Source organism: Thamnophis elegans, chromosome 6 (genome assembly GCF_009769535.1).
Source record: "Thamnophis elegans isolate rThaEle1 chromosome 6, rThaEle1.pri, whole genome shotgun sequence".
Classification (NCBI taxonomy): domain Eukaryota; kingdom Metazoa; phylum Chordata; class Lepidosauria; order Squamata; family Colubridae; genus Thamnophis; species Thamnophis elegans.
In genome coordinates, this window is record NC_045546.1 from 50,789,139 (window position 1) to 50,933,317 (window position 144,179).

Genomic DNA, 144,179 nt, shown 5'->3' on the forward strand with positions numbered 1-144,179 from the left:
ATTAGTAAAAATATCTCTGGGTGAAATAGGGTTAGACGGGAATTAGTTTCAATATTGTCGACAATCACTGGCATCAACATATGTAAAAAACATTCCAACCCGCTGTTACATTTTTGACATTTTTAAGGAAAAAATTCATCTTAGTAACCAGAACTGATGAACTGATATACCAATGTAAAAGTACCTTACACAAATTCTTTGGGAGTATATGTTCAAAATAAAATTTTCCCACTTAAATTGCCATTGTTACAACTCTAAATCTATCTTCATGTTCAGTATCCTTTTAATCACACAGTCTGTAACTTCTTCAGACTCTGAATTCATGCTTCACTCATAATTTATAAAGCATGCCTAGCAAATGGTCAATGGTATGTGTTATAAAATTTCAAATTGTTTAAACTTCTAAATATCCCCTTGCCACTATGATTTGCTGCCATTATTTAATCTGAAGGTACTAAAACAGGTAGAGGGACAGACAGGACAGGACACTGCCCCTGGAACAGAAAACCATTCTATAGTAAGAGCCTTGAGAAGTGTTTATATTTGTCCTTTTATCAATAAAATGTGTAATTTAAACAAATTTAATAACAAGCTGAGAGGATGAGGATCCTACATTTATTATTTTCCTGTATTTATCCCAGGCATTCAGTAGCATTGCAAAATCTCTTGTGGTTGTTTATTTTTTATATGTATTGATTGAGATGCAGTCCCTTTGCACCCCCTCTGGAAGACCTGCACCTCCCACAAGGTAAAGGAACGATTAAGAGATAATCCATTCTGAAATCCATATTAAAAAGCTGGCATGAAAAACAACAATTAAAAATTTGGGAACCATGAAGTGTTCCCTTGAGTCCTACAATTGTTTTAAATTTAATCTTGGTTTTTGCTAAACCATATTGAATTCATTATTTTCGCTGAGCCAAACATCTACTGCCTTATTCTCAATAAATACCTGAAGTGATTTGAAAATTAAAGTAAGTAGGATATTCATTTTGACAGCTGTGGTTCTCCCTACTCAACACAGATTTAATTTTTTTGTCCATCTAGAAATATCTGTTCATGTTTTCCAAGTTGAAAAATAATTATTCTTAAATAAATATGATATTTATCAAGAAAATTCCTAAAGGTTTCTTGGAAAGATTTCTGGTAAATTTTAGAAATACCACCATCATATTGGACCTTTATTCAATTGCAGTTTTTTATAGCTGCTTTCCTCAGTTACATTTGAGCTTGTTCTTGGCAGAATGTTTTGTCTGTAATGAACTTTGCCTTTTTAAGCAGAAAAAAACATCAGCTGACTTGGAAAGAAAACCAATGACAAATACAGAAAAATCAGACTGGTCTTTCAATTTTATTCTTAGGCCAGCTAAATGCAATCAGTTTGTATTTCCATAAGGATTGGTTTTTTTCAGGAAAGTAATGGAGGAAAACTGGAATGCAAGCCTCTACAGTCCAGCCACCTTGCAATATGCGTCCCCTTGCTGTTTCAATTAAGTAGGCCATAGGATTAGCAGCCTCAGATTAGTTTAGAGGAGCCTTTTTAGAGATGGTATTCAGCAGTTCTGACCAGTTCTGGAGAACAGGTAATGGAATTTTGAGTATTTCAGAGAACTGGTAAATACCACCTCTGATTGCCCCACCCACCATCTATTCACTGCACCTCCCGAATCCCAGCTGATCGGGAGGGAATGGGGATTTTACAGTATCCTTCTCCTGCCACGCCCACCAAGCCACGTCCACAGAACTGTAGTAAAACGATATTGAATCCCACCACTGAGTCTTTATCAAGATCAGATCTATCACCCTGGACTCCAAAAATCCTGTAACTTCTGGATGGAAGCAATATTTGGCAAACCTTTGCTTCCATCTAGTGGTACTCTGGATTGCTGCTTGCCCAACCCAAATAAATAACTTAAAAGGTCTCCATTTCCTCCCATTCTCAATTACAGCTGTGCGGAGATTGGTGGGCGAAGTAGGCAAAAAAATGCAGAAACAGCAGCAGTGAGATAAATTAGTTTACAATTAAATTTGTGTGAAAAAAGTTATTAATTTATGTAAATATATCATCCCTTTTTTGGGTAGCTAGATAAATAGCTAAAACAAAATAAAAGCTTAAAGGGTATAACATCTGCTGAGAATTGCCCCATTTATTTGAACTTCTGTAGTTTGACCGTTAGGGCAATGACAAAAGGATAGCTACTCATAGGTCTTCACACACTGCTCTATTTCTCACCTGGACTGCTTTTGTTAATGAGTTTAAGAGACAAAAAGGAAAATCCTTCTCCATGTTTCCCCACTCTGAAGATGTAGCACAGCTAAACTGAGGCTTTCCTATTTTATGTAATTCTTAATAAGTCAAATATAATTGATGTTTTTTATATTAATTTGACCATCTAAGCTAACCCTTTTCAAAAAGCAGTTTGGCTACTTAGAATAATTACCGGTACTTAATATTCTTTGAGCACCTTGTATATTCTTGGCATATATTTTAAACAAGAAAACCTATTAAATTGAAATCTATAATAAAACCTGTATCAAGATTACTACTAAAATGAATACTAAGATTCAACTTAGATATAACAAACAAACAGTGAATGTGGCCCTATATTTACAATAGAGATTTACAAAAGGATTTTCTCCCCACAGTTTTCAGAAGGTTTTACGGTAATCCATGGTTTCATCTGGCAATTAATATAGTAATCTATGTGGTAAACTGTTGAAATATTTTTCTTATCTGTTTAAAGGTAGTATAGGTAGTAGCCATTTTATAAAAAGAAATGCGGGCTCTTGCAATTGAAACAAATGGGTACAGGTAACATATGTATGTAAAGAAACATATGCATAAAAAACATTTTGGCTTTTTGGTTCTAAAGATATATTGGTTTAGCTATAATAGGGAGGCATCTGCTTCTAAGATAAAGAAACAGTGTTTGTAATAATTCCATTCCACTGATATGATTGGCTAAATTTCTAAACTTCAGAAACCTATAAAAAGGGAACCAAGCTGCCTACTGCACGCAAAATTGAAAACTTTGCTGAATAAACATATTTTGATTCATTGGACTCCTGGCTTGATATAGGCTGTGGGGAAAGCAAGTTACTTTAATCCTTCTGGCATTACTTTATATGACAATATGCAGTTGGCATCTCTGAAGGTTTTTCAGTGTAATCAGGAACCTGTTGCGGACATTACTCCAATTTAACCTTTTGCTCCTTTCTTTTTTTTTTTTATTATTTAATGTTTTATTCATTTTCATTTTATACACATCACTTATATACTGTGCAATTAAAAAAACAATAAACACAGCTCATCTTCTATTTCACCATGGAAAACCAACATAACACTTCAATCCTCCATACACCCTTTCTTCTCCCCCTCCAACTTTCATTTCTCCCCTCAGCATTCCCTCTTCTACTTCCCCTCCCCTCAGACATTCCTTTCTCCCCTTCCCTCCATCTCACCCTCCTTGCATTCCCCTCTCACTCCCTCTCTACTCCTCCCCTCTTCTTTCCCTCTACTCCTCACTTCGGTGTATTTCTACTATTCATTAAGCTATTCGGTTGTATTTTACACTAAAATTGAAAGAAAAAAAAAAGGAAAATAAAGGAAAAGAGAGAAAAAAAGAAAAGAGAGCAACAGTATACAAGTGCATTCTTGTTATTTTAAAAATTAAAACTATATTTCCCTCCTCCCCCTCCCTCCAGTAACCCCCTTCGACTTCCCAGATCCCCATACCCGGCATAGCTTTTAATCAAAACACAGTCTGGAGTATATTAAAACCAAATAGATTAAAAATTAAAAGATAAAAGATAAAGGAAAAAAGAAAGGAATAAAAAAAAACTAAAAAAGGGGAAAAATCAATAAACTCTCTACATTGAGCTCAGCTTCCCATCATTATTAAAACTTAAACAATGGTACATCATTCCTAATCTTAATTAATTTATTACTTGCAGGATTTCAAACTATATTGAAACCAAATAAGTTAATCAGATGGAATTCTACTCTAGCTAGGGGCCTTATCTCTTTATCTAAATATCTGTCCATTTCCAAACCTTTAATTTGTCCCTTTTACCTCCTTCTCTAAAAAGCAGTTTAAACACATCTCAAATACTTCTCCCGGTTTCCTTTTCCAACTCTTCTCATCCTACCTCACCCGTGTCCATATATATATTTTATTTTCATCCGTACTCCTCTCATATTTGCTCCGCCTTCCTGCACACTCCCTGGGTATATCCTTCCAATCATTTTAAAATATATATTTTATTCATTTTCAGATTCCATTTTACAGTCACTTATATACTGGATATTTGCTATAAGAAAAGAAATAAAATAAAATAAAAAAGAAAACACAACTCATCATCATTCACAACCCCACCTGACACTTCCATCCTCCATACACCCCATCTTTCCCCTCCAACTTTCCTTTCCTCCCTCTAACACTCCCCTTCCCTACTTCCCTTTCCCCTCAAACCTCCTTTCTCCCCTTCCTCCTAGCATTCCCCTTACGCCCTCCTTACATTCCCCTTACTCCTTCCTTACTCCTCCCTCTTCTTTCCCTCTACCTCTCCCCTTGGTGTGTTCCTTTATTCAACTCTTATTGAGCTATAATATGATAAAAATAAAGAAATAAAAAATGAAATAAACCAAGGAAAAAAATATAAAGAAAGAAAAGAAAAAAAAGAAAGAACAACCGTATACAAGTGCATTCTTCTTCTTATTGAAACTATATGAGCACCCACCCACCCACCCCCCATAAATCCCCATCCCTAGTCCCCCCGACTTCCCAGGGCCCCACACCTGGCACTGCCCTCTGTTAAACCCCTTCTAAAATATCTTATGATCGTATGAATTCAAAATAAAAGTAATATATATATAAAAACATAGATAAAAATAAATACAAATTATAAAAGGAAAAGAAAAGAAAAGAAAAAAAAAGGAAAAAAGAAAAAAAGAACTCTTTGTATTAAGCTCAGCCCCCCATCTTTATTTATGTTTAGACAGTATAAATCATTCTATATGTATTCTATTCTCGTCTCTTGCTTCTTTGTTATTTACCCCAACCTCCTATAGACTCTCCAGTTCATCTTCCTTAACCTTATTTTCAAATAAAAATTTATACAAATTTATGCAGACATCAGTTTACGATCTAGCTCAAATAATCTCACCAAGCTTTCCCTTCTAGTAAGATTAAGCAGCGTGGATAATTCCACATATTCAAATAATACTTTACACAAGAATCAGTTTGCATTCTATCTTAAAATACTCTCATCAAGCTAACCTTATATTCAAATAAAATTTATACAAGTTTATGCAGACATCGGTATACAATCTAGCTCAAAATAATCTCACCAAACTTTCCCTTCTAATAAGAATTAAGCAGCATGGATCATTCCACATATACTTTACACAAAGAATCAATTTGCCTTCTATTTTAAAATGATCTCATCAAGCTTTCCCTTCTAATAGGATTTTAACAACGTAAATCATTTCGCATGCATTTTACCCACGTCCCTGCATTTAAACAACATAAATCATTCCGCATGCATTTTACTCTCATACCTTGCTTCTCTGATGTTTACCACTATTTCCCATAGTCCCTCCAAATAATCTTTCTTAACCTTATTTTCAAACAATAATTCACACAGAGGTCAGTTTACCTTTTAACTCGAAATACTCTGATCAGGCTTTCGCTCCCCCTCCACCTATCCCCGCGTTACCCGGCTCCCTCCTCCCCAACTAAAGTTCAGTAAAGTTACCATCTCCACTCTCTTCACTTTAGAGTGCTGGACAGTTTAAATTAAAGTTCAGACATACAAGTCCCGTGAAGTATACATTCAGCATCCACATAATTCAGTCCCAATATCACACCACCAATATCCATTTCCACTTTTTCCTACCGGAGAGAGGTCGCAAACCCCCATTCAATCCAAACTTTGGCGAATATTTTGGAATGTCTAAATCCTCGATCTCCGCTCTTCTGCTTTCCGAGAGAGGAAAGCTACCCCCCTCTCTTGCAGCCATGTGGTCTGCTGCTTGCCTTCTCCTTCGGCTTGTCTCTCCTCTTTTCCAAGTGAATCAGGAAGTCCCGCCTTCAAAGTCTTATAGTAGAAATCTCGAGCCTCCGAAACAGAATTGAGACGAAATCTTGATTTTCAAAATGTGACCGTAATGTCGGCTGGGGCTTCCCATCTATATTGAATCTGGTGGTTTATAAGCTCTTTAGTTTAAAAAAGTATAGTCTCTTCTTGCTTTTAACATCTGGGATGGTATTTCTTTGAAGACAATCAGATCCTGCCCATCGACTCGCAGCCTGTTATTGTAAAACTTTTGCATGATCGCATTTCTGGATTCTTTGGTGGAGAAATATATAATTATGTCCCTCGGGAGCTGTCGCTGTTCCACTACCATCGAGTTCTGGCGATAGATTTTCCGGATCTGCCAATCAAAATTAGTCCCGGGCTTCCCACCGCATGGCTGAAGGCCTCAACAAAGGTCTGTTTCAGATTCTCTCGCTCCTTTTCGAGCAATCCTCTGACTCTTATTGCAAATGCCTTCTTGTTAAAATTTATCATAACGAGCTGTTCTTGAGTATCTCTAATTTTTTGTTGTAATGTTTGGATATTAGTAGTCAAATTAGAATTAGCCTCCTCCAAGCTTTCCAATTTATTCTCCATTTCAGCGGTATAATCTGTCAGGGCAGACCACGGCTACAAACGTATTCGCCTTCATTTGGGCAATTTTAGACTTTAAATTACCATATAGCTCCAATACAAATTCTTTAATTTCCTGTTTAAAATCATTAAGCATTTGAAAGAAAAATTCTTGTGTTAAGAATTCTCCAGTAGAGGGCGTAGGAGACAAGGGCAGCGATTTCATAGTAGATTCTTTAGATTCATTTGTAGATTCTTTAAGCACATTCGTAGAGAAATGCTTCGATTTTGACCTGGGTGCCATTATAAATAAACAAATAAACAGCGCTCTCGCTCCCCTCTGTTTCCAAAAAAAAAATTATTTTGTTAAGGAGCGGTCTGCAGGAGGGTAAAGCCGGCTAAGTACATCCCCTATCAGTCACCAACGGAGAGAAATCGCCATTTTGAAGTCCGTTTAAAACAAAGAAGCCTCTGTGACAAATGAGGCTGGTGTTTAAGATAGTAATAAAAGCAAAAATCTCACAGGGGTGGACCCGCCCGTATTAATCCTAGCTTCAAACAACTTTGCTTTGTCCTGGGGGGGGAGTCGCCTGTCTAGGGCTGCAAAAAAAGCAGCTGAGAAGAACTGGCTGGAGATAAAGGCTCCGCTTACGCTGGATCTAATCTCCATCCACAGCCAAAAAAAGAAAAAGGCTGTGAACTACGAATAGATCCTAGCCACAGAGCTAAAACTCCCTGCCCCTTTCTAGCCAAAAAGGGGTGATATCTATGATCTTATTAGATATACAGACCAGATCTCTGAGAGGAGCTCCGTTGAGCCCTCTTTGGCGACAGGCTCCGCCCCCAGAGTCCCCTCCTTCCAATCATTATATTCAAATAATAGTTTATATAAAATCAACTTACTTTCTGGCTCAAAATAAGCTCTAATTGAACCTTCACTACCCTCCCGTCTACACCAGGCATCCCAACTCTATTCAACCTAAACCACAATCCAGGAACATCCCGATCTCCACCCTCCTCACCCTAGAAAATAAATCATAAACAATTTATATAAAAGTTCAGAGTTATCCATCAAATCTTTTTTAAGTCCCATACAATATATTTTCCGAGGAAATTAGCATCACTTCTTTCAGTCTTAATGTCTCTTCATCGGTATACAACTATACCATTTTATACAAGACAGAAGTCACAAAGTATTATTCAAATTAAAATTAAGCAAATGTTTTGGAGGCATAACTAAATCCTTGTTCTCTGCTCTTCTGCCCTTCCGGAGGGGGAAAGCGATACCTCCTGCCTTGTAGTTGTGTGTTTGTTGTTTCTCTTCTACTTCTCCTTGTCTTTCTCCAAGTCCGGGTGATTCAGGAAGTCCCGCCTTTAGGATCTTATAGTAAAAGTCTCGGGCTTCCCAAACAGAGTTGAGGCGATGTTTTTGATCATCAAATGTAACTGTAATACCAAATGGCACCTCCCATCTGTACTGTATCTGATTGTTTCTGAGTTCTTTAGTTAGAAAAGCATAGTCTCTCCTGGCTCTTAACATTTGGGGTGGTATTTCTTTGAAAACGATCAAGTCCTGTCCATCAATTCGCAGCCTGTTATTGTAAAACTCTTGTAGTATCGCATTTCTGGATTCTCTTGTAGCAAAATATATAATTATATCTCTCGGAAGCTGTCTCTGTTTTGCTGCCCACGAATTATGGCGGTAAATTTTTTGGATCTGCCAATCAAAGTTGAGTCCCGGACTTCCCACCAAACGACTGAAAGCCTCAAAAATGGTCTGTTTCAAATTCTCCTGTTCATTTTCACGCAATCCCCTAACTCTTATTGCAAATGCTGTCTTTTTATAATTTGTCATAACAAGTTGTTTTTCTGCGTTTTCAACTTCCTGTTGCAACATTTCAATTTTAGATGTCAGATTAAAATTAGCTTCCTCCAAAAGTTCCAGTTTATCTTCCATTCCTGCAATATAATCTGTCATTACAGTTATGACCCCGATCATATCCTCCTTCGTTTGGGCAATCTTGGCATCAAGCTTGTCACATAAGTCTGAAATAAATTGCTTCATTTCCTCTCTAAATTCTTTAAGAGTTTCAAAAAGAAATTCTTTCATTAACAAATCACCAGTAGAGGGCGTAGAAGGCAAGAGCTGCGGCTTTATAGCAATTGCTTGGGATGTATTGTTAAAAAAACGTTTAGACTGCTTTGATTTGGGAGCCATTATAAAAAGGAAACAAACAAAGTCTCTGCTCACCTTGATTTAAATAAAATACTTTCAATAAACTTTTGGCAATTAGTAAAGAGAAGTCTTCAAGAAAACAGGGCTGATTAAATATATCATATATCAAATGCGAAAGCTATAAAATCGCCATTTTGAAAAGCAGTTAAACAAAGGAGTTTTTTTATAAAATTGAAGCTGGTATTTTGAATAATAATAAAAAGGGTTCTCAGGAATGGTCGCTGCTCGGATTGATTTTAAATAACTTAGTTTTGTCCTGAGGGGCGGGGGGGCGACCTGCCTTGAGCTGAAAAAAAAAACAGCTGAGAAGATCTGGCCGGAGTAAAAAAAAAAAACTCAGCTTTTGTTGAACCTCTTCTCCATTCACAGCCAAAAAAAAAAAGCTGTGAACTACAAAGAGGATTCTAATGACTGAGTTCCTCCCTGCTTCTTTCTTGCCTGAAAGAAGAGATATCTATCGATCTTATAGATATACGAACCAGAACTCTGAGGGCAGCTCCGTTGAGCCACCGGCGACGGCAGGCTCCTCCCCCCGGAATTTTTTTACAATTTCAGTTGGTCTAATAAAGGTAATTAAATTTAGTTTTTTTTCCTCACAACCAATGTAACTTCTACTATTTTGAATGCCTTCTATATTTTATAAATGAACTGAAAGTTATTAGCAATCTCTAGTTTGAAACAGATTAAGCAGAATCTGTTAAGCAGAGATAGAGAGGTAGAGAAGCAATGTAACAGTTAAGCTTACATTTAGCTCTGATTCACAAAATAAAGTAACCAGAAAGTGGTTGAATTGATTTTGGCATATTATATGGTACATTTGTGTGAATCTTATCAGTTGTTCTTTTTCAATAACTACTGGTATAACAAATGACAGTTTAACACAGTGTGTTAACCTACCCTTATTGCCAGCAGTACTTATTTACCAGAGCAATCCAGATGCATGTAAATACTGAATAAATACATTGTGTTTGACACTCCCCTTCAGGTTATTCATTGTTCATCATTCCACTGGAATCCAAATAGATGTCAAAAGTCTTAAGGTCTTCCTGTTGATCATTGTATACTTAAATAATGTATATTTAGCTTTATATTCTTCTTAATGCTTAATTATGCCAGTATTATTTTTGTGTGTTTTCTTAACACAATTGGAAATCTACACATATATTTCTGAGGCTATGCTTAGTGTATTCTATACTGAGTTGGTGGTTGCCTTACTGTATTTGATATTGGCCTTTTAATGTGATATTTTTTTCACTCACTTCTCAAATATAGAAGTATATAGTAGTTGCTTTAGTCTAAAGCCATGGAAAGAAATCTACTGAGATCAGCTGGCTTTGTTGCAGTAACAAAGAACTAGTATTGATGCAAATATAATCGGAAATGACTTATTTACAGATAATTGATCTTATACTGAAACAAACTGATTTGAAGTATAATAATAACAGATTCCAGTCCTAATTGATCTCATACAAATTCAACAAGTTCTTTCCACAAGGGAAAAATAACACTTATACCAACATTTTAATCAAATATCAACTTTTCATATTTTCTACTTCCTTTTGGCTAAAAAATGCATGCACTTTGGCAATCAGGCTAATTTTTTAAAGTTTTTTTAAAAAGATATTTTGATGATTACAAAGTGGAGAGTCACCATTTACCCAAGACGGGGAAAACATCTTGTGATTCAGGACCCTGTATAGCTCCCTGGCCAAGCCTTGGGTGTTACTAACTTATAATTTTAATATGACTAAATGTAAATATGACTTTAATAAGATGACATCCTAACTATTTTAATTAAATCAAAATTAGTTTTTTCCTGGAAGCATAAGCTCACATGGTTTTTACCAACACTTCCTTTATATGACAAAACATAGGGAGCATAAAATTAAAATCAGACATAAAGGAGAGGAAGTTTGAAAAGGCAGCTAGATCTAAAGAACAAAAATAATTATGGCAATTGAGACAAATTCTCAAGACACGAGTCAGGTTATTTAAAAACCATTGTGTTCTTTAAATCCCCAAAGGAGGTCATGTTAACTCTCTTAAAGATAGACATCAGAGTTAAAGCAACTTAAAATGGGGCTGCTTTCCTTCCTTCCTTCCTTCCTTCAGCAAAGGGAAGTAATGAAAATGAAGAAATGAAAATATTGGTGAAGTGGAGATCAGTACCAAGAGATTTTAAATTTAAGTAATTTTTGTGTATTACAATCTTATAAATTGTCTGCTTCTGTCTTTCCTTCATCTGTAAATTTAACAGCCTAGATTGACATTATTGAATTTATTTTCTGACTCTAGCAATCAGCTTCAGTCCAGCTTCTTCAGTTCTATGATTAGCATAGCTCATATGACTCACCATTCTAACTCTAATTAATTCTAATTCTTGCCTAACTTCAGGGTTGTTGTTTTGTAGTTTTTCACTGTAATCTTTCTCATGGATACAAAAAAAATATTTAATGGGTCCTCTTTTTACCCTATTTGCCCTCCTTTCCTATAGTCAATTCAGTGTCCTTCTATTCTTGTTTTTGAAGGCCATGTATCTTATCTTTCTTCCTGTAATTATCTTGAAACATTGACTTATTGAAATAGCCTCTTTTCAGCTCCTTTTTTTTCACTTTAACTTTCTTATTGACTTTCATGCTCTTATTCATTCTCTACCAAATGAGCTGAAGCATAATTCCAATACTAATTGATTTAGCCACTTTTAAAAAGTCGTCCTAATATAAATCCATTTTTTACTTTAACCTGCCAGAAAAAAGGGCTACAAGCTGTCTTTATCCAACTACTATAACTTATAATGCATATTTGTAAATGCTAAGCACAAAGGTTGATTTCTTGGGAGCATGTAGAGAGGAAGGAGATGATCTTAGAAAAAATGTTCAACAGCTGTTGCAAAACAAAAAGTTTGAAGGATGCCTTGACCCATGGGAAAGGAAAAAGTATTAGGAAGAGACACAGACTGGCTTCCCTAACATCCTGAGGTATAAGAGGGTGGAAAGAGAAAATACAATAAGAATTTCAAGGTTCGGTTCATATATTCTTATCTTGATGAAATATAGTTCTAATTTTTTTATGAAGTCTGTTTCCTTATCTGGACACCTTAAAAGGCTGACAGAGGGATAAATGGAAAATATTGAAGTTCTTGATAGAATAAGAAATATGCATTAGATGTATATTAAACATTTTTATTTAGTTTTTATTCATTTTGCACAAATCTTAATAGATTTTAGCTGATTTATATCCCTAAAATATTAAAATCATATCATAAAAACAACATCTATAAACAATAACATCAGCTAGTTCAACCACCACCACCCAAATATTGCCACCTCTCATAATTTAGCATCCTGTGTTCCAAAATCCCTATGGAAGATCACTGCCTTTTTTGTCCTTCCTAAACAATAATAATCTGCCAAGGTTAAAATAAGAAAATCTAGCAGTTATCATGCCAGTTCTTTTGCAATCTTTCTTTAGCTTTGGTTTTGCTTTATATAGTTATGTTGGTCTTTTATTGTTTTCTAAATAGATGACGGCAAAAGCATGTCATGATAAAGAAGAAATAGATTTTCTGTTTCTTTTCTTGTTCATTGCTTTTATGAAAATCCAGAATATACAAATACTTCTTTTTATGGGATTTTGACTGATCCTAATAAAGATATTAATCAACTGGTTTTTGTTTTTTGTGATGGGATTGCATGGCTATCGGGGGGAGGGAGAGAGAAAGAGACAAAGAATGGGACAGAACTAGGAGAAATTTCTCATGTATTATGATTTTTTTTGACAGAAAAAGATAGGAAGTCAGTATTCACATGGATATAAATAGGGGAGATGGCATTTAATATGGATTATTCCTAGCATGGATTATTTCCATGTAAATACTGAATAAATACATTGTGTTTGACACTCCCCTTCAGGTTATTCATTGTTTCAGGGTAAAATTAAGCCAAGACAATTAGAAAATATGAGATTTGAAGACTTGAAGGAAAAAAATCTCATACCAAGGAACAAGTAATTCTTGACTTCCAAATGCTCTAGGATAAGTAAATAGCTTTGAAGAATGTTAAAGAGCTGTTTCATAATGTACATTAAAACAACAAACAAAAACCTGTGTAGATTGGCCTTTGCCCAGAGGAAGGGCGTATGATTATTAAAAGGTATGCCAAGGTATGAAGTTTTTATCTTGTTTTATTGATTTTGTTGTGAGCCATCTAGGATTATTATAATGTAGTGTGGTATAGTACAGTACAGAAAAGATTAATCATATAGTATTATATAAGGCAGCCAAGCCATGTAGATCTTTAAACAAAGATACAACAAAAATAACTGGCAGAAAATGCTTTTACAGGTAGTTCTTGATTAATGACCATAACTGAGCACAGAATTACACTTATAAGTCATTGTGACCACTAAGTGTGTCACCATGTGATCAGGGATGGGTTCTGACAGACACTACTTCCGGAACCTTTTTTTACTTTTTTAAGCATTTTTTTTTACTACCAGTTGCTTAAAAAAGGTTCAAAGGATCAGCTGTGACAATCAGCTGTGCCGCGCGATGGTGGGAAACTTTTTACTTTTTAAAGCATTTTTACTACCTATTCACCCAAACTAGTAGTAAAAAAATGCTTTCAAAAAGTTTTTTAAAAAGGGTCCCACAATCGCGCAGCACAGTTGTCACAGCTGATCATGTGTGAGATTGTGTGTGAGTCAGTTGTGCAGCTTTTGTGTTATTTTTGTGTAAAGTGTGAGTTTGTTTTTGAGCTCTCTGTGAGGTTTCTGCTTGTTGTACCAAGCCACGCCTGCTCGGTCACATGACCACCAAGCCATGCCCACTCAGTCACATGACCACCAAGCTATACCCACAGAACCGGTAGGGAAAAAAATTAATTTCACCACTGCCATTATCTCCCATCATGAAGGAACACTGCTACAGTGAGTAGGATTATTTCAGTATATCTAAGAACAAATTGTATAACGCAGAAGTAATTTGTTCATATAAAGTGAATTCTAAAACAAAAATAATCTAGGACAACTAATATAAATAAGTAAATAATCTAAGTTAAAAAAAAATCTGGGATAAAAACAATGAATTTGCATAAAGTGAGGGAAACCTCTGCTGAACTCAATACTTAATAATTTTTGGATTATCTCTCTTGACTCTTCAAAACGTCTGACATTCTTAAGAATGTATTTTAACAAATTCAACATGTTACATTATTAAAGTTTAGAATGAAAAATACAGAGTTTCCTTGTCTATCTAGCAATGCAGAGGATGAACTGTCACAACAATTTTTGATGTTGGAAACTGTAAAATGAAATAACATTTTAAAACATAGTACCATAAAACTATTTGCCCTTGCTTCTTCTGTCACATGTTCTAGAGTTTGTGGAAATATCTGCCATAGTTGTACATGGTGTTTTTTAGATGGAAGTCTGAGAGAAGCACTGTCTTTTTAAGGTAAATTGCAGGAGAAAATAAGCAATATCTAAGGTTAAACTCTATTTCAAGGTGAAATAATGTGTGATATCATTTAAAGAAAGAGTTAAGGTACCATCCTCTTCAGGACAAAAATATCAAAAGAGCAAATTACCCCACTGTTTAACAAAAGATTTGATTTTCTACTCTACTACAGATAGTCCTCATCTTACCACCAGAATTAGGCCCAAAACTTACATTGCTTTTTGCAACAAATGGAGAGTTTTGCCTCATTTTATGAGTTTTCTCTCCCCATTTGTTAATTGATTTACCGCAGTTTTTAAATTAATAACATGGTTGTTAAGTGAATCTAGCTTCCCTACTGACTTTGCTTGTCAGAAAGTCATAAGATGATCACATGATCACAGGACACTGAAGCCTTCATAAGTATGAAGTGTTGTCAAGCATCTGAATGTAAATCATATGACAATAGGAATGCTGCAACAGTTATATAAGTAAGGCCATAAGTCATTTTTTTCAGTGCAATTCAGTGGTGGGTTCCGGATTACGTTCCAACCGGTACGGTTGGAACGGCCCCAGTGTGACTCACATGCACGCGTGCAGTGTGAGTGCACACATGAACGGTGCGTGCATGCGTTATAGCTTCAAATGACACTTCCACAAGCCTCTGCAACGCTCCAGCTGCTAAGCGGAGCATCGCACAGGTGCGTGTGCGAAAGCGCCAACAGCTTTAAAACATGGTAAAGAGCGCGGGTGGGCCATCTAGAGCGCTGTACTGGAATGGTACCCAGTGCTCAGGGCAGGCTCCGGTATGCGTACCGCCTGCAACCCACCACTGGTGCCATTGTAACATCAAACAGTCACTAAATGAACTGTTGTAAGACTACCTGTACTAAGATCACCTGCACAATGAATGAATGACAACAAAACAGAGAGAAACCTCACAATTCATTTTCTTCCCTTCAATGGAGTCCAACATTCTTAGAGACTGCCAGGACAAGTCCCTGCAGTTTTCTGGACAAATTTTCAGATTTGCCATTGCTTTTTTCCTAGGGTTAAAGTGACGTGGTGGCTCAGTGGCTAAGACACTGAGCTTGTCAATCAAAAAGGTTGGTGGTTTGAATCCCTAGTGCCGCATAACGGAGTGAGCTCCCGTTACCTGTCCCAGCTTCTGCCAACCTAGCAGTTCGAAAGCATGTAAAAATGCAAGAAGAAAAATAGGAACCACCTTTGGGGAAAAGGCAACAGTGTTCCATGCACCTTCGCCATCTAGTCATGCTAGTCACATGACCACAGAAACGTCTTCAGACAGGACTGGCTATTCAGCTTTGAAACGGCAATTAGCCTAGCCCCGTAGAGTCGGGAATGACTAGCACATATGCGTGAGGGGAACCTTAACCTTTTCCTAGAAAGTGACCGGCCCAAGGTTATCCAGCCAGTTTTGTGCCTAAGGCCAGACTAGAACTCATGGTCTCTGATGCCTTAACCACTACACAAAACTTGCTCTCTGTATTATTTTTACTCTCTACATTACTCTTAAACTATTTGAAATGGTAATAAAATGCATTCTCTAAGGCAGTGTTGGCAGCTTGAAGAGGCACGGACTTCAACTCCCAGAATTCCTCAGCCAGCAGAACTGGTTGATATCAGAATTCTCTCAAGAGCTGGCTGGGGAATTCTGGGAGTTGAAGTCCGCGCCTCTTCACTGCTCTAAGAGATCGGACATTTATGTTTGCGCTTGCAGTAGATGAAACCTGGGAACACAACGTGACCTCACGCTTTCTAACTCAGCAAAGGCGCTCCGGTTCCTTTAATCTTTCACGCTGGTTGCGTAAGGGGGGGGGAAAGCACGCACGTTTCGGTTCACAGATTGGCCTCGTCGTCTTCGAAGGCGGGTCTTAGAAGCGCAACGAAGCTTCGTGATTGGGAGGAAGAGAGAGCCCAGAGGCTATAAAATGCTGATGAAAGGGGGCGTCGCGCAAGCGCTCGGGGGAGAGTTGTTTGCAGTCCGAGCGAAGCTGTTACTGCTGCAGTCGAAGATATGGCGAAGGACATGGCGTCTCGGAAAGCGGTTTGCGTTCTGCTTCGCGATCCCGCCTGCAAGGCCAACGTCAGCGGCGTCATTTACTTTGAGCAGAAAGTAAGGTTTGGCTCCCGGGTTATTCTTAAGAAAGAGACTTTTCCCCCTTTCGCTGTAGGAGCGTAAATTGGAAGACTACGTAGTACCGACGTTGGAAGCTGCGGCTTGGAAATCCCTGATCGGCTTTTTTTTGTAGGCTATTCCCGGGCTGAGATGCTGAACCCCGAAGAGGATGTCCCGGATAACCGGGTTAATATTGCAAGTTGAGAGCTTGTGCAACCTGGGTCCTGTTCTTTTGGGAAAAGCCCATTGGATTTCTTCCATAATTGCGAAAGGTTGCAGAATCAGGTTAACTAAATAATCTGGATTCATTGCACAACTCTGTGGTTGGAGGCTAAACTTCTACTATTGCTACTTTATCCTGATTTGCCCTTGATCTGTTTAGATTTTGGCTCTGTTAAGGTTGTAGAGTAGCAGTAGTTATGAAATACCAGATAACAGCGTCAGAAACTGTACAAACTCGACTTTAGGATTTTTTTAAAAAAAATAGTGCTGGGGAAGATAAAATCGTTTTTAATTCTTGCTCAGATTTTCATTTTTATCATGCATTTTTTATTTCCCTTTTGTTTGCCTTTGTTCAGAATTACATCTGGACCAATGAATCTAACATGTTTGAGGTTATGATTTTTCTATCTTTTAGTTTCCAGTGACTTCCCCAAAACTTTTTCAGGATCTTCAGAGAACATCTCTCTTCTCCATTCTGTAATAAAAGATGCATATGGTCCAGATTTATTTAATCTGTTCCATAAAGAATAATTGCTGAGTCACGGTTTTAGAGGGAAATTTTAATGCCTGCTTTTGAAGCTGGGAAAGATGGAGTATGAGTTTTCAGTTTTCAGGAGAAACAGGTTTTGCAACCTCTGTGCCTATTCATAAATAAAATCTTACTGAACACAATGTAAAGATTATGTGGGTACTCAGTATACATGTGCCATGGGAAACTGAAATGGAGATGAAGTCTTGGATTAGAGTTAACCTACATGATCTTATTTGTATGCCAGTGTTTCCCAACCTTGGCCACTTGAAGATATCCGGACTTCAACTCCCAGAATTCCCCAGCCAGCGAATGCTGGCTGGGGAATTCTGGGAGTTGAAGTCCGGATATCTTCAAGTGGCCAAGGTTGGGAAACACTGTTGTATGCTATTTAGGAAATACTTGATATAGTACTTATCTTTAATTATAAATACCATACATAGGTTGTTTACTTATTTAATAGATTGCATCAACTTTGTAAGTACTCTAATTATGTATGTGGTAACACTGCTGATATAATTTTTAACAACAGCTCTTTTAAAGTGTGACAAAAGGGATGCTTTGAAATATTTGAATCAATTCTGATCAGCTATAGAATATAATTATTGTTTGCAGAATAGTTTCAATGCATTGTTTGATTTTAAGAAATGTATTTGTTCGGAGGTAAGCACTCAATAGAAACTTTACTTTTAACATTGTGACATTCATATACATTTATTCTTTTCCAGTAATATTTTTTTAATTTGTTTATATTGATGTTTAATCCTTTGAAATTGAAAAGTATTTGTTTATAGAAAACTAAAGCTATTTTAGAAAAGAACCACGCTTTGTCCCATTAAAATACTCTCCTTAGTTTAAAAAACACACCAGCTTGTTCATGATAAGCAGTTTTGAAAATCATTTTGCCACATATGTATTAAGTATGAAAATATGATTTCTGGTTGATATCAGTTACCTTTTTTTTTCTTTAATTGGGCCTGATTCTCAGACTGGACAAGTCCCTGCAGTTATCTTAGCAAGGTTTGTCAAAAGTGGTTTGTTATTGCCTCTTTCCTAGAGCTGGCAAAGTGACTGGCCCAAGGTCACCCAGCTGACACTGCACCCAAGCTGGACTAGAATTCCCATCTTCTGGTTTCTAGCCTGATGGCTTAATCATATCAAAATGGTTCTCTATATAATTATTAGTTTCTAATAATTGGGTGTTAGTGATGCTATACTTATTTTGCATTAGGTCAACATCTCATGTTTTTAAAAATGCAATATGTTAATTCTTGGGAGAAAAATCTCTGAATAAGTAACTACTGCTGCCACTGATGAAATGTTTGCATTAATGATTATTTAAATAATGAAAGAACAGTTACAAACTTTCAGGTAATTTCTAAAAAAATCGGTGAAATAAACTTACCCATGATGGTGAATGTTGCACGTTTATTAAACAGTTAAAGTACCTTTCTTGGAATTTGGCCTAGATTTGGGGTATAGTGTAACAGGCTACATTAGTGTTGGACTACATCACTGGTGTCAAACTTGTTTCATGATTATTTTCCCTTTGCGGGGTGGGTGTGGCCAGCGGGCTGTCAGTTTGACATCCCTGGCCTACATAGGTGTAGTCCTTGGAAATGAAGGCATTTATAGTCTATGACAGCGATGGCTAACCTTTTTTGGCTCGCATACCATTAAGGGGGAGCACGGGGGGGCGTGTGGGGGTGTGCCACACCCATAATGCAACATGTGACCCCCCCCAGTGAGCATGAGAGGCGCTCCTCCCATTTTTTTGCATGCTTTTTTCCCCCTCCCCAGGCTCCAGAGGCTTTATAGGAGCCTGGGGAAGGCGAAAACAGCCTCCCCGCCTTCTGGAGGCTTCAGGGACCTTCAGGAGTCCATTCCCAAACTTCCAGTTTGCCCATAAGGCCTTTTTTTTTTTTTTTTGCACTCCCGAGGCTTCAGGGAAGCTCCTGAAGCCTCCGGGGGGCAGGGAGGCTTTTTTGCCCTCCCCAGGCTCCTATAAAGCCTCTGGAGCCTGGGGAGGGGGAAAATGGCTTTTAAAAATGCTGAACTCAGCTGGCCAGTGCGCATGTGCGTGCTGGCCAGCTGACAGGCGTCATGCCCTGACAAATGGCTCCACGTGCCATAGGTTCACCATCATGGATCTATGACATACTTGCCCTCTTTGACCAATGTCTAAAATCTAATGGTCCAACCTGTTTTTAAAAAATCCTAGAAGAAGAGATTGGTAAAACAGGGCTCTTCTTACTGAAGTTCTTAGAACTTTACATTCTTGGTTGCCATCAAATTACCGGTAGGTGGGAGTTTTAATAAACTCCATAGGGTAGTTAAAATTGAAAGCTGTTTGTAGAAGGTTCAGAACTGCCAACGATTCAAGCCTTTTCATCGGGTTAATCTCTTCTTTAGCATATGTTATTATCTCTTGCCTTCAGACTTTGACATGCCTCAGGAACTCAAGCTTTTGCCAAATTCCTCATCCATCGGATATTTTAAAATACTGTTATTAATTACAGAGTAGTAGCCTGCAGTATAACAAAGCTTTGTGTAAGAATATGATATTCCTCAAAAGCTACTCTTGAAAAAGAGTAAACAATTATCGCCTGGTGTTTTTTGTTTGGAAATGCCAAACACTCTCCTCACCCCCCAAAAAAAGTAATCAAGAAAAACTGGGACAGTAGAGAGAAATGGTTGGCTGTGGTTTAGCCTGACTATCCAAACCCACCATTTTATGATTGGGTAAAACTGTCTCTCTAGTTCAAGAGACTAAAGATAAAGATTGATAAAAGAAAGTCATATAAAGTTTGTTTAATAGACTCTTGCTGATCAGAACTGAACGAGACTTTAAGGATTTGTTTATTAAGAGATAGGATTTGGCAAGAAGAGATCATTTATATTTTAAGAAAAGGTGATAAGTTACCAAAATTGTTTATAATGAAGAGGAAATATTATATATATAATATAATATTTTTCTTTTCTATTTTTACTTCGTATTAGTTTTTTTTTATGTTGTAATAAAATTACAACAAAGGTTGCTTGCCAAGATTGGGGAAAAATGAAACAAGTGTTTCATACTATAGTTATTAACAAATATATGCATATGCTTGTTAATATATATTGTGGCATTGAGAATGTGCACATTAAAATCAGATATATGGTACACATATTGAAATAGATAATCCTGCTATATGGCATAGCAACATTCAGTTTGGGGTTACAGATATGCGTGCATTCATCATGCAATTCTCAATGTATTCTTTGATTTGGTCTGTTTCTTAATTTGGATTCCAATTCTATAGGGCCATTTTTTTCTAAATTCTTATTAAATTACTTTCTATAGGAAGAACTATTTCAGTTCTGCATGTTTAAAACTCTTGTGAAATTACTGCTTGAACATTGCATTTTTTAATATTTCAGGGCGATGGAAATGTAACTATTAATGGAAAAATTGAAGGATTGACTCCAGGGAAACATGGTTTCCACGTCCATGAATTTGGAGATAACACAACTGGTAACATTTTTGTGTTAACATTTTTCTGATAACTACGAATACAGATTGTAATCCTAAAATTATGGATAAATGATAAAGAAATGCCTAAGAAGATTATTTTTCATTTAACTTATAAATGAAAGAAATGAAATTCATCTACTGATAAATGTTGAATGCTTTTCAAATCATGGATGGAAAAACAAACAATATTTTAGAATTCAAATGATAGATTTCTTGTATATCCTAACAGATAAGAATGCTTGCAGTTTGTATATGTTATACAGAATATATAGATAGAACCATCTTAAATACCTGTAAGATAATAGAGTTTTTCTGTGAAGTTTTATTTTTAAAGCTACCCTTGTTGACTTGCATGTTATTGTGTACATTACAGGTTGTACCAGTGCAGGTCCTCACTTCAATCCTGAGGGGAAAACTCACGGTGGGCCAGAGGATGAAATAAGGTATGTATAATTTTTTGCTCTCCCTGTGTGATTTAAAGGTAACTTCTAGTGGAGGGGGTTCAATTTTGCAAACCAAGACCATCTAATTCTTTAACTTCAGGTTAGATACCGTATATGTGTTCTGTTTGAAGTTTTCCAATAAATTCCCAGTGTGTTATTAGTCACAGGTACTAACTTAATAGTATACCTATTCACAATATTTGAAATACATAATTTGCAAAGCTCATTTCTTTCTTGGAGGCAATAAACTTGTTGCTCAGGTGTGTATGTGCTCAACTGTTGCTTCAGGCATGCATGTGCCCAGTGACTTGGCTCACAATCTCAGAAATTATCTCTGTCTGCACATGCAAGATAAAAGTAAGTCTCTGAACCTCTAGAGTTTTGTGCAATAGTCCTATTGCAAATTTGTCATTTTGTCTGTCTTCAATTATTCATTAGCTCTTCCATTATTCATTTCATTTATTCTTAGCACCTTTGTTAGCTGCTTGCTTTTAGTACTTCATGGGGACACATGCTTCTTTCAGTAATTTAGGTTTCCTTTTATTATTTTGTTCTCCAGCTTTTGACTTGGCCACCTTTCTCTCTCTCAAAAAAAGTGGCCCCATACCTTTTGGGCAGCAGGGACTGGTTCCATGGGGAGAGGTTTTTCCACCGATGAAAGGGGCCGTGGTTTTGTGTGCTGCCTGAGCGGATGGGGCTTCGTTTGTTTGTGCAGTCCAGTTTTTGACATGCTATGGACCGATTGTGGTCTACACACCAGGGGTGGGGAACCCCCGTTTTAAAACATTTGTTTTAAATCTCAGCCCTAAATATTGTGTCCTTAAGAAATGGCAACTGATGTGCTGTCTAACTAAGAGGTTTATAAAGATTAAAAATACAGGTAGTACTCAATTTATAATCATAATTGAGCCTAAAATTTGTTGCCAAACAAGACTGTTGCCCTATTTTATGTCCTTTCTTGCCATGGTCATTCAGCATTTCCGTTAACTTTACTTGTGAGAAGATCCCAATGGCTCGGGGACATTGCAGGCATCATGAGACAATTGCCAAGCATCTTCATTTTGATCATGTGACTAAGGGGATGTTACAATGGTGGTGGGAAAAACAGCCATAGGTCACTTTTTTCAATGCTGCTGTAACTTTGAACAATCACTTAACAAATTAAGTTGAGGACTACCTGTAGTCATTTTGGGAATGAGGTATAATTTTGATAACTAAATGAATAAATTGATTTTTCATCAGATTGCATTAAATGAATGGGTTCTTTCCTTAGTATCTTGTTCAGAGGCACCATGCTATAATATTTAGGGGAATATTTCTGTATTTCTATATACTAGTTTGAAGACGTAGCAAGAGATTTGTGCTTCATACAGTTTATTCAGCATTGCCAAAAATAAAAATACAGTTACTACTTTAACAAGCAAAATACAGCCATACAATTAAAGGCATCAGTACTTGTATACACATGAATTATAATGAAAATATCAATTTGTATTTGTAGCTTTATATTACAAATAGACCCCAGCAGAACTCTTCAGGACATTCTGGCAACTTGTTATAAATCCTCTCCCTATGTCATTAACAGCTGCTGCTTTAAGAATTACACAAAAGGAGATCCAGTATTTTGTTCATGATAACTGTGTAAAAAAGGCCATGGCTGCAATAGGAAAACTTTAAATAACTAGCATTGTATTTGGCATTGAAGTGTTCTACAAGTGAAGCCTTAAGACTAATGTTACGGGCTTTTAGGTGTAACTGAATATTGCATTTGTAAAAGTTTCTGTTTACAGCAAATTTTAAATGTTTAATACCTAAATATTGACTTATATTGTTAAGAGTATTATTAGCTGGCTATAGTATTTCTAATGGTTGACTACAATTTGAATGATTGCAAAACTGATCAACATGACTTTTCATGCTTGAAAACAGCTGTATGGCAGCAATACGGTAGAAAATGTGTATGAGAGACATTGTTGGTCAGGTTTTATTGTTAACTGTGAAATAACTGTATTCCAGGCATGTTGGTGATCTTGGAAATGTTATTGCAAATGCGTCGGGTGTTGCAGAGGTGTCAATGGAGGACCAGATTATTTCTCTCTCAGGCTCACATTCAATTATTGGACGTTCTATGGTGGTAAGTATGGAAATTTATTTTTTATTCTGGCTTTCACTATCAACCTTTGTAAGTTGAGTGACCTTTGTAAGCAATTTAAAAAAAAAAAAAAAAATTATAAACCCAGAATTTTCAGGTGGTAATCAGCAGGGACGTGTGTAAAACCGTTGATATGGAACCCATTGACCAAACCAGATTTCTTGATGTCTTGGTATAAATTATAGATGGAGAAATATCCAGTAGAGGTCCATAATATAAGATAGTTCTGCATATGCTTACATTTTCAGATTAATCATCATAGAAAGATGTACCTGTACACTAGGAATATTGAACATTCATACAGTTGCCAGTGGCTCAAATCAGGCTGGCTGTAACAAAGAATGCTATGAGATGTAATTCATCACACATGGAGAAGAGGAAACTATCCAGATTTGGTAGCTGTATTATGAGCATATAGGAATAACAACACAACACAGAAGGCAGTAATCCTTTTTTGATTCCTTAATTGCATTTATCTAGAACATAAGTGTAAATTTTGATAATATACTATAATGGCTCATATTTCTCATGAAGCCTGCTTGCCCTGGAACAAGATTGCTCAGTATCTTGTGAGCATTTTATGTTCTTGTTGCAGCAAAGGATTTGCCAATATCTTAAGTAATTTTAACTTACTATTAAACTAGTAGATGCCTTCTTCATATTAAGATATGGTAGAATATGTAATTTCTTGCAGGTATTTATAATTCAACAGAGGTTACAGTTTTTTTTTTAAAAAAACAACCCTGAAAATTGAGAATAAAATTCCAATTTTTAGTAACTAATAGCCTTGACCTAAATGTGTTGATTCGTCTCTTTTAGGTTCATGAAAAAGAGGATGACCTGGGTAAAGGAGGAAATGAAGAGAGCTTGAAAACTGGAAATGCTGGTGCTCGTCTGGCTTGTGGGGTAGTTGGTCTAGCTAAAGCATAAAGTACTATAAGTGAAAATGAATAGAATCAGCAGTATAGTATGTGGAACATAAATGTCTGTAGAATTGCCCGTTACTGGGTTTTGTTATGGTTTAAAAAAGAATCTTATGGTTGTATTAAATGGAATTTAAGATGGCAAGTCTTGTTTCCTTTACTTTTTTATCTGTTATTAAAGTGCTGTAAAACAAATGCAGAGTATTGGTATTATGTGGATGTTGAGTGTACAGTTTTTTAAAAAAACATTCTAAGGGAAATGTTTTGGACATCTGAAATCGCTCTAATGCTAGTTTGATAATCCTATTCTTCAAAAATCTAGCAAATTCTCATTCTAGGATTTATTTAATAAATCAAGCCTGGTCAAATTAAATCTTAAGTGACAGCCTGATCACTGGAGATCACATACTCCAAATATTTATCCAAACTTTCTATATGGAACTGTTGCTGCTTCCTATGGGATGTGGTTTAAAATGTTACATTTTACAAGAAACCAACAAAATATTTTCATTTAAGTAATCTATGAGGTCTACATAACTATATTACATTACCTTTATAAAGGCAGTTGCTGAACAGAAGTCCTGCCACTTCACTATGGATAGTGAGACCTTTAAGGGTTTGATAACAAACTCTGGTAAACAAATCTGCAAAATCCTGTATGGCATTTTAAAAAAAAATCAACCCTAAATTTAGTAATAGTTTTATACTACTAATCCTATCATATAAAGATGGAATTTCAAAGAGCATTGTTAAAGGTGACCATGCTGAAAATAAAAACAGATTAGTGAATCTGGTTCAATGTTAAAAGGCAGAGAAATCAGAATTATTAGTAGTGGTTACCTGTGTTGGCCTTTTCTTAAAAGCTGTCTACCCTGTACTTGGCTATATATATATATATATATATATATATGTTTTGTCCACACAAGTCTGTTTCACCATCTGGTAACTAGCAATGACTGTAACCCATTAAAAGTTTTAAGATCTAGAACAAAATGCAGGCCAACAAGTTGAGAGCTTTGTGAGTGCACCACATGAAAAATTTATATTTAACACACAACTTTTTTTTCAAGCTAGTATTGATCATTTCTATTTATACATACATGATGATTTTCACTGAATTAGGGATTGCTTACTAAATGAATTTTAGAATCAATTTTGGTATGCTTGTAAATGGTATGGAGACAGTTCAACACAAATTACAAATTAATTTCACAAGAATATAAAAAGTTATTTTTTATTCTATTGCAAAGAAGAATTTTGCCTCAGTTCATCTTCCAAAAGTTAAGTGGAGGGAGGGGAAGAATCTATACTTCCACTTAAGTGCGCATAACAAGCTATCTGAAAGACACACCAAATCAAAACAAAAAATTCATGGCATCAGTATTTGCTGTTTGCTGCAGTTTTGGATAAGAGTTATCACTGTGTATAGAATAAACCAAGGAATAAAATGTATGTTTCTCTTAAGGCTTGCTGGCATTTGCTAATGGAGTTAATACTTGTTTCTTTCACTTACTATAAAGTTATGACACAGCCAGCTTACATAGCTTGGTTACTTGGTGAAAGTATGCAAAAGTCCTTTTAAAAACCTTAGTAGTTTGCTTTCATATACTCTATTCCAAGACATATTAAAGTAACAGTGGTAATTTGGAGAACAAACCCAAACATACTAATGGATTAAATCACAAAAAGTTTTTCCGCAGGAGCTGGCATAAGCCCAGGAACTTATTTATAGGGCAACATTTACCACCGCATTAATTGGATGGCCAGGAAAATAAGTGACTTCACTGCAAACACCAGATTTCTTAAAACATTTAAAAGCTATTAATTTGTATCTAATAATGTAGTTAATTAAAATGCATAAATTTAAAATCAATGTAACTCACATATTTAGCTTCTGTGAACTATTATACAAACAGTTTTAACAGATTTAAACAGTCTAATTTAGACTCCAGTACAGCATTAGTTCAAACTTTTTAAGATGTTGAACAATTCTTTACCACTTCAGTGCAGCATAGGAAGAATAGCACACGTTAAGGATTGTTATGAAAATAGAGTTTATTAAAAACACATCCCTATTTTTAGGAGCTTTCACCATTTTACCTTCACTTAAATTAAAAAAAAATAGAAAGCACTTCTAAGTCTGATTTGTAAACTTTTTAAAGTGAAAACTTTAAAAAAGTTACAGCAGAAAATGGGTAATGGTTTATTTGTTTTCATGTTATTGTGTGGCTATTTTAAATAGAAGGGAAGCAATCAAATTGCTTACATGTCCCCATAAACTATGGGGAGAATTGTGATATAGCAAAAGCAAATATACAGCATACTGTACAATTCTAAAGCTCTACACTCCGATGTATTTTTTGACAAATTCCAGTCTCTAGCGAGGAGCCTCCGCAACTGAGCCAGTAGGTTTTTCAAGAGATGAGGTAGACTCAGATGCTACTTCTTCAGTTGGCTTCACACCAATAGGTTCAGACTCTTTATTAAGTTCTGAAACAGAGTCTGTGTTTTCTACTTTACTGCTCTGAGATTCATAGTTTTTGACCCCATCTACTCTGTCTGTCAACTCGGGTTTCTCCTTTCCTCGATTTTCATCTTTTTCTCTATGGGGTTCCCTATCTCTAGAATCTCTCTCTCTGTGTCCACTGAAACGCCGATTTCTTTCCTCCAAGTCTCTGTGTCTATCACGTTCAGGGCTTCTTCTTCCCCATTCTCTCCTTTCTCGATTACCAAGGCGTTCATGCTCTCTTTCATCATTACGGTTGCCATAGCGTTCACGTTCATTTTCTATCCGATTCCCAAAAGACCTCCTTCCGAACCTTTCCTGGTCTCTATGCGGAGTAAATGGTGGCCTATCATTCCTGAACTGCCTTCCATCTCTATTATCCTCAGATCCTCCTGGACCACCTCCAGGCATTCCACTGGGCCTTGCAAAGTGGCCTGGGGGTGGGAAAGGGCCCTTCATCCCATGAGGTGGAGGCATTCCAAAACCACCTGGCCCTGGAGGCGGACCTCTGTGCATCATATGAGGAGGCATATGCCGAGGTGGCATCATTGGAAACCGTTGCAGATGAGGTGGTGGCATTCCTGGAGGTCTCTGAAGTGGTATCAAACCGGGTCGGGCACCTAAAAGGCCAGTAGAAGGTGCCTGAAGCCCAATCACTGGACTAGATGTAACTCCTTGAGTACCTAGTAAACCAAAAAACATGTAATTAATTACAAGATACTACTTGTTCACATATAATCTCTCAAAAGATTAGAAGATGTGCTCTTTTTTAGGTTTCAATTTTTGTAACATTAAATGTTTATAAACATTGAAGCATGCAACATTTAAACAGGCTTTTACTAATAGTTTACTAATATCAATACACTTAAAATTTAGACCTGTCTTCATTTCTTTTCAAAAAGTATGGTCTACCAAAAATGAAACACTATGAAAGAGTACATTATTCAAACCCCATGTATACCTTTTTCTGAAAGTTCAGCTCAATACCAATTATGCAAAATGATACTGGAGAAGATTGTACATAGAATTCTTTCAGTTTTTTTAATGGACAGAAAATTAAATGAATTATCTCTGGATCAGCATGGCCAATTTAAATCCCTTTTATTTTAATAGGCCTATCTAACCTTCAATATCTAATATACAACAAATTACAATTATATGATCATCTCAAAACTACGTCAAAAAACTTGCATTGATACAAGCTTTCTGTCTTCCAGTTAAGAACTACCCTGTACCAATCTAAAACCATTCCAGAAATTTAAAGTGATAGAATCCATTTTAAGACACATATATTATTTTAAAATACATATATTTAACAGAAGGGGGAGTTTAAAGATTTTGCATTAAATGCTTTGCTGATAAAATTGGGTTTATAATACCCAGAATAATTTTTGATTTTCTTTCTTTAAAGGTTTAACAAAACTGTAAAATGTTATGCCATAAAAGTATTTCAGACCCATCTTCATCCATAAGAAGCATCTAAATAGGAACTAAGTAATTAAAACAATTTAATTTTCAACTCTATACCAAATCTTATAACCAGAGCAGAACATAAAGTCCAAGTATGAATTGAAATTGCATTTCAAACATCCTATGTTTTAAGTTTCACAACTAATTCCCATTCCTTTGTAAAGCTGACACAAGAGTCAAAACAAAAGAATTAAAGTTTTTGCATGTTTAAATTGATGGGGCATTATTTTTAGCAATAATGCTTGGAGCTCCTCAATTCTATGTACACTTAGTTGATAATAACGTTTATTTAATATGGTGTACTTAGTATATCTGTTTCAGCATTGTCTTTCCATACACATACATCAGTAAGCATAGCAATAATTCTAAACCCTTAGAAATACCTAATGCCCTGAACACAAGACTCCAGTAGAAATACTTTAAACCCAAGATTTTCTTGCTTAAAAGAAACAGAATTCCCCTTCCCCTACAATACACCAATGGGGTGGGCTGAGGGTTGTATCTATATTTGCTAAGCAGCCTCAAGTGCACATAAGAAAACAGTCTAGTTTTCTGAACCAGGGTTAGGCAATTTTTACAATGCCTCACCACTTCCCATTCACTAGTTTCCCAGAGTACAAAACAAGTTTCATCATATATTGACAGGCAATATCTGTCAATATATGAAGGGGAGGGAGATTTATATGCTGCCTGTTTTCATGACTCTAGGGTTAGGCAAAATAGCCTAGCTCAGCGAAAAATACTATCACTGGTAGAACAGTGTCTCAAAGAACCTGATCAGCTTGGAGGGCGGAGATGACGTTTAGTATCTTCCTGCAGCTTTTTGTCTCATGGTTGTGTCCAAATTTGGCACAATGTATATGGAAATACAAACTATTATTATATTCAAAACATGATCCATGTGGTTGCAACAGGTTCTAGATCCCAGATGCAATTTACATATTCTTTGAAGACATTTCTCTTCACAAAAATAATCATCAGAAAATAAATAGATATGTTTAGTATTAAAGAGGTCCATGTATCAAATAACACACACAATTTAAGACATCTAAACAACTATTGAAATGATTGAACTCAAGGACCAAGAAATTCAGCTGGGATTAAATTGCAACATAAACTATATTTTTAAAGACTTGTATTATGTTTAGATTTTGTTTCTTGACATATTTTCCATACTTTTCTTTCAAATAAAGATAACTATAACTATAATTGGGAGGAAGAAAAGTAGTTACGAAATTAAATTATTAGACCAACCAATGCCCCACTGAGTCATTGTTTCAGAGACATTCCCTTACCCAGAGAAACAGAATGACTGAGGGGGAAAAAGCAAGGATCAGGAAACAATTTCCAACTTCCTGCCAGCTTTCCATTGAATTTCCTAGATGAAATCTGACAGGGAGAACCAGAAATCTGCCCCCCTCCCTCCCATTTCCCTCAGGCAAGTAAAGTGGTTGCTACTAGGTGTGGGAAAGAATGAGGGATTGACTAACTAATGATGACTGAACATTCAAAATAGATCGTACCACAACAGCAGCCGCTACTGCTAACCAGCCATAACTTCCCAATATTTTATTACCCATGATAATTTGTTTCCTTCACTAATATTCAATTATAATCTCCCTTCCAATGACATTTATTATTCAGTGCTTTACATTCTGAAATTTTTAAAAATTCTTCATCTTCTTCCAAGTAACATCTTTTCAGGTATTTGAAGAGTGTTATATTCCCCAGTTGTGTTTATCTCAGGCTTAAATCTCTGCTCAAGAATTTGATTTCTAGTCACCTAATATTCTTGATGTCTTCCTTTGAACCTGTTGCAATTTCTCCCAATACTTTTTGAAATAACAGAATAAAATAACAGAATTTGAAGGGACCTTGTAGGTCTTCTAGTCCAAGCCCCTGCTCAAGCAGATTATATACTGTTTCAGACAAATGACTGTACAGTCTCTTCTTTAAAATCTCCAGTAAATGGAAATTAAATGTGGGGTTGCAATGGACACCATATTCAAAATGGGGTGTACCCTTGGCTTACCTGAGAAAGAAGCAATAAATAAAAGCTTTCTATAGTATAACCTTAAGAAACAAATGTAAAGATAAAGAAGGAATCTGTAGTGATCATCTGCACTGCTGGTAGCATGTTTGTGATCCAACTAAAAAATGAATTGCCATGTGTTAGCAGCAAGTGCAAATTTACAGGGTCTATGAAGAAAGGATCAAAGCAGTGAACAAAGCAGAGAAAGCTCATATTGAATTGAGGTAAAAGGATGAAGCTTTAACAAGAAACAAAAGGGGATGCTACATGATTAAACTGGCAGAACTGAGATATAGAAGATACACTGTGACTCAGAGTTTTGAATCCTGTTCAACACTGACAAAACAAACAGAAAATAAATACCAAAAGAAAATGGAATACCGTGACACTTTTGAAAGGCATATTTCCTTAACAATTAAAGGCAGTTTAAAAAAAAAACGAAGTAGCAGTCTGCTATATTCCAAGGAACTTCCTAGCAGGTCATGCATCATGCAGCAGGAATTGTCTTGTGTTGCTTTTTGTTATGAGAACAGAAGGCACCAAGATATTCAATGGGTTGTTGTAGGGAAAAATAGGAGGCAAAAGTATTAAGTTATGTTCACCATCTTGCATTCATCATCATCATAATCATACTCAGATGCTATTTATTGGGCTCCTTAAAAGATAAATACATCCTCCCGGATTTGAACTGCATATGGATTCAATGGAATATCAGCATTATGGACATCCCCAGCGTTGTCACTCTTTCGACACTTCTTTTTGTTTTGATAGTATTAGAAATTTCTTTTGATGATATTTCCCACGTGGTCTTATCACTTAAAAGCTGATGGAAATTAAAAGACTGGGGCTGAATAAAGAAGAGTAAAGCAAGAGCTCTGACAAGCGGAAAAATAATGTGGATTAGTAACAGATTTGCAAACTGAGTCAGTGGTGAAGTGGTTGAAAAGAAAGGCAATTACAGCCAACCAATACATTTTATAATATAAAATAACACTTCTATTTTAGTTTGCAATGGCCAGGATGTAGTCCACATAGTATCCAGTTTCAGGCAGAAAACTTTTAAGTTTTAGAGAAACGGACAAATGTTAAAAAAAAAAAAAAAGGAAAAGAAAACTATCAGGGACTTAGAAGCTAAATCCCATGATGAGAAACTGAATAAACTGAGAGCATTTACTCTTAAGAATTAGGAATATAATTGCATATTTGAAAGTACACAAGCTTGTTTTCCTATAATTCCCATAATGCCATCACAGAAGTACACAAACACCTTTCACACAATGGAATCAATTACCTACATACAGGGAATGATTTGGATTCCTGAACTGAGCAGGGAGTTGGATTTGATAGCCTAAATGGTTATCCTATATATAATCATAGTTAAGGATGATTATACATGCAAACCTTTCTGCATCAAACTGAAAATCAAGACTAGGTATATATAAAATATTCCATTCCAGAGCCAGAATATTCTGTTGTAGAATATTACCTTGAAGAAAGACTACAAAGGTAGTTATGTAAAAACAATTTAACCCTAAAAGAAAAAAAAATGAGAAAAAAACCCTCAAGTTTGCCCTGTCATGATTTCCTTTGGCAGAAGATGGAGAAACTCTGTCATGCCTTTAAGATCCTATTATACCATGCAACAATAGAGTTCCAGTAGTTCGTATGAAGTCTGCTTTCTGACCATCAAAAGACTGACATCTGGGAATCTAAAAGGTATATTGTTAAAGATCTTCTCTGAACTCAGAAGGTAGTCCTTACTTAGCAATTGTTTCAGCAACTATTTGCAGTTACGATGGTGCTTAAAAATGGTGAGCAATGGCTGAATTTATTATCTTCACCTCATTTTTATGTCATATGATTACCATTACAGTCCTGTGTAAAAATCGCAAGCATAGTTGTAACCACTTTGCTCAATAATCTTTCCAGTCCAAATTGTGATCACTGAAGGAAAACTAAAATGTACTGATGCAGCCATTATACGTAGCAGTTTTCCAGAAGCAAAGCTTTTGGAATAGAAAATGGTTGACAATGCTCCATGGAACATAGCTAATGAATTTCAATTACATGAAAATGTAATCCAAATAAAATTGAGCCATTTTCTAACAGTAAGAACTATTTGACAATAAAGCAAAAAACCAAAGGAAAATGGCCAATTTCCCTTCCCAGGAAATATTTGATTTGATGACTTAGCTGATATACTGTAACTACAAAACTGTAAATTACTTTGTAAGAGAGGATATACTAAATATCAAGATAAGTAGGAAAACCCTAGTTAAAATCACGTATTATCTGTCTTATTGAACATGAGAAAGAAACGTATCCATGTGGCGCAAATGCAAAAGAAAGAGTTAGATATATTATAAATACTATACAGCTGCGTTTAACATCAGCATAAGTTAACAGCAGACTATCCATAACATCTTCATAAAATTGCTGAATTTGTTTGCATATGGTTTTTCATCCCATGTAAACCACAGGGGATTATTAGACTGTATGTGAATACACATGCAATTTCTTCATTGTCTTAGCTTTGTTTGTTAATGCTATTAGATTTTGAAGTTCGAATTCACTTTTTAAACATATTCAAGCAAATTTTGGTATTTAAAAAAGTTCCATCTCAATTTACTTTATGTATGTTCATGAACTTGCTCTTCCCAACCAAAAGTAATATGATTTACTGAAACTATACTAGGACAATAATCCTTTTCATACCAAGAGCAGTGGCTCACATGGTTAGGATGCTGGGTTGGAAGTTAGTGAGCCAAGTGCTGCTGCGTGGCAGGGTGAACTCCCAGCCAACTCCTTGATGGGGACATGAAAGGAGGCACCATGGGTGTCTTCCAACAGTGAGGCTAATCCTTTCAACCCAGAAATGCCTTAAGTGGTGCCTCCACTACAAACGGGAAGGGGACCCTTTTCTGTACTTGTCATTTTTAGGCACTAAAGTAGAAATAAAGCTATACTATTCCCAGCAATATAATTCAAACTAGGCAGAAACAGTTTTCGGTTATCTACAAATGTGGGTACTTGTTTCTTATTTACATTTATTTAAAAAAGAGAGTGGATATTCATTCAATCCTACTAAACTGAGTTGATGAAATGTATTTTCTGAATTTTAAGTATTCCTCCTATGTGCTTTAACAATGTTTTATAACAGCATTCCTATGTTGATGTTCAGCATATGTAAATTCATGTTCAACCAGATATAACTTGAATTTTAAAATGTGAAGTTAGCATTTCAATCTTTGAAAACTACAAGGCATATAATAGAAATATCTAATTATTCTGTGTAATTTCAAATGGTTTGTGAGGGAGCACTTGATTTCAGATGATTTCAGAATATGTCAAACATCTCACTTCTGAAGTTATACTCTTAATTATAATAAGTCAATTGTTCTTCATAAACATTTTAACAGCATAACAATTTCGACCTGCTTTTCACTGTGATTATTGCAAATAGGTATAAATAATAGATAGAGAGTAAAATGTTATTTTTCCAAGGACACAAAATGCTTGAAGTCTATAGAGTTAATGGTACTGATCTGAAAATTATAAATAAATTATAAATAAAACCATAGTAACCCACTGCTGGTTAATTTTTCATGTATCAAATGCTTTGGAATTATTCACTGGAAGGGATTAAATATCAGATTTATCAAAGGAAAAAAATACTTATTTTTCAGTTTCTATTTATCATCAGTCACATTTCAGTCAAGATGTTTATTCAATGGCAATACAATGATTAGATTATGTTACTCTTCTTACAATACATGGTTAATAATTTATATATTACTTTGTTAATTAATGAATCTGTTAAAATAACTTAAACTAAAAATAATTTGCTTTGACTAGGTTTACATCCATTTTCTATCACAGCTTTGTTAATCATCTCCAAGACATGCAGAGGATATACATATGCCCACTGTGACTTACTTTCTTTTATATAACAGCAAAATTACCTTTCCCTTACCAAAGTAGTAGCAGGTATTGCATGTTATGTTTCTTACAGAAAGATAAAAGATCAATGCAATTTTTAAAGTAATGTGTATTGAATGCTGAATAGTGTTTTGCTAAAATGTGATGGTGAATCCTTTGTATCCATGAGTAAACCACTAAGAACTGAAAATAGAACCAACCTTTAGACTCATGGGGACAGAGAGAGATGTTTTATATATGAGTCTAAGTAACTGAGACAATGACGAAAGAATCTTCCCTGAAATTTACTTATTCCACAAATTACTAAAATGATAGCAACATTTAGTACCATTTGCAGAAATCAGAACAGTGTCACCAGAAATGAAGATATTCAGCTACAAAAACTATATCCCATCACTTGATATTGAATTTTGAAACAGTTTATGGAGTGCTTCATTATTATGGGATTGTTCAGCATTCATGAACCCAAATATCCTACCAAATATTACAAACTGGTTCAACAAGGTTAATTCCTCTAGAAAACTTTCTCACATTTCTTAAGAGTTTTATAAACCAGAATGGGTTTTTTAGCTTTGCAGATTTAAATGTTAAACATAGTGTGTTCATGTAAATGACATTAGTAGTCACTTGAAATAGAGAAATTTAGTTTTCATTTCAAAAAAAATTCCTAAGCCTATTGGCTTTTTTCTTCACTAACAAGATGAAAATAGAACATAATCAATGCCATTAATTTACATAATTTATGCACGCAGCAAAATTCATAGTATTATGAAGAATGTAGCATATTAGACCCAAAATTACAACTATGCTGGTGGCAATTCTACTTAGCCATCAATATTTCTAGAGAAGATGCATCCATACAACTTTATTTCATTTTTTAAAGGATATCAGCACATTGGACTACAGTTTATATCCGCTTACACTGGAATAAGTACTGCATTATTAGTGTCACAACACTAGAAGGTACAAGTGATGTAATGTTCTCAGTCTGTCATATGAGTATCTCCGTTGAAAACAGTATATGGGAATCCACACAACTTTTTTGAAATTATATCTGTTAAGCTAGAGTAGTTTTTAGGTTCCTTTTTCTGACACATCCAGCAATCAGTATACCTTCTAGGTAACATGTTCATAATACAGATTTATTGATTTATATATTAGTTATATCTCACCTTCCTTCAGGAGGGCAAGGTAGCATACACAGCGGTCTCTCTTTAATTTTTCCCAAACAGCGTGAGGTATTTTGGGGTATTTGGAGTGTGATTGGACCAAAGACTTCCAGTAAGTTTATATGGTTGAGGGTAAACTTGAATTTGGCTCGCCCCAGTTTACTCCAGCACTTGGAAATATTACATACCCATTGGCTTGTGTTTGCACTGATGTTTCAAAATAATATTGAATATTACCTTCAAGTGTGCCCTCTCCCTTGCCAGATCATGTGACAAGTTCTTCCATAAGGCTTTCTACACTGATTTTCCCTCCCATATTATTCAATACCAATTTCATATTAAATAACACACCTAAAATGCCTTATAAACATTATTTTATAGACTTTTCCATAGCATCTGACTATAACTTGTTATTTTTTTGGAGAAGCATTACAACTTACCTTAGATTTTTTTAAAGGAGCTCTGTTCAGCAATTTTGCCTTGTTTTGACTGACACTGCTTCTCCATATCATTTCTATATTTTTTTATTTGTTAGACCCTGAACTGTTCAAGAAACCTGGAAGTAATCTCTATGTAAAAAACTAAAGTATGCAGTGCTCTTTTAGAGACTAAAACATTATGAATGTAACACAGTTGTCGTTAGGAAAAAGAAATGTATGAATATGTGTGCGTGGATTTTGAAATGCATGTTAATTCAATACATATGTAGATTAGGTAAAATGTACATTATGTCCGTCTGCAACAATACTTGCTGATCCAGGAAATGATCATCTTACAACCAGAATATCAAAGTAAATTATTAAATTTAGAAACATAGCTGCAGTTATAGACTAGTTTCAGTTGGAAATAAATTTCACCGTATCAGATTTAACTTGATCCAAAGATTAGGTAATCCGAATTAAATTATTCAGTGATTAAAGCAATTTTATTGATTGCCTTCTAGATAAGGAATATACTATCCAATCAACATTAATAAATTGCTCTTTATTGAGGCAATTTTAAACTACAGTCAAATTCATACTGATTGAGAGGGGCAGGGGTAGATTTATAGGCTTCCTTTCTCTGCCCCCATTCCCAAAAGATCCTAAGTGTTGCTGCAGCCATCGAGGGACTGCAAATAAGTTTGCTATATTAAGGTAGCAAAATACATGTACTGATTTGAAAAGAAATGTTTGGGGGTGCTGAAACCACTTCCATCCTCCTTTCTTTTCAAATCCACTGCAGAATTTACACAGTGCCTTAACACAATAAGCACTGAACTGAAATTGAGATTAGGTAATACATTAATGATCATTGGCAACAAGCCCTTACATTAAGTACCTTGTCACCGAGTTCCTTGGATTCATATAGTTCAGAGACCCTGAATCCATTATTTCACTAAATTTGGCATGTAATACTTCAGATCTTAGGTGGATCAAGAAAACCCTGGTGCCATTCATGATCCCAAACTGACAGTTCCAAATTTTTAAATATAATTGATTGGCTTATTCTCAAGCTGCAGTTGCCAGAAAAAAATAAGTTTAAGTCTTATATCTGCAAAAGTATTTATATTTTCTAACACAAGCCTGATATGAAATTAAACTTTATCTTCAACTGCACATTAAATATCCTCACTCCCCTATAACTATGCAAGTAATAAAATAAGCCATTACCAAAGATTAATCTGACAATAGCTTTCCTTTTCCTTCAACTTTTCTATAAACCCTAAGCAATATATGTGGATTGTAAGTAGTCCTCGACTTGCAACAATTCGTTTAGAAACCATTCTAAGTTACAATGGTGCTAAAAAAAGTTACAAGTCCTTGCACTTACAACCATAGCAGCATCCCCAGAGTCATATGATCAAAATTTGGTTGCGTGGCAACTATTTATATAATACATGACTGTGTATCTATTTACAATAGCTGCATCTACAACTTAATGACCATTTGATTCACTTAACAACTGCAATGATTTACTTAACAACCATGATAAAAAAATCAAAACAATCAGATGCAACTCACTTAACACAGCTGCTACCTTATTTAAAAATAGAAATGTTGGTCCCAGCTATGCTCATACATTGAGGACTACCTATATCAGTTTTCTGCTCATAAATGTTAACAAATGTAATCAAATGCCCAAATACTTAAAACCTTGTCCAAATGGTATAATTCATAATTTATAAATTTGTCAAATTCTTTTACCATAGATCCCTCCCCTTAGCTACTTCTTCCCATTACATAGGCTCTTTGGGGTGCTCTAAGCTCATACTGATAAATAAATAAGAATAAAAAGCACAGATCAGAAAGGGTAAGCCAGGATCAGAAAGTATTTTCCATAATTCTTGATTTTGTAACATATTAATTTATGTATACTAATTTTACACACACACACACATATATAGAGCGAATCTTTTTATTATACTACGAATTATTGTGATTTATATTCCTTACTTTAGATTACTTGACCTTAAAGGTAATTTTATAGTTCTATATTTAAAAAATCTAGTTTCAGGAAGCACGATCTTAGTGTGAAAACTGACACATGATAGGAAACAGGAAAAGATAGGATTAAGAAAAAGGACTAGCAACTGTATTGGACCATAGCTTTGTAAACCACAGGTATGACATGGTGAATGAATAAGTGAATGAATGAATGAACATGAACAATTGACTGGATGCAAAGGTTCTGGTATTAGCCATTTGAATGTTCTACTAACAATGGAATGAAACAGTGGATGCAATTCACTGGAAGCAAAAGATTATATGTCAAAGGAATATATGATGTGCTGATCAGCTGTTCTGTGCCCAACAAAGTGGTAGTAGCACTGGAGCTGGTGGCAGCCCTGAAGTTTTTGTTGTGCAGATCTGCTATAAACTTATTAAGAACTTATTCACAACATATTTTGTTTTGAATTAATGGACAATCTGAACTTTAATAACTATGTATTGTGGAATGCCAATTGTTGAAAAAAATAAAATGTAAATAATTCCAGTATAGGTTTTCTGAAACAATTGTGAAAGTAATAAATCGGTGGTCTGAAAACAAATCTTGACACAGCTGATAGGTATTGTGTGATAAATGTCTCATAATATTTGCATATTTAATCAAAAGGAATTATTTCTAATGTATTTTTCTTTCTTTTGGATTATGAAAGTATATGAAATCTAGACAAAAAATGGCAGAACATTAGAATAGCACAAAGAAGTAAAAGAGTAAAAATATAAGACATCGGTTGCTTGAGTGCTGTCACAGCTAAATAATAAATGCAGGCAGTGAATCACAAAACTAATTTCCACATCTCATGATGAGATTTAAATTGAAGGGAAAGAAACTAAACATATTTTCTAAAATATCAACTAAGCTCCCAAAAGACAGAGAGAAGTTCTTCAGGTAAGAGACTAAAAAGGCAGCATTTGGGATATGGAAGTGTGTGTATTTGAGAAATACAAAGAGGAACTGTTTTCATCTTTTCTATTTGAAAATGTATTGAAGTTCAGAGGGGAAAACTCTGGTAAGTTAACAATCAAATTCCAAATCTGTTAGTTTAGTTGGAGTCAAAATATTTGAAGTGTTCATTTTACTAAAATGTATATTATATCATTCTCTTTATCAATTTATCAATTCAAGCTTTTCAGGATGAATATTGTTCTTCATTATTCATAATCAGAACTCAAAAATTAAAGGCTTAACATTCCAGCAGCCCGGATTATATTTTGCTTTGTAGGAGTTATCCGTCTGGAATGAATACAGAAATGTGGCACCGCCAACACCTGAAAGCTGAACTTACCAAGAAGTGGGACTGGTTGGGATACAGAAGCTGATATACTAGCAGAAGTGACAGGTGGCGGAGCATTTGGATATCCTTTGGAGCCTTCTGCATTTTCACCATTTCCTCTAGCTCCAGAAACTACTGTTGGAATAGGGTTCCCTATAGAAGAGTCTTTGGTAGTGTCTTCATTTATAGTGGCCACAGTAGCTAAAAATGACATTAATAACATTTTAAATAGCATAAACTTCTATTGGAATTATCTTTAACACCAAACAACTCTCACTTACAATTTGGGATATTTACTCCTCCAGAAGGAGGGGCAGAAACTGGAGGAACTGAAACCGATGGATTAATGGGAGGTGGTGGTCCAGGAGGAAGAAAACCTATGAAGAAAGAAATAATGAAGTATCACTTTTAGAACAGTCATTCATTCAACTGATCTATAAACAGAAAGCCATACTTTCTAGAGTACCTAACACATAATGCATATGCCTACAAACTTTCTAGGAACTATTAATATACCTGGTGGTAAATGCATTGGATTGAAGCCTGGTCGCATAAATGGTGGTGGTGGTGGAGGAGGAACTCCAGGACCAAATCCAGGAGGTGGAATTCCTAATGGAGGAGTAAATGTAGGAGGCTGAAGGGTACCAACCATTGGAGGACCTGGTTGATGTGGTGGTACCTGCAATTGGATAAAATTATTTTCATTTTATTGCATAGTTTCTTATCCTTACAGGTAACTTTATGTCAGAAACAGAAAATTGGTAAAGTTCATTTTAATTAAACCCTCACCTCAAGTTCTTAATAGTTAGAGATTTAAATTCTGAATCACAAATAAAATAAACCACCGATAAATGCTATTTTTAAATCAAGATATAGTTCATATCGAAACAGTAGTGACAAAAGCAAGTATCAGAGGTTCCTTATTTATCTGCTTCTTCCTTTGGCATAACATATATTATTTCTTTAATTAACAGTGTACATTTAAACAATCGAGTAGCTCATACAATGTCATATTTGTAAGTGCTGATTGAAATGTTGTTTTAGGGTGTTTTCCAAAAATGTGTTTTTTAGATGGAGCAGTGCAATTAGTGCACCTATGGAATCCAGCACAAAAAGCTACTAAGAATGTTTAGGTTATAATTCTATCTCTCAGTGAAATTCTGTAAGTTTTCTTTGAACTGCTTTGCAATTTTCTTTTGTATCAAACTTTTCCCATGTTGGGATTCATCATGCTGGACTACATGCTTCCACCGTTATAAAATTTGAAAATATAATCAATACAAAGTTTATTATGCATAATCAGCAAGACTAGTATAATGTTTGTTAAGTCCAGAATTGCTGGAGAATATCACAATGGGAAAGAACTTTTAATTGTTAGTATTTTTTGTTTGTCTGCTTGCTGAGTTGTATAATCATTAGTTGTCTCTTTTACTATCAATTCTTTCTTGTTAGCATCAATAAAATGATGTAACATTATCACTCATGATATTGTCATATGTTAAGTTGAATTGAAATAATGTATACTTTAATGGAACCAATAATAATACATTCCTGATTAGCATAATTCTTCATATTCAAAAATTTTAGTGCAATTGGATAGAGAAAAATAGTAATTACTAGTAAAATATTTTAAATGCTGCATCATCTCTATAAAACAATTAAAAGGTTAAAAGTAAATGTGTATATATTTTATTCATTCAATGTTTGTTATACAAGTAGACAAATTCAAAAATAGATTAAAACTATTAGATTTTAATATTTTTATAGTTTTATTTTCTATTTCCTTATTTGTTTACGAGGTTTTTTCAAATTGGGGGAAATGTTTCACTTGATGTTCAACAGTATGTTGCATACATTCATTTACAGGCTGTCCTTGACTTACAACCATTTGTTTAGTAGCCACTTGTAGTTATGACACCAAAAATAAGAGATTTATTACCAGTTTTCACACTTACAACCGCTGCATCATTTCCAGTCACATGATCAAAATTCGGACACTTAGCAACTGACATGTATTTATGACAGCTGCACTGTCTCAGGGTCAAGTGATCACTATTTGTAACCTTCCCACCCGGTTTCTGGTAAGTAAGTCAATGGGGGAAGGCAAATTTGCGGTATGGTTCACTTAACAACTGCAATGATTCACTTAACAACTATGTCAAAAATATTGTAAAATGGAGCAAAGCTCATTTAACTCTTACTTAGCAATGGGAATTTTGGGCTCAGTGGTTATGTGTCAAGGACTATCTATACCATAAAACATCTTAATAAAGAAATTAAAAGTGGAGATGGTCATTAGAGATAATATGCTAGGATAACTTTTAATTTAACCTGTGATTACATTTTTTTAAAAGAACTCTACATCATCATGTTTGTTTTCCATAAAAAAGAAAAACTACATAAATGATAGTTGTATTGTTTCCCACTTATGATTTGATATCCTTCTTCTATGAATTTAGCATCTGATATACATTCATCTACATATGTAAACACACTTGAAGCTATTACATAATTTGAGTAATATTTAAATTATTCTTTTGATAAAAATATATTCATTTTTAAAATTCTTGTTAAAGTAATTTTAGTTCTAAACTTTGTTTATGATTATCGTATTTTTCCATTTATAAGACGATACTTTTTCTTTAAAATATTTACCTGAAAATGGAGGGGCGTCTTATACATGGGGGACCGAGAGAATCAGGGTTGCAAAACTGCTGATACCTTATCTTTGCAAACTAGCCTCACAAGCCAAATTTCTGATTGCAGAGACAAGCTACCCTGTTTGCCCAAAAATAAGACCTTCCCAGATAATAAGCCCAATCAGACTTTTGAGCGCATGTGCTAAAATAAGCCCTCCCCTAACATATTTAAATGGATGTGCAGCCAGTCAGGGGGGGAGGGAGGACATGCCCCATGCACCCCACATGCACCTGCCATCCATGTGGAACGGTTTTGCAGAGACCGCTCCTGCAAACCCTAGCTACCACTCTCCTTCTCTTAGAGGCAACCACAAAAAGAGCAGCAGGCCCAGTGATGCTAAGGCTGGCTAGAGTATGCCAGAAACAGAGACAGAACTTCCGGCCCTCTCTGGATCAGCCGATCTGCGGGCTGCAGTTAAAGGACCTCTTGCACCTCAAAAATAGTAAGACCTTCCCAAAAATAAGACCAAGTGCTTATTTCGGGGGCCAAAAGAAAATATGACCCTGTCTTATTTTTGGGGAAACACAGTAACAGGTTTCATCCAATCATGAGCCTTATGTAACTGACATCACCTGATGCTCTGGAGAGTGTGTAGCCAGTGTCCAGATGCGATAGTGAGCAGTAATTTTGGAGTGTTCTGAGCCCATAAAAATGTCAGAAAACAAAAAAATAAATATTGGTATCAGTAATCGAATGTCTTACTCTGCAAAATAAATGTCTTCTATTTCATGTTTAAAATGTTGATTTCTGAATTTTGGGTAAGAAAGTGAGGGGGAGGGAATACTATACATAGGAAAAATCTTATAGATGGGAAAATACGGTAATTACATAATGAACAAATTATCTGATACTACTGTTCCTAAAATTATACTTTTTTTAAAAAGCTTGCAGTATGATTTATTTCACCCATATCATTTTTTTTGAGCAAAGTGCTAAAATGCTCCAGAGCAGGAATGTCAAACTTGATTTCATTGAGGGACATACCAGGGTTGTGTTGGAGGGTCAGGGTGGGCATGGCCAGCTCAACATCACTCATGTCAGGTCAGGGATGTCTGTGGTGGCCCAAGTGTTCTACCAGCAAAAATGGGCTTTTGAGCTCCGCTTTTGGCTACAACAACCTCCTGCAACCCTCTGCCAGCGAAACGTAGGCTGCCCTCCCAAGCTCAGTTTTTCCTGGCAGAGGAAAAACAGGCCGGTCCTTTGCTATTTCCAGGGCAACCCCAGGGGCCGGATCAAAGAACCCCACAGGCAGATCCGGTCCCTCTGCCTTGAGTTTGGCACCCCTGCTCTAGAGGCAGTTTGGAAAATCTAACACACTTCTAAGGCTTTAATTCTGATGAAATCTACACCCCAATTTCTTCATGAAAGATCCTCATAAATTATATTTTGTAAGTTAATACTGTATATTCTTTCCATTCAACTTACTATCTTCTCTACAATTTAATGGGAGAAAATCCTCAATTTATGCATCCCTTTTAAAAATGCTGTGTAATGAAAGTAATTTCAACTGAAGGATACACTTAATATTATTTTTCAGGTTCTCATTCACAATTAAATCCAATTTCACAAATCTCAAACATGTCTTCTGTTTTCTATTAATTTAACACTCATGCTGATTTTCTTACACAATAAAGTTATCATGACCTGAATATTACAGGATGTTTGGCTGTCCTTTAAGCTAAAAATCTTAACATTACGAAGAATTTCAAATACAATTTTTAGAAATCAAACCCATATTACATATATATCAAAAGAAAGTATTTGAAGTTATACAAGTATCCAATGGAGGAGAGGGGGAGAGGCACATTGAACTTGCCTGTGGTGGTGGTACTGTTATTGGTGTAGGTATAGGTATAGGCATTTGGATTGGCAAGGCTTTAGCTACAGGTGACGTTTGTTCATTATGTGCAGTATCACCACTTCCAGCTCCTCCATTCTGGGCTAACTGGTTTTCTGATTTTTTTGGAATTCCTTTCCATTCTATAAAAGATTAAAAAGAATGTAAAAATATTTCATCTCAAATTATTCATTCATTTAAACTTATCTTTAAATTGCTTTAAATATGTTTAATTCCTTGTGCATATAAGGTTGCCTAAACACATTGTGTACAGAATTCATACATGTCTTTATTTATTTTTCTTTGGATGAAGGCAATATTCTTCATAAAAAATGTAGCTCTTTTTTAAATACTGCATCTTCAACTCAGTCCCTTTATACTGCTTGCTAATTACTATATATTCAGAATTATGGTCAAGAAATATTTTATAGTAATCCAACACAGAAAACTTCCCAGTCTTTTTCATGAAAATGATTCTTTATAAAACTAGATGAATGATACCCAGAAATATAGACAGAAGAAACAAATACAGATTTCACTTCCATTAGAAGAAAAAAAATATATGTATATTCCTAAATCTATTTAAGACCATTTCACAATATTCAAGTTTTTCTGTGTAACAGATGAAGATGAAATAAGCAGAAACTCAAAATACTTTCCTTCTCCATGTGTGTGTATATAGCAATAGCACTTAGACTTCTATGCCACTTCATAATGCTTTACAGCCCTCCTTAAGCAGGTTTACAGTCAGCATATTTCCCCCAACAATCTGGGTCCTCATTTTACCCACCTCAGAAAGATGGAAGGCGGAATCAACCTTGAACCTGGTAAGATTCAATCTGCCAAACGGCTGGCAGCTGGTGATCAGCAGAAGGGCCTGCAGTACTGCCCTCTAACCACTACGCCACAGCAGCTCATATGCTGTCAAGGTAGCTTCATTTTTTTAATATATGAACTAGAGCTCTGAATTTTGCAGATATTATTTAAAGTGGTGCTGCATGAAGTAGGAACACAGCACTAATTAGAAACTCATTAAGCAACTGTAAGTGTTTCTAGGATTGAATATACTATGGTGAATCTATGCTGCAGCTATAAATTATTGGAAACACATGCAGCTACTTTAATGAGTTGCAGGCAGGTGCAGTATTCACAATCCTGGATCATCCAAATGTCTTCCAAATTGAATCCAAAGTCTAGACAGCCACAAGGATGTCATCAGAGCACTTCAATAAGGCATACTTTATTATTTTATTTGGGCACTTTGACTTTCCTTCCTATTTGTATGCAACTGTATGTATATTTGTCAGTAATTTTTCAAAGTCACATTAACTTATCAATTTGGCAAAAATATATATATATACTTCACTACTATGAACTAAAATTATATGTAAATATTGAAGAATTTAAAATACACAGACCCACATATAAAATGTACTCAATATATTAAATTTGGTTTATAATAATATGGTTATCTTAAATGAATGTTATCTATTTTTCTAGATATATTGTACATTTTAGCTTTATGCATTCTATTTAGATCCTGCTTATTATTATCTGAATTTGTATTGTTCTCCAGAAGTCAGGATTCAGCATTCAGAATAGACACAGTCCTAAAACAGGTATAAAATTTAGGGAGACTTGTTTTATCATTGTTTGAGGGGCTGCCACAAAGAAGAGGGGGTCAAATTATTCTCCAAAACATCAGAGGGCAGAACAAGAAACAATGGTTGGAAACTAATCAAAGAGAGAAGCAACCTGTCTATTCCCTTCTTTTGAGGCCATTTTTCACCCTCCAAAGCCTCCAGAAGGCACCGGAGGTCGAAAATCGGCCCTACAGACAAACCTGACGTAACCATTCCCGAACTTCCGGGTTCCCCGTAGATCCGTTTTTCGCCCTATGAGCAAACCCGGCCCTACAAGCAACCTGGCCTATGGCTCTACAGGTAAACCGGAAGTGACTTCTGGTTTGTCCGTAGGGCCGTTTTTCGCCCTCTGGAGCCTTCAGGAAAGCCTCCTGAGGTCAAAAATTGGCCCTACGGACAAACCAGAAGTCACCATTCCCGAAGTTCCGGGTTCCCCATAGGTTTGTTTTTTGCCATCCGGAAGGCCGGGGAGGGAGACTGTTTTTGCCCTCCCCAGGCTCCAAGAAAGCCTCTGGAGCCTGGGGAGGGCAAAAAAACCGTGCCAAAAGCGGTGTGTGTATGTGTGCTGGTCACACACATAGCATTATGGGTGTGGCACGCCCGCACACGCCCCCCCGTGCTCCTCCCACTTTTGGCACGGGAGCCAAAAAAGGTTAGCCATCACTGGTATAGGTCTCCTGCTTGAGCAGGGGGCTGGACTAGAAGACTTCCAAGGTCCTTCCAGCCTCTATTCATTTTGTATTGCTGTGTAATTTGGGACTGTTTCATGGTCATCAACTATATCTTGAAATATTCAATTATAGTGAATTTGTTTACAAAACTATGTTTGCTGTATACTGGGTACAACTGTTTCTAAATGGGCCAAATCCATGCCTTGGATACATCACAAATTGTGCATAATTTGGCTATACAAAGAGAAATTTCACTTGGTGAAAAATATAGTCAATTGGGTACAATATCGAAGCTACCTTTCACTTGCAACTTTTTTGGCTGCTATTTTAGCAGGCACAATTTAAGAAGGTAATTTTACACTTTCTGTCCTGACTTCCTGAAGAACCTGTTCCAGCTATTTGAAAACTTAAAACAAAATTCTTTTAAAATATCCCTGCTTTCAACTCCTTTAGCTGGCCTAATGGACAACTAATGTTGTTTTCAAGGTAAATAACAAGCTGTCTCGGGAGCAAACCAACTCTCTTTCGTTTTAAAAAAAAGGCATCAAGAGGCCACACCTGCAACCAAGCCATTTGCATTCTTTACAGAATGGTGTTACCATTTGACTGTATAACTTCCATATTAATTAATGTTTAAACTTTATAATTGGGTACAGAGTCATTCTGTGAGTGAGATGGGCAGTTTATAAATTTGATATTTCAATACAAATAAATATATTAAGGTTTTACAAATGATATTTCAGCTTCTTGCATTTTAATTGAAAATGATTTTTCAAAACTCACTATAATCAAGCCTCTTTCATATTATAATACTGTTATGTTTTGACTGGGTCTGCATTTATTTTCATCAGCTTAGACATCTATAACCAAGAGAGGCAGTATTGCTATGTATCCCAATCTCATAGAATCATGCAGTTGAAAGGGTTATTTAAACTGTCAAGTCTAATTCTCTGTTTACTTATAGAACTCCAGCATCCCTGGCAAATGGTTAACACTCTTATCTGAATACACCTAATGAAAAGAAACTCTCCTCTCCCCTTAGTAATTCATTCAACTTCCACTCTGCTCTTTCTAATAGAAATATTTTTTTCCTAACATTCAGTCAGATGCTTCTTTCTTGCAGTTTGAATCCATTACTTAGTCACTGGCATCATAACATGAACAGGTTTTGACTTCTTCCCTGAAGTATTGAAAAGACCTACATTATCCCTCCTTCCACATCTTTTCATAAGACTTAACTTCTAATTACCAATTATCTCTATTGTGCTTTTTCTGAACCTATTCTAATATATTAAAGTCCTTGAAGTGTAAACTTAAGACTGTGTATAATGGCGAACTGTATTTTCTTCTCTTGAAGTATTTCAGATATTTAGAATCACATAACTATTTCCAAGCCTCATATCCTTGCTAAGTGGTTTTACTAAAAATTTCATTTTTCTTTAAAAACTACTTTTTGTATGTAGCATCTAATTTAATCCCCGAACAGCTAAAATTGTGATTTTTAATTGATTAAAATATTTTATGTATACAAAGATTTTAATTAAAACTTCTATTTTTATAGAAGTTACATTTAAACATAAATGTATTTTCTTACCAGGACTAAGTGTATCATTGTCCAGCATTCCTCCTTCACAAAAACTTTCCAAATCTTCAGGTTTAACTTTACCCCATGGTATGTAGGTAACACCTAATTCTACATCCCAATACTGCTTATAATCTGGCTTAATTCCTTTATTTAAAGCCCAAGCAATCTGAAGGAAAAAGAGCACACTTGTCAGACAACAAGTTTTACTATTAAGATAATAAATTATATTCATTCAGTTCAACATAATCATAAAACCAGGTAGGTAATGAACTGGTTCAATCACAATTAAAGCTATGCAGAAATCACATATATTTATTACATATCCCTTGCTGATTATAGTGGTTCAGCTGATTCCACCATGAATTCTTTCTCTTTTCATTTTTTTTAGTGATTTATAGTAATATGTTAAAAAAGATATAGTTGTGGCTCTTATCGTCAAATTAAAGGGGGAGAAAGAAGTGAAATAGGAATAACTGCCACATTGTTTTAAAATTATCAAGTGCCAATCAAATTGTTTGAAGTAGTTGTCATACACAATCTGAAAAGCTAAAGCAGTTGAATCAGCCCTACAACCGACATTACACTACAGATAACCAGAGTATATTTCCCTATTCTTCACTCCTACAGCAATATAAATATGAAGAAACACAATTATGTTAATTTACCTCAACACTTATAGATGATGTTCACCTTCTATGTTATAATCTTATAGGCACTGAATTACTGTTCTTGTTCAAAAATCAATCAATCAAAATATTCTTTTTAGGAAGGAAAAATGTAAACATAATACCTTTATAGATTTCTGATTGACTTTAAAGTTACCACGACTCAGTTTCTGCAGGGCACGGTTTGCATCTTGTCTCTGTACCATTATAATATAAGCACATCCTCTTGGGGGGATCATCTATTTTCAACAAAGAAATATTAAATTACTTTACAAGACTAATATATGTTATTTAAAATGTATTGTGATTTTAAAGTGTACCTAATATTATTATTAATAATGGGACCAGTTTGGTTTGCTGGTTAAGGAATTAGACTAAAAATCAAATGACCATGAGTTCTAGTCCTTCCTTAGGCATGAAGCCAACTTCATGACCTTGGGCCAGTCACTTTCTGTAAGTCCCAGGAAAAAGGCAATGGCAAGCCACTTTGAAAATGTTGCCAAGAAAATTGTAGAAACTTATCCAGGTAGTTGCCAAGAATCTATATTGACTCAAAGGCACCAAATAATTAACTAACTAAATTAAACTATAACTAAAGACAAAAGTCAAGGAAATTATATTCTACAAACTATAAAACTGAATGTTACTTATTTTTCATATATTTGCTTTTATTAACCTACTAATAATAGTCATATGTCACAGAAAAATCTAAAGTTTCAAATGAACTGTTAACTTGCTTTTTATTGCTATTATTATTGCTATTATTATATATACTTTATTCATTAAACATGAAACTCAGCCAACTGAACATTCAAAAATTGTTGTTGTTGTTGTTGTTGTTGTTGTTGTTGTTGTTATGAGACTGAAACTCACATTTATAGATTCAATTAGACCAAACTCTTCCAGGAGACCTCCAACATCCTGCTGTGTTGTTCGTTTGTCTAGTTGGCCTACCCAAAGGGTTGTACTGCAAACTAATAGAGAAATATAGTTGAATGGATTTAATATTAAAATGAACATTATTTCAAATGTATAAAAATCTTTACTAAATCTAGATCATAAAACTGTTATAGCAATTTTGTTAAAAGTTATAATATAGATAAAAATACAAAGAAAAATAATAAAGAAAAAATAAATAGAAACCGAAACAGAAAGAATAACATAAAAGTAAAGAAAAATGAAATGACTTCCTTCTTCAGTACCATAAGTATAAATAATTTTAATAGCTTATCCGTCTTAACTTTTTCTTTTAAAATCCAAAAAACAATCTATTCTTCCCATGTCCATCTCTTATCTATAAACAAATTCTTAAAGCCTTATTGTTTCAGGCCTGGTCAGCAAAAGTCCATTAAGGACTGCAAGCCATTTTTACTTTGAGCATGGTGGCTGAGTGCAAAAGGCAAAATGTTGGTGCAGGGAATTGGGACAGAAGGAAGCTGGGTAAGCTGCGTAATTCTGGGGCTGGGTGAAGAGCAGCCAAAAAAGCAGAGTGGGGAGGGAGGGGAGATGGAGAAGCAGAGGGAACTGAAGCGCCCCTGTGGATGTAAAATGCAGGCAGTCTGCCAGGTGCCCAAATTTTGATCATGTGACTTCAGGACCTCTACACAGCAACATTTCAAATGGAGCTGAATGAATGTTTGTAAGTTGAGGAATATCTCTATGCACCTGTGCTCTGGACAGCTCATGAGGGGACCACAGGAGAACAATGTCCTGTGGAGTTGAGCACCAGGAGATAAAGGGAACAGCCATATACTTGCAACTCTGGCAGAACCTTTTAAAGGACATTAGGTTCACTAACCTCACTTTCAATTTCAGAAATTATTTATTTGCTACTTTAAAGCTATCAAATGTCTTCAGAACAAATCTGAAAAGCAATCTGTTGAATTTAAGTTTATTCAAAACAAAACAAAAAAATAACAATAAGCTTAAGAATGTAATGAGTTAGAAATAAGTGGCAAAAGGCTAAATAAGCTTTTGATTCAAGAAAGTTATAAACAAATTAATAGTTCAGATAAATATGAAGTATTCAGACTTGTACTGTAAGACTTTGGGAATAATTATATAGCCATTCATAGAAAAACAATTATTCTGTCTATCCTAAGTGATACCATAAGAGTGGAGAGTGATTTCATGCAGAAAAGGATGTGAAGAGAGTGAAAACTTGCATTTTGTTTTTAGTTAGTGTTGGAATTTATAAAATCACACAAAACCTTGTTACACTTAAAATACTTTAGGAAATTTTTGAAGAATGGAGTCAGAAATTAGCAGCTACAGTATTAGTAATGATTTCTGCTTCTATAGGCAGGCTACATCCAAAACATATTAAATACTAAATGAGAGATGTCAGACAAATCTGCCTGATGTAGAAATATTAGAACCAGAAATACTGGATAATTAAAAAAAAAAATTAGGTCACAATATAGAGAAGGCAGCTAAAGTGGAAACATAAGTGGCAGGCCAAAAGAATGGCCAGGAGTAGCACTTTCTAGTGAATATACAAAAGTTACATAAAGCTTTCAATATCAACATAGAAATACAAACAAAGAGAATGATCTCAATAATGATTTTTAATGTGATTTACAGAAGAGGATGCTAAAGCCTTGAAGAAGCCTTTGGTTTGGGAGACAGAAAAGTTGAAGAGAGATTAAATCCTTCAACAACATCTGAAGAAATTAAAAGACTGTTAGAAGTAAAAAGGGAGAAATATAAAATTGATTTGTTTGACCAAAGATAAGGTGTTTTTCTATACAGCTCTGTTAAATCTTCATAGACAGATCTATGGGACTCAAAAGTTGACAATGTATGGATTTGCATATAGATAAGGGACAAGTTATGGGAAGAAGAGATTTATTTGTAACCTTATAGAGGGTTAAAAGTTACTAAGTTTGTTTATACTCATATGATAAAGATTGGAAGTCACTTCTTCAAGTACCTCTTTTTCTGTTCTTTTTCTTTCTTTGCTCCCCCCTCACTCCCCAAGTTTAGTTTGTGTTTGCTTTTTCTATTGTACTCAAAATCCTTAATAAAAATTTATTTAAAAAAATACTCACCACTAACGGTTTCTGGTTTGATTGGAGGAAGTCCTTTTACTCTGCGTTCTCTCTCTCTCTCCCTCTCACGTCTTTCCTGGGACCGTGACCTAGGAGAATGACGGCGCTTGTCCCGGGATCGGGAACGAGAACGACGATGCCGTGATCTTCGAGTTCGAGAACCAGATCGTGATCTTCTTCTCTTGGGTGATCTAGTATAAAAAGAAATTCATGCAGTAATCTAGATACTGAGATGGTTCATTCCTATCTTTTCTGTTTGTACAGCTGATCTCAGTCATTCACTGTGAGTTTGCTTTAAGTATGCCACAAGAAAATGACATTTCAAAAATGGGCCATTCTACATATATAGATGAATTGGAGAATTTTTAAAAATCTCATGTTTTCCCCCAGTTCTGTTAAGGATATCCAACAATGCAGAAAAAAATATTGGACAAATAACTCAAAATTACAGTTCAAGACTACTGATAATTCTCCATCAGACTTCAAGACAGTTGAAATTATCAAATAAAGTGTATAAATTGGAAACTCTTTAACAGCTATCTTTGTTTTTTTGTTCTTTTATCCTTTCCTCACTTTAGTCTTTCCCCCTCTTCTTTAAGGGGCATTTATTAAAGAATAAACTTCTCATTACATTTCCCTTTTTCTTCTGTATTGTTCATATACAATAAGAATATTAATAATCACTATGATTCCTTTATTAATTTGTATAAGGGGTAGCAGAGAAAGTATATAATGCTCAACAACTGCTGATTAGGGATTTAGCAATTTTATTTTATGTTACTATTGGTAGTCCTCGCTTAACTATTATTAAAGGCAAGGGTACAACACATCCAGTCATATGATTGCAATCTAAGTACTTGTCAACTTGTTCCCAATTACAACTGATTGTCAAGCACCCCACAATCATATGCTCACCCTCTGCAATCTTCTTTGACTGCTTCCCCAGATAGTCAAAGGGAAAGCTGGCAGGGAAAGATGGAAGCTGCTGCAGCCTGCCAAGAGGACTCTTTCATCTCTGGGGGCTTCCTAAAAGAGCTTTCTAATGAAAGATTTCAGAAGCTGAAATCCAACCAAGCACAAGGCTAAACTCTCCTCTTGTCTCTCTCTGTGCTTAGAGCTGCAAGATGCTCACAGGCACAGAAGGATTTTACTTCCATGCATTTGCTTAACAACCAGAGGTGGGTTCCAGCAGGCACTACCGTGTTTCCCCAAAAATAAGCCCTAGTGAAAGGGTGCCATGGCAAGTACAGAAGGAAGCCCTTCCCCGGTCACCTCAGTGCTTCTTGGCTCCTTAATCGGATCAGTTGAGCCGATCCGGCTGCCATTCAAAAAACAGCTGATTTGCGGGTGCTGCTCAGACTATAGCCTCCAGCAATTGTGGCTGCTTTTGCCATCGATTACGGACACAAAAGCAACAGGAGGACAAGTGATGCACCCCACGCGCCTTGCACAGGCCTTCCAAAGGATACTGTAGCAGCAGTTATCCACAATTTGTTTTATCAGTATTTCAACCTGACCCACGTGGCTCAGTGAGCCACGTGGATCGGGACAAAATAACAGTAAAAAAAAATTGTGGATAACTGCTGCTACATGCCCGTGGGGGGGGGGGAGAGAGAAGAGAAGTGACAGCAAGAGGAGCCACGTCTCGCTCCACACCTCTCACTTCTCCCCCACCCCACCTGCCACCTGTCTCGCTAAAGAGACGGTGGGGAAGGGAAGCAGCTTGGATTCTGTTAGCATTGGGGCGGGGTGGGAGGAATTGGGCTACGAGACATGCGCCCTACCCGAGATTTGCAGCTCCGTCGTGTCCTCACTGTTTTGTCCAGGGAAGTTGAACTCATAAGATTTTTTTTTACAGGGTGCTTCCCTGAACAAAACAGTGAGAAACACAACGGAGGTGCAAGTCTTGGGTAGGACACGTGTCTTGCAGCCCAACTCCTCCTACCCCACCCAATGCTAACAGAATCCAGGCTGCTTCCCTTCCTCACCGTCTCCTTAGCGAGAAGGGTGGCAGGTGGGGTGGGATCCAGGTATCATTTCTGCTTCTTGAAGCTCTAAAGTTTTGGAGAAATTATTGTGAAGCCAATAAGTCTTTTTAGCTGAAGAAACTTTATGAAATTGATCCTACTTATTTATGTAACTTTTAAAGTAAGTAATTTGAATGCCTTGTCCTAATACACTTATGGAAGCTGATGACTTTCAAGCAATAAAATGAAATTTTTAGGGGGTACTTCCTGTAACAACTTCTATGCCTTTTTATTGCTAGGGTCATACACTTCATTGCTTTATATGGTTAGTGTTGTCCTGTGTATTTGCGTTATTTGTATTACTTTCCACAATCGTTTTTTACAAATTATTTAAAAATTATTCTCCCTTCCATTTAAACCTGGGTTATAAAAACTAAAACCTAGCCTTCTACAGTATATCAGTTATGTCCATTCACTTATTTAAAAAACTATTAATTATAAAGCACTCCTACCTTGATGCTGATCTAGATCTCGACTTTCTGTTCTCGTGTCTTTTTCCTTCCTGAGTTGGATGTTGATCCACTTCCAGTTCCTTAAACAATCAGCAAGGATTTATGATCAGTGGTACTCTTTTCTAATCAGTATCAACTTTGAAACTAGAATTACTGAATTACAGAAGTTTCATCTCTGTTCCTCTAATTATATTTAATACACACACACACACACGTACAACAAACCTGAAATATAATCATGTTACAGAGTCACAAAGCTACATATGATTTATATTAAAATTGTAGTACAATGTATGTGGAGATTCTCAGTCATCCAAGTAATGATTGTCCCAAAGGTGCTTTTCAAGAGGCAACTGAACTTTATGGTTTTTCTTTGAAGACATTTCGCTTCTCATCCAAGAAGTTTCTTCAGCTCTGATTGGATATGGGGGAATGAAAGGATTTCTACTCCCTGAAGACAGCTGGCCATTTGCATTCTTTTAGAGTCACTGAGGTCATCTGGGGATGTTGTCAGGGTCACCTGAGTAGTGCAAATGGATGTGGAGTCTTCTTGGAACTGTTGAAAGGACTGCATTGTAGACTGGAGATAGAGGATGTCATATCCCTCCCCCTCTATTAAGAGAGAGCTGTTTGATTTTGATATAGATGGCCTCTTTGACCTACCCCTTTTCAAACCAGCAGTCCAAAATGTGGACTTTGCTGTCTTCAAAAGAGTGGCGTTAGTCTTTTAAATGGAGATGTGAGTAATATAATTAATACATGCAGAGTAAATTCCATTGCGCTTCTTGGAATTTATTTCTTAGTAAAAATGCATAGGATTATGAATAGCAAATAAAAAGTTATCAATCAAATATTTTCTCATAAATACTCTAATACTGGTAGCTGACTAAAATATAAGCTTAACATCGATGATCCTTATACAGTATAATTTGAACACATTTGTGTAATTATACCTGAAATAATTATAATGTTATTTCTAAGTTATTTGATCTTTGTAACAAGTTTTTCAATTTATTTTACTTTACTTTACAAGTTTTACAAAACAATATACCAAAAGAAAAAGAAAAATACATAGGCTATCAATAAACAATAGCAAACTAAACAAAAAAAATAACATCTACTTCCTCTTTTGGAATTCTAATTATAAAAATGTTGCCTGACCAATTGTGCAAGATGGAATTTTATATTCAATGCATTGAAAATGACATTGGCATAAAGAGATTTCTGCTTTAACTTCTATCAACCAATGTTGGACAAATGTGTAAGATATGTGTATTTATTCTGATTTTTTACCTTAGTACTTTATAACCAGAATAAAATTGTTTACTATTTCTCTTCCATCTTAGTTTACTGGTACAGATTTAATTAAAGATCTATTGATCTATGATTGAAAAACATACCGATTTAAAGGAATGGGCTTCCCATTCTATATCTTCAGAATTTGCAAGCAGTTAGTTTGTCAGAGGAAGGTCATCCTCTTTATTACATTCTTCTGCAATTTCAAATCACTAGCACTGAATACTGTTTATTTAATTCCTCAACTTTAAAATCTAAAATATGTAACTTGCACCAACAATCTCATTTGAAAAATCAATTCATGTAATTTAAAATTAGTAAATGAAATATGCTATAACGGAATCTGGTAAGCAGTATAGCAACATTTTCTTGAAACAATATATAGCATTAGGCCTAAAATATTGGGTATAAATAGCTCTTTACCTGCTGATGTGCTTTCTGTAAATGTGATTCACTTTGTGCTGGAAAAGAAGACTGAAAAGGCTGCTGCACCTGAGGTGAAGACTGTATAACTTGTTGACCTATAGGTGTAAACTGTGGTGTAGGCAGAAGTCCATAGCTAGGCATCTGTCCATTTGGAGGGAGGGGGACCTTGCACAAGAAGAATGCACAGATAAGCAGTAGAATCTGAATAGTGTTTCCTAGAAAGCAGACGCTCTCAATTTTGAAATAATAAGAAGTAATATAATGGAAATGTTTCCATTACCTGGTGAAGCATTGCATCCTGTTGCATTCCCAGCATTCTCTGCTGAAACTGATCTATATTTGGAAGCTGAGGATAAACTGGTTGTTGTAAGCCTTCACCTGGAAATCCACTAAGGTATAAAAAAAATTCAACAGGATGTCAATAATACAGTATTTTGTATAGCTGATTTAAAACACTATTAATATTCCCTTCCCATGAGAACAATTTTCAATTGACTGCATATTCCCCTCTCCATTTTAACTATGATTTCCATTTTTCTCTTCTCCATCTGTCATTTTTTTAAAATCAAAATTAAAATTGTGAATTTGCATTTCAGTTAAGAGTATAAACTGAATAAGCTTTCAACCAACTAATACTTACATACCAAAATATTATTATAAACTGCTAATAAAATTTTCAAATAGTTATGCAAATCACCTATGAACTTTAAATTTCTATATTATCTCTTTGATATTAACACCTGCTTATGATTGTCAAAAGAAAAAAAAGCAAAACATACAATGTTGGTTGAGAGAGTGAAGGAGAAGGTGTGGCCTCTTCTTTTTTTGTATCTTCTACTGCTTCTGGTTCATCATCATAGTCAAAGCGATCCAACAGCTTCTGAAACATATTACATTGAGCCAACTCTATTTTCTTTCACAATAATAGAACAATAAACAAAACATGTTATTCATGATGTAAGTTTTTGTAAGTATTTTCCAGATGTACGATTAAGAAAGCAGTCTCTATACTCAAAGTATATGGGGTTGAATCGGGTTGGCCCCACAAAACACATCTGCACCACAGTCTTGTCCCCTTGCCTCCTCCTTAATCTTAAAAAAATGATTATTAGAACAGCAAGGCTGAAATAGTTTAGTTGAAATTGGAAATCCTAATACCTAATCCAAATACTAATTGTTTAAAATCTAACCTAGCCATTAAACCTGCCAGAACTAGCTTTAATTCTCTCTCCTACTTTTTAGGTTTAGGTTTATTGGGATTTATATGCCGCCCTTTTCCCTGAGGGGACTCAGGGCGGCTTACAACCACAGGGGAGGGGAAGTGCAAGGTCAAAACAAACACTTTGTGAACAAAAGAAAAATAATAAAACACAACTTTCATTCAGCAATCAAACACTCGGGCGGGTAATTGGAAACCTATCCCCAGGCCTGCTGGGAGAGCCAGATCTTGAGGGCTGCGCGGAAGGTCTGGATCGTGGTGAGGGTGCGGATCTCCATGGGGAGCTCGTTCCATAGGGTCGGGGCAGCAACAGAAAAGGCTCTCCTCCGTGTGGTCGCCAGTCGACATTGACTGGCAGATGGAATTCGGAGGAGGCCCAGTCTGTGCGATCTGATTGGTCGATTTAGGGAGGTAATCGGCAGAAGGCGGTCTCTCAAGACATTTCAACAATTTTAAGGGCAATCTTAACTAGGCCAAAGGTCAGATAAGACCTTTAGCCTAGACCATTTCAAATATTAAAGTCAGTATCAACTGCTAATCTACATCATGACTGCTATATGCACACCTGGAATTAATGCAACAAGCAGGTAACTATAAGACACTTAAAATAAATGAACACAGGACTGTATTATAGTTTCAGAGAGAGCAACAATTTTCCATATAGCCAGGACAAATTTAAAACATATAAGGCTCCATAAATATGCCAACATTATGGTTTACCAAAAGACAGAAATGGAAGATGGAATTTTTGCATGCATATGAAAGAATGGAATGCAAGGAGATGCCTCCAGGCTTGTTCTCACAGCACTAAACTACAGGTTGTCATGGATTTCCCCTGAAACAAGATATTTGGGTAATTCCTTTTCAAGTAGAAGAAAAATACTACCTTATCAAAAGATGTTTTTTGTTCTGGTATTTGGAAATCATGCTTTTGTTCTGATGGCTGTGTTGTCGTGGTCTGCAGCTGAGCTGTGATAGCTTGAACCTGAGCCATTACATTATTATCTATTACTGGAGACTGAGGTTTGGGAGGTTGCTGAAAAGTCTGGAGAATCTGTTGGAGCTATCAGATTAAAATTGCAACTGTTAATATAATTTAAGGATAGGGATAGCAGAGACATTGCTTAGGCACTATAAAATTTGGAGCACTTCCAATGTGTATGGAACTAATACAATATTCTCTCCTGCCTAAGAATTAATCTCCTAAAACAGTCCCCCTTTGTTTCTCATTACTGGGAACTGTCTCTTATGTAAAAACCAGAGAGGGGCTCTTTGGCTACCCCCAATTATGGAATGTAAGGAGATCCAGAAGGTACTACCCTTGGTTTTATTTCAATATCATTTAAGACCTGGTTTTGTATCTATACTTCTATTTGAAAACGAATTAAAGCTTTGTCACTTATTTAATTTCTTAAATATTTCATCGGTTGAATTGCTCTCTGAGATCTATGAATATTGAGTAAGCCAAAAATAATTGAATAAAATGAACTGTATTTCAATTACAGTTTACCACTAGTCATGATTTTACTTACTATAGTAAAAGATAGTTGTTCTTGTGACTATGCATCTACCTTGCAGACTACAACATGGTGTAAAAGTTAGAATAGGCATAATACGATTTTGCCATGGAAACACTGCAACATACCATGATTGCTTTTAGAGGAATGGAATGGCAGTGGACTGCTATTAAGATGGACTACTATTGGGGAAATGAAAAATACAGTTTCCTACATGTCTAGGACGTTTGATATTCTCCTCAGAGAGCAAGCATAGATTATCTGCGTGGCTAAACATTTTTTTACTCATATGCTGATACGTATTACAGCATAAAACCGGATTTCATTTTTTATCAATGTAATTCACAAGTTTCCATATAGTTTTAAACATATATTACTAAAGATAATATTATATTAAATAATATTTTCTTAACAAAGTATTTTTAAAAACACAAATCCTTTGCTTACTTGCTGTCCTTGTGTTGTTTGAAACAACTGAGCAACCGCAGCAAATGCATCAGAACTAGGCAGCTGTGGCACAGGAGCTACTGAATTAGCACCAGCCTGTGGTGGTTCAGATGGAATTGTAGCAGATTGTGGTGAACCTATGGAATATATTTAAATATTTAAATCTTAAATACAATTAAAGATTTCGAAGTGCTCCCATATTTAAACCACTTTATACTTCAATTTGTTATTCTAAAATGATCAAATTCTAGATCCTCTACAGTACGATCTAAAAGTAGTTTTGACCTCCTGCAGCAGGGTTCTTTAAGTTGGACTGAATATGAACTCTATATACAGTACTGTGCAAGTTTAGGCAGGTATGAAAAAATGCTGTAAACAAAGAATGCTTTCAGAAATATAAATAATGATTGTTTATTTCTGTCAATTTTCAAAATGCAAAGTGAGCGAACAAAATAAAAATCTAAATCAAATCAATATTTGGTGTGACCACCCTTTGCCTTCAAAACAGCAGCAATTCTCATAGGTACACTTGCACAAAGTGAGGGATTTTGTACGATTATAGTCAGGTGTATGATCAACCAATTATACCAAACAGGTGCTAATGATCATCAATGTCCCACGTAGGTTGACACCCAGTCATGAACTGAAACAGAAATAGCTGTGTAGGAGGCTTAAAACTGGGTGAGGAAGTCAAACTCTGCTACCAAGGTGAGGTTGTGAAAGACAGTTTCATGTCATGGCGAGATTGAGCAAAGCAACACGACACAAAGTAGTTATACTGCATCAACAGGGTCTCTCTCAGACAAAGATTTCAGACTGGGGTTTCAAGATGTGCTGTTCAAGCTCTTTTGAAGAAGCACAACGAAATGGGCAATGTTGAGGATCGTAGACGCAGTGGTCGGCCAAGGAAACTTAGTGCAGCAGATGAAAGACACATCAAGCTTATTGTCCTTCGAAATCAGAAGATGTCCAGCAGCGCCAGCAGCTCAGAACTGGCAGAAACCAGTGGGACCAGGTACACCCATCTACTGCCCGGAGACATCTTGCCAGAAGTGGTCTTCATGGAAGAGTTACAGCCAAAAAGCCATACTTCCAACGTAGGAACAAGGCTAAGCGACTAAAGTGTGCACGAAAACATAGGAACTGGGGTGCAGAAAAATGGCAGTAGGTGCTCTGGACTGATGAGTCAAAATTTGAAATATTTGGCTGTAGCAAAAGGCAGTTTGTTCATCGAAGGACTGGAGAGTGTTATAAAAATGAGTGTCTGCAGGCAACAGTGAAGCACGGTGGAGGTTCCTTGAACGTTTGGGGTCTGATTTCTGCAAATGGAGTTAGAGATTTGGTCAGGATTAATGGTGTTCTCAATGCTGAGAAATACAGGTGGATACTTATCCATCATGCAATACCATCAGAGAGGCGTATGATTGGCCCCAGATTTATTCTGCAGCAGGACAACGATCCCAAACATATGGCCAAAGTCATTAAGAACTATCTTCAGTGTAAAGAAGGAGGAAGAGATCGCATGGCCCCCACAGAGCCCTGATTTCAACATCGAGTGTGTCTGGGATTACATGAAGAGACAGAAGGATGTAAGAAAGCCTACATCTACAGAAGATCTGTGGTTAGTTCTCCAAGATGTTTTGAACAAACTACCAGCCAAGTTCCTTCCAAAACTTTGTGTAAGTGTACCTAGAAGAATTGCTGCTGTTTTGAAGGCAAAGGGTGGTCACACCAAATATTGATTTGATTTAGATTTTTCTTTTGTTCGCTCACTTTGCATTTTGAAAATTGACAGAAATAAACAATCATTATTTATATTTCTGAAAGCATTCTTTGTTTACAGCATTTTTCACACCTGCCTAAAACTTTTGCACAGTACTGTATGTCTCACCACCATGAAGAGGTTCTGCATTCTCCCAATACAATCTGTATTGTATTCTGTAAAATCCATATTCTATTTAAGGATCATATAATGTATAAGGCTCATATCATAACACAAGACTAATCAGGCAGATGGCATTCTAGTAACTTATTTTCAGGCAAATTTATTTAGAATACAGGAGTTAATAATATTGAAGATAAATCAAAGAAAAAGAATATAAAAATAACCAATCTGAATAAGTCTTGTTAAACATAAAGCATTATGGAATGCTCTTTAGAGCACTCCTGCTCTTTGATATATTCACTCACATTATCAGAATAAAATATGCATTCCTTTATAAAAAGGAGTATTTAATTAATCACCTTATTTCAGTTCATTCTACATAGACTATAACAAAATAAGACTTCAAATAAGGCTATCAATACTCAAACTTAGGAAACTGCCTTTTATTGAGTCAGACCACTGATTCTCCTAAGCCAGTGATGGGCAACCTTTTTGGCGTGGTGTGTCAAAAATCGGCAAAAAATCGAGCATAACTCGCGTTGTGTGTCACTTCGACAAAAACATAATTTTGCGCAATTTATAGTTTAAACTACAAAAATATATAATTGCAATATAATTGTATTTAATAAACCAAAAACAAATTATTTAACATACCTGCTTAGTAACTTCTTTGTTCATCAGTCACTTTTTTCAATGCCATTGTAACTCTGGTCACTAAATGTTTTCCCCCTCCTCGAGACTCCTCACTTCTTCCTTCATTCCTCTTGCTTATCTACCTTCACCTTATCTGTCTTCTGCTCTTTCCCTCTCTTCCTTCCTTTCTCCTTCCATCCTCTCTTCTTTCCTCACTCACTCCCTTCCTCCTTTCCTCTTCCTTCCTCCTTCCATTCTTTCAGCTTCATTTCTTTTGCCTATCTACCTTCTCTGTCTTTCTGCTCTTTCCATTTCTCTCTTCCTCTTCGCTTCTGTTCCTTCCTCCTTCCCTCCTTCCCTCTTTCTTCCTTCTTCCTTCCTTCTGCCTATCTACCTTCACCTTCTCTGTCTTTCTGCTCTTTCCCTGTCTTCCCCTTTCCTCCCTCCCTCCCTTCTTTCCTTTCTAGTTCCATCTTTTCTTCTTTCCTCTCTCCCTCCCTTTTTCTTTTTTACTTCCTTCCTCTTTCCTCTTGCCCATCAACTTCATCCTCTTTGTCTTTCTGCTCTTTCCCTCTCTTCCCCCTTTCTTCCTACCTCCTTCCCTCTTTTCTCCCTCCCTTCTTCTTTTTCTTCTTTTTTTATTCCATCTTCCTCCTTCTCCTCCCATTCTTTCTCCTTCCATCCATCTTTTCTCCTTCCATCTTCTCCCCCCTCCCTTCTTCTTTTCCTTCCCCCCTCCCTCCTTCCTTCCTCTCCTTCCCTTTCTCGCACACAGGAAGGGGAGGGGAGGCTTTCTAGTCGCTTTCACAGCATAATTTCTTTATCTAACTTTTAAAAAACAGTGTGCAAATCAAACTTGAGATTTTCGTAACCTGCGAAGCACCAAGTTATTATCTTCTGTTGTTACAAATTCGCAGCTACTCCATTCTTTCCGATAGGGAACTGCATTTCCCAAGATGCCTCAGGTCCTCAAAGCGCTGAACGCGGTTTTGCAATTGACTCCAGCGAGGCCCGGTAGCCGCCGGCTGGGGTGGCTGTCAAGGCGCTGACAGCGGAGCAGACGCGCCATTTGTTACTGCTTCCAGCAATCGAGACGGACGAGGGAAGCGGCGGTGGCGGACGTCAGCAGCGACTGTAACGACCGCGCGGGCGAGGTGCGGAGGAAGAACGGAAGGTCCCTCCCGCCCGCGACGACGGCTCCAGCCATGGACGAGCAGGCTGGCCCCGGCGTCTTCTTCAACAACAACAACGCGCTGCTCTTGCCGCCACCTCCGGGTGGGAAGCAACCACGCCTTGCCAACTCGCTTCCCACCTCAGCACAGGGGCCGCACAGGCGTGGTTGCTTCCCATCCGGAGGTGGCGGCAAGAGCAGTGCGTTGTTGTTGTTGGGGCCAGCCTGGTCGTCCATGGCTGGAGCCGTCGTCGCGGGCGGGAGGGACCTTCCGTTCTTCCTCCGCACCTCGCCCGAGCAGTCGTTACAGTCGCTGCCGACGTCCGCCACCGCCGCTTCTAATTAATATAATTCTCCCTCTCTTTTTCACTCTCTCTCCAGCACACAAACGCAAATGCATAGGGCAGCCCACCTCACACACAGGTAACTCCGGGCAGCTTACAACATTATGATGCACGTCTCCCCATAGGAGAGGAGATGGGGAAGCCGGGGGCCCAGAGATCACCCGGGGGATGCCGAGGATGCCTTACCAATCGAAAGCCGGCATACCTCGTCATAATGGGGGATGGATTTCTTGCCAGGAAACGCGAGGGTTGGACAACGGCGGAGGCTCGGGTTTGTTTTTTTCCCCGGGAATAAAAGTGAACATAAGACTTCTAAATCCCCAGCAAGAAAAGAAATGCAACTGTAGTGGTCTCTCCCCCCCTTCCTCTAAAGAACAAATGTTATCCTGCCGCAGAAGCGAAGAAATCTCAGATTTCGCCCTTCTGCAACAGCCTCCCTCGGGATCCCGCTCCTCCGCTACAGATGCATCGCGTCCCAACAGCGGAACGTCTGGTCACCTTAGGGATGAATCCTGTGCGTGTCACCCCAAATGGCTACGCGTGTCAGCACTGACACGCGTGTCATAGGTTCGCCATCACTGTCCTAAGCTATATATTAAGAGTTCTCCACGATTCCAGGCAACATTATGGATATCAAGGACTGAAATAACCATTGGCTTACCTGAAAGGTCCTTTTCTGTGCGCTACGGGAGAGTCCAAGCAAGCAAGGGTTAAATTCTGTCCTTTTGCCCAATGGACTGGATTGAAATTCTTGACCACGCCTCCTGGTCTCCCGGTATCTTCAGTTTTTCAATGAAGGCATGGTCTCGAAAGGTAAGTCAATGTCAATGTTCCATCCTTCTAAACAATGTCCACAAATGAAAAGTAAGAACAACTCCGATGCAAAGGAGATAACTTCAGGGTGGGATTGGACTCTCCCACAGCGCACGGAAAAGGATCCTTCAGGTAAGCCAATGGTCATTTTCCCGTACGCTGCTTGGAGAGTCCAAGCAAGGGACATACGCAAAGAAATGTCCAAGGGCGGGAACAACAAAGAGTAACAACACAACCCTAATGCGTCTCAGAAACAGCCTGCAGCACTCTCCTGCCAAAGGCCGCATCTACGGATGCAAATTTGTCCAGTTTGTAGTGTCTGACAAATAATGATGGGGACACCCAGATCGCCGCTTTGCAGATCTCTTCGACCGATGCCTGAGTGGCCCAGACCGCCGTCGTGGCCGTGCTGTATGTAGAACGTGCCATCACTCGAGAAGGAACAGGCCTGCCCTACTGTTCGTAGGCCAGGGAGATGCAAGCCTTGATCCATCTCCCAATGGTGGACAAGGTGATCTTTCGACCAACGAGATCCGTTGAAAAGCGACAAACAAGGCCTCCGACCGACAAAGGGGAGCCGTGCGTGTGATGTACCTCTTGACTGCCCTTCGAACAGCAAGAGAGTGCCAACAACGCTCCCTCCGGTCATGGGCAAAAGTCTGGGAGGACAACTTCCTGGGCATGGTGAAAATATGAATTAATTTTTGGTACAAACGATGGAGCGAGAAGGAGGACAACTCTGTCTGGGTGGATGGTACACAAATTGCCCCGGACCAATAGAACCACAATTTCCAAAATCCTGCGGGCTGAAGTAATGGCAACAAGGAAGGCAGTTTTAAGAGACAGGTGTCGTAAGGTCGCATGATGTAATAGCTCAAGGGGGGGGGGGGCAGTGAGAACCCTGAGCACAGTGGCAGGATCCCAGGAAGGAGAACAATGGACAACCTGGGGACTCAGGTTGGAGGCGCCACATAGGAAGCTGCGTACTTCCGGGTGCCTGCTGAGTGGCTGCCACAGGAGAGCACCGTGTACAAGGCTGATACTTGGCGTCGTAAGGTGTTAGTGTCTAGACCCCTATCAAGGCCCTCCTGTAGAAAATCTAGGATTTGAGGGGGGGAAGCGGCTGTTAGTTGAAGATAGCGTGTCATACACCAGCTAGCAAAAGTGGTCCAGGTGGCATCATAGATCTGCAAGGTGGTGGCTCGTCTGGAGGCTTGGATGGGTGTTGATCACCTTGGTAGAATAGTTGGCTCTCCTCAGGAGGTCCCTCTCAAGTGCCATATGGTTGGCTTGAGCCACTGGGGCTCCAGATGCGTAAACACTCCCTGGCTGAGAGAGACCAATTCCTGAGGAATCTCCAGTGATGTGCGATGGACAGGCACGTCAGATCGGCAAACCAAGTCCGTCAGGGCCAGTATGGAGCCACCAAAAGAACCTCTGCCTGCTCCTCCAGAATCTTCCTGATCAGTCTGGGAATGAGCGCCAGTGGAGGAAAGGCGTAGAGCAGCCCCGGAGGCCAGGGGGATCGAAGGGCGTCGACCCCTTCTGCCCGGGGGCATTGGAATCTGGTGAAAAATTGGGAGAGCTGAGCGTTCTCCAGAGTAGTGAACAGGTCAATCCGGGGATGACCGAACCTCTGAGATAATTGGTGAAAGAGGCGCGGATGGAGGCGCCACTCCGAGTTGTCTAGTCTGGTGCTGCTCAGCCAGTCCGCCTTGACGTTGTTCACTCCGGAGATGTGCTCCACCCGAATGGATTGTAGGTGACGTTCCACCCAACGACCAATCGCCTTCGCCTCCGTCATGAGGGACCGGGACCTGCTACCCCCTTGCCGATCAATGTGTGCCTTTGTTGCCACATTGTCGGTGAGGACAAGGACATGGTGATGTTGGATGTAGTGCTGGAACTTGTGAAGTGCTAGGCTGACAGCCCTCAGCTCCAACCAATTGATGCACGAGAGATCGCGAGCTGACCACTATCCCTGAGCCACTATCATGTGCAAGTGAGCTCCCCAGCTGAAGATGCTGGCATTGGTTGTGACAGTCAGTCTGGGCGGTTCCTTGAAGTAAGTCCCTTTCAGGAGGGCTGGTGAAAGCCACCACTGGAGAGAACGAATGACTTTGGTGGGTAGACGTACCTTGACTGGTAAATTGCTCTCTGCATTGGCAGGAGAAACCACTGCAGATCTCTCATATGGAATCTCGCCCAAGAAACAATCGAGAGACACGAGATCATCTTCCCCAGCAATTGTGACAGGGTGACAGGGTGACAGTGCGAGTGCTGGGGGAGAGGCGAACCTTTTGGACCAGTTCTCGGAGACTTTCGACGCGGTCCGGTGACAGGAAGACTTGGCAAGATGGTGTCTATCACGATCCCCAGGTGCCGAATCCTGGTGACTGGAGTCAGGTGGCTCTTTTCAAGGTTGAAGGTAAAACCATGATTCTGCAACGTCCACATGGTGATGCGTAGATCTTATGTTGCTTGAGCCAGCGACGACTGAATCAAGATGTCGTCTAGTTAACACTGTAGGCAGATCTGTCGCGACCTTAGGTGGGCAGTGACAGGATCTTCATAAATGTCCTTGGGGCTGACGACAGGCCGAATGGAAGAGCCCTATATTGAAAGTGGGTCCCGGCATAGAAGAATCTTAGGTAGCGTCGGTGCTCGGGCCTGATGGGGATGTGGAGGTACATCTCCTTCAAGTCTATTGATGTTAGGAAGTCCCCTTGACGAATGCAGCCCAAGATGAATTGGAGGGACTGCATTTTGAACTTTTTGTAGGCCACATAATGGTTCAACTCCTTTAAATCTAATATTGCTCTCCACCACCACCAATCCGAGCTTTGGGGCACTAGAAAAAGAGTGGAATAGAACCCACTGCGTTCTTGCTCGGGGGGACCGTTTCTATAGCCCTGATCTTTTTGAGGTGATGGATCTCGGCCTTCATGAGACCCCTCTTGGTGGGGCATCTGGAAGTCAGGCAACGAATGAAGTGGCATGGAGGGGGGGGGAGAGGAATTCCAGAGTGAGGCCTATCCAAATCGTTTGGAGCCCCCACGCATCCGAAGTAATCTCCTCCCACTGGGCGGCAAAGAGTTGGAGCCGTGCCCCTATGGGAGGATTGGGATGGTGGTCACTTGTTCCAACAGAAGGGCTTGTTTCCAAACCCTCCCCGAAAAGGACGCCGGGAGTATGGCTGCTGATGGGCCCCGTCCCAAAATCACTGTCGATCCTGATTGCGATCCGTCTCTTGAGCATAGGAACACTGAAAGGAGGAGTTGTTGTTTGGAGGATCAGCTAGGCAAGAAGCCTGCCTGCGGGAGGAGGAGGAGGATGAACTGTGGTTCGATTGCCTGGAAACCGTGGGCATCACCTTCCGCTTATCCTTGTTCTCAACTAAAACTGAGTCAAGGGCCTCCCCAAATAACTTGCCCCCTTTAAGGGGAGCGGAAGTAATCTTCCACTTCGAACGCATATCTGCGTTCCAGTGGCGTAGCCATAAGAGTCTACGAGAGGTGACATTAGAGGCCATGGCGCACGAAGCAAACTTCGCTGTGTTAAGGATGGCATCTGCAGAATATTCCACCACGGCTACAATTTTGTTTACGTTATGCCGCAGTCTGCGTACCCTGCCAGGAGCCTAGTGAGTAACTGGCGAAGCCAGGCAATCGTGGCCCTATTGAAGAATGAGGCGGAGGTGGCCGCTTTAATGGCCCAAGCTGCGGCTTGATGGGTTTTGTGACAAGCCCGTTCAGCTCTTTTGTCCTCCGCCTTAAGTCCCTCTAGAAGGTCCAGTGGGAGCACTAAAGTGGAAGTGAGAGCCTGAAATGGAGGATCAACGGAAGGGGGCTTAAGAAGCTCTTCCATGGTAGGATCTACTGAGTAAAAGTGTTTGTCATTACCGCCAGGGGTTGGACTACATCTTTAAAGAGTTTGAGAGAAGGGACGATTTCCTGAGCGGGGACCTTCTCATCGAACAGGCATTTACTGTGATCCGCAGGTGCCTGATCTGGAGGCATCGCCACCTCCATGTGGGTGGACATCTTGGCCTTGAACAGGATTGATTTGAACAGGGATGGTTGAAACAATCAAGCAAAGGCTGGTTTATCTGGAATGGGGTTCTCATCATCCGATAAGCCATGACCCCCCCACATCTCATCATCCCAAACCGATTCAGCACTGGCCACTGATGGGGGCGGAGATGAAGGCCTGTGGGGGTACTGTCACTCTCCAAGGCCCTGAGGGGGCTGCGGAGCTAGAGGGGCTTGAGGCACTGGAGCGGCCTGAGCAATGGGAGGAGCTGGCTGTGGAACCTGTGGTTGTGCCTCGCACTTTTGCTGTAGCAATCACCTGCCTCATTTCTGCTGAGAGGCCTGTGCCCAGGTCTTCTACTGGGTGGGTCCCACACTCACAGGCCTGAAATTGGGATCCCTGGCTAGAGGAACAGGAAGAGAGGAACCCTCCCTATCAGAAAGTAGGTCGCACTCAAATACGTCCGCACCCCCCCAGGGAGGGGGACCTGGACCCCCTGGAGAAACCTCTTTGAAAAAAACTCCACACTCAGAGATAGTGGGAGGAAGAGAGGGGACCCCAACTGGATCCTGACCGATAGGGCTTCCTAACTGATCTGACTGGTAGACTTGTGCCACAATCTGCCTTTGGGCCTTTGCGAATTCTTTCTCCAGGGCCTTCTGGCGTCTGGAAGCATCCTTTTCCTGTGCCTTAGATTGCTGCCTGGAATAAGGCTTGCTGCTCTTGGTCCCCCCAATGGCTTCCCTTGCAGCCCTGCCCGCCTTCCTGAGATAGGGCCCCGTCGGATTGGGGGACTGGCCTGTTGGAAGGGGGTCCATGGAGATCTCATCCGCCATGGTGGTAGTCAGTTTCTGCAGTGGTCAGGCAGAGATCTGGCAAGTAGAGTGACTGCTGGTAATTCGCTGGGAAGCAGGGCAAGCGTGGAGGATTGTGAAGGAGTGCACCGGAGATCGAAAGGCTAGATGTGGAGGTTGGCCTCGGCCAGAGAAACCTCTGAAATAGCCCAAAATTCTCGCCACTTCAAGAGAGGGCTCTGATCGCCGTCCTGACTCTCTCCAGTCGCCGCTGAGAAAACGTGGCAATTGCACAAACGGTGGGAAACTTTGCCACTCGAAAATGGCCATGGTAAGGGGGCGGCACCCAGGGAAGCACCATGTTGCCTCCGCTGTAGAGGGGAAAGCCAGATGTTGCTCCGCTCCAAAACTCACCTGAAGAATTCAGCGTCTCGCCACGCGGATTGCCTGACAGACAAACCCCAGCGGTAGAGAGCCAGCTGGCTAGCAGCTCCCAGTGCCCAGATTACTCTGGGACGCCTGGAGAGCTGAGCCTCTCTGTCGTGATGCAGAGAGGCGAAGGAATTTAATGCTGCTAGAAGGAAAAAAAATGTCTAGGCAAGGAACAAATAAGGAATAAAAGGGAACCGAATGCTTGTAAAGGATACAGGTAAGAAAAAGAAGAAAAGTCTCAGGAGTGACTAAGAAGACGTCCTAATGGGCAATGGACTGAATTGAAAAACTGAAGATACCGGAAGACCAGGAGGCGTGGTCAAGAATTTCAATCCAGTCCATTGGACAGAAGGACAGAATTTAACTCTTGCTTGCTTGGACTCTCCAAGCAGCACATGGGAAAATTGAGATTTTTTTTAAATCTAAAAAGTGTGGTCCTAATTCCTACCTTCATTATTGGTGGCATCTTCTGTCACTGAGGTTGTACTGCTAGCTCCTGCTGCCATGTCCAGAAGTGGCTGAATTATTTCTATTTTAAACACACCATTTTTCTGCCATAGGTTGAGGACACGAACTATCTTACTCTGTTCAACAAGAAATTAGGTCAGTTTACTTTTTTTTTCAATTTAATCTTTTTTAAGCACTACTCAGAAAATACTCTCCTGCTGCACATTTAACTTTCATGTACTATGAACCAAGGAACATGTTTTGAGCTTATGCACTTCCTTCCCATTATTCAAAGAAATGTAAGATATTCCAATCTGAGTATCTTTTATTCTGAGAAAGGAGTAAATGCATTGAGCTGCAATACAATATCAGTCTCTCATTGGAGATGGAAGAGGGAAAGTGTCATCTAATCATCTAGCCTTTACATGTGAAAAAAAGATCAGGAAGAGGGCAAACTATCTAAAAGCATGAGTAACTAGGAACAGAGACAACATTACATAAAAATCAACTCAAACTCCAACATGTCTCAAAGCCTTATTTGGAATATATTATTCTAAACTTGGCAAAATCTATTTTACAACAGAATATTTAGAAATCAGATTTTTAAAAATTATATACAACAGAATTCTGAGTTACATGACAGATAATGGAATCCACCCCCACCCCCAAAATGTTCACTCAGGCATAGCCAGTTTACTATCACTAGAATCTGCTTCTTGATCAAGGGTTCCAGATTTTTTTAACTTACAAATTACATAGGCTGAGAACATTTGAAAATCCCTGTTCTAAATCCCTGATCATATCAAGTGTTGCAGTAATATTATTTCAAATACAATAAAATCCAAATTATAGGACTATATCTACATTAGAAAATAGGATTATGCAGCAATGTGGATCCAAAGAGTAAAAAGCTGGTTCAGAATGTAAGCAGGTGCTTATATAGCAATTGTTAACAAATGCTCAAAGCTAATGTAATAGTACCAATAATTGCTGTACATGTGTCCATCCAATCATTTTGCACTCCCATTGAAAAGTTCTTCCAATCAAAGTAATGAGGAAAAAGTGCCTCACAAAATTGAAAGCAAAGTAAAAGCAACATTAAACTTAAAGGCCTTATTCAAAACCAGAGTCCTATTTAACAATCATTGAGTCTCTATCCTAAACAAATGCTCATGTACAGGTTATAAATTAATGAATATAAACAAAGCTAAAAACAACAACTCTACCTTATCTTCTGATGGACAGAGATATAAATACTGGAATGTGGCAGTTATATTCTTACAGAATCTTGGCCCAAAAACATCCTTGTCAGTTCCAAATTGATGACGAGATTGGCGAACAATGGAGTCAATAACATACAGTCCAGGAACTTTATATTCAGGTTTACACTAAAGAAAGAAAACATATCACCATTTCTAAATGCACCACTGAAGTTTAACATATTAACATTAATGTAAGTCTGTTGGATAACTTGGATAACAATTTCAGGTTTGACCAAAAAATATTCCTTTCTTATGCATGAGCTTCTAGCATATTTAAGGGATTCAAAATGATGCCCAAAATCATGTTTCTATATTTCCAGTAGTTTCTCCTAGTGCCTAGGTCACTCTCTCCAAACTATAGTGTCCCCTTTTGTTTCGCTACCTGCTGTCTCATTTCTCCATGGACAATGTGTTGCTTTGGTGCACCTACTTTCTGAGAAACCAACATCACTAGTTCTTTGCAATGGGCTATGATTCTGTATCTGAGTTTCTAACTTGGAGACTATAGGACCATGATGGCGAACATATGGCACACGTGCCACAGATGGCATGCGGAGCCATATTTGCTGGCATTGCTAGCAGCTCCAGCATTGATTTTTGGCCTTCTGGAGGGCTGGGGGAGGCCGTTTCTGCCCTCCCCAGGCTCCAGAGGCTTTCCTGAAGCCTGGAGAGGGTGAAAACGCCCTCTGGAAGCTGGATCCATTTCTTGCTTCCGAAGTGCCTGGGGGGGGGGGAGCCATTTTCACCCTCCCCAGGCTTCAGGAAAGCTTCCAGAGCCTGAGGAGGGTGAAAACTCCCTTCCCCGTGGGGCAGAGTGTCGCATACACATGCATGGGGGTTGCGCACACATGCGCAGGTGGGAGGGGTGCATTGAATTGTGGGTATTGGCACATGTGCACACACAATAGCACACACATGCACAATTTTAGCATGTCTTTACAAAAAGGTTCGCCATCATTGCTATAGGATCACCTGTGGTGGAATTTTAAACAAAATACAAAAGTCATACATGACCAATTGTCCCTCTCTTAAACTTTTCAGTTTAATTTCAAGTATTTTCACATTCTACCTCTTATTCAAATATCTTGTCCTCTTGTCTATTATTTTCCTTGATATGGATAGAGTCTATTTATTTTATTTATTAAATTTCTATGCTGCCCATCTCCTCTACAAGGTGACTCTGGACAGCTCACAAATGATAAAAACAAATGAAAAATAGATAAAATATTAAAATGAACTGTCATTAAAATGTTATTAAAAACCACTAAAAGCACACCTAAAGATCAAAGAAACAGAAACAATGGGGATTAGATCTTCTTAAAGCCTTCCCTATTGCAAAGGTTACATACAATCCTACATGGTAAGCAGGACTGGAGGTGAGCAGAATGTTCCTATTGGTGGAATAGTGGCATTTATTTGACCAGTTTTTCCATCCACCCAAACAGAATGCTGACAGGGTGTAGACTAAACTATTCCACTTCAAACCAGATCAGAATTGTTAAGGGAAAAGGTTTAACCTCACTCTACACTGCCAGCCTCCACAAAACCTAGGAAATAAAATAATTCCATGATCTGTTCAATATCCTTTCTCAGATGTTATATGTGACAAAATGTTAATATGGAGAAAACTACTGAGTCTTTACAACTTATTTTGAGTTACGTAATTCCACTTACCTTTTTAATAAACTTCTCTACAATTTGGACTACATGTTTGTAAAGCTGAAAGGAAAAATTAAATTTATTTTATTTGGTTTTTTTTTCATTCCATAAAATATATAGAAAAATACTATTTCATTTTTACAGGTATAAATTGCAGAGCACTACAATTATAATTAAAAGCAAGATGGAACCTTTTAGGAATTATAGAATTCTTTAAACATCAGTTCAGATTTAACATTAAATTTAAATTAAATTTTTAAAAGAGCTTTACATATACCATGAAGAATACATATTAAAAAGATGAATCCAAATATTCAAGGTTTGAAAAATAATGAAAATGAACAAACTCTTGCTTTACATGTAAAAAGAACATAATAAAATACTACAAATCTTATATTTTGCTATGATAAGCCAATTTTGCCTATGATAGAAAAAATATTCTTTATTAAGTTACCTTAATAGCTTTAATGGCAGCTTTAGTGATGAGAATCATCTTTGCACGAGAAATTGGAGGCTTCATCTCCATCAATGAGAAGAGCTAAAAAAAATGTAACAAAATTAAAAATTCAATATTTCTAGATAAAGAAATATGTTATTTACTACACTATGTAATCATTCTAAAATTATAAAACCATTTATTCTGATTTGGAATCTTAATATCTCAATAAGACTGTTCTCTACTTTCATGAAAAGTTTATTACTTTGTAATACTATATATTACCACTCCATTATAAATAAACATTTAACTCATTAGGATAAAAGCGTGTTCTATTTTAGAAATATGCCACAATCAATTATATTGTCAAGAAAGTAAAGGAAAACTGCAAAGGAGTGTTGATTTTCAAGTTCCTCCTCAATAGCAGCAGATAAAATGACAGAAAACAAGGAAGCCTAAAAATTGTCAATACTTGCACCTACTAAAAAAAAAAGGAGAGAAGCACACAGAACCAAATGTATGCAGATAGCACTTAATGATTTCATTGAACAAGTTAAATGGACAAGATATTTAGAATCACTAGTTCCTCCTAAAAGTAACTACATATAATAGAATAGTTACACAATGGGCTAAAATGACTTTGTACCATCCTCAAAGATATATTGGTGCCATATACTGTTTCTTATTTAAAAGATTCTTTCATTAATGAGCTCAAATGAATTTTGAGTTAGAAAAAAAGAAAAAGAGCTAAAAACTGAACATTTATTTCATGCTACCCTTCGAATATCCCAGATATAGTACAAATAATACAATATAATACAAAATATTCTTAATTTTAAAAAAACTTAAGATCTAGAGAAAAAAATCTAAGAGTGTTTAGCATATACTAATATTGAAGTCAAGAGAGAGGAAAACTGGTAGAAAAGTAAGTATCTTATTACAGCCCAAGACAAGCATATAAATTATATATTATACTGATACCATTTATATACTACCAAACCAAGTCCAAAAACAAATTTTACCACATTGTAAATAATGGCTGGATTTCCTCTTTCAGGAGAGGTAAAATCCCACATAGGGTGTTAACTGAAACCTACAAGGTATCCACATCAACAGCATTTCCATTTGCTAAGATTCACCCTGAACCTGTTCCATCCTATACAGTTCCTCAGAACTTCCAAGAGTAGGGTCAGGATTTTCATCTACTACCCATAACTCACACCATATAACACACATTCCATAGCTCAACGAAAATTTCAGGTTCTGTATGTTTTTCGTGCATACAAGATAAAGGGTCTGGTAGTAATATTATGATTATGATATACACAACAATGTGAAATCACAGTTGCCACTTCTTTAGCTGGTATTGGCTTTGATATGCATCAAGTTCTTCACAAGAAGCTAAGATGTCATAATGCATCAGATTAGTATATATGTGATCCAAGCAGTGTAGACTTTTGTAATTGACAGATGTAAATTTTATCAATGTGCAAATTATCTACGTGCCATCCAAGGTCTTTTTGGTATGCAGTAAGCGGATAACCACTGGGACCACAGTGGCTGGTTTATGCCATATTCTTTCAAGTTCAATTTTCAGATCTTGATATTTTATGATCTTCTCCAATACTTTGTCTTATAATCTATTATTCCCTGGTATTGCCACATTGATTATCCATAATTATCCAATTCTTCTTTTCAATCACAGTTAAATTCGATGTGATATAAGCCAAAAAAATTGTATTCAGAAATATTTTAACCTGGTCATTTTCAACTACTTTTGCAACTATATTTTCCCACCAATTTTTCATTACTGGAACATGGCAATTTTTATAAATGCTGCAGTGCATCATTTTGGCAACTGTGTTATATTATTTATAATCAGTTTCTATGACACTCTTGCACCAGCTTAATATATGATCTACTGTTTCTTCTGCTTCTTTGCACAATCTGCACCTCAAATCATTTGGTAATTTTTCAATGCCAGCCATTATTTCAAATAGCTTGAACAACCAAAATCAAGCCTTCCTTTTTTTTTTTTTTTTTTTAGTTTCCAATTGTAAGTCATTTCCAAGTTTCATCCTTATCTACTTTCCCTTCGTTTGTTGTTGTTGTTTGCAGAAATGGCCCATGTAATGTCTAAGGAGATTCTCAATCATCCAGGTGATGCTTGTCCCAAAGATGCTTTCCAAAAGGCAACTGGACTGGGGTTTTCTTTCTTTTGAAAACATTTTGCTTCTCATCCAGGAAGGTTCTTCAGTTCAGTTCAGACGCAAAACATTTTGAAGAGGAAAAAAACCAAGAACATCCAGATGCCTTTTGGAAAGCACCTTTGGAATGACCATGCATTGCTTTTCTTTGTCACTATTTTTTATTACATTTTTTGATATTCAAGTTTTGTTTCCCTGCACATGCAGTAAGTTCCATTTTTTAACTTGCATCAATGCTTGTTCTTGGCTACCTTTTACATAATCAGCCAATATATACTTTTCTTCGTTGACAGCTTGTTTGACTTAAAGTAACCATCTGCCTCTATGTCTGCAAGGCAGGTATTCCCCCTTGTAGAGATGTGCCCAGAGGGATTTCAGGTGCTTCATCAGCCGAGAGCCCAGGGAAGGGGTGGCGGTGTGGCTATTGTTATCCGGGAGTCTCTGTTACCTCGTAGGGTCCCTGCTCCGGAGCTTGTCGGGTGTGAGTCCCTGCTGATAAAGTTGGACCTCAAGGGTCAAGTGGGTTTGCTGCTAACGTACCTGCCTCCCAACTGCGTTGCAGCATCCCTCCCCTCGCTCCTCGAGTCAGTAGCCGAGCTGGCAGTTGAGTTCCCCAGGCTTATAGTTCTGGGGGACTTTAATTTGCCATCGCTCGGTGAACGCTCTGACGGGGCACAGGAGTTCATGGCTTCCATGACAGCCATGGGCTTGACCCAAGTAATTTGGGGCCCAACTCATGCAGCGGGTCACATGCTCGACCTCGTATTCCTCTCGGAGCAGTGGATGTGTGATCTTGGTCTGAGGGGTAATGAGATCATACCCCTGTCGTGGTCAGACCACTGCCTACTGAGGCTTGACTTCCGGAGGCCAAACCCCCACCGTAGGGAGGAGGAACCAACCAGGTGGTTCTGCCCCAGGCGACTTATGGACCCTTTGAGGTTCCAGACGGAGCTTGGGGTTATTCCTGATACTCTCGCCCACAGTTCGGCGGAGGCTCTGGTTGCCGCCTGGTATTCGGCGGCGTCGGAGTCTCTTGATCGGATTGCGCCACTACGGCCCCTCCGGGTCAGCGGATCCCGGAGACCTCCTTGGTTCACCGAGGAGCTCCGGGAGAAGAAGCACCGGAGGAGACGCCTAGAGCACCTGTGGAGGTCCGATAAGTCCGAGGCGAACCGAGCACTTCTGACTACCTGCACCAAGGATTACGTCCGGGCACTAAGAGCTGCCAAAAGAACACACATCTCCGCCTTGGTAGCGTCCGCCGAGTCACGCCCAGCCGCCCTGTTCAGGATCACCCGCTCCCTCCTCAATAGGAGGGATGCGGGAGACCCCTTGCAGGGTAGGGCTGAGGACTATGCTCAGTTCTTGGCGGACAAAGTGGCTCGGTTTCGGTCGGACTTGGACTCCACCGCAGTAGATCCAGCCGAGACACAGGAGGATTACTTGGCAAACCATCACTGGGTTGAGTTCCAGGATGTTGCCTCTGGGGATGTGGACAAGGCCATTCGAGCTGTAAGTGCCTCCACCTGCATTCTGGACCCGTGTCCCTCCTGGCTGGTTGCCAACAGCAGTGAGGTGACACATGGCTGGATCCTTCGGGAGGGGCACTTCCCCGCCGTACTCAAAACGGCGGTGGTGAGACCCCTCCTGAAGAAACCATCCTTGGATCCAGCCATTTTAAACAACTATCGTCCTGTCTCCAACCTCCCCTTCATTGGGAAGGTTGTGGAGAAGGTGGTGGCCTTCCAGCTTCAACGGGCCTTGGAGGAAGCTTGACCCCTTCCAGTCCGGCTTTAGACCTGGTTACAGCACAGAAACCGCTTTGGTCGCATTGACCGATGATCTCTGGAGGGCCAGAGATGGAGGCCATGCGTCCATCCTGGTTCTCCTTGACCTCTCAGCGGCTTTCGATACCATCGACCATGGTATCCTTCTGCGACGACTGCGGGAGGTGGGGGTGGGAGGCACTGTTTTGCAGTGGTTCTCCTCCTACCTCTCGGACAGGTCGCAGTCGGTGTTGGTCGGGGGGCAGAGATCATCCCTGAGGCCCCTAACATGCGGGGTGCCGCAGGGTTCGGTCTTATCCCCCCTACTATTTAACATATACATGAAACCACTAGGCGAGATCATTCGGAGGCACGGGATAAAATACCACCAATATGCGGACGATACGCAACTGTATCTGTCCGCCCCGTGCCAACTCAATGAAGCGGTGGACGTGATGAACCAGGGTCTTGAGGCCATTAAGAACTGGATGAGCGCTAACAAACTGGTACTCAACCCGGACAAGACCGAGTGGCTGTTGTGTTTCCCTCCCAACAATTTGGCCAATGTTCCAACACTTAGGCTGGGGGGTCAAATTTTATACCCCTCAGATAGGGTCCGCAACTTAGGAGTCCTCCTGGATCCACAGCTGACTTTTGACCACCAGTTGTCGGCTGTGACCAGGGGGGCATTTGCCCAGGTTCGCCTGATCCGTCAGTTGCGGCCCTACCTAAACCGGGAGGCTCTTGCAACAGTCACTCGAGCCCTTGTGATCTCTAGGCTGGAATACTGCAATGGGCTCTACATGGGGTTGCCCTTGAAGTGCATCCGGCGACTGCAGTTAGTCCAGAATGCAGCCGCGCGAGTGATAGTGGGCGCACCGCGGTTCGCCCACGTTACACCCATCCTCCGCGAGCTGCACTGGCTACCTGTCGATCTCCGGGTGCGCTTCAGGGTATTGATGACCACCTTTAAAGCACTCCATGGTAGTGGATCTGGGTACTTGAGAGACCGCCTTCTGCCGATCACCTCCCTCCGACCGATTAGATCGCACAGACTGGGCCTCCTCCGAACTCCATCTGCCAGTCAATGTCGACTGGCGACTACACGGAGGAGAGCCTTTTCTGTTGCAGCTCCGACCCTGTGGAACGACCTCCCCGTCGAGATCCGTACCCTCACCACCATCCAGACCTTCCGCACAGCCCTCAAGACCTGGCTCTCCCATCAGGCCTGGGGATAGGTTCCCAATTTACCCGCCCGAGTGTTGACTGTTGAATGCAAGTTGTGTTTTATTATTTTCTTTCTTTTGTTCACATATTGTTTGTCTTTGATATTGCACCCCCTTCCCTGTGATTGTAAGCCGCCCTGAGTCCCCTCAAGGAAAAGGGCGGCCTATAAATCTTAATAAAATGTCAAAAATGTCACCAAAAAAAAGGTATAATCTATCAACATCACTATGGGTGCTATGTAAAGCCAGAATTCCCTAAGTGCAAAAGTAACTTTTAGCCTGTCCTTTCTTATTAAACAGGATGTGTTTGTTTTTCTTGAAAAAATACAATGTTCTGAACCATATTCATAGTTAGGGTTTAAAGTTTTACAATCTTCTTTCATTCCTATCTTACCTGAACTTAAAGTGGTTCAATGGCAAAAACGTTTAGGTACAATCAATGGGCTTGTGCATATTTTAAAATTTCTACAGAAGAAATGTTACCTCTTTTTTCTCTATTAAAAGGTTCCAAGCATCCTGGAGATCTGGTTTCGCTTACTGTTTTGCAAAAGAAATGTCTCCAGGACATTCTAACTAAACTTAAACTGAGATATGTTGATAGAATTGTTTCTATAGCTAAGAAATTATGGTTAGCAATTCTTCCTACTTCACCTTTATCTACTGGTTGTCTTTATTCTATTTTGGATGAAAAGGTGATTCATATTCATGAATGGTTGAATTTGTCTGCTTCTCCTCCTAGAAATATTTTTCCTTATCAACAGGCTTTAGAAGAATTGATTATGAAAGCACGACGAAGATCTTTGCAATTAATACGTCATGACCTGGGCAGAATAGCTTTCACTTGTACTAAACTTGAACATGAACATTTAATGACTGTTTCTGATTGATATCAAATTGCCTTTTCACACTATCTTGGTGATATTCAATATTCTTTACCTAAAGATTACGTTTATGTTTATTAAGACTTGTATGCCGCCCACTCTCGAGAGACTCAGGGCGGCTTACAGATAAAGCAGGGAGGGGGAACATATAAAAATTAAAAAGTACAGACATTAAAATCATACAACATTCATAACATAAAATGGGGCTGGATAAATCAACAGCCCCAGGCCTGCTGGAAGAGCCAGGTCTTAATCACTTTGCGGAAGGCCGGGAAAGTAGTGAGGGTCCGGATCTCCACGGGGAGATTGTTCCATAGGGCCGGAGCAGCTACAGAGAAGGCCCTCCCCTGGGGGGGGGGGTCGCCAGCCGACATTGGCCGGCAGATGGAATCCGGAGGCGGCCTAATCTGTGTGATCTTATAGGTCTCTGGGAGGTAAATAGAATAGAATAGTTATTACAAATACATTGAATCTTTCATTTTCTTCTATTTTTACTCGTTCTCCTCTTCCTGAAGCTTTAACAGTGTTCACAGATGGATCACCTACTCGTGGAGTTGTGGTTGGACGGATGGTCAACAATAGTTTTCTAAATTCACTTCTGTTCAGACATCTGCTCAATGTTCTGAGTTGGCTGCAGTTATTTTGCCTTTGAGATTATTTTCTGATCAGCCTCTTAACTTGATTGTTGATACCAAATATTTTTTTTCTTGCAATGCAATCTTTTCCTTATGCTTATTGTGCTGTTTCTCTTGACATTAATCTTTTGTCTTTATTTTTATCTTTAAAACATGTTTTGGAAGAACGTGTCTTTCCTTTATATGTTGAGCACATTAGGAGCCATTCTCCTTTTCAAAATTCTTTGACGGAAGGAAACAGACAAGCTGATGAGACTCTCAAAGAAGTCACAACTCTTTTTTCAGATCTTGTTGCTAGTCATTCATATTTTCATCAAAATGCTAAATCTTTGGCTAAACAATTTTCTGTTCCTATGTCTCAGGCTCGTGACATTGTTCGAGGATGTACTTCTTGTCAACAATTTGCTGTTCCTTTTCCTATGGGAGTAAATCCTCAAGGAACAAAAGCTAATCAAATTTGGCAAATGGATGTCACACAATTTGCTACCTTTAAACCATACACTTATTTACATGCATCCATTGATATATATTCTCATTTTCTATGGGTCACTGCTGCTAGACATGAGCGCACTTTTGATGCAACGTCTTATTGCCTTTCTGCTTTTTCCGTAATGGGCCGACCAATTCAATTAAAAACTGACAGTGGTCCAGCGTATACTAGCAAGGACTTTAATTCTTTTTGTCAACAATGGAACATTCAATTGATACATGGAATTCCTTACAATTCTCAAGGGCAAGCTATAATTGAGCGAGCTCATAGCACATTCAAAGCTACATTAACTAAATTAGTAAAAACTGAATCTGGTCCATTTAATTTGAGAAAGATTCAAAAATTGATCTCTATTGCTCTTTATGCATGGAATTACTTAACTTTTTTAGATTTCTTTTAAGACATTCCAGTCAATTTATCCTGTTCCACGACCCCAGGTTATAAGTTGGTCGTGGTTACGCTGCAATTGGGTCATGGTTACGCTGCAATTGAAGATCTGCAAACAAAGCAAGCTGTGTGGATTCCAGGCCGGTGTGTTCATCCTTATCATGGAAAAACGAATGAAAGATCCAAGGATGCAACGTCCTCCAATCTTGCCTTGGAATCACATTGAAGATCAACCTCAATTGAAAAAATTCTTTTTTCTTATGTATTGTTTTTTCTTTTGTTTTCTTTCTCCAGTTTCTACTAACTTTGAGACAACTCCTTTTTCTCTTAGTCCTAATCTTTGGATTCGTCATGCTCAATATATGAACCTCCTATGGCTCTTGGTCAAGTTGCTTTTATTCCTAATCTAATTAATTAATCTGCTTTCATTGTTTCACAACTTCAATATATTTCTTCTTCCTGGTTATTCTCTACTCCTCCACATGAATTAAATTTAGTTAGATGGAATTATATTTGGATTAATCAGTTTACTAGAGACTTATGTTTTTGTTGTAATGCTCGTCATAATTGGTTTAATCAATGGTCTGATTACCCAAAAGCTAAACGTATTTTAGATAAAGTAGGGAATTATAGTCATTGTACTCAGAAATATTGGTTATGTGGTACTATTAAAACATCACAAGGTCGTAACACTATACCTAATATGTATCCTGAAAATTTTCCTATTTTTCAAACTGACTCTTCTAATATTGGAACAGGTGGATCAATCTGTGCTGGATGGCAATTGAAAGATCCTGCGATGTGGTTTTTCTTTGATAAATATGCAACTAACGTAAACCCTCAGAACTATCAATGTGCTGCCATTGGATATTTGTCTTTACCTGTCCAAATAGGTGTTTCCGGTTATCAACTCGAAAAAGACATGCAGCCTTGGGATCAAAATGTTTTGATGAAGTCATTATTGATACTCAATTTTCTTCATTGCCTACTTTTGGACGTGCATTAGTTGGAGCCATAACTGGAACTATTACTTTGGGATCATACCCAGGAATAATAGCTCAAGAAAATAGACATTCTATTTTAGGTCTCACATATCGATTGGAGAAATCTATTAATGCTACTGTTGCAATTATTAGAGATTTGCAAAATGAAATTGAAGAATTTAATCAAGATTTAATTCAACAACGCTTTTCTATAGATTATTTGTTAGCTCGTCAAGGTGGATTTTGTACCTTAGTTGGTCAACGTGCTTTTGCTGTGCATTTTCATTCACTTAATAAAACTATTGAAGATGAATTAACTAATTTATAAGCTTCTATAAAAAATAATGTACATGATGAATTTTCTCCTTATGCTTGATTAACTAATTGGTTACCTGATAATTCTTGGTTAAAACAATTGTTTTTCTATGGTGTGAACATAATCGCATTACTTATACTTTGTTGTTGCTGTATGCAATGTGTTCCTTCATTTTTTGCCATGTTTCGTAAGTCTCTTGCACCTACTTTGAATGTGATTCAAATGCGTGCTCTTGAAAAATCTCGTTTCATCATTAAAAACAAAAAGCGAGGAAATGTAGGGTTTTTACAGTGAATCATCTAGATGGTCCTTAGAACTGAGGTTCCACGTGTAAGTACAAACTGCAGCAATCTGCAGCAAATCTTTGCTTGTCAGCAATTCTTTGCTGTTGCAGTGTGTTTCCCAGGAATGAACAAGGGCACGGGATGATACAATGTAATAAACCCGTAACATTCACTCATTTGAATGTATAACACTTGATTCATTCAGTGTGTGAGAACATTTACATTCTCACGAACACCAACGATGTAATGACTAACCAATTATTGTGCCTTGGAGACTTGTTAACCAATAATGAAATAACACATAAAGTAGGTGAGGACTAAGAAGCTGCAAACACTATAAGAATGATGTTTCATGATTAATAATTTTGCTGTTGATTCTGCTGTTGATTCTGCTGTCCATGGAATGCTTTGCTCAATAAACTTCTGTTGGTTTAGCTATCCGTGGGTGATTACATTCTTTCACCTTCAGCCTCGGGACCCTAATGCTACAATGAGTCTCAAGGGTGGGAGTCAGGCTGATCCAGGGTCCCCTCAGCTGAGTGAACTCTCTGAAGCACCCTCTGCCCAAACGACGCCTCAGCCGAGGCGAAGGAGTCCATCTTGTAATGTTTGATAAATGGTGAAGGCGAGGACCAAGTAGCCACTCTACAAATTTCTGTCTACCGATGCTTGAGTGGCCCAAGCTGCTGTGGTTGGTGCACTCCTCGTGGAGTGTGCTGTAATTCGACCTGGTACCCTCCTAGACTGGTGCTCGTATGCCATCGCAATGCAGGCCTTCAGCCATCTGCCAATAGTGGATGGTGACACCGTTTTGCCCATGGAAGTGGACTGGAATGAAACAAAATGACAAAAGGAAGCAGTCCCCTTAATATATCGCTGAATTGCTCTCCTAACATCCAGCTTATGCCACTGCCTCTCAGTGGATGTTGGGTGTTAGGGCAAAAGTCTGGTAAAATGACCTCCTGGGCCCTGTGAAACCAGGAGTTCACTATCGGGAAAAATGGTGGATGTAAGTGAAGAATGAGTATGTCTGGCCAAATGATGCAGAGGTCGGAGCAGACAGAAAGAGCCCTAGCTCTGAAATCCTCCTGGGTAAGGTGACAGCCACAAGGAATGCAACCTTAAAGGTCAGCAGTTTTAGGCTTGTTGTTTTAAGTGGTTCAAATGGTGATGTAATTAGTGCTTATAGGACAAGAGAGAGTTCCCATGATGGATACCAGTGAACGACTGGTGGCTGCAAATTCACCGCTCCCTTCAAGAAGCTGTGCACTCAACTATGTTGAGAAAGAGGTCGGGTGTAATCACTTGTTAGGATTGTGGACAAAGCCACCACCTGTCGAAGCAATATGTTTAGTGACAACCCCTTGTCGCGTCCTTCCTGTAGAAAGTCTAGTATGTGAGGAATAGATGCTGAAATCGGAATGACGTCTCTGCCTGACCATCACATGCAAAAGTCAGTCAAGATGGTGCTGTAGATACGGTTCGTGGATTCTCGACAAGCAGCCTGGATGGTGTGGATGACACGAGTGGAGAAATTGCCCCTTTCTAGGATGTTCCTCTCAAGTGCCAGATGGTTAACTGGAGTCACTGAGGGTCTGGGTGCTCCAGCAACTGTTGGCTGTGAGAGACTATGTCCTGGGGAATTTTCCAAGGACTTAAGATTGATAGACTGATCAGATCTGTGAACCTCCTGCATCATGGCTTTGGAGTGAGTCCCATCCTAATGATTCACATGAGCCTTGGTGGCCACGTTGTCTGTCAAGAAGAGAACGTGCTAGCTGGTAAACTGGTTCCAGAACCGATGAAGAATCAGGTGGGCTGCCTTGAGTATCAGCCAATTGACACTGTTCTCTAACTCCTCCTGCGACCATCAGCCCTGCATGAGTTGACCCTGGAGATGGGCTCCCCAACTGAACAGGCTGGCGTCTGAGGTTACTGTAACCAGGCCAAGCTCCTTGCAAAGTGAGCCTTTCATTACGGTTTGGCAAGTCCACCAAAAGAGTGACTGGCGTACTGTATGGGGTAGCTGTATCCTGGAGTTGGAATTGCTTCTGTGTTCTCTCTGATGGGGTAAGAGAAGCCACTGTAACAGTCGGGCGTGCAGACATGCCCATGGCATGATTGTGATGCAAGAAATAATCTTCCCCAACAGATGGGAAAGGGTGATATGGGGCACTGCATTTGTCACTGCCACTAGGCATCGCCACAGCCCCTAGTTGGATCCATTGACGCTGTACCACGTCCATGAACAACTGAGAGGAAGGGACTATATCCTGTTTCGCTGGAGGTTCACTTTGATCTTTTGGATCTTTGGGAGGTTCTGAGGAACTACTGGCACCCCCTATATTGGTAATAACTTTTGCTTTATGAAGCAGGGATTTGAAAAGGACTTGTTTGAAAAGGCCAGTGAAGGCAGGTCTATCCAGGGCCAAACCCTCGTCCTCCGATAAGTCTTGATCAGCAAGTTCATCTTCTCACTCTAAGGAATTCTCACTAGGGCCTGAAGGCCTGGGAGAATGAATCTCACTCAAGGATATCAGATCCTCCTGTTCCCTAAAAACCTAACCTCTCACGGGGGCAACTGTTTCCAATTAGGTGGGGTTCAGAAAGCTCCTACGTTAGAATGCTGCCTCAACCCCCTGGATAATGGCCTCTGAGATGTAATCTTGCAGCTCTTGGCTCAGACCTGAACCCTGAGTTTCTGCAGCACAGAGACCTGCTGCACTGCCGAAGGCCCAGGTTCCTGTGGCAAATCATTGTAATCTTCCCCTGAAGCAGCTAGGCAGGCAAAGGGTGTAAAGTCCTCCTCAAAACATGCACGCTGGAGCAACTGAGGATCAGTTAGATTTTCAGGCAGAGAAATCTGGGTCTCATCAGCTTGCTGGGGCAGGGTGGCAGCCTGATGGGAAACTGCCCTCTGAGAGCCTTTTGGGGTTTTGCAAATTGCTTCTCAAGGCATCTAATGACCTCCCTGTCCTCCGCCCCGACTTGCTTGCACCTTTAGCGGTGGAAGCACCTTTAGAGGTAGAAGCTATGGAAGGTTTCTTGGAGCTGGCCTTGGCCTTCTTGGAGCCCTGTGTCCCCTGGTGGCTAGAGGATGCCTGAGACGTGGAAGATTTCCCTGTTTGGGGATCAGCCATCTTGCCAAGAGCTATGAGAGTAGATTTAGGGGCCAAACTCACCACCTCTCTTACGATTGATTCTGCTGCTCTGGTTATAGATGCTGAGGCTCTGCAGAACGTGATTGAGATTTCGGATAGAGGCCCTGCAATTGAAGACCTCAGATGAGTGTCCTGTAGCTAAGAGCAAAGCCTTAGTAAGACTTCAATTAGCACCACTGTGTGGACACTACAATCTCCTGCCGAGGTCTAGGGCATGCTCAGGCAATGGCAGCCCCACCAATGGCCCCCGCTTGATCTCTAAGCTGTTTGCTGCCCTTTCTGCTCCCTCATGACAAAATGGCCCTGCCAGTGATTCAAAATGGCGTCAATGGATTAGTGACTTGGCACGAACTGAGGCTAGCCCACACTGCTCCAACAAGGCTCCTGGCTGCCCCACATTGTTCTAGCTAGGCTTTTGGCTCTGTGGGCTGCAACTAGCAGCCAAAGGTATTGTTGCGCTGTTACCTCAATCCGCGATGACTGAAAGCAGAAGGATCCCAGGCTAAGAAAATTCTAACTCAGTCATCGCACAGACAGGCAGAGGTTAAACCCATGCTTTGGATTCTCCAAAGCATGGGTTTGGAGAATACATTTTTCTAAGGTCTATTTCTACTCTATCAACTATGTTAATGCAGCTATTAAACATAAATAAAAAGAAGTAAACAATTGCAGAAAAAACAATTGCTACCAACCAGCCTTCCATCGAAGAACTGTATACTGCCCAAGTCAAAAAGAGGGCTGTAAAAATAACTAGACCCCTCACACCCTGGACATAAATTGTTTCAACTTCTACCCTCAAAACGACGCTATAGGGCACTGTACACCAGAACAACTAGACACAAGGACAGTTTTTTCCTGAATGCCATCACTCTGCTAAAAAACTAATTCCCACAACACTGTCGTATTACGTACTAAGATTGTATTACTATTATTCTTTTCTAAGTGCTATTAAAACACTGAACTTCAGATTCAATAGTTTTCCCCAACAATTTACATAAAGGTAAGCCAAATCCACCTTTCCTTATGGCCCTTCTATTTTTACTGTTGACTCTACCATTTGGTGTTTCCTCTGCCAGCAGTGGTTAGTTCTTATGACTCCTGAAAGTTGGATGGAAGATTTTCATTCTAGTGTTCCTATGTAAGATTTTACTTGAATATACTGTTTTATACTTTTATTTAAAATGTTGATGCCTTTTTAGTAAATTTGTTCAGCAATTAAACAATTCATAAAGCTCATAATTGGATTTCTTTTTAATACCCTACAATTTTATTGTTGAATTTACATGGTACCAATTCAGATGCACAATGAACAATTCTACTTTTAAAACCATCTAATTTATTCCCACTGCTTAAAAGCCATTTATATTTTCAACTGTTATGGTGTTTATAATTCCTCTCTATTCTTGGCCTTTTCCTGAACATGAGAGGCAAATATGTCTTATTTTTCAGAATTGAAGTAATGGTAAACAATGAAGTCAGTTCTTAGTTTTAGTCCAAACTATTTAATTTTTTTATGGATTACAATTGACAAAACCCCAATTATTTGAGAGTATTCCTGTATATTTGCAATAGTGGTGAGTATCTGTAGCTCAGTTGTAGGATGAAGGTGAAGGACAGCTAGAATTATCCAACCTCTAGGAATAGCAATAGCCCACAAACCCACAGCCACACTCCACCAGGAATTATCCAGAATCAAAAGATACAGAAGGATGAAAGAAACAGTGTAATCTACAAAATCAACTGTAACAATTGCAATTGTTGGACAAACATCACATCAATTAAAAACCTGGATCCATGAACACAGGCAGGCAGTCAAATGCCACGCACAAAAATCCTTAATCTCTACCCACACTGAATCAAGCAGCACCTGTTTGATTGGAGCAGTACAAAAAACAACGGCTAAACTACACCCACCACACTTGTGAGTTCATTGAACCCTGGTACTCCATAAGCAATTCCATCAATAGACACACTGACATCCAACCAGCCTATGAACCCCTCAGGATCCAAATCAACCACACGATCCAACCAGAGACAGCACCAACCCTCAACCAACCCAACCAACCCCCCCTAACTAATTTAATACATTCAAATTCAATTTGATTACTCATTTAATTACTTTTTATTCCATTCATTGTTTTACAGGTTCCTTCTTTAGCTCTTTTAACTTACTTGAAAGCTATTATTTCCATCAAAATTAGTCTGTATTTTCTCTACCACTTCACCAATCCTTTTTCTTTGACATTGAAAATAATTGAAAAAAAAATTTTCATATACATTATTCAATATTCTTTGAGTTTTTGCAAAAAATCTTATATGGATTTTTTCTTCCATAACCTCCTTGATTTTATCAAGCTACTAAAATCTTTTTTCATATCTCCCATTATTGCAACTCCCACATATTTCTGTAACATAATTCTTTTTTATTTAGATTGGGTGTTGGTCATTACCTGATACGCTCATTCTCTCTGAAGTGGAGACAGCAGCCAGACTGGGTTTGCTCTGTCCAGTAACCAATTGGACTGAGTCTACAATCTGTAATATCATCAAGCACTGGTGGCTTCTCCCAGTTCTAGACGGAGACTGTAGACTCATGTGAGAATTGAGAAAAAGGGCGTTGGTACTTACCTGATACGCCTCTTCTCATAGTGGGGGGAGGAGTATCCAGAATGGGTTGACCTTGTCCTCTCATGATTGGATGAGTCAGATAAGCTTTTTGGGCAACGCCCCCTGGCCAGCAGGCCCTCCCAGATTTGACGAAGAGCTCCATCCGACTCGTTGCACCATTCACTCCAGACTCTTAATTCAGTTCTTAGCTTTTATCATCTTCAACATCAATATTTATATAACTTCATAAAACCATGAACATAAAACTTAGTCGTACAAACATAGTCAGGGGGGGACTGGATACTCCTCCCCACACTATGAAAAGAGGCGTATCAGGTAAGTACCAACGCCCTTTCTCCATAGTGAGGGGGAAGGAGTATCCAGAATGGGACGTACCAAAGCCAGCACGTCCCTAGGGAGGGAGACCCAAGAAGCCCCATGTCCCCCGCTCATGCCAGTTGAGGCATGGGCCCCACCCTGTGAACCGCCTGCAACGCCCTGCGTCCAAAGAGGCTTCTGCTGAGGCAAAAGAGTCCAGTTTATAGTTCCTAGCAAAGGGAGAGGGGAAAGCCCACGTGGCTGCCCTGCAGATTCCGGCCAGGGCTGTCTGCGTGGCCCAGGCCCTGGACGTGGCTGCGCTCCGCGTGGAGTGAGATGTGATATGATTGGTGTCTGTAAGCCCTGTGATTGGTATGCAGTGGCAACGCAGGTTCGCAACCACCTACTTATTGTGATGGAAGTCACCCTGTTACCCAGGCCCCTATTTGGAAGGAGACAAACAGAGCTTCGGATTTCCTGTCTGGACTGGTTCTCCTGAGGTAATCCTCAGAGCCCTCCTTACACCCAGAGTGAACCACTTCTTTCCCAACGGGTGGGAAGTGTCTGGACAGAAGTTGGGCAAATCAGTTCCTGGGTTTGATGGAAGCAGGGGCCCACCCTGGGGATGAAGGACGTAACCCCACTCTGTCTTGGTGGAAGAGGCAGAGATCCTCCCCGGTGGACAGAGCTTGCAGTTCGTATATCTGCCTGGCGGAGGAGATGGCCACCAGAAAGGCCACCGTGAGAATCAGGAACTTAAGGGAAATTGTTTGTAAAGGCTCAAATGAAGCGCTTATTGGAGCGTCCCCTACCCTGTGTAAGTCCCAGGAATGGTACCTGAATGCTGTGTGCGGTTTGGGATTGGAAGCCCCCTTGAGGAATTGCCTGACCATAGGATGGTGAGTCAAGCTCTGGTTCCTGCCACGCAGGAGAACTGGCGAGATGGCTGAAACCTGTCTCCTAATTGTGTTAGAAGCTAACCCTCTGTCCCGGCCTGCCTGGAGGAGGTCCAGAATCTGAGGCACTGAGGCCTGGCTAGGATTGTGCCCCAGGGAATTACACCATGAGGCAGAGGCCCGCCACATGGAGCCATAGATACGCTCTGTGGAGGGTATGCGGGCAGTCCGGATAGTCTGCATCACCCTGGGGGGAAGAGGTCTTTCCCCAGGATGCTCCGCTCAAGAGCTAAGCAGTCAGCTGGAGCCATTGAAGGTCTGGGTGCTCCAGCGACCCCTGGTTAAGGGATATCCCCTCCTGGGGGATTCTCCATGGCCTCTCCGCTGAAAGCGACTGGAGATCTGCAACCACAGCCTCTGGGGCCAGTGAGGCGCCAACAGAACCCCTTCCGCCCCCTCTCGAAGGGTTTCCCATATGACCCTGGGGATCCGACAAGGCATACCAACAACCCCTGGGCCAGGGCTTTGTAGATCGTCTGCCCCTTCTGCCCCCCCATGTCTGGTACCTGGAGAAGAACCTCAGAAGCAGGGCGTTGAGGGGCGTGGCGAATAAGTCGACCTCCGGGCGTCCGAAGCACTCCGCCAGCTCCTTGAAGATTGTTGGCTGCAGCTTCCGCTCCAAATTGTCCCCTTGGTCCGGCTGAGCCAGTCGGCTCAGATGTCCCCCACCCCTGCTATATGTTCTGCACTCAGCGAATGTTGTCTAAATTCATAGGCTATCTGATGTGCTTCTGCGATCTCTCATAGTCGGACATCCCATTCTAAGTTTGTGGTGGGTTCTGGCATGGGGACCAGCCTGTCTGACCCTTTTTTCCCCCGGCCATAAGGGTGCTATGATTCTATGGCTAGGATTAGCGCAGAGATATTCTGAATGTAAACACAGACGGAGTTTAATGGGCGGCCACTAGAGTGTGTGTAAAGATGAAGTGAGGGAAGCTAAGCTCACAATAAAGGCCTGCCACAAAGGTAAAATAATAATAATAAGAACCACAACAACAACAATAATAATAAAATAAAATAAAATATAAAAGGGGGCATCTTCCTGCCTGATAAAACCAAGAAAGGTTAAGGAAACGATTGGTCCCTTGCTGGGAGAAAGTGGCCCGAAGCTGACAAGCAGCAGGGGTAAGGCAGAACTATTTAACTCGTGCTTGGCATCTGTCTTTACCCGAAGGGATAAACAATCCAACCTATCAAGAACAGCGCCCCAAATTCAGATTAGGGACCCAAGATGAGATAGGGAAGAAATGGTAGCCTGTCTATCTTAGGCAGAGTCCAATTCCCAGGACCGGGTGGGTTACACCCCAGGGATCTAAAGGAACTGGCGGACGAGATCTCCAAACAACTGAAACTATATCTATCAGAGATCCTGGAGTACCGGAGAACCACTATAGAATTGCTGATGTGATTCCCCCCTTCAGAAAGAGAGAAAAACAGCTCAAGAGCCCAAAGCCAACATGGGTTTGTTAAAAACAGATCATACCAGACTAGCCATATTGCCTTCTTAGATACGGTGACAACCCTAGTGGACCATCGGAATTCCATTGATATAGTTAACTTGGACTTCAGCAAATCCTGATAAGGTAGACCATAACCTACTGCTAGATAAAGTAGAAGAATGTGGGTTAGACATAGTCACACCAGATGGCTTGGTAACTGGTTGGCCAACCGCACACACCTGTACTCTTCGATGGAACTGCCTCTTCATGGAGGGAAGAATGCAGTGAGTGCCCCAAGGCTCTGTGTTGAGCCCAGTACTCTTCAACATCTTCATCAGTGATTTGAACGAGGGTGTTAGGTGTGTAAGCTAACAGTTGGGTTAGCAAAATATATGCCATGATAGTAGTACTGTTTCTTTAAGAACTGCTGTTGTCTCAAGCGGTCCTAAGAAGGAGCCGGTATGACGGTTAGCTCTCTGTTTGTTAAATGCTGATTGGTGGGGGGGGACTCATCAGGTTTGCAGATGACCCCCAAACTGGCAGGAATAGCCAACACTCCAAAGTACAGGCTAAAGATACAGAAGGACCTTGATACCCTTGAACATTGGGCACTGCCTAGGAAAATGAGATTCAATGAAGTAAGGTCTACCTTTAGGCAACGAAGGTGAAGTGCACAGGTGCAGAATACCTTGCTCCACAGTAGTGCCTCTGAAGGGGATCTAGGAGTCCTAGTGGACAACCCCTTTAATGTGAGTCAGCAGTTGTGCAACAGCTGCCAGAAAGAGCAACACAGTTTTTGGCAGCATAAACAAAGGAATAGAATCAAGCTCCCATGAAGTGTTAATCCCACTTTATAAGGTCTTGGGAGGCCACACTTCAAGGTCTTACTCACCACCTATAAAGCGCTCCATGGTAGTGGATCTGGCTATTTGAGAGACCGCCTTCTGCCAATTACCTCCCTGCGTCCCATCAGATCGCATAGAGTTGGCCTCCTCCGTATCCCATCCGCCAGTCAGTGCCGACTGGCGACTACTCGGAGGAGAGCCTTCTCTGTTGCGGCTCCGACACTATGGAACAATCTCCCCGTGGAGATTCGTACCCTCACCACCGTCCAGGCCTTCCGCACAGCCCTCAAGAACTGGCTAGCCCGTCAGGCCTGGGGATAATCTTATTTTCGCCCCTCCCGAATGCTGAGTGAATGTTGAGTTTTACTGTCTAATTTACTTTGTGCACATCTCTTTTTGGTATTGTCCTACACTCCCCTTCCCTTTTTTGATTGTAAGCCGCCCTGAGTCCCCTCAGGGAAAAGGGCGGCCTATAAATAAACAAATCAAATCAAATCAAAATCACACTTGGAATTCTGCACTCAGTTTGGTCACCATGATGTAGAAGGGATGTGGAGACTCTAGGCAGAGTGCAGAGAAAGGCAACAGAGGGGATCAGGGCACTGGAGACTAAAGCCTATGAAGAACGGTTGCAGGAACTGGGTAGGTCTAGTCTACTGGAAGGAAGGACTAGGGGAGACGTGATAGCAGTGTTCCAATATCTCTGGGGTTGCCACAGAGAAGAGGCTGCCCGACTATCCTCCAAGGCACTTGAGTGCAGAACAAGAAGCAATGGGTGGAAACTAATCAAGGAGAAATTTCCTGACAGTTAGAACAATTAATCAGTGGAACAACCTGCCTCCAGACGTTGTGAAAGCCCCAACAGTGGAAGTTTGTAAGAAGCTGTTGGATGGTAATGACAATAGCAATAGCAGTTAGATTTATATACCGCTTCATAGGGCTTTCAGCCCTCTCTAAGTGGTTTACAGAGTCAGCATAATCAACTATAGTAACGATAGCCATTTGTCTGAAATGGTATAGGATATCCTGCCTGGGCAGGGGATTGGGCTAGAAAACCTGCAGGTCCCTTCCCATTTTGCTATTGTATTGCATAGTATTGTATTGCATTGCATTAGCCGTTTGCCTAGTCACCCCCACCCTTGGAAGGTCTTCAGGGGTAATCTGTAACCTGATTGGAGGCTCCATTGGGAGCTGCACTTTAGCAGCCGGGCTGAATATTCCTCCCCCCCCCTGTGTTTTTCCAGGCTGCAGGGGGGCTGCCGGCTTGGGATTAACAAAACAAAACACAGCTTTTGCTATTGAGGCTAGTCAGCCTCTCGCCCCTCCTGCTCTGTCTCCTAATTAAAGGAGAGTTTTCTTAAGGGGGAAGCAAGAATTAGCCACCCAAAAACACAGCTTGCTACTGGGGCTAGTCAGCCTCTCGCCCCTCCCTCTCTGTCTCCTAATTAAAGGAGAGTGTTCTTAAGGGGGAAGCAAGAATTAGCCACCCAAAAACACAGCTTTGCTACTGGGGCTAGTCAGCCTCTCGCCCCTCCCCCTCTGTCTCCTACTTAAAGGAGAATGTTCTTAAGGGGGAAGCCTTCTCCTGTTACTTGGCAGCCAGAAAAGGTACAGGGGTGGTGGTTCTTCCTGCAAGCCTTGTGGCAGCTGCCTCTGTGATTCATCAAGGAGGTAGGCTTGGGGGGGGGGGATTGATCCACCGCCTGCCTCTTTAACTCCTTGATAGGCCTCCTTTTGGCCCTTTGCTGCCTCTCTCGCTCTTGGCTAATGCCTCTGCCATCATCTCTCACCTTTCTAAGGGCTCCTCAAGTGGTGGTTGTTGTCCTGCCGGCCTCCTGAGCTGCTGGGGGCTGCCATCTTGGACCACGTGGTTTCAAGATGGCCCCCCCCGGCTAAAATTCAAAAGGCTCCTCTTTGCTGGAGCACATGGAAATGGCTTTTGCCTTTGCAGGCTTGCCATGCGGCTGCCGCTCACCTCCCGCAGCTGTTTCTGAGCCTTTCCGGCTCTCACCTTGTCCACTGGTGATAGCTGCCAGCACAGGTTTTCCAGGTCATTTTAACAACCCTTGTGGCTCAACCTCTGAGGGGAGCGGAGGAGCGCTTCTGCTCCTGAGAAGCCTCTGCATCAAGGGCTGCCTCTAGGAGGCATGTGTGCCCGGTTCTCCTGCTTGCCCGGCAAGGGTCCTCACTGAGTGACTCCGTCTCACTCAATGGCCAGGGCAGCGTGCCGTCCCAGAGGGCTTGTGGCAGTCCAGTCCTTGCAGGAGGAGGCTGTGTGCGATGTAGGGAGGCAGGATTCGCCGGGTCCAAGTTTATTTTCCTTAATCCTTTGTAAATTACTGGAGGTCCAGAGTGGTGCATCCTTTCCCTTGTGTGGGCCTGCTGGCCAGGGGGCGTTGCCCAAAGAGCTTATCTGACTCATTCAATCATGAGAGGACAAGGTCAACCCATTCTGGATACTCCTCCCCCCTCACTATGGAGAAAAAAAGAAATGCATTCTCTCCTTATGTACCAAAATTTCTTGGTCAGACTAAGACCAAAAACACGATACCAAAGGAAGGGCTGTCCACTAGAAAGTGGAAATGATGGTAAAAATATGTTAAGGGACATGAGCTTATTGCAGCACTCTGCAACCAAAGGCTACATTAGCTGAAGCACACTTGTCTAATTTGTAGTGGCGTATGAAAGCTGTAAGAGATGTCCATGTGGCCGCCCGGCAAACTTCCTAAATGGATGCCTGAGTAGACCATGCCACTGTGGTTGCCGCACTCCTGATAGAGTGGACCGTAATGTTTTGTGGAACCTGTAATGACTGAAGTTCATAGGTTAGTTTATTGCAGGCTCTAATCCATTGACCCAGGCTTGATGGTGAGGCCTTGGTCCCCAAAGATGTCTGGCGGAAAGAGACAAAGAAGCCTTCAGAACATTGAAGCAAGGCAGTGTGGCTGATATAAATTCTAAGAGCCCTGCATACATCAAGGGTGTGCCATTTGCACTCCAGCTGAAGTTGAGGAGATAGACAAAAGTCTGGTAATGTCAATTCTTGAGTCCTATGAAACCTGCTGTTGATTTTTGGTATGTAGGCAGGATCCAGGCATAATACAACCCTGTCATATGAAATATGCATAGATTGTGTCTTACTGACAGGGCCGCAAGGTCTGAAACACGCCTGGCCAATGTTATGGCCACCAGAAATAAAGTTTTTAAAGGTAACAATTTCAAAGATGTTGATCGTAATGGTTCAAATGGCTGTGAGGTGAGAGCCTCTAGAACCTTAGGCAAGTCCCAAGTTGGGTACCTGTGGATGAAAGGGGGTCAGAGGTTTGAGGAACCCTGGAGGAATCTCTGCACCAGTGGGTGAACTGAAATATGTTCTGTAGAGGAACAGTCCAGAATGGAAGACAAGGCCGTCACTGTGTTTGGAGTAAGGCCAATGGGGTGCCAAAAGGAAGACTTCTGCCTCCTGTTCTAACATCCTGCGCACCACTCTTTGGATGAGTGGAAGGGGCGGGATGCATATAGCAGGCCCCTGGCACCTGAGGGCGTCCACCCCTTCTGCGTTTGGGTCCACGATCCTCGAACAGTACCTGGGGACTTGATGGTTGGCCGATGTTGCAAAAAGGTAGAGAACTGGCAGATCAAACCGGCGGGTGAGTAGATGGAAGATGTCTGGATGGACATCCAGACATCTCCACTTGGTCTATCATGGATCAGCTGAGCCAGTCTGCTTGGACAATGGAGATGCCCGATATATGTTCTGCCATGAGAGATGCTTGATGTGATTCCACCCAGTGACATAACAGGTTGGCTTGCTGCATCAGAGGCCAGGACAAAGTCCATCCCCCCCCCCCACGCATGTTAATGTGCACCTTGATAGTGGTGTTGTCAGTTAGAACTAGGATATGGTTATCCTGTACCAAGCACTGGGACTGTATCAAGGCGAGGCAGACTGCCCGCAGCTCGAGCCAATTTATGCTGTTTTGGCTTTCTGCTAACAACCACTGACCTTGTGCCACTAAGTTCTGCATCTGAGCTCCCCACCCCATCAGGCTGGCGTCTGTCATAAGGGTGAGGCAGATAGGCTCTCTGAACAGCATTCCCCTCAAGATGACTGGAGATTGCCACCATCTTAAAGACTGTATGACCTCCCTGGGAAGGTGGACTTAGTGAGGGAAGCAGCTCTTGTTGGTCTTCTGGTGGGGGAGCATGAACCACTGAAATGGCCTACTGTGGAACCTCGCCCATGGGACTATCCCGAAACAGGATATCATTTTCCCTAGCAGCTGCGATAGCAGGAGGAGGTGCCGTACTCTCCAGACTATCTCCCTCAGGGCAAGAATCTGGTCTGGGAAAAGAAACACTTCCTGCCACGGAGCCTATGACAGCTCTGAAGTTCAGAATTCGTATCTTGGGAACCAGGTGATTCTTTTTGAGATTCACTGGAACCCATGGTCCCTCAGCACCTGAATGGTGTGGGCAAGATCCCTCTCTGCCTTTGTGAGCTGACCTGGACAATAGCAGAATATTGTCAAGGTAGCAGAGAATCCTGATGGGAGATGATCTGAGGTGGGCTGCTAAGGCTGCCAACACTTTCGTGAACACCCTTGGAGCGGAGGAGAGGCCGAACTAGAGGGCTCAGTATTAATAATGGCTCCCCCCATAGGAGAACCGGAGATATCTTAGGTGGTCTGCAAATATGGGAACATGAAGATAAGCTTGCCCTGAGGGAGATAATCCGGAGAGTATGGTGGGTGAGTAGATGGAAGAGGTCTGGATGGATACTTCACTCCGCCTGGTCTGTCATGGATTAGCTGAGCCAATCTGCTTGGATAATGGAGATGCCCGATATATGTTCCACCATGAGAGATGCTCGATGTGATTCCGCCCAGTGACATAACAGGTTGGCTTCCTGCATCAGAGGCCAGGACCAAGTCCCACCCCCCTCATCTGTTAATGTGCGCCTTGGTAGTGGTGTTGTCGGTTAGGACTAGGATATGATTGTCCTGTACCAAGCACTGGAACTGTATCAAGGCAAGGCAGACTGCCTGCAGTTTGAGATGAGGAAATCGCCCTTCCTGACCCAGAATGGTATGGAGGGAGTGCATTTTTTCCCCAAAAGTTTTTATTTTTTGAATAAAAAACAAACAAAATCATCCTCCATTACAAATTGTAGAAAGTGTGTCAATTGGTTACAAAGTGTTTTGGTGCATCTCTTCCACAGCCATCGCCTCTGATTCATATCAAATTATCTATTTTACATCACATATATCTATATATATTGTTATCGCCATACCACATCCTTCATATGACTATAGTTGTTTTAACGTCCCTTTATAACATTCCACATAGTGGCATTCCCTTATCTATTTTCAATATCATCTAACCACATTATACATTTATAACACATTCAAAATCAAAAATTAATTATGTTTAATAACAAAAATTTTAAACCTCTTTTCTTAATCATTATTTACAATTTACAATTTTTCCCCTTTTTTCATCATTTAAATTTTTTACCAAGTTTCCTCTTATCAAACCAATACATACATACATACATACATACATTATGTATATATATATACATACATACATACACATTATTATCCTTTATCTAACTTTATCCATTAACACTACATTTTTAACAATGCTCTAATTTTAGCAAAAAAGTTAAACCTCTTTTATTAATTATTGTATACAATTTATATCCAATTTTCCATTTTATCATGTCAATACAAATAATCCTCTTGTCATTATTCTTCTTAATATTTTATCAGGACCCAATAGTAACTTAAGACCTTTACTCTCTGATGACAGTTCAGAGCATACAAACTGTCAGCTATGTAAAAATTAGGGATGTACAAAAAATAAATTTAAAAAAAATCAGTTTTCAGTTGAAGCTCTCTCTCCAATGCTATCTTGCTAAACTCTCTCTCCAATGCCCTCCAGTGCTAAAATAACCTGAACTCAAAATGGCCATATCCAAGTACAGTACTGGATATCTGTTTTGAACTAAAACTGATGTTTGAAGCATTTCTAGGATAGTCAGAATAGTATCATACTACTTCTAGTAATAACGGAACAACTCAGATAAATCCCTAAATTAACTGTTTAAATTCAAAACATGTTGTAGGTTCCTCCTATCCTGCATTACAGATAGGCATGGAATACAATTAAGTGTTCAAATTTTCATAAGCAATACCATGATATTTTACTGGTTAGTTGAATAGATAGGGCCATTTTTTAAAAAAAAAAATGTTATTAATGTCTGACGTCCTTCTATGAGATGGTGACAGACCCAGACAAAAGACCAAACAATTTTGTTCCAAAAAACTAGAAGAATTATATCATAAAAATATATTTTAAAAAATTTTTTTAAAGAGTATGGTTGCAGTTTCTTATTCCAAGAATAATTCTTAAGTTGTGTTATGGTATTTTATTCTCTATCAAAGTGCCTCCAATTCTGTAACACAGCCACTTACACTTCGTTATTCTATATTGTGAAGACAAAATCGCTAATTTATCTATATAGCAAGATGTCTTCATTAACTAAAACTGTAAGAACTATTTCTTTCTGAGCCTTTGATCTCCTTCCCATTCCTTCTCATCCAATCTGCTGTAGTCATAAGGGTGCAAAATGAAGATTGATGCCTTCTTTTTTTACTTCTAAAAACTGTATCTACTAAACCAACTCACTAGACTATTCAGATTGTTCAATTTTACTAGTAAACTGTTTTAATCATATAAATGTTATGATTGGATATAAAAGGCATTGGCTGGGACTGGCAAATTGAGCTTGTAGTATTTAATATAGGGAGAGACCAAAGAATATGTTGCCATTCTGAATAAGTTCAGTGAAGGGTTAGTGAAAAGAGAAGAGTACAGTAAGTAAGCTTCTACTCAAGCTGGTGTTCACTGGAGGGTTACCAGATGGTGGAGAAAAAGTTAATGAAAGGAAAGGCTTCTAAGATAGCTCTTCTGATGGCAAATGTGTCCTATTGTTTCTTTAGAATTGTAGTTGAATCCTGTGTTCAATCATATATTAAATTTACTTTGGGATTCATTTATAATACCATAGAGGCCAATTTCCAAATAAGACATCTGGTGTATAATAGTGGATGAGTTCAAAACAATAATGCAGTGGAGTTTTTAAAACCAGTTGGAGGTGACATAAAGGAAACCTATGAACAAAGTGACATGCAGTCCCCAGTTTACATATCCATTCCATTCTAAGAATTGTTGCACAAATCTGTTTTTTGTAAATCAAATTACCATATGCACCATGTATACTTGTTACACTTGCGTATGCACAAAAAGCCAGCTATATTTTACAAATTTTCCATTGCTTATGGGAAAAAATCTATAAAATTGGCCTAGGACTTATATAAATCAGAGAAGATCTGTATGTGAAAAATTGAAGCTGTGACAGACCAAATCTTCCTCCTTTGCTAGCAGCAAAGATACAATTGGTGATTTCATATGTTTGGACTACTGATGTTCAGCAGAATAGGCTAGGTCAGGGGTATCAAACTGGCAGCCCATTGGCTGGATGCGTCACGTACAGCCATGCCCACCCCAGCGCTGTGAAGGAGAAAAAGTCATGAAACATCACATGACTGCAACTTGCTGCCACGAGTTTGACATCCATGAGCTAGGTTGTAGCACAGTATTTGCAAGGCCTGATATTTAACCTGCAAATCGCAACTGTAACTACTTCAATTCTAGATGAAGCTGGATTTCTGAGGAGGTGCAACAGAAGTTTGGGGGTAATTGAATCAATACTAAGTTCCAAAATCTTGAGCTACAAATCACCCTGATGACTTCTGCCCTCTTCATTTAAGTTTTGGGCAGAATACAAACTAAGAAGGAGAGCAACAGAAAGGCCTTGAGTGGAACTTTGAACTATAAGAAGTTCAGTGCACCTGAGGCTATGATTCCCTCCATAGAAAACCACAGGATGAACTGGTTACTTCCTTGGCAATATAACCTATACTTGTACACTGGAAAATATTAATGTAACTTTAAATAATGTAGGATTAGGTCATCTAGAAGTGCTTCTTGTCTGAACCACCCTTGCACTAATTTTGCATTTCTCCCCTCCTCACTTTAAAGTTTCCAGAAAAGTAGGTGAGGTCCCTTCTGAAACACTTCTTATGCTTTCCCCCCACCTGCGGACTGAGTTACCTCTAATCAGACTGTTGCCTAGACTGAGGATCTTCCTCCTACCTCCCAAGATCATTCCCACATACCATTACATTAGCTCAACCAATCTGTCATTCAACTTCCAATATGCTCTACTGAGAGGGAGAGGAGATGAGGCTCTATCTAGAGGACTCGCTCAATATAAACCAAAACTCTTTGGCAACTGATATTCAAGTTGTACTGTTGTCTATCGGGACAATTTTGTGCTAATGATACAGTAATTCAAACACACCCAAATGCTCAGCATCTATGTATCACATAGCCAGTCAGTCAGTATCCCAATACTGAAGGCTGGTATCACATGTGACTAGGATGAATGGGAATGTTTCCCTATCACTTTTACTATCAGAATTTTGAACTTACAGCATACTAAGGGAGAAAGAAACTGAAACAGTAGAACAGTGGCTCCCAACCTTTTGGGCACCAGGGACCAGTTCCATGGAGAGGTTTTTCCGCAGACCGGAGGGGGCGTGGTTTCATGTGCTGCCTGCATCCTGCAAATGGGACTTCGCTTGTTTGTGCAGCCTGATGCCGGTCCCTGGACCAGGGATTGGAGAACCCCTGTAGTAAAGGTGTAATGAATAGCACCAAACAAAAATATGGGTAAAACAAATTGAAAATGCTACGTAACAGCTCGGTTAGATTTAAAATGAAGCATGCAAAAGCAGCAGCCCTTAATCAGAAAAAAATTGAAAGCCACTATCAGAGATATCCATAGTCCAATAGCATTCACAGCAAAATACTGGCTCTGCGTCAGCCCTGCTCAGACACTCACTAATAGAACAAAGAACTCATTAATGGAAAAAGTAGGTAGCTGGACATCCAAACTCAAACGACTCTGCCAAGCATAAGTTCAGTGGAACTTTTGCTCAGCTCTCTGCTGCGATCACCTTCTAAAAAGGCAGTGTCATCCATTGCACAACCTATGGACAATCCTTAGCCATGGCCATGAACTATGCCGATGCATAATTTCATGAAGGTCTGGATTTGTAAATTAAAAGAATGACCTGTCAAATAAATTCAATGCAGTCATCACTTTTTACTTTCTTTAGTTTCCTAGCATTTGAGAGACGTGCAAATTGATCTAAATTCTGAGACATGCCTGGCCCGGCTGTGACCAATGCGCCGCGTCATAATGGGCTCCAGAAAAAGGAGGGAACGCCGTCTCCTCTATTGTGAAGCACACTAAATTTAAGTGTGCTGCACAAGGCCCAGCAAGAATAGCGAGCAGGCCATGGAGGTGCTGAGAGATGAGAAAGAGAAAAGGAGAGAAAAAGAAATAAATGAGAAAATGATGGAGGGAGAGTATGAGAGGGGGGAAAAGTGAAACATGAGAGAGAGGAGGGAGGGAGGGAGGGAGGGAGGGAGAGCAATTTCCCACAGAAAACACCCAGAGCCACAAAACCCAGATAGGCGTGGCTGGGGCAGGTCATGGGACTGAGTAGAAGTGACTACTACAGATTTTGTGGCTCCCAGGATTTTCTTTTCTGTGGGAAACAGGTCCAAATGACTCTTTGAGTATTTAAGGTAGCAGATCCCTGCTCTAAGGGGAAGATGGTGCATTAAAAATGTAAGCCCAGAAATTTGAATGTCTAAAACCTTTAGTGGACTGGGTAAAGACAAAGTACACCAAAGATCCTGAATGCTAGGCAGTCCAAGGACAGCAGCACTGTGATCATGTACAACTTGCATTGCACATCCACAGAGAAAATTGGAGTCATTTTATTTGGGTAACAAAAGATGACTACATATTGGGAATCTTTTTGTGGGACTGGTTTTTTGACAGTAAGTTGGAACATTTAAAAATTCTAACATAATCTGAGAGGCTTTGGGTGAATAAACAAAGCCTGTTCCTTAGGACATCATTTTGTTACAGTTAGTCCTCACTTAATAACAATAACCGAGCTTGCAATTATGGTCATAAATAGTGAGAGCCCTAAGCAGGTCATTACGTGACTGCTTCCAATTTTACAACCTGCTCTCTGGGACTCATTAAGCAAACGCAATGGTTAAGCAAACTCATTGTTCATTATGGACCATTTTTTGCCAGAACCAGAAGTATACACTGGTTTCAGTTTGGGGGTGCAAATTACAGACACCACAAATGGCCATGAGGGCAGGTTGCTGAGCACCAAAAATTCAGTCACATGACCAGCAGGGCCTCTTACACATGTTTCCAACCAATATAGTACTGAGCTTTTTTTGCCAATTGGGCCCACAATACTTGTTCACATCGATCTGTCTTGCTTTAGGTCTCTTTTATGGATGTTCTTTATCAAGTGGGATCCAGTCTATCCATCTGCCATCAGTTCTTCTTCCTATGTGATCAGCCCATTTCCATTTCAGTTATTTTGCTCTCTTAATCATATTGTATAATTTTTTTCTAATCCATATGCAGGTCTTTTTATCTTGTCTTGTAATGCCGAGCATTAATCTATCTTTAGCTATTTTAAGAGTTATAGTTTTGGTTACTTTGCTAACAATTCGTTATCTTGATAATGAGTCTCTGGAAATATATAAGGTATATAGGTATAAGAGTTATTTGGATAATATTCTGTATGCTAAGACATACAGAGTGATAGCCCCAGATGCCTTATATGGTACTGATTTGGTGAACCTTCTTCAAAATATTGTTATATCAACAGGATTGACTGTGGCATCCCCATATTGTGAGATCAGGAACCCAGAGTTCCAAAAGTCCACAGGGTTTTTCATAAGAGGACTGCTCTTAGTGAAGAAAATTATTTTGGTCTCGTATGTTCTAAGGCCCAACTGATCTTGTTGACAATAGTTGTCAGGCACTGCAGTTAAAACATTGTGCATAATTTGGAGGGGAAGACGAGATAATATGAACTTTATGCTTTAATATTTGCTTCATTCCCTAATTTTACTTTAAATCAGATTTTAACATTTAATATTAAAATCTTATCTTTCCCACATAAGCTTGTACAGAGCAAGGAGACTGGTAACACATATTTGCCTGAAGGAATGCAGTAACCCTCCCAAACGGTTACCTCTACAACTTATGCAACATGGGGGGGGGGGGCTGTCAATATTGCAAATAAAAGCTTCTTATATTGATAATCACTAGAAAATGATAATAGAAACTATCTTTCCTTGTACAGCAAGTCTCCTGGTTAAGTGTGCCCTGACTTAAGAACCCATGATTGAAAACAGAGACTATTATAGAAAAATTTGAGTTAAATACACAATGATTCAAGTTAAGTATACAATGGTTCATTACACAGTATTATATACTAAAACTGTATCAGATTAGATACAAATTAGACCTAAGGACAGACTACTTGTACTACATTCTGATCTTCTAAAATCATGCCATATTCACACAACAGTTACCTTTCCAGGTCTACATGTAATGTCCTTGAATGAGTTGTATGTATCTTACATCTCAAGAATAGAGAACTATTAAGAACAATGCTTGACACCAAATGATATAAACTATTGGGGATTTCCTTCCTCTACATTTTCATTCTTGCAATCAAGCCTCGCAACTTTTTAATTGCACTAGACTGTACTATACTTACTGTACGCTTTTTTTTACCTATAAAGAAAAAGTTAATGCATTTTATAAGAACCATAAGAATTTACAAATTAGACAAAATTGTGGATTTTTTTCTTTTCCATATTTTTATTTTTAGTTCATGTCTCAGAACAGAAAGTAAAAATGAAATACTCATGACTAGAGGCAGAAGGAGATATAACCATTTTGTACTGAAACTAAAATTTATACTATAAGTTGGAAGGTACACTGTAAATCCTTGTGAATTACTTGAAGTACTGTCTTAATTTATATCAACTTATCCATATTTTAATATCTGGATCAGAGGGCTTTCTCTGTGACCTTTCTTTGAGGGTTTTTTAATTGTCAAAACAAGACAGAAGGCTCCTTCAATAAAGCTCTCACACTTATAGTACATCTTACCTAATGTTCTTCATGCCACACATTTGTAAGAAAGACTCAAGACTTCTATTTTGAGTGAATATGTTTTCAGTTCAAAATATTTCCACAACAGATAGGCCAACATATTCTTTAGTTGAAAAGGCTGTTTTAAACCACAGAGTAATATTCTTGAAATGGAGTGTTTCAAGTTTGGGATGTTTCAACTTCAAATTAATGTGATACTTTTAAATGATTTTATTACAGTGACTGTTTTGACTTTGTTAATTAGTGCTACAATTTTAATATTTTATATTTAATTTATAGATAAAACATAGTTGGACAACTATTTCTCTTAAAATGTTTTAAATAATAAACCTAGAATGATTAAGAAGAAAACATTCAATTACACATTTTATTCATGTATTAAATGTCTATGCCATTCATCTTACTGGTAAGCAACTGGCAGATATAATACACTTTTAACTCAATGTATCTGAAAGCAACACTCATTCACTTTGAAAATTAACCACAAGGCTAACATTCTTAAAAATAATTTTAACACAATGACTTTAAGAAAAATGTTACCATATTTTAAACAAATTATTAAAATTATTTAATGGCTGTTTGTACTGTTATTGAAACAGCAGGAATGAACAAAACTATCCTTCTGTAGACAATAAAATTTATATTTGCTATATATCAATAAACATTTAAGAATTAAAACATTTGGGACTTATTCAAATTAATTAGGCATGTGTCACTTTGAACTGTGTTATAACACTAGGGACACGCAGAATATATATTCCTCATTCTGTATCTCTAGGAATGTGAAGGAACAAAATAGAATCACAGGAACAGCAAAATCTTGGAAGTCTACTCCACACCCCTGCCCAGCATAGGAATCTTCCTCCCAATGAAAACGTCTAGTACTGAAGCACCCATAGGTCTAGGGTCAGGCTGTTCCTCCATTGAGAAAAAAAGGAAAACTCAAAGCACACATAGATATACTTTAATCTCCAGCTATTGAACTAATATGAGAGTGGGAGCAGTGCAGCTTCTTCTGCTATAATTAGGATACATATATGCAACTGCTGTACAGAAATAAGGCAAATTTCTATTTTCTTGCTAGAAATCTCACTGAAATTAAATCTTATTTCTAAGGTAAGCAACTACTGTATGCAATAGTTAACGGTATCCATTTTGAAATGGCAATATCCCTTCCAATAATTTACCAGTATAGTGCCCAGCAACCTTCTTTAATCTCGTCTCACTTCACTCACATCATATATTGGACTACAGCTGCTAGAAAGTTTTATTCCTCGTCAGATCTTACACAATTCTCTTTTAATATACTATGCCTTGCATATGTGCTTCAGACTCAAAATAGACAGAAATCGTACACTGACCATGCACAGAATCCTAGCTGCTAGGAGCTATAGATTAATACATTTGCAAGGCAACACGTAAGGCAAGGCAGTCCTAGAAAGTTTTTAATGTAGCAGAATTACATTTATTGACTCAAAATAAGTCAGCACTTTATCTTCTCAACCTTGGCAGTTTTTAAGATGTATGGACTTTAATTCCAGAATTTCCCAGTCAGCGTCCTAAATCTGCCAAGGTTGAGAAAGACTGCTTTATAGCATTTTATCCAACCCTGAAAAAAGAATGGCATTCTGAATCTTCCATTCACGTATAGCAACTCTGAAAAGCATTTGAACTCTAGACAATTGTATATAGATCTCTGTTATTCATCTAACTGAAATATTAATTATTTATGGATCCAAAAACCAAAGAGCCCACCACTTTGGAACAAATTATGTTTTAAATGCAGTTTTGTCATACGTAGATATATTTATATCTATATTTAATCAGGAGGGATATACAGGTAGTCATATAGTGACCATTCAAAGTTACAAAAAAGTGATTTACAAGTGGTCCATGCACTTACAACCATTGCAGCATACCCACAATCACATGATCAAAATTTCAGCACTTGGCAACCAGAATGCATTTACAACAGTTGCAGCATCCCAAGGTCATATGATCACCATTTGCAACTTTTAGGTTTTTTCCAACAAGCACAGTCCACAAGGGAAGCTGGATTTGCCACAAGATTCACTTAACAGCTACAATGATAAACTTATCAATTGTGGCAGAAAAGGTCATAAAATTGGATGTGATTCACTTAACAACCATCTTGCTTAATAACAGAAATTCTGATCTCAGTTATGGTAGTAAGTCAAGGATTACCAGTGATCCGTTAGTTTAATTTACAATAATTTCTGTGAATTAATTTTATAGAGCTTTCTGTTCAATGAGTTAAAGCATGAAACTTCCATTGTACTCTCTATTAAAGAAAACCTATATTAAGGTATGTAGCTAAACAAAACCCATACACATCCCCTGTAGTTCATACAGTTTTTAGAAGTACTTTTATGAATGTTAATTTGTGAATTACTGCAAAAACTTATACAAAGTTTCAAAGAAATTTATGACAGTTTTAAATTCTATAATACTGTCTATACGTTATTTGCTCAATACAGGTAATCCTCTACTTACAACAGTTTGCTTAGTGACCATCTGAAGTTACAGCAACACAGAAAAAAGTGACTTACAACCATTTGTCACACTTATGATTCCTGCAGCAGCCCCATGGTCACATGAGCAAAATTGAAATGTTTGGCAACTGGTTCATATTTATGACGGTTACAGTGTCCCACAGTTATGAGATCACATTTTGCAACCTTCTGACAAGCAAAATCAACAGGGAAGCCAGATTCACTTAACAACTGTGTTACTAACTTAAAAACTGCAGTGATTCACAATAAATGCAGCAAGAAAAGCGGTAAAGCAGGCCAAAATTCACTTAGCAGCATATGCTTTGGGCTCAATTATGGTCGTAAGTCGAAGATTACCTGTCTTAATTGCAATTGCCTGTTCATATTCACCACCTTGCTTTTAAAATAATCATCTTCCCTCACTCAATCTCCGAGCCAATTAGAGCACTTATGTTTGTGTTATTCATCTCCCGTTTCCATAATATAAAAGCGGGTGGGACTCAAGACTGGCTCAAGCATCTAAGCAACGTTTTGAAAGATCGAATACTAGGCGGTAAACGAATTTTTCTCTGGTTTCACGCTGAGCTCTTCGTTACATCTGTACAGGAAAAAGGCCAAACACTTCCTCCTCGCTCCACCCCATCTCTCTCCTCAAACTGGCGCACATAGACACAATGGGAATGCCCACTCCGCCGACAGGAGGAGTGTGACCTAGCGCGCAGATAGACGCGCAGCGGCGAACTTCTACTCCCTTTCTTTCGGGCTCTCCCTCCCTCCCCGCCCCACCTTTTCTGGCTACACAGCTGACCTTAAGTAGCTCTGCAAAGTTTCCTCCACAATGTAGATCACGGCAAACTAGGCCGTTTCTCTGAGGGCTAACAGGTTTCATAGGGCAGAGGGAATGAGCTTCATAGGCAAGGGGGAGCCCTCAGAGGTAGGCCTCGGAGGTCTCGTGTCACCCGCTGCAGCTTGGCCTCACACATGCCGGGCCCAGGAAAGGGGGGGGAACCCCAAAACCCGATAATTCTTCCACTCAAGCCCGTCCCAACCGCTAACGCCTCCTCAGAGTTCCAGTTAGGGGCCGTGCCAACAGCCGCCTCCTCCCATCCAAGAGGCCGAGCCCTGCCGCCGGGCCTGGCTGCCCCGCGCTCGGCCGCCGGACTCCATTCTCACCTCCTGGTTGAAGGCGTTCACTGCCTCCATGTTTGTCGGTCGGCGGCCTACGCTACCGCGCGCGAGGAACTGAAAAGTGATCGCCGAACGTCGTTTTCAGCAGCGTCCCGCCTTCAGGGCCTCGGCGCTAACATGTCCGTTTTGGCGGCAGCCCGCAGCGACTCGTTGGCGAAGTTTTCGCACAGACCGTCCCTCTCTCCCTCTCCCACTCTCTCCAGCGGAACGGCAAAGTGCACGCCGCGAACAGCACCCTGGGACAGCAAGGCCTCCAAGCTTCGCGCCACCCATCGGAGGAAGGAGACCGCAGGACAAAAACCATAGACACACGAGTGAGCGAGTGCGCAGGCGCGCAAGGAAACGCATGCGATTGAGCTTTCTTTTTCCTCTTCTCGGTTTTGTTGGGCTACTTCCGAAGACTCTCTTAAGGGTACCCTGCCCTTGGTTAATGAACATTTTGATGACGTCTTCACGTGAAGAAGAATAAATACGAATATCAATTAGCAATTAAATAATGCACACCGGTTAAAATAAAAAAGGCGATTTTTAAAAAACATTCGGTACTTTTTCCATTCTTACAATTTAAAAACGTCAGAACGAATGTTGTAATTCTATGGACCGTTGGAAATGAACCCATTGCCGGTGGGGATAAGGTGCTTTAGGACAGGTTTTCTGGGTCTACCAATTCGAAAAATTACACATCTGCTGAATCACAGACTCTAACCGGAGGTTTTCGTAGATCAGGTAGTCCTCGACTTAACAGTTCACTTAGTGACCGTTCAAAGTTAGAACAGCACTGGAAGAAGTGACTTTGATTACCATTTTTCACACTTAAGACCGTTGCAGCATCCCCATGGTCACGTGACTTACTTTAGGATGCTTGGGAACTGTCTCACATGATGGTTGTGGGGTCCCAGGGTCATGGGGTTGTTGTGGCCCGCCAGCAGCCAACGGAGCTGGCAGCGGATTCAGACAGTGAGGAGGTTGAGGAGCAACATGGGCCAGAAATGGAGTCTGAGGAAGGTTTTGATGAGTGCTCTTTGTCAGAGGCAGAGAGGGGAGCAGAGTTGTATGCCAGTTATCAGCTGCCTTCAAAGTCAGACAACAGTGAGGCAGATAAACAGCTGGAGCCTGTTCCCAGTGTGCACCTGCCAAATGAAGGGAAAGCTAAAGAACAGGTGGACTTGGGAGTAAGGCCCCAGGTGGATGATGAATGGCCCCTCCCAGGGGAAATAAAAGAAAAGCAAAAGGGGAGTGCAGTTTGCAGGAGACAATTAGTTCACTTAATTGGTTCGTGACCAACGTGTTTCAGGCTACTGTTGGAAGAAATTATCTGGGTTCAGTTCCAAGTGGGGAAAAAGACACTGGAAACATGGAGGTTGTTTGGAAACATGTTTAATGGTGGACAGGATCACATGGCTTGAGTTCCTGAACAGAAAATGGGGATCACCATGCTTCCAGATGTTGGGTGAAGAAGAGAGGAGAGAAAAAGGGGTTTGCTGAGAATTCCTGAGTTTTTTATACACTCTGTTCGGCCCACCTCTCTGTTTCCTGTTCCTGTGTAAGAAATGTATTCTGATTGGTTGTCAGACTCCTAGGGGGGGGTTCCTTAGCTAACTTTGTAGGTGTGTGTTTTTGAGTCCCAAGCTTGGTTGAGCATTACTTCTTCCCAGATGCCCTGTGATGAGATGGGTAAAGGGCTAATACTATCATTACTATCATGCCTTAATCCCACTACCCTGCAGTTGGAGGGGGATCCTTGTTATGTAGAATAGACTAGCTCAGGCATTTTAATGGCTCATTGACAAAGGTGGGGGATATTAAGAGTGAGTCTGTTTCCTACCTAAAAACATGTTTCTCCATTTCTTATCGAGGGAAATATAATATTCTGCCTTTTCAATATTTCCTAGGATATCTCATTTTTTTAGGAGAGGAGTGGCTGCTAACTTCCTATACTACATTAGTCCCTTTGGTACAATATTGATGTGATTCAAATTAAAGAAAAAGTTCTAATATAGTAGAAATGCATTGGACTAATCAAATAACCATTATTTCCAAAGTAAATGATTTTTAGTTCTGTGATATTTTCTCCTTTGGGTCCAGTTTTCAAGAGTAGCTACAAATAGAGGACACTGCGGTGCTCAAGTTAGTACATATTTAAGGCAGAGAGAAAAATTGCCAAAACAAAACAGTTTGTTCAACAGTTGCAACTACATTCCTTACTGTAGCCAGCATTAATATTTAGTGGTCGTTAAGGCTCAAAGAGCACCAAATTAGGAGCAATTTAGCCTTGTTTTAATTTATTTTTCCTTTGCTGTTTTACCCAGACCATTATGAAACATAAATATCATTCAAGAATAGTTATTGCTTTTTAGAGTTAAGATTGCAAACGGAATAGCAGGTTAGAATTATCTGTATACTGATGGCATACTACTCTGAAGTGCTCCAAAGTTTCATGGAAATACTGACCAGCATGAAACTCGAGATAATTTACACCAGCAAACCCTAAGAGGAGGATTGGAAGGATCACAAAATAGTGGTTCCAAGGCCAAATTCTCCCAGGCTATTGTAGAAAGTCACCATCCACCCATCCTAGAGAATGAAATATTTTGAGGAATATTAAAAAAGGCAGGATAGAATATTTCCCCTAAAGGAGAAATGGGGAAAAATGAGGCAGAAACCAGCACCAGTCTCCGGCAGAAACTGAGGAGGCCAGCTTTTAGAAATGCAGATTTGTTAATCAATTCAGAAAGACTGGGTCAGACAGAAACTCCAGATAAGAAATTAGGCAAGACAAGATTAGCTCAGACACACCTAGGATTTACATTTCCCCCTTTGTCTATAAAGCCAGTCATGGCTAAGGTGACCAGACGTCCCATTTGGCGGGAGAGGCACACTTCTTCATAATTTTTCCCGCATCCCGGGCCATTGTCAAAAGATCCCGCTTTAATTTTGGCGCCTTCTTTGATCGCTCGCTCCCCCGCCCATCCTCTGCTGCTCGCATGGGCGGCGTAGTGTAGCGAGTGAGTGGGCGGATGGGCGGGGGAGCGGCTCACCTTTCCAGCCCCACTTCCACCCGGACAAGCCATGGGAAAGCCTCCGCCTCTTCAGGGGCTGGCAGGTGAGGCGAGCGCAGCGGCCGGAGACTCCCCCGCGGGACCGCTGTTCCCTCTAAGGCAAGAAAACACCGCGCAGCACTTTTCAACTCCCGCGCAGCTGCAGTGATTTGTTTTGATGAGCACAGGGCGACAGGACTGACGGTAAGCCCCCACCACCACCGGACTAACTGCTGCTGCCTCCTCCTCCTCTAACAGCACCGCCGGATTTGCTGCCCAGCGCTGCGGCTGAGGTGAAGCCGGCAAAGCTCCCGCCGTGCTTTTGAGGAGCCTTGAGGCCACGGGAGCCAGTAGGAAGGCGGCGGAGGGGCGGGAGCAGGATAAAAGGCCCGATGGCTCCTCAAAAGCACGGCGGCGGCGGAGGGGACAGGGCAGGGGTAATGCGGTGCCCAGCTCAGGTGCTCCGAGCAGAGGGGGAGCTGCCCCCTCTGCCAGCGCTGGGCAGCAAAGCTTAACATCTCAGCGCTGAGATGTTAAGCTTTGCTGCCCAGCGCTGGCAGAGGGGGCACCTCCCCCTCTGCTCGGAGCACCTGAGCTGGGCACCGCGTTACCCCTGCCCTGCCTACTCAGACCAGCTGAGCCTCCCTGGACGTCGCAGCAGCAGCCCCAAGTCCGCCGATCTTGGCGTTTTTTGCATCGGGGCGTGCTGCAAGAAGAGGGAGTGAGTGAAGACCTTTTCTAGCCGGCGCAAATTGGGCAGGCTGCAAGAAGGAGGGAGGGAGTCTGGATTGCTGCAAAGCAAGTCTTGGGAAGTCCTTTGCGCCATCGCCCAGCCAGGGCTGCTTGGGAACGGAGAGGACCCGGGCGCGGAGGGAAAGAGCAGCATGCGCCACACCCAGCCCCGCCGCGTCTCTTCCCTGCAATGGCGTGCCAGGCTGGTCGGGCAGCCTCCCCTTCCTCCCTCCCTCCCCCTCGGACTCCTCTTCCCGCCCCCCGCCGCCTCGGCTTGGAAGGGCCGGGAGAGTGAGAGAGAGAGAGAACGGGGGAATCTTTCGGGGCTCACCGGAGTGCTGCTCATTTCCCAGAGCGAGGGCGGTGCGGGGAAGACGATCCGCTGGAGGAACCTTCCGAAGTGGCCCTTATTTCGTGTTATTCCACGCCTGGCGTTGGGGCACTGAGACAAAGCGCCCGAGGAGAGAGAAGGAAAGAAGGGGGGAGAGAAAAGGGGGCGCCCGAGCCTTTTCCCCACATCCCTATGCAGTGGGGAAAGAGAGGTCACTCCCGGTGAAGCGTCGCCCCCGCACTCGCTGCTTCTGCCGCAGCCACACCGAGGCCGAGACGGGATTTGGGGTTTTGACAGATGCCCATTTCCCCCCTGCGCAGCTCCCTCCGGCCGGAGAGCCATGTAGATCCCTTGTAGGGGGAGGGGAGGGAGGGGAGGGGAAGAGGCTCCGCAGGTGGGGGAGGGGAGGGGAGGAAAATGGGGACACTGCGGAGGTCAAGGAGATGAAGAAGACCTTCATTGTGCCAGCCATCAAACCCTTCAATCACTACGATTTCACCGCCGCTTTCTCCTCTTCTTCTTCCCTGTCTACGGTTCCGATTACAGTTGCAAGGAGTGGGAAGGAAGGAGGGAGGGGGAAAGGAAAAGAAGAAGGGAGGGGGGGAGAAGATGGAAGGAGAAAAGATGGATGGAAGGAGAAAGAATGGAAGGAGAAGGAGGAAAATGGAAGAAGAAAGGAAGAAAAAGGAGAAGGGAGGGAGAAAAGAGGGAAGGAGGTAGGAAGAAAAGGGGTAGAGAGGGAAGAGAGGGAAAGAGCAGAAAGACAAAGAGGATGAAGTTGATAGGCAAGAGGAAGGAGGAAGGAAGGAAGAAAGAAAAAGGGAGGGAGAGAGGAAAGAAGAAAAGATGGAACTAGAAAGGAAGGAAGGAGGGAGGGAGGAAAGGGGAAGACAGGGAAAGAGCAGGAAGACAGGTGAAAGAGCAGAAAGACAGAGAAGGTGAAGGTAGATAGCAGAAGGAAGGAAGAAGGAAGAAATAGGAAGGAGGGAAGGTGAAAGGATGGAAGGAGGAAGGAACAGAAGCGAAGAGGAAGAGAGAAATGGAAAAAGCAGAAAGACATAGAAGGTAGATAGGCAAAAGAAATGAAGCTGAAAGAATGGAAGGAGGAAGGAAGAGAAAAGGAGGAAGGGAGTGAGTGAGGAAAGAAGAGAGGATGGAAGGAGAAAGGAAGGAAGAGAGGGAAAGAGCAGAAGACGGATAAGGTGAAGGTAGATAAGCAAGAGGAATGAAGGAAGAAGTGAGGTGTCTCGAGAAGGGGGAAAACATTTAGTGACCAAAGTTACAATGGCATTGAAAAAAGTGACTGATGACCATTTTTCACACTTAGCGACCGTTGCAGCATCCTCATGGTCACGTGATCAAAATTTTGTTTGGCAACAGATTCGTATTTATGCTGGTTTCAGTGTCCTGGGGTGACTTTTTGACAAAATATAAAATTTTTAATCAACACCCCCCCCCCCCGGTCAATGGTGTCCCTCTTTACCAATCTGAAAATCTGGTCACCTTAGTCATGGCCCCTACATGATCCCATAGAAATCAAAAAGGTATAAAAACCTACCCTACTCTCCTCCATTTTGTCAGCTGTCCCAAAACCACAGGCTAATTCTGCTTCATCAAAAAAGGGAACCTTTCTTTCTAATCAGCCTCCATTTTATTCCTGGCTTGGAACAGGACCTGGATTTTTCTTTCAACACTATTCACAAGGATGCCTGGGTCAATTACACTAAAAGCAATCAGAACAATCGAGGAAGGTGTTTGTCTCTTCCTGCCCAAAACCACCATACAGAATTTTGTGCCAATCCTGAAACATAAATGATATATCAAACAAGTGGAACTACTCATGGGAAAGATTTCAATGAGTGATTCCTTTGTCAGTGGATAGAAATCTATAAGCGTAAAGGGGACCTTACTCCTAATTAAACAAGTCAATTAATACTTGCTTAGACTCATATCAAATTTCAGCACATTTACATCTCAAAAGATTAGTTGAAAAGAGCAAATAAAAGCAACTAGGCTTCCTGTTTGAATATTCCCAGTCATTTTTCTTTTTCCTTTTGAGCAAATCCTCACAATTTTATATAATACAGAGGATAAGATAAAGCTGCTCTCTTAAAGGGACTGTTGCCTTATCCAGTAAAACAAAATGTTTCTCTTTGTTGTTGTGTAGCCAAGAAAATCTGATGATTATCTAGTAGCTGGAGCACATTTCTAACTTTGCTTTCATTATGCTCTTGTCCTTCCTTATTTTTTAAATTTCACAAGGAGTCTATGTAATGGTCTCCATCTACCATTATTTCTTCCTCATTTTTCTTTCTAAAGAAAATTGAGATGTTTCTAGGTAGAATTATAGTGTCAACTCATCTTGTTTTAAAAGTTAACCATTATACAGTATTCTTTTTTGTCTTTCCTTTGTCTCAGGCAGCAGGCTCTGTATTTTTGTTCATAAAAACAACACAAGCATAAGATCTACAGACATAGATTCTTCAGTTTATTATTACTCTATGATACATTCTTTTAAATATCCTGATTTCTTAAAAAGGAAAGTGCTGTGTGAGTGTAGAACTGAATTCCATGGTTTAAAGACATTCTAATGGTTTGTCCACACAATCTCTTTGTCCCAACTCAAAGAAACTCCATTAGCCTTTTCCTAAGGAATGTCCTCCATCTTGTAGCCAGGGTGCAACTGAGGCAAGATGAACCTAGTTCCAGCTGTTCTGGCTTGAAAGTAGTTTTTATCTGAAAGAATGGAAGAAAATCTCCCATAAACACTGGATATTCTAAGTTGCACTAAGAAGTTATGGTTGGTGACCTTCAGGACTCCAAATGATCTGCCTCAAGACTGGTCACTTCCAGCCAGTTGCTGGGGTCACTATCTGAAATGGGCATTGTATTTAGCTGCCAGAGAGAGCAAAATCCTGCCCTGCACCAATCTGTCAGTTTATTTTTAATAGCAATAGCAATAGCAATAGCAGTTAGACTTATATACCGCTTCATAGGGCTTTCAGCCCTCTCTAAGCAGTTTACAGAGTCAGTATATTGCCCCCAACAATCCGGGTCCTCATTTTACCCACCTCGGAAGGATGGAAGGCTGAGTCAACCTTGACCGGTGAGATTTGAACAGCCAAACTGCAGAACTGCAGTCAGCTGAAGTAGCCTGCAGTGCTGCACTCTAACCACTGCGCCACCTCGGAATATGAACCATAGAGAGAACAAAGTAAAGTTGTTTCTCAGATCACTATTCCCTTTGGTGAGTAGAAAATAAGAACGAGGGGCAATCTGCTTGAAAACCCCTTTCACGTCCTGTCTTTGTTTAACAAACAAACAACTGTAGCAGCATTCGTTGCATTTGAGTTATCCTTTGAAACTAGGAAGACCTTCCATGTTCTTTGATCAATCTCATCATTTCCTCCTTTGAAAGAAAGAAATCAAATAATTGAATCAGACCTGGCCTGAATATGGAATAAATCATATTTTCTAAAAGCAGCACTGACCACAAGGGACATGGGCTCAGAACACAAGTGGCAGAGCTCACAACAGCAAGTCCACTTCCTCAGAATTTATCAGTTTAAATACGATTGAATCCCATAAGTTGAAGAAATCATTCCTCCTATTTCTGGAAATTTTCTTAGTCTCTTCATGAGACCAGACTCTTGCAGTATAAGTGTGTGGAGCCTTCAGGGATCTTCAGGACACTTCCCTGAAGGCTCCAGAGGATGAAAAATGACCCTACAAGCAAACCGGAAGTCCCAGTTTGTCACGTGCCATAGGTTCGCCATCCTCTGGCTAGGCCTTTGTTATAGAATAGACTGGCCCAGGCCTTAATGGCCCATTAACAGGGGGGGGGGGGCTGAGTTTCTGCCTCTCTGAGTTTCTACTTCTCTTTTGGGGGGAAATATTCTGCCTTTTTAATATTTCCTAAAATATTTCATTTTCTAGGAGATGGGTGGGTTTTAACTTCCTACAGCAGCAAGTCTCCAATCTGTTCCAGTTGGAGTTCAGTGACTTTCCAAATGCTGCCTCAAACTTTTCTTCACTCGTAGATTTTATGCCACAACTATTTTATCTAGAGGCTGAGTTTGATGTGTTGGGAGTGGGAGGAAGTTTCATGCCTTCAATAATTTTAAAGAAACTATCTAATTTCTGTCATCTAATTGACATGTAATTTTATAAATCCAGATGTCAGAAGTTATTTTCAGTACTTTCCTAATTAAATCAATTGTGTTTGTTTGGTTTGGTTTATTAGATTTATATGTCGCCCTTCTCCCAAAGACTCAGGGTGGCGTACAACATTAAAAGAAAGACATAATACAAAAGTTTAAAAAAAATTAAATAGAATATTCCAAACAAACCCAATTAGAATTAACAATAACATTTTTTTTAAAAATTCCAATTAAAATTAACAATGATCAATAATTCATTTTATTCTTTTCAGGCCAGGCTGGCTTGCTGGAAAAGCCAACTTTTTAGGGCGTGTCGGAAGGACCAGAGGTCGGGGATTATACGAAGCTCCGGGGGCAGCTTATTCCAGAGGGAAGGCGCTCCCACAGAGAAGGCTCTCCCCCGGGAGTTGCTAGCGGATAATGGTCTGGCTGACGGCACCCTGAGGAGGCAACCTCTGTGGGATCACACTGGACGGTGGGAGGCTACCAGTGGCAGTTGATGGTCTCGCAGGTATCCTGGGCCTAAGCCATGGAGCGCTTTAAAGGTCATAATTAGTACCTTGAATCGCACCCGGAAGACAACTGGCAACCAGTGCAGGCCGCCTAAAAGGGGTGTAACATGGGAGCACCTAGGTGCCCCCATGATAACCAGCGCAGCCGCATTCTGGACCAGCTGAAGCCTCCGGGTGCTCTTCAAGGGCAGCCCCATGGAGAGAGCGTTACAGTTTCCCAGTTCCTTGATTAAGTAAGGAGCGGGTCACCCTAAACAGGGCGGCTGGGCAGTTATCTGCGGACGCGATAAGAGCGGAAAAATGTTGCCATTTTGCTGCTTTTATCGCCACTAAGTAGGATTTAATATGAATTCTTACTAGTGTTCGATCAGATTCGGACCGGCTGCCCCTCCAACCACTCTCTAGGCATCTTTTCCAGCGTTTCATCTCCCGAAGCTCCTCGATAAACCAGGGAGCTACCCGGGATCGACACCGGGTCAGATGCCGCAAAGGCACAACACGATCCAAAGCCCCAGTGGCCGCCCTATCCCAGGCTTCCACTAGGGCTTCGGTCGAGTTGTGAGCAAGGGATTCAGGAAAAGTCCCAAGCTCCATCAGGAACCTTTCAGGGTCCATCAGGCGCCTGGTGCGGAACCATCTAGTTGGTTCCGCCTCCCTGCGGTGAGGGGTAGCAGTATGGAAGTCAAGCCTGATGAGGAAATGATCCAACCATGACAAGGGTTGGATAGAAATATCCCGTAAATCTAGATCAATCATCCACTGCCCAGAGACAAAAATCAGGTTGAGCGTGTGTCCCCCATTATGGGTGGGGTCTTGAATTAACTGAGTTAGGTCCATAGCCGTCATGGAAGCCATGAACTCCCGAGCTGACTCGGATGTCTCACCAATGGAAGGCAGATTGAAATTCCCCCAGGATCACAAGCCTGGGGAAATCAACTGCCAATCCACAATTTGTGTGATCCAATTTGTGGGATCCACAATTTGTGTGATCCAAAGTTGAGATCTTTGGTGTGATCTGTGAGATGCTAAATATGTCTCTCTATTTATTAGGCAGGTTGCTCTTCAGGATGGATTATTACCATGTCATTCCCTAAATGCATGAGATATGCTATAACTCCTGTTGGAAGAAATGTCCTTCTGGGTTCAGTTCCAAGTGGGGAAAAAGACACTGGATTCATGGAAGTTGCTTGGAAAGAAGGTTTTAATGGACAGGATCATATGGTTTGAGATCCTTGGGAAAAGGGGGATCACATGCCCCGAAGATATTGAAGAAGAAAAAAGGGTTGAGATGCGGAGAGTCCCTGGGTTTTATGCCCTCTTGGGCCCCACCTTAAGAGTTTCCTGTTCCTGTGTAAGAAATGTATCCCATTGGCTGTCAGACTCCCACAGGGCGGGGGTCTTAGCTAATTTTGTAGTCTGTGTGTGGACCTTTCCTGGCTGATGTAATCCTCCCAGGTGCCATGTGGTGAGATGGGTAGAGGGCTAATCCTACCTTTGTTAAATCTTGGATGAGGGCATTTCCCTATGAATAGACCTAGCTATCTCTTTATCTCTTAAGGACATCTGCTGTGAGCTATTGAGGAAGGGGGCCATTAAGAGTGAGTCTGCTTCCTACCTAAAAAAGCATGTTGCTCCACTTCTCATCTAGGGAAATGTAACACTCTGCCTTTTCAATATTTCCTAGGATATTTCATTTTTCTAGGAGAAGGGTGGGTGCTAACTTCCTTCACTCCTGTAGGGCACTGTCATCCATTGCCCCAACGTTATCTGAAGAGCTACAGTCATAGTCTATTTAGGTGTATTCTGCTACCCTCTGAGAATAGTCCACTTTGCTCAGCTCTTTGAATTGAAAATCTTATTCTGGTTTTATGGCACTCTTAAGTTTCTCAGCTCTCACCTTGGCATGAGTGGCCTTTTTGTCTTTCACCTCATCTGGGGAAGTTTGCAGCTAGTTGTTTGTATAGTTGTTTATTTAAAAAATGCCTTTGGAGACCTAGAAAATATAGTCTCACAGGGTCAGCAGCTGCCTCATGAAGAGCCAAACTAAGCATGCCTCAGCAGCAGCAGAAGCAAGAAGACAACGAAGGCAGCTCAGGGTGTCAGGGGCCTCAGAGAGCAGCAGAACTCAGAGCGGCAGGGAGCTGGCAATGTAGACTGGTGAGGGTGACTGCAACTGGGACTGGGCTGAGTCAGCTGCAGCTTTGTGCTTCACTTGTGAGCCAGGCTGGAGCTGGATTTTCATCCTGTGCTGGAACTCTGGGACTGCTTTTTGCCAAAGAGTTGTGATTTTCAATTGTGCACCCTTTTTTTAAAGTGGAATGTTTCTGGGATCATTGGGGTATCCTCAGTTCAGGCATGACTAAGCAGAAAATTTTATGCTTTTAAACAGGTCAGAAGTACGGAGGGAAGCCTCCGGAGGGTGAAAAACAGCCAAAAAAGAAGGCTGAAGTCAACTGGCCAGTGTGTGCATGCACAATGGAGCTGATAGGGCAATGCCTGGTGTGCCCTAACAAATGGCTCTGTGTGCCACCTGTGGCACGCATACCATAGGTTCGCCACCACTGGACTATGGCTTGTTGGAAGAAATGTCCTGGGTTCAGTTCCAAGTGGGGAGAAAGACACTAAAAATATGGTGGCTATTTGGAAAGATGGTTTTAATGGTGGACAGGATCACATGCCTCGAAGGTGTTGGATGAATAAAAAAAAGGGAAGAGATGCTTAGAGTGCCTCAGTTTTATGCCCTTTCTGGGCTTTTGAATTTCAGCTTGTATTCTGATTGGTTGTCATACTCCCATGACGCCATGCAGGCAGGGGCAACTCCGTAGGCTGTCCTGAGTCCCAAGCTTGGTTGACTCTTGATGGTGATGTAATCTTCCCAGGTGCCATGTGATGAGATGGGTAGAGGGCTAATCCTACCTTTGTTGGATCTGGTGAGGGCATTTGCCTACGAATAGACCTAGCTATCTCTTTATATCTTAAGTGCGACATTTGCTGTGGGCTATTGAGGATGGTGGAGGCTATTAAGAGTGAGTCTGTTTCCTGCCTAAAAACATATTTCTCCATTTCTCATCCACGGAAATATAACATTCTGCCTTTTTTAGTGTTTCCTACAATATTTCATTTTTCTAGGAGAGGGGTGGGTGCTAACTTCCTACAGGCTGACAACCTATTTTAATTTTGTTGCCTTTTATTCTAGAAACTATTTCATAGAATAAGGCAAGTACTTTATTCAGAGCACTGCATTTCAGCAGAATGAAACATTTAGAAGTGGATATATGGGGTTCTTCCTATTCTTTCAAAATGCAGTTATTTTCAGTTTAAAAATACTATCACTACAATAATTCTCATATATTTCATAATATGTCAGATGTGCGTTGCAAATTCATTTCCAATGATAATGTGTACTTCAAGGTAATAAAATAAAAATAGTTCAAATAGTTTTAATTGTGATTCTTAGCATCTTTATTTTAAAATAATTTGCACAGAATCAAAGGTTTTATCTGAAATAAATGTTTAGTGTTAGAATATAAGGTTCCAGTCTGGAGAACAATTCATGCATATTCAAATAAAGATATATTTCATGCATTATTCTCAGTTTGATTGTGTTGGCTTGCTTAATTTTGATTTGATTAATTTTTCAAGTCTGTTCACTGTGTATATAGTTTATGAGTTAGCAAAATGGGTGAAACTGATCTGTGACTTTACAAGACATCAAATGTTTTAAGCATAAGAAATCTAAGATGATTGTCATTCAAAGCAACAAATTATTATCTCAATTGCAAAGCCATTTAGAGACCGACTTGGCTAAATTAGTCATCACCTTTCAGAAGCGGATTTCTCTTGCTGACTCTTTATTATATTTTAAATCGATTATAACCTGCAGTTATAATGAAGTATTTGGCAATGCAGAGAATAACAGTAATAATAGCAACAGTCAGCAAAAAAGAAATATAACAACAGCCAAATGTTTCTGTTTTGATTATAAAGCATTACTGAGATTTTCTATTTTGAAAAAAAATTACAAAGGCCAATGTTAACAGGAAAACTTTGCGTATGACTAAAATAGAAGCAAATATTTTTTAAATAGGATTACATGTTTTTCAGAAATTTCTATGTTGCTTCCACTAAGGAATTGTAATAATACACACAAAATCGTATGTCTGATGATCAGCAATCTTTCAGATGTCACAATTTATCATCTTATTTACAAATGTTTATTACCAATTGTTATTCTGCATTTTTAAAATACAAGTTTCCCCAATCTTTTGAGGCATTTTCTAGATGTACTGCATACTTCGTACTAGTACTATCTTGCCATAAATATGCATATTTAGATGGTAGTTATTGTTATATTTCTTTTCTTCCCCAGCTAGTTGCCTCATTTAATCTTTCTTTATCTTTCATCCTATATACCTTCCATTCAGAGGTGGCTTTCAAATCCCGGCACTACTGGTTCTCTCGTGCTTGTGCATTCACTGGCGCTATGCTTCTGCACAAAAGCTTCTGGGTGGGTGCTGGGTGGGCAGAGCTGCCGCCACTACCCGTTTGTCCAACCCACCTCTGCTTCCACTGTCAAAAGTTGATGTGGGATATTTCTGCAAGCATATAGACTAGATCAGTGATGGCGAACCTATGACACGCGTGTCAATGCTGACACGCGTAGCCATTTGGGGTGACACGCACAGGATTTCATGCGATTCATCCTCGGCTCCTGCACGGCCGCCGAGGATGAAAGAATCTGTGCTGGAGGAACGGGGGGGCGGGACGTGTGATCTCCCCCGCCCACACTCACTTACTGTATCGCCGCCGCCCCTTTCTGAGCGCAGGGGCTGCTGGTAAGGCGTGCGTGCCGTGCGCACACACGTCATCAGCGCGGCAAGGGAGGACCCGCAGGAGAGGAGCGCGGGAACAGTGCGCGCCTCTCTCCAGTCAGGCCGGCACAGAGAGTCTACTCCTGGGACTGTCGGTTATGACCGCACCACAGCAGGGAACAGCGGAGTGCCAACGGGAACTGTGAGCGCCATTAGCAGCAACTATTGGGGTGCCATGGACTTGTAATTGCCCACAATAACTGAGATAAGTGAGGGGGAGGTTGTGTTAGCTTGGTAGGCTAGTTAACCCCTAATTGGCTATCTATAATTCTATCTGCTGTCACTGGCCCACTGATGGAGCACCCAAAAAATAAAAAACAAGCTCAATAATATCAAGGGCAACATACGAAATCGACTGATGAACAAAGAAGTTACTAAGCAGGTATGTTAAATAATTTGTTTTTGGTTTATTAAATACAATTATATATTGCAATTATACATTTTTGTAGTTTAAACTATAAATTGGGCAAAATTATGTTTTTGTCGAAGTGACACACAATGCGAGTTATGCTCGATTTTTTGCCGATTTTTGACACACCACACCAAAAAGGTTGCCCATCACTGGACTAGATGAACCACAATACAAAAAACAGTTTATTCTAGTTGAAATGCAATCATTTTTCCTGAACTAGATCATATTTAAATTGCATCTATAAAGAAGGTGATTAGAATAGTTCTGCAGGTAATACAACAGCTGATTCTGATGTTTTGTCACTATATATTGTTGAAATGATTTTATTTTAAAAAAAGATAAATTTGACAATTACTTGTGATGATTAAGCACAAGGATTAAGCACTCGTTAAAATATTATGGTGTAATACATATATTTTCATCAGTTACATAGATGTTCCATACTCATGCCAAAAAATCCTTCATGGATGTGCCATGATATCATCAAGAGTTGAATTTTAGGGCTTCCTGGGAGGAGCTTGCTGGTGGAGGCAGCAAAAAATCAGCTGCCTCCGAATTCCTGGCTACGTACCTGTTTAGAGGATCTTCCATCTGACGTCTTATCAGGTTTTCTTATCCTTCAGGCAAGAAGGAAAGAAGAAACTGTTTTGCTGGCAAATGCTCTTCGATTTTTGCAGCTTTTGTGCTTCCAAGGAAAGGGGGGCTAGCCCAAGGCAGAACGGCTGTCCGTGCTGGGAACTTCAAACTGCCTTGTGCAGGACAAAGTAGGTCTCTCCCACTCTGCTCAAAGTTTTGTTTGATTTATTCTTATCACGAGCTGGATCCATTTACTGTGGACAATAATTGCTTATCAACATTTTAGCTTCTTTTCTTTTTCTCCTCCGAAAAATTATTTACTCAGAGGCTTCTAAAATGGCGCCGAGCAGGCTGGTTTCTCCGGTAATAACGAACACTTTTTGCTAATCCTCACAAGAATTCAAAACAAAAGAGATTGCTTATCATTTGTTTTGGTTTCACAATAGAAGAATTTTACTCCTTCATTAACCTTGCTTATTTGGAAGTTAAATGGTGATGAATCTGCTGAATGGTCTTGTTACAATGTTTACTCACTGAAAGTTTTGCCAAGCCTTAAACTTCAAAATAAAAGCCTCTTTACTTAAAGCTGCATATTCAGGCAAAAGAGTTTTATTAACTGCAGGCAGATAAATTTTGAAATGGCCTCAAAACCAAATATTAACTTGAAGTCGTCACCCTCTACTTCCAGGGGCACATCCTCAGTGCCTGGCACAAAGCTGCAGCCTCCGCTTCCTACACCCCCTGCTGGGGATGTGTTAACGAAAGAATTTTTCCTGAGTAATCTAAGCGAGGCTCTTAATGCACAGACAATTAAAATGGAAGATAAGTTTAGAGATAATAGAGAGGTGGTAAAGCAGGAGAGAAAAGAGGAAATAAAAGAAATGAAAGAAGAAATTAAAAGTGAAATAAAAGGACTTAAACAGGAGCTGTATGAGAAATTTGATGCTAAGGTTGATAAAATTAGAGATGACATGCTGAGTCTTGTAACTGTATTAACTGAACATATTTCTGGAGTGGAAGATACTCTAGAGGTTCTTAATGATGCCAATGCTAACTTGACATTGAAAACAGAGGTGGTGGAACAAAAAGTGGAAAATGCTGAAAAAGAAATTATTATGATACAGTACCGACAAATGGAGTTCGCATTAAGAGTAAGGGGGCTGCGTGAGGAGAAACAGGAGAACCTGAAACAGATCCTATCGGAAGCTTTTGACCGCCTGATGGGAAGACCAGGGACCAATCAAGACTGGCAAATTGACAAAGCTTACCGCGTTAACTCCTGGCTGGCAAAGCAGAAGCAGCTTCCTCGAGACATCGTTATATATTTTACTACAAGAGAGTTTAGAAATATGGTACTGCAAGCATCTTATAACACTAAGCTTCAAATTGGCGGTCAAGACCTGGTTGTTTTGAAAGAGATACCACCTCAAATGTTAAGAGCCAGGAGAGACTACGCTTTTTTGGTCGAAGAACTCAGAAATCGTCAGATACAGTATAGATGGGATGCACCATTTGGCATCATATTTACATTTGATAAGCAAAGGTACCGCCTCAACTCTGTACGGAAAGCCCGAGATTTTTATTATAATATATTGAAGGCCGGACACCCTGCACCATCTGGACCTAGAGAAAGACCACAAGAAGGACAGGATAGACAGCAAACTACACAACCACCAGACAAGATGGAGCATCTTTCTTCTCTAGAAGTGCAAGGTGCTATGGAACCAAGACCTAGCCGCATGACTACTAGACGTATGGAGAAACAAGCTAAAAAGCAACAGCATCAACAATCATCGGCCATCGATCAAGGATCTACAACAACAAATCTGGAAGCAATGGGAGGAGCTAGACCTAAGGTTAAACAGGCCGTGCAGGAAGCTCTAAAAATGCTTCAACCAACCAAAGATGACAACTAAGATTTTAACATGGAATGTCAACGGACTGAACTCTCCACAGAAGAGGAAGAAAATATTTCATTATCTCAAACAGTTTAAGAATGATGTAATTTGTTTGCAAGAAACTCATATCAAGTCAACTGATCAAAAATATTTGATCAACTCAAAACTTGGTCAACATTTTGCAGCTTCTGCTATGGAAAAGAAGAATGGTATAGTTGTATACTTAAGAAAAGATATGAAAGCTGAATTAATAGAAGCAGATCCCTTCGGAAGATATATTGCTTTAGACTTAATCTTAGAAGGGAAAAAGACATTACTTTTGGGAATTTATGCTCCCAATCAACAGCAAGATAGATTCTATAGAAATCTTCATGCTAAATTAGTACAGTGGGACTATAGTTCCTGTATACTATTGGGTGACTGGAATGGAGTGATAGATACTAAGAGAGATAAGAAGATTTCCCGCCTAAATACCAAGATGCGAGCAAAGTTACCCAAATCTTTCTTTGACATTATGGATGATTTTGAATTGAGAGATATTTGGCGAGAAAGAAATGCAGAGGAATATGACTTCACTTTCTTCTCGGACAGGCATCAATCCCTTTCAAGGATTGATTTTATCCTAACCACTAATGATTTGCTTTCTAGGGTCAAGAAAACAAAGATTGCAGCTAGGGTCCTTTCGGACCATAACCCAGTTTGGATGGAGTTGGGAAGGGTAGTGCAGGCAAGAAGGTCTTGGAGATTGAACGAAAACTTATTTAGATATGAAAAGTATATTAATGATTGTAAAAAATTACTATCTGAATATTTTGTTTTGAATATGAATAAGGGTACATCTATGGAATTTGTATGGGACGCAAGCAAAGCGTATATGAGAGGAGTTTTGATGAATATAAATAAAACACATAGAAATAAGCAAGGGTTAAAACGAACAGAACTGGAAGAGGAAATTAAGAGAAAAGAGCTCGAGTTAACAATGAACCCAGATGATACAAAGGTTAAGGAAGCTATTAACATATTAAAATCTCAATTTGACATGTTGATCTCTGACCAGGTGGCTACTAATCTATTATATGCAAAACACAATACTTTTTGCAATGCAAACAAACCTGGCAGATGGTTAGCTTATCAGATTAGGAAAAAAAGGAAAACTCGAAATATATCTAAACTGATTTACAGAGGGAAGGAGGTATTTCAACAGGAAGAGATTCAAAAGGCTTTCTGGGAATTTTTTACAGAACTGTATAAAGGGGATAAAATTAATGGTTTAGACATAGACAAATATTTAGACAAAGAGAAAATACCTTCAGTTAGAGAAGAACACAGGCAAAAATTGAATCAACCAATAACCTCGGGGGAAATCCTGCAGGTAATTAAGCAATTAAAGTCAGGGAAAGCACCAGGTACAGATGGCTTGACAGCGGTTTACTATAAAAACTTACAGTTAGAAATGGTAGAACCTCTTAGAGAATTATTTAATATGATTCAAACGGAAGGTAAAGTCCCTCCATCTTGGAAGACAGCGTTTATATCTTTGATACCCAAAGAAGATCAAGATACTACTAAACCCAAAAATTATAGACCTATTTCATTACTGAATGTAGATTATAAAATTTTTACTAAAATATTAGCAAATAGGTTAATGTTGGTCACTCAACAATTGATACATACGGACCAAACAGGTTTTATACAAGGGAGGCAGATGAAAAGTAATGTTAGATTAATTATTAATGCATTAGAATATTTGGGAAAGAACAACCAGATCCCTGCTGCGTTTATATTTTTGGATGCTGAGAAGGCCTTTGATCGAGTTAACTGGCAATTTCTGTTGAAGATACTGCAAAAAATGCAGATAGGAGATAATTTTTTACAGTCAATTAAAGCAATATACCAACAGCAAACAGCACAAATCATAGTCAATGGAAGTCTAACAGACTCTTTTCAAATTGGAAAAGGTACAAGACAGGGCTGTCCTTTGTCCCCATTATTGTTTATTATAACTTTGGAAGTATTGTTGAATAAAATACGGGGCTTGGATGGTTTAAAAGGGATCAAGATTAGGCAGCAAGAATATAGAGTCCGCGCTTTTGCGGATGATTTGGTCATAATATTGGAACAACCGCAGGAATCTAGTATGGTTTTAATGAATATGATTAATCAATATGGTCAAGTGTCGGGCTTTAAAATAAACTTAGGAAAAACCAAAATATTAGCTATAAATATGAATATTAAACAAAAGGAAGAATTAGGAGTGATGCTAGGATGTGAGGTAGTTAAAAAAGTCAAATATCTTGGAGTTAACATTTTAACTTCAAATGGGAAATTATATAAGCATAATTATGAACCACTTTGGCATAGCATACAGACAGAGATGAAAAAATGGGAGAAATTGCACTTATCTTTGCTGGGTAGGATAGCGGCAGTGAAAATGAACATTTTACCAAAATTTTTATTTCTCTTCCAAATGTTACCTATACTTAAAAAAGATGCGAACCTTTTAGAATGGCAGAAGGGTATCAACAAATTTGTGTGGGCAGGAAAGAAGCCGAGGGTAAAGATGAAAATAATGCAAGATGTACGTGAGAGAGGAGGATTGAAACTACCTAATTTAAAACTATATTATGATGCAGTGGTATTATCTGTAATTAGTGATTGGATTCACTTAACCAATGATAGAATATTGAACATTGAGGGACATGATCTGGTATTTGGTTGGCATGCTTACCTGTTATTCAACAAAAAATTGGATAAGAACTTTAAAAGTCATATTTTAAGAAATGCTTTATTGCGGGTCTGGAAGAAATACCAATATAAATTAAATGACAAGATACCCATGTGGGCAATTCCTAGACACGCAATTGAAAATATGAATACAGCACAAAAACAGGACAGAATTACCTACAGACAGCTTCTTACCTCGGAAAGGGGGGTATTACAATTAAAATCTTTAGAGGTATTAAAAGAGGAGAAGGTAGTTCAAACATGGTTCCAGTATGGGCAATTACAGGCTAGGTGGAAAATAGATCAAAAAATTGGTTTTATTCAAGTTGAGGATAATCTGCTTAAACAAATAAGAGATCAAAGCTTAATGCATATAAAGAGGATATATAATGTATTAATACAGATGGATTCGGAAACAGAATTAGTTAAAGATTGTATGATAAAATGGGCTCAAAATATTGAGGAACCAATAATGTTGGATACATGGGAAAGAATCTGGGTAAGAAATGTCAAATTTACACAAGCTCAAAATCTGAGAGAAAATTTTTACAAGATGTTCTATAGATGGCATTTAGATCCTAAAAAGTTGGCTTCTATGTATCCGAATGTACAGCCTAAATGTTGGAGGTGTGGTTCTCTCGATGCTACATATTATCATATATGGTGGACCTGCCAAAAGGTTAAGGCATTTTGGATAAAAATATGGTGGGTCATGCAAAATGTTTTTAAAAGAAGGATAAAGTTTAGTCCTCAGTTATTTTTACTAGGTATATGTACTGACTTTACAGTGGTAGAGACCAATTGATTCTGCACCTGATAACTGCAGCAAGACTGTTGGTGGCGCAATATTGGAAGAAGGAAGACTTGCCTACAATTCAAGAATGGACATTGAAAGTAACAAACTTAGCTGAAATGGCTAAAATATCGGCATATCTCAAAGATCATTCAAATGAGAGATATAAACGAGACTGGAAAAAATGGATTGACTATATACAAAATAAATACGGGACTAAGAAATTCCAGTTAGCCTATGCTTAAGATCAGAAATGATTTAAACTGTTAAAAGTCAGTTCAGTAAGAAGAAGCTAAGGTCAATCTAGAATGTCATTAATTTCTTTATTTCTTTTTTCTCAATAGATTTTAGACTGTGTTAGTTAAAAATCCATACCGTGTACGGGTTCTGGGAAGTCGGGGGGGGGGGAGGAGGAGGGGGGGTGGAGGGAGGGAGGGGTACACACATCAAAAAAAAATTGTACTTCAATGTCTTAATGATTGACAAATGATGACATATTTGTGTTTTTTTAAAGAAAAATAAAAAAGTTCTGTTAAAAAAAAAAAGAGTTGAATTTTAATTTTTAATATTACTTTGAATTTTTTCTTTGTTGCTTTAACAAAACAATGCTTTTGGCTAGCTTGCCAAATGAGTTTAATAGAGGAGAGTCTATGCTGAAGCATTAGTGTACCAGTAGATGGCACTTAACTACAGATTGATTCATTGGAATCACTTTGTATAGTAATGATCTGTAGGATGTGGGTGAAAGAATGGAGCATGTGTCACAACATGTATCCTTGTAGAACAGTCCAGGACTGACAAATTCCGCAACTGACTATTCATCTCAGGGCAGGATTGGAAGAATCAAATTCATGATATGTTTTAAATACAAGTCTTATTTTTCACGTTGTTTCCTGCGAATTGTTCTGATATTATTATTTTTTTCTGCTTTTCCACTGCATAAAAACACAATGCAAGCAAAGTTAAAGAAAACATTTTTAATTGGAACAATTTTTTAAAAAGTGAAATATAAAGACTCATCTTTGAGGAACTTTGACCACTTTAGATTGGATGCTCTTATTTTTTCCTCAGAGTTTCTGGATATTTGCATATTCAAACTAAGAATAAATTATAACCATGGAAAATAAACATGATTGCTGTTGTCACATGTGGCTTCTTCTCTCCAAAAGTTAAGGGTTAATTAAATAGTTTGAGCCAAGCACCATAATTAGAGTAAAAGCAGCTGAATATACATGTTGGTCTTGATTTTATGCATTTATATACTTTTTTTCATACAAACAGCTGAGGAAAGAAATACTGAGTTACTTCTAAACCTTTTGTAGATGGTATAGGCAGCCACAAAGTGGAAGATAGATCAGGAGGTTATCCTTTTCCTGCCAACGCTAATTGGCTTCAGCTCCCAATTAAAAGAACCCATAGAAAAATTCGTATCTGCAAGGCCTGATAAGGGAAGAACTGGCTCTGAAGAATATAGTAAAAATTAGTCATGCATCCAAAATTAATCATAAATTCTGACACTTTTTCAGAAAATGTAGATATTGGGAAAGGGTTAGATATCAAACCCTGGGTACCAAGAATATTGCCCTCAAATTCTAGATCCCAAGTATCATCTATGCCTCTTTATTCTATGGTCAGTATACATAAATGAACTTTTATTCCAAATAGCCCATGGCTCTGATTTTAGAGGAACTCAGAATGGGCTGTTCCTTCTCCAGAATACACACATCTGCTTTCCTTACAAGTCATTTGTCTCCAAGAAGTATGTTTGACAACTTATCCAGGGAAGGCGGTATAGTATAGTAGCTGAGCTTCTAGAATAGAATTCTGGAGATCTTAAACATCCTCTTCCAGAAACCCTCTGGGTTCTACACCCTGTTTTGGAATAAACAGATTAATATTTCTGAATGTCACCACCTATCTACCAATTCTCCTGATGTTTTCCTTCTAAATTCAATATGTGGTAGAGATAAGGTTGTTTTTATACTGTGCTGACTTTCTGGAAATTAAGAAGAGGAAAAAAGGAGAGAAATAATTTATTTTCTAAATAATAATTTCTCTTATAAATGCAACTTGTCTGTGTAACTTAGAGATTTGTAGTTGGAGGATTTAGCACTTTGGAAATAGAGCAAGTCAACAACAAAAAATAAACGGTATTAGAACAAAAAATATAATATTCAAAATCTGTGTTTAATTTTAAATATAAATATGCAGTGCTCCAGAAGGACCACAAGATGGCGATAGTCTGCCACAAAATCTCCTGTAAATTGTTTAGGATTCAGATTATCACACAGAATAAGAAGTTTTTAAACATAAATAATATCCTTGTACATGTTCAGGTTGATTAAAAATGGATCCAAAACCACATTCATAATTTTTACAGAGAAATAGAGACAATATGTCACATAAACAAAATGAAAGAAAAAATCTAATACAAATCACTGGCTAGATTTGATAATCTACTCAAACATAATGCTTTGTAAACTTCCAGTTTATGATCTTTCAAAATTTATCATCTGCTTTTTAATTTGTTCATACTAAATCTTTAAGTGTCTACAGAATAGTTCTTTATATGTCCAATAATTAAATGTTATGTGTCTAACAGTTTGGGTTTAGTTTCCAAAAGATGTTTCAACCCTTTAGAGGTTCCAGACCTTTTCCAGGATTGTATGCTGCTACATGATTCCAGGAAATGTGCAAGTACTTTTAAGAGTTACATATATGCTCTCACATACTCTGAAGCACAATTTCCAAATTATTTCATAAGTGTACTTAGTCTTCCAATAATCCAGATGGATAAATAAAAACTCTTTAATGATCACAGCAAAGGCATTATTTCATAATGCATTGGAAAAGGCAATGGGTTAAAATTAAACATAAAAATGATCAAAGTAATAATGACAGGTACAGCAATCAATAGTGGAATTGACAATGGAGACACTAAAGTGGTAGATAATTTCTACTTTTTAGAACCAACTATCTCCCGGAAAGACCAGCAGTCAAAAAATATGCAAAGTAACAGTGAAGACCTTGGAGAAGATATTCAAATGCCGTGATGCTTACAAATATCAGAATCGTGCAGACAATGCTTTTCCTTGTGACACTTCTATGGAAGCAAAAGTTGGACTTTGAAGAAGCAGAACAGAAAGAACTTTGATGCTTTTGAACATTAGTACTGGAGAAGACTCCTTAGAATATTTTGGATAGATAAGAAAATAAACAAATGGATCATCAAACTAATCTATGTAGAGTTCTCATTCTAAAGTAGCAATCATCAGACTCAAATTATCATATACATCATGTGCTCTCTGGAGAATGCTAGGAAAGGTGAAAGGAAAAAAAAAGAGGATGACTAACAGCAAGCTAGACAGATTCCATTACATGGTAATGGATATACCTTTGAAGAATAATATTTGTAGTTCAGGTTGAATATTTGTAGTTCAAGAGTCCTTGGTGCTCTCTGAGCTCAGATGTTTCCTTGCAGGCGTTTCATTACCCAAACTACTGTAGGTAACATAATCACTGCTTAAGTTGGTTTGAGTGCTACACTGATTCTATGTGGTTGTCTGTTGGTGGTTTCTGAGAAGTTTTTTCATGTATGACAGTATTACCCTTTTTACAGTTTGTGCTTGTTGTGCTATATTGGGTTGAGTGGTTAGCCACTTTTTAATAAAATTGCATGGGTATCAATTTTGTTGGAAGATATTGTATAGATACTGTATTTCCTTTCTCTGTTGTTCAGGGCTGCTACAGTGTGTTTGCACTTGTCTAAATAGAGTTCTTATACAGCTTCTTTTGTGAAAGGTTAGGATATTGCTTCAGTAGTGGAACACTTTATCGATGTGGGTGATTTTTCAGTGCATTTGTGTTTCTAGTTTGCTGTCATAGTCTCTGCTGATCAGGATGTCCAGGAAATCTAGTGAGTTGTTGTTTTATTTTCCCTGGTAAATTGGATTCCTGTGAAGATGTTGTTGATATTTGTGTGTGTGTGCTTTAATTGTCCTTTTTTATTATGGTGAAGGTGTTCATTTATATACCAGATCCATATATTGGGTTGTGGAAGTGCTATCCCTTCAAGGCTTTGCATAATGACCTCTGCTATGAATCCTGAAAGCGGTGATCCCATAGGTATACCTTTAATTTGTTAATAGGTTTGTCCATCTAATTCAGTGGTTCCCAAACTTGGCAACTTTAAGACTTGTGGACTTCAACTCCTGGGAGTTGAAGTCCACAAGTCTTAAAGTTGCCAAGTTTGGGAACCACTGAATTCTAATTGAAAGTATGTGATTATGCAGAGGTTTATAAAATCCATAATTCTGGGTCTTTCAATCTTTGTGTATCTGGTTAGGTTGGGTGTGCTATGGATCAATGTTGTCATAGATTCTTTGGCTATGGTAATTCCAGGTCTATGAACATGGACAGGGCTATGACAAAGGATGTACCTCAAGCATCAGGTTGTGAAACAATCATTGTGGAAAAAAATCTATGTGATCCTAAGAGTCAACACCGACTTGATAGCACACACTCAATAAAAACAGTAAGTACATTAGTTAACTTGCAACCTGGAGACAGAAGCAACATGCATGTGAGTCATATGAAAAAGTATCTTTTTTAATAGCAAGATTTGGAGGTACAGCCCTATCAGGAGGGGGAAATAACATCAAAAGACTCATAGTATTTTCTTGTTTCTTTGTTTCTGATCAACACTTTAAAATCATTTATATGTAATATATTTCACCAAACACGCTATCAATTTTATTTCAGGTTCAACATGTTAAGCATTATAGAGCAATATTTTGTTTCCAGTACTTACTGTATGGTTGCCTAGTAACTGTGCAGAAGCAGCAATCTGCACGGCTCTTTGTTTGGCTTAACATACAGGCATTTGAGGTATGTGATGCTACCAGCATAACCACTAACAAACACATTTCTCTTGCATAGTGTGTGAATGTTTCAATCAGGTTGTGAGAAAATTTTACATTAGAACACTTACACCCTTCTTTAAAAAGGTATTATCTTAACAAACAAATGAAACATATACAAACTTTGAAGCATTGAAATAAATCTGAAGGGAATTATAAAAAGCATGAGGAGGAAGAGGAAGAAGAAGAATCTTGAACATTACATAAATTTAATTCCCAGTATCAGGTATTTTTCAAAAAACAATACACTTCAGAGAAATAACCTAATAAAAATCAGCCAGAGGTACCAAGATCATACTCTGCTCTGTTTTAAACATTTTTGCAACCTTACTGCTTTGTCAACCATAATATTTAATAAAATGTATTAAAGAGTTATGTGGGTGCGACGTCCCAGCATTAAAGCTGACAGCCGGATTTAGGACCCCAGCACTGTGCAAAGGGTTGATCTCCTGTTACTTGCCCGAAGTCCTGCCACACCTTGGAGTTTGAAAACATGCAAATGTGAGTAGATTAATAGGTACCACTTCAGTGGGAAAGTAACAGTGTTCTGTGCGCCTTTGGCATATAGCCATGATGGTCACATGACCACAGAAATATCTTGGGACAATGCTGGCTCCCTCAGCCATCCACTAAAGTCAGATTCCCCCCAGATTGGGGAAACCTTTACCTTTATTAAGCAGTTAAGATGAAGATAAACCAAGAGCTCTGATTGAACTAGAACAAAGAAAAGTATTTATGTGGTTTAAAATATGTATTAAGAGTATAAAAGATGAGTAATTGAATATATGAAATTTCAGAAGATCATAAATCAATATATACTATATATCCAGGATGGCAAACCTATGGCATGCGTGCCACAAGTGGCACATGGAGCCGTTTGTCAGGGCCCACCTGTCAGCTGGCCAACGCACATACACGTGCTGGCCAGCTGACTTTGGCCCTTTTTTGAGGCCATTTTCCATCCTCCCCAGGCTCCTGAAGCCTCCAGAGGGCCTCCAGGAGGGCAGTGGGGAAGCTGTTTTTGCCCTCCCCAAGCTCCTATAAAGCCTCTGGAGCCTGGGGAGGGGAGAAAAGCATGCAAAAAATGTGGAGAGCGCTGGTCATGCATGCATGCGTGCTGGGGTCGTGCACTGCATTATGGGTGTGGCACACCCATGCACGACCCCCCTGCGCTTCCCCCTCTTTTGGCATGTGAGCCAAAAAAGGTTCGCCATCACTGCTATATACAAATAAACAAAAAATATGTCATAAAAAATTACCAGATATAATAACACCATGGTAAAATTCCAGAGGATAACAATGATCATATGTTGCTCTTAAAAAAACAAAGAAAGCTAAAATAACTTAAAAGCCAACAGATTTAATATGGCACAGCTTTCCACACACTAGCGCTCTCTTCATTATATGCTTGAATTATTATCCCCAGTGGCAGATATACATGCGGTTAGGATGGCCATGTGTTTTCCTTTACAGAAAATAGTCCTTTACTGGAAAATGCCCTTTCTTTAAAGTTTATGTCACCTATACCCAGTTCAAATATCAGGAACTGCAAGAAGGGAGAGTGGGAGCCTCAAAGCTGTCTTTTAAGACAATTTGGATATCAGATACAGTAGAACAAAACAGATGGATACCTAGATAAAACCTTCCATTTTGCAGCATGATCTCCTGCAGTGCCATACAAAAACATTGATCATTATTTATAAAGTTTTCATCAGCACTTAAGAGTAAAGTAAGAGTAAAGTTCAGCTAGGGTTTTGGTGACCATATGGAGATATCCAGGCAGCTGGCTTAACAAATAACATTGAAGCAGTTGGCAGTTGCCTTCATTTTGGATGTGTGGATAGGTGGGTGTATATAACTCAATTCTGTTTACAGTCCTGGGATTCTCGGGTTGTCTCCTAACCAAATACTAACTAGGACTGATCTTGCTTACCTACAAGTCCCTATAATACTGGCCTGGCAGTTATTATTTAATGCCAATTTACCTCCTTTTTTGTCCTTGTGTTTTTTATAATGCATTCCACAGTTTTGGTAGTGTAAGTGGCCACACTGAAAGTAAAGTGTGATCTATGGAGCAAAAACATTCTGAAAACAGCAGGGCTAGCAATGGAAATGACTTTCAGTGCAAAAACTGAGTATATTTAGTGGAGCCCAAGGCATGTCCCACCTCAGGTGTGAAAGCAGCTGCCACCTCTACCAGCTTTATACTTTGTGTCTTGTTCAAAGGGGCTCCTTCTCAGAGCAAGACACTGTGGGCGAAGTGTCCATGGAGACTGCTGGTGCTGCCACAGCACAGATGGTCTCCATGGACACCATGCTCACAATGCTTCCCTCTGAGGAAGGACTCCTCAGAGCAAGCCATTGGGGCTTGACGAGCACTTTGAAAAAAAGTAGTTGCTATTTTTCTACTTTCCAGGTGAGCAAGCCTTGCTGAGCATGGCTGTTGTTTATTCCTATACGAGTTTTGCCAGTGAGAGTTTGGCATAGTTAATAATAGCTGATTCAGCCATTGATTTTCAGCATTAGAAGGGATATCCGATCTGGGCTGCAAAACTCCAGATGACCCTAGGACAGTGTTTCTCAACCTTGGCAACTTGAAGATGTCCGGACTTCAACTCCCAGAATTCCCCAGCCAGCATTCGCTGGCTGGGGAATTCTGGGAGTTGAAGTCCAGACATCTTCAAGTTGCTAAGGTTGAGAAACACTGCCCTAGGAGTTTGTATTAATGTGAAAGTCCATCAATGTTGTGACAATCTGAACTTCTAGGTGAAGACATTTTCCAGAGCATGGAGGCCGTGCTAGACACCACCATGAAACAGACTAAAACATGCAAGGCTGAAAATGTAATAATTAAAAAGTAGACTACAATTAGAGAGATCTGGATTCAAGACACCTTCAGTTATGATTTGGCTGATCATTCAATTATTGTGATTCAACATAGTTTATGGGCCTCTTATTGTGAAAACAAACTTTATGCTGTTTACAGGTACTGGAGCAAAATAGAGCTATTATTTTAAATAGAGTTTTCTCATTTTTTACTTAAAAACAGTATTTAATTATACAATATATAGTTGCTTATTTCACTTGCAATAAACTTAGTCAGCAAACATGAAGGTTAAAAACAACAAAACATAAAATAACTAAAATAAATATCCAGAATAACCAGTGTAACATATGCCTCTGACATTTAATCCAAAAAACTAGAACAAAAAAAAATAATCAGTCAATAGTTCACTTAAGTTTCTGCCTCAAAGGCCAAGAGAACCAGGATCTCTTGGGAGATGCTACTCCATATAGCAGACATTGCAAAAGAGAAGGTTTCTGTATCCCACAACACAACACAGCACAACACAATACAATACAACACTGTCAAATACATTGGCACCTGGAGCATGCCTACACTGTCAGAGCGATATGCACAGACAGGTGGAAACAGGCAGTTCTGCAAATAACTAGGCCTTGTGCTTATATTATCACCAACATTAGCTTTCTCTATGGATATGTTCAGAGGTGGGCGTCACATAATGTAACAACCAGTTCGGCCAGCACCATAAATGTGAGCATGTGCAGCCTACAGTACATGCACGCAGCTTCAAAAACACAGGAATATAGGACGGAATAGCGCCAGAGTGGGTGGGCAGACACCCGCTGGTTGGAACTACCGGTTCACCCACCCCACCACTGGATATGTTCTTGGTTACATCATTTTGAAAAATTATAGCAGTAGATGTAATTTTAAGATAGAATGAACCTGTCTATCAAAAGTAATTTTGACATGGATCTTCATAAATATAAGAATTCTATGTGATACATTTTATTTTAGGATTCAATAACTTTTTCTCAAATGTTGTGATCCGAATGCAAACTTTTTGACTCAAAGCTTGTCCAGTTTAATCTACATCTATTAGGAAGGAAGCGTAACAAGGAATAGCAGTGCAAGTGAGCAGAGAAAATATAAGGAAGCCAGTGTCCTCTAGCTAAACCCTAATTTATTTATGAGGTCAGAATGAGGTCTTTCCTGGATTTTACAAATTCTTAGCATGAAAATTAATGTGCTGGTTCTCTCCATTTACTACTCATAATGTTACACTAGTAACAAATGCTCTATTTCTGAGGCCCTTTCAACTAAGTAAGTGTGATTCTTTCATGTTTCTACTTATTTATTACATAAATGAAATATACTAAGTGAACACATTTATAATATAGTTAGGGACGCGGTGGCTCAGTGGCTAAGACACTGAGCTTAGCAATCAGAAAGGTCCGCAGTTCGGCAGTTCAAATTCCTAGTGCCGCATAACGGAGTGAATCCCGTTACTTGTCCCAGCTTCTGCCAACCTAGCAGTTCGAAAGCATGTAAAAATGCAAATAGAAAAATAGGGACCACCTTTGGTGGGAAGGTAACAGCGTTCCATGTTCCTTCAGCATTTAGCCATGCTGGCAACATGACCACCGAGACATCTTTGGACAGCGCTGGCTCTTCGACTTTGAAATGGAGATGAGCACCGCCCCCTAAAGTCAGGAACAACTAGCTCATATGTGCAAGGGGAATCTTTACCTTTACCTTATATTATAGTTAAATGAAATTGTGTTCATTTGCATTGGGTTCCATATATTAAATCTTTTTTATATAATTTTATTTACTTAGCTCCAGTAAAATACTCAAAAGTATGTTAATTTCCGTGTACATGTAGCAGCCTTTTAAAATGCATTCTCCGTAATTCAGTTCTTCAACAGCAGATTTCTCTCATGTCTTCATTAGTGACAAAAACAGCACAGGGACCCAATTTGAGGCAAGTTAATTGTGTGAATTGTCACACAATTATTGCTAAATCTCATTTGCAAGTGTCGTCTTATATTGAAGTTAGAAAAAAGTAATGTTTCCTATTTTAGGATATCAATTTCTTAGAAAAAGATGGCTTTCGTGTTAAATGTTTTAATTTACTCAACATTTACTATACCTTCTACATCTTAATGCAACATAAATCTGTGAAAAACACAGCTAGGCAATTGCACTTCTAAGAGCATTATTTATTTATATATTTGATAGGGTTTATGTACATTTCCCTTTTTTCCCAGAAGTTTTAAGTAAAAAGGGGGAATTTTACAATTTTGGATTATTTCCCAATTAGAAAAACAAGAAATATGTGAAGTTACAAATGAAATAAGAGAAGAACTCTGTTTATCTGTAATTTGTTGTAAAAAAGAATAATATTGTAAAATAAAAGCCTCACTGAGAAATATCTAATCATTAGAACATTGAATACTAGGAAAGCATCATGTGACTGGTTTCATCCTTACCAGGATTTTTCAGAAGTTAATAGATGTTGGTCTATGACAGGGGTGGATTTCTCCCAGTTCGCACCGGTACACCAGAACCAGTTCGTGAAATTTAGCGTACCTTTTTGAACCTGTTCCGGAAGGAAGGAAGGAAGGAAGGAAGGAAGGAAGGAAGGAAGGAAGGGGGAGAGATACACACAGGAAAGGAAGAGATACACACAAGAAAGGAAAGAATGGAGGGAGAGTGAGAAAAAAAGATAGAAAGAAAAAAAAAGAAAGAAAAAGGAAGTGGGAGAGAGAGAAGAAAAAAAGAAAGAAAGCAAGAAAGAAAGAAAGGGAGAGGGACAAAAGGAAGGAAGGAAAGAAAGAGTGTGAGAGAGAGAAAGACAGAGAGAGAGAGAGAGAAAGAAAGAAAGAAAGAAAGAAAGAAAGAAAGAAAGAGAACTTATGACCACAATTGAGCCCAAAATGTTGGTTGCTAAGCAAGAGCATTGTTAAGTGAGTTTCACCACGTTTTCCAAGTTGGCCATGCCCACCCGGTCACATGCCCACCAAGCCACACCCACCCAGTCATATGACCACCAAGCCACTCCCACAAAACAGGGCACACCTACAGAATAGGTTCTAAAATTTTTGAAACCCACCACTGGTCTATGAACTTTAGGCTTAGAATTGAACTCATGGAACTTTATACTTTAAATGACAATATACAGTGCATTAGCTTGAGGAGCTATCTAAGTCCTAATGGTCAGTGATTAAAGGAATATATGTATATATGCACACTAGAGAAGCGGTTACAGGACTAATCCTGTAAATACTTGTACATGGGAGTACAACATAATGTAATATCTGTATCTATGGACAGTGCAATCGGTCAGCAGTTAAGATACTGAGTTTGTCAGCTGGAAAGCTGAAAGCCCAAATTCGAGATCCAGGAAAGGTTACTGCATTTTGTACTTTCATGCTAGTTACATGAAGATTGAAGCATCCAGGAGTGGGATCCAGCCAATTCACACCTATTCAGGAGAACTGGTTGTTAACTTTCTAAGCAGTTCGGAGAACTGGTTGTTGAAAGAAATCTTAATTTGGTTTTTTTCCACTTTACAGGGCTAATCCTGTTAGAAAGGCAGGAAGGAAACATTCTGGTATTGCTTCTAGCCTAATCTTTATTGCCCTGCTTACAGAAACTGCCTCTCTGGTTAACTCTTGTTACATTGTAACAGCTGAGTGATATTAAGTTGGCCACGCCCACACGGTCACATGACCACCGAGCCACGCCTAACCAGCTGGTCATTAGGGCCAGAGAACTGGTTGTTAAATTATTTGAATCCCACCATTGGAAGCATCTCTCAGACTATGCAGAGTCCCTAGGCTGAGAATTGGAGATAAGCATTGCCCCCCTGAGTCAGCCACAACTGGACAAGGAAAACATTTAAACCTTTTTTGTACATATTCATATTGGTATATGTATCTGTATACATATACAGATACATGATAGAGAAAGGAGGTTGTGATATAACATAATGTAATCTCTCTGTTCTGGAGCTTAAAGAACATGGACTTAATCTATCATTCTGATCCAACTTCCAATTATTAGGGAGTAAACCCATTAAGCTCAAGATCAAGGGGTGTATTCTTCAGTGGAAATGCATTTTCAGAACAAGCAGTGAATGACATTTATTTGGCAGATTTTTTTGTATTTTGCTGAAATGCTTCTGGTTTTATTTTAACTAGTAGCCTTTTTTTCTTAGAAACATTTGGCAGGTTTTGAATTGCAAAGGTCAAAACTATTGCACCTTTCTCTGAATAAACTAAAACTCTTAAGTTATTTCTTGATCTTCCCATTCTACATAGAAAAGTTATTTATTTATATAACAACCATCTTTAATCATGCCTTCTTAATTTCTACCTTGATACTCTGTTCCTTTGGAATTTCCAAAAAATCTATCTGAGATGGTGGGAAATGCCAGATTTTTCAAACTAATGTCTCAGCTGCTACTTCCAGAATATACTGTATATAGAAGAAATAATCAATTAATGTCAAAGCACAGTAAATATTATTTGCCCTAATATGTACCCTTTCTTCTTTCTGCATTTGCACCAACCATTAACTTGGGTCAAATATAATTTCAGTGTATTTCGCCCAAGCGGAATGACATCTCACTTGTACCAAATGACTACTGGGACAAAAATAATAGAGAAAGGAAGTTTTCAGCTGTAGGATAATGGATTTTTCTGTAGAAAAGTAGTATAACTCCAGTCCGTTACATCTTCTGTACTGAGCCAATTATATCTTCTACATTAGTGTTTCCTGGCAATGAAAGTACCGGTAGCTAGATAAAGGACATCTTCAGCTTTCCTCAAACCTTGCAATTCTATATCCTAGATTAATGACCCTGAGGTCAAAACCCATATTCATTCAACTAGAATTAATAACATTTTCCAAGTCAAATTGTAAATCATGTTTTAGCAGTAAACTTTTTATGCAAAACCTTGAAGATATTATCAAATTTTTGAAAGTTTGAATCTTCCTTGGCATTCAAGAGAACATAGTGATAGTTTTTCCTCAATACGTCATGGCTGGTGTTCCAGAGAAAGCTGCAAAGAAAATGAAATCAAACATATGAAAGTATCAGAATCCAACCAAGGTATATTCTCTTTGGTAGAATGAATTTAAAGAAATTGATTCAATGCCATAAATTAGCATATCATGGAGTTTTTGAAACTGGATACTAATCAGACTGAGCAGCACTTAATATCTATAACTAGCTGATAACCCAGCATTGCCTGGGTATTTATTGATGCTGAAGCGTTTGTCTGACAGGGAGCCTTTCTTCCTCCTACTCCCATGCCCATCATTCCTCCCCTCTCCCTTCCCCCTGCCATGCACTCCTCTTTCCCATCCTGTCCTCAATCCTGGCACTTTGCCACGAAGCGTTTGTCTGACAGGAAGCCATTGAGAGGGGCCTTTCTTCCCCCTACTCTCACGCTCATCATCCCTGCCCTCTCTCTTCTCCCTCTCATATGCTCCTCTTTCCTGCCCTGTCTACAATCCTGGCACTTCTCCACTAGTCCACTGGAGGGCGAACGTCATGGCTGGTGTTCCAGAGAAAGCTGCAAAGAAACAGACATCACAAATAATTGCCAATCTAGGATGGCGCACTCGCTCTCCTTAATGGCCCAGATTCTCCCTTCTCCCTCCCATGACATCACAAAAAATTGCCACTCTAGGACACCACACTCACTGTCCTTAATGGGCCAGGCATTCCAGAGTTATGCTGAAACACCCACATACCCACACAGACACACCCCAGGAGTGTCTTACACAAACACATATCCAGTATTTGTTTCCAGAGGGTAGGTCATCTGTATATCAAGTTTGGTTGAAATTGCTCAAGGCACTCCAGAGTTTTGCTGGAACATACATACATACATGCGTACATACATACCAGGGGTGGGTTCCTACCAGTCCTTGCCAGTCCTTGCGAACCAGTTTGTTGGTGAACCTGGTAGTAATTAACTTCCGGGGACGCCAGTACCGTCCTGGCCCCTGTCGCTGCAAAGCGCCCTCACCGGTGTGTTGCAGCTCGCTCGCTCGCTCCCCCGCCCATCCGCATTAAGCAAGCCCAGCCTGCCGCTTACTGATTGGCTGGAGTCCAGCCAATCAGTGAGCGGGCTGGAGGCAAAGTGTTTAAAAGCTTCGCGCTTGACCTCGATTTGAAAACTCCACCTTCCAGGAGCTTGCTGCTTCCCCCTCAGGTAAGCAACTAAGCCCTGGCAGCGGGACTCGGGAGGCTTCGGATGGGCGGCGGCGGCCCAGCTTTCGTGAGGGAAGGCTTTCAGGCCTTCCCTCACAAAAGCCACGGGCTGGCGTATGCCACACAGCTGAAGGCGGGTGGGGGGCAGTAGCGGCGCAGCGGCAGTGGTGGCCTAGCTTTCGCGAGGGAAGGCTTCAGGCCTTCTCTCGCGAAAGCCACGGGCTGGCGTACACCATGCGGCCGAAGGCGGGTGAAGGAGGCGGCGGCCTAGCTTTCACAAAGGAAGCCCCCCTCTCCAGTATTTTGCCAGGTGACCTGCTTAGTGTCTTACCTGTTCCTGCTGCCTCTCTGCCTGCCTGCTCCCTATTGCTTCCATCCATCGCGACGAGGATCCATCGCATCGGAGTGCTGCTGATTCTGCCTGCTGGTAAGTGACCTGGGTTTTTTTTTCTTTTATTTTTTTAATATATTTTAAAATAATATTTTATTTATTGTGCATAGAATTTTTAAAATAGTTTTATTTAAAAGTATTGAATGTAGAATATTTTAAAATGGTTTACTTCAATTTATTGTTTGTGGATTCTTTTTTTTAAATTGTCTTAGACTATTTAAAAAAAGATTCTATCCAAAATAAATTAAAATAAACCATTTTTAAAAATTCTATACTCAATACTTTGAAATGTATTGTGCATAGAATTTTTAAAAATAGTTTTACTGTAATTTATTGTGTATGGTATATTTTTAATGGTTTCATTTTAAATTATTGTGTGTGGAATAGTTTGAAATGGTTACAGTATAAATTATTGCTGGTGGATTGGAATAATGGTTACAGTATACTATGGCTGGTACAATACCTTAAAATAGTTATACTATAAATTATTGCTGGTGGAATACTTAACAATGGTTGTTAAGGATTTCTTTTATTTATAGAATATCTTTTTTAAAATTATTTTTTGGGGAAATTTATTTTTTAATTGTTTATAAAATATATTTACTACAAGAAACGTTATTCCTTTTTGCAAATGTTTTCTTTGTGATATAATATGTTGCTTTTAAGTGTTCAGACCAGGTTTATGTGTCTCAAAGTGGCTGATTTTCTATGGGCAGGCCAGGTTGGTGCAAGGCAGCTTTGCCAGATTTAGTGTGTTTCACCCTTGTTGTTTAGGTTATTCTGAGGTGGTTGATGGTTCTGTGAGCGCCTGTCCTTTATAATTTCCCACAATGCCTTGATGGTTTTTATTCCAGTGACTTTGTCTTTCCTGTCCTTAGGCTTAGGGGAAAAAAACTGGTTTCATTGGCAGTCTTTTGGGATTGAGATTCTTATTTTTTGGTGTCTGGTCTACGCATTAATAATGATCTAGTAATATTTCCTTATACATTTTAGGGACCTTTCCTTACATAATTGGTGTTTTCTTTCGTACTTTTGGATTTCTAATTTCTGTTTCCATTAGTTGGCAATTGCTAAAACCAATCCCACATGAAAAAGTATTCAAAGCCTTCTTGATTTTAATTGTCAATTTATTTATTCCTGCACATTGTGATATTTATTCATTTATATATCTCTGTTTTTCCACTGTTGTGCAAACACAATTCCGGCAGCTGCTAACATGTGTAAAATTAAATATATATTATATTCCCTTTCAAATAGCCAACAAAATATATCTGGTTTTAATTCCATATCTTGCTTTACGATTGCTTCTAACCACTAACTTCTGAATAGCTACTTGGACCGACCTAAGTACTAATTCAAAATTTCATATCCGGTCACATGGGCGGCAAGCCACTCCCATCCAGTCACATGGGTGGCAAGCCACTCCCACAAAGGAGGCCAAACCCACAGAGTAGGTTCCAACAATTTTTGAAACCCACCACTGATACATACATACATACAGCCTTTTTATATACTGTGTGTGTGTGTGCATGTAATTATATAGAAGATATAGATATAAATAACCAGTTGTCAGGGATTGAGTCCCTGAGTTTGAGTTCAATACCAATTCACCTTACTACCTTAATAAATTTTGAAAAAATGGAAATATTTCAGTGTTAATAATTTTAGTTCTAAACATAGATTTTACATTTTCTTAAAAACAGAAAGTTTTGGCCAAATAAGTTTTTTAAAAACCCACAAACTTTGGAAAAATACTATTTTAAAGTAAGAAAATCAGGAAATTTCAGTCAGCAAAAAATAAAACTATATATATTCTAAACAAGAAATCTGCAAGGATCTTGTCGGATCAGTGGGATTAAGATATACAGCAACAGCATAAAGGCTGAATCCAATCCCCACACAAAAATCGACATTGACAAATGGGCCTTATGTTCTTAAACAGCCCTGCTAGAAGGAGGTAGTAGGAGGAGCGTAATGAGAGAGGAAACAGGAAAATGGAAAAAGAGGTGGCACAAAACAGAAATCTGGCAAGAACAGTGCTCAGGCTCAAAAAAACAACAACCCTGCTACATAAACATAGTTCAGCAGCTATTGTCTATTCTTTTCTAATTTTTCTCTTACTATTTTCTGACATCATTGTGTCTTTGAATCTTCTGTCTATTATACCTGTTGTTGCTGAATAAAGAGTCACCGTATATACTCGAGTATAGGCCGACCTGAATATAAGCCGAGGCACCTAATTTTACCACCAAAAAAAACTAGAAAAGTTATTGACTCGAGTATAAGCCTAGGGTGGGAAATGCAGCAGCTACCGGTAAATTTTAAAAATAAAAATAGATACCAATAATGCCATTGCCCATTGAATAACATATACAGCCTGCCTGTGCCCATTAAATATACAGTAGCCATTGTAAAAATTTGCTCTGGATAACAAATTATTATCACACAATACCGGTGTATTCAATGAAATACTTCACTCACCTCATGATGCTGATGTCCCGCTGTGATGATGATGTCCCGTGCAGCCGCGGGAGCGATGTCCCGCCTCCTATGACACACGGCACAGTGATGCCTATCATTGGATCACTGTACCAGAGGAGGTGGGACATCGCTATGTGGCTGCTTGCCATAACAAGGAGGAGGTGGGACATCGTTGCAGAGCGGCAGGAGGGGGAGGAAGGAGAATCGTAAGACAGCCCTGCATTACATTAGAACGTGAGGAGGGGGGATAGTGTGGTGTGCGCTGCACGGCAAACTGACACAGAGGGAGGGGAAACTCACAGGGGCGCCGGGCCATTCACGAGCGTCACCCAGCGGCATGGCCCCGCCCCTTTTTCTCCTCCATTTCGGGCAAATTTTTCACTGACTCGAGTATAA

The 144,179-nt window shown here is 39.5% G+C and overlaps 2 protein-coding genes across 5 annotated transcripts; one reads left to right on the plus strand and one right to left on the minus strand.

Annotated features, from left to right (window-relative positions):
* Positions 1-16,287: 16,287 nt before the first annotated feature.
* On the plus strand, positions 16,288-24,389 carry SOD1 (superoxide dismutase 1). The gene is made up of 5 exons (XM_032220018.1): positions 16,288-16,458; positions 20,633-20,726; positions 21,100-21,169; positions 23,186-23,303; positions 24,141-24,389. The coding sequence occupies exons 1-5, from the start codon at positions 16,360-16,362 to the stop codon at positions 24,249-24,251; spliced, it is 492 nt and encodes a 163-aa protein (XP_032075909.1). The 5' UTR covers positions 16,288-16,359; the 3' UTR covers positions 24,252-24,389.
* Positions 24,348-107,372, minus strand: SCAF4 (SR-related CTD associated factor 4). 4 transcript variants are annotated; one of them, XM_032220014.1, is made up of 20 exons: positions 106,896-107,372; positions 72,582-72,665; positions 72,143-72,187; positions 70,433-70,594; positions 69,208-69,343; positions 58,656-58,792; positions 57,578-57,754; positions 56,252-56,349; positions 55,753-55,861; positions 55,470-55,637; positions 53,751-53,830; positions 51,272-51,462; positions 49,095-49,195; positions 48,347-48,460; positions 47,566-47,722; positions 43,637-43,800; positions 39,637-39,799; positions 39,402-39,497; positions 39,133-39,321; positions 24,348-27,433 (listed from the first exon to the last, which is right to left on the minus strand). In XM_032220014.1, exons 1-20 carry the CDS (start codon positions 106,923-106,925, stop codon positions 26,622-26,624), a joined length of 3,213 nt encoding a protein of 1,070 aa, XP_032075905.1. In that variant the 5' UTR covers positions 106,926-107,372; the 3' UTR covers positions 24,348-26,621. The 4 variants fall into 4 exon arrangements, with proteins under 4 accessions (XP_032075905.1, XP_032075904.1, XP_032075906.1 ...); XM_032220013.1 differs by having other exon boundaries at positions 56,252-56,352; positions 106,896-107,371; XM_032220015.1 differs by lacking the exon at positions 57,578-57,754.
* Between the last annotated feature and the right edge of the window lie 36,807 nt (positions 107,373-144,179).

Excerpts from the sequence above, each read along its gene's own strand:
- SCAF4 (XM_032220013.1), bottom strand. The coding sequence starts at position 106,925 with ATGGAGGCAGTGAACGCCTTCAACCAGGAG. Across the intron at positions 55,638-55,752 it reads AGGATGCAATGCTTCACCAG|GTCCCCCTCCCTCCAAATGG; the intron begins GTAATGGAAACA and ends TTCTTGTGCAAG. Across the intron at positions 49,196-51,271 it reads CAAACCAGAAACCGTTAGTG|TTTGCAGTACAACCCTTTGG; the intron begins GTGAGTATTTTT and ends TTTCTCTATTAG.
- SOD1 (XM_032220018.1), top strand. The coding sequence starts at position 16,360 with ATGGCGAAGGACATGGCGTCTCGGAAAGCGGTTTGCGTTCTGCTTCGC. Across the intron at positions 20,727-21,099 it reads ATTTGGAGATAACACAACTG|GTTGTACCAGTGCAGGTCCT; the intron begins GTAACATTTTTG and ends TGTACATTACAG. Across the intron at positions 23,304-24,140 it reads TTATTGGACGTTCTATGGTG|GTTCATGAAAAAGAGGATGA; the intron begins GTAAGTATGGAA and ends CGTCTCTTTTAG.